A 144,179-nucleotide genomic window follows, 5' to 3' on the forward strand; every position below is an offset into this window, starting at 1 on the left:
TCTCCACTTGCAAAAAGATAGCTGCTTTTGCTTTCCTCTGAAAAAATCGTTTGCCACATAAAAACTATCCCTGCATCATTGCTAGTGTGAGCCTGGACTAATATTAACTAGATACCACTCACCCTGAACCTCTAGGGGGAATTAAAAGCATTTTAACATATTTTCACTCCATTGCCAGCACATATCAAAGCATTTTGCCGGTGTTGTAAACTTCTGTAGTCTAAGTTGCTGGGGTGAACTGAATTACATTTGAATTGCATTTCTGAGAACTGTGTGCTTCCTTCCATTTCCTTGCATTGCATAAAAGGGGGGGTGAATTGCCAGAGAAAAGTGATTACATTGTTTTGTTGAAATCATATTGAGTATTTTCTATACTGCATTTCATTCATTCAACCTTGCATTTCCTTGAACCCTATAAAACATTCTCTTCCACATTATTCTTCTGTCCCTATTTACCAGTGTGCTATCTTATCCATTTCATGTCAACTCCTTAGCGATTATAAAGAAGTGTGCTAGTGCCAGATTCTCCATTGTAATCTTTATCATATCAGATTAAGTGTGCTATTCAATTATTAATTTATTCTAAAGTGTGATATATATACCTATTGTTTAAATTATCAAATAAACCTTTTAACTTGCAAAACAGAACTACTTCTTGGCTCAGTGGGGTCAGGAGGATTCCAAGAGAGGGGTGTTATATAAGGGTAGTCATCCAGAACGCATGAACTGGACATAAAGATATATCAATAAGGGTTTTCATCCAGTATTCTAGACTAGACGCTGACTTAGCTGTAGTGCTGAATTGAATCCTCTTACACTATCTGACACAGGGGAGGCTTTCAAGGGGCGGAGAATCTTTACACCTGCACTGGAGAACTCCAAAGTACCCGGGTTAGCATACGTTGACAATTTATTACTGGCTGACTATACACCTTTTGGTTTACAAAGACAACAAAATTCCATTTATCATCTAAAATCCAATGAACTTGAAAATAATGTGACTAAAACACAAGGTATGATAATTACCCGATATGTGAAAATTAACTCCATGATGTATTTGGGATTCCCCATACTGGCTAGATGCTCAGCAAGGGCCACCCTGAATCTGCTTCACACAAATACCCTGGCTCTGTTTGCACAAGATTAGAAAGTGAACACATTCTACTGCTGTTTCTCCCTAATTCCCATGATAACGTTTTATAAAATGAAGATTTCTTCAGTTCTAAACTAAAGTGTGGAAATTCAGGGGCACTGGTCCTTATTGCATGGGCTAAACTTGAAGGCCTATTTTTTAAATCTATATTGAGGCTCCCTAATGGGCTCCCAGCGAATGGGGTCCCAGCGGCCATCATCAGATGCAAACTTGGCCTGCTGTCCCTAGAATGTATGGTCAAATGGAAAATCATGTCCATATATTGAAAGCTCCTCGACCCTCGCAGCGTGTCCCTTTTTGAAAGCCTCAAATCTGCTCTAATAGAGCAGACTGATCAAGAGTTGATCATGTGGAAAAAGAGATGTACAGATTTATTATCTCAAATAAATAACACTGAAAAATTCTTCATTTGCCTACCATTCTCGTTGAAGAAACAGCCAAACAAATACGATTGGATATCGATGAGGGAAGGGAGGCCAAAACGCAAGCTGTTTACATACATATCTGGGCCAGAAAAAGGGGTAAATTCCATACAGAAAAACCTGCAAAGATTTCCCAACAAGAACTACAGGCAATTGTTCTCAAGAATGTGTTTTAAATACGTTCCCGACTAAAGACATTTTGGGGCCAGGTCTTGAGTCCAGGAACAATCATGTTTGTGTAGATGTTCTGACTGCGGGGCTAAGGTAGAAACATTAAAACATATTGTTGTTGAATGCCAATACCTAAATAGATTGAGGCATCTGGCACGTTTGCACTGTTAGACGCTATCAAGTACTTTACCCATGATGAACTGTGGTTAGGAATTCTATTAGGCTATCACATCTCCCTAATTTTAGCTGTCATTACATTTTGTACTGCACATTTTTCCTAATAGTGTATTACCTTTTCTTATGCAAAATTAACAATCTGGAAAATATAAATTCTGACCCATTTTAATGATAAATATTTATATTGTTGTCTTTTTTTGACAATGACTTTGTCTTCTAGAGATTTATTTCTACAATTAGGGTATTGTTGTTTTGCTTTTTTCTGTTTCTTTTTCTTTCCATTTGCTTCTTAATGATATGTGAAACATTTGTATTTCAAGCAATGACACATAAATACAATTTTTAAAAAAGGTAATGTTCATGGAGAACATATGTGTAGTTAAAAAGCACAAAAGGCAACCAGCCTCACATACATTTATAGATGAGGTGTTAAACGTGTTAAAGCAAGACATGAAAATATATAATTATAGTAACAGGAAAAAAGAAATCCTCTCCTAAAACAATAGTAAAAAAGCAAACCTCCCTATGAGGTTACTAAGTGGAGAGAGGGTGATTAGATGAACACATATCAAAATGTGTCTGTGTCAGAATAAAACAGTTTTTCAATAGCAGATTTATTTGACAGAAGTGTGATGGATATAATTAATTAGATTAATGTATAGAAGATATACATTAGTAGAATTTTAATGCTCTTTGTTGTGAATTATATAAGTTCAATGTGCCTCAATCAAAGAAGAACATGCTGCACAACTGCAGACTGTATATAACAATTCTTACTCACGGCACAGATGTTGTCTTTAGTTAAGGTGTGGTGTCCCAATCATTGTGTCGGCCACAGGGTGCAAATGTAACATGAGGAAATGCGTCCGTATTCCCACAAGGGCACATGCCTTGGGAATAATGGGGGGATGCTCAAACATCTGTGAATCCATTAATAATCTACCAAGCTTCCAGAGATTCGGAACTCTGGATGGTGTAATGCTCTGTGTTTATCGTGCAAATGTAGGAACCTGATCTCTTTTCATACTGTTGTGGAAAAATAAACACTCACAATTCCGATGGATTTGTGAGCACTTTATTAGCGGGAAGCAAAAACAAGACAGACCCAACAGCAACATGGGACGCCGATCTCAGTGCCCCATTCCGTTATACCAAATGGAACACATTCTTTTCAAAGGAAGGGGTGGTCCCAACAGGACAATGTTGCATACCAAACTCATCCTACTAGCTGAGAACAACGACTTATTATACAAGCCTTTGACACTAGCTGTGCTCTTTTATTTTAGCTAGTGTTATCAGGAAGGTCAATCTGTCGTAATTCAGTTAGTCAAGATGAATAAACTCCTTAAAGATTCACACACGCTTTGAATCAGAGACAGAGCTTGCAATATGACAATTTCCCGCCTACTAGTGACGCCTTTCCTAGGAAAGCAGGAGCATAAAACACACTTATTTATGCAAAAAGCAAAACACGTCAGAAGTGAGAGGCTTGATGATAAACATTCCAACAAGCTTGGGGAGGGGCCTTCGTTGCAAAGACATGCACAGTAAAATGTACAGTTTTTGCCTCTCAAGAGCAAGAAGCAGTGTTTAATCATGGCCGTTTACAGTGCCTCTTCAAAATCACACTGCTGTAATGTGCAAGGGTGTACATCAAATGTTCATTTCCAAACGTTTCCTCCACATTCCCCTGCTATGGAACCTTCTAGCCAGTCTCATTAAAAACATATCTTTGGGAAAAAAACATCACATTCTGACATATCGCAACACAGAATATCCTCAGTAACATCACAGTAAAGCACTTGAGCAGTTTGCTAAACTTCATAATAGAGGCACTTTCAAACCTTTGATAGACAGGACAGACTTACGATTATAACCATTACTATAAGCAAGATCTGACCAGTAGACACACCTAAGGATCCCAAAATACCTACAATCCATGGCCCAAAGGTGCAGGAAGCTTCTGGATCAATGTGAAGGAGACTTGCAGTATGACAGATGTGGGTAGTGACGTCAGTAATGTTGCTTGCATATTCTGGTATGAAAGTACAGCATTTGCTCTTCTCAGTCTGCACAGATGCCTCTAGAGCCATATGAGTCTGAAGCACCATTGTCCAGATGGCTACTTGCTTGTTGAGCAACAAAGTCAGGGGGGATGCAGTGGCATTTGCAGTGTCCTTCACTAACTGTGACAGCTGGGTCAAACAATCTCTATTTATCTTGACCCCAGGGGCTGGTATGACATATCCCATCCCTGTGACCAAGTTTTGCAAGACAGTGCTTCTCTGAGGACATGACTGAGCGGGAAAAGTAGGGTTATGGTGCACTGCGGACAGCATAAAGCCCAGGAAACACTTGTGTACAGGTGCGTTATAAATGACCTATCATATCATATCATGTAACAACTCCCTCCCCAATCAATGGCCAACCAGGGGTAAGCTTTGTCCCCACAGATGAAGTACGTTCTGGGATATGTAGCGTACCCAGACCAGGAGAATGAAATATTCTGTATTAAGGAAAATAAGACATTATTAATCATTACACTAGAATTAGTAGACACATTATTAGGCAGAATTATATGCAGTACCCTTTGGGAACACCACACACAATTAAGACTACAAGTGACAGTACAAATTCACCTTGGGTACAAGCCTGTACTGCACAGTAAAAGTGGTAGCGACGGCTGAGCAGCCAGAATTATCTCAAGAGCAAGTGAGCAGTATCAAATAGTTACACAAAGGACAGCAATTACTATGATTCAAACAAACACTGACTCAAGGTTTCTGATTAAAAGAATATACATTTATTTTCACATCAGTTGTATAACATTTCACTAAAGTAAAGCAGTCGAAAAATCACGTTACCAATACGCCACACCACTCCCAATAGATTCTGGAAAAGTTTAAAGTCAAAATGAAGTATAAGCAAAATGGGGTGGGGAAACAAAGTTAGGCTAAAATTGAGCAGCTCCAACAGGTAAGTAAGCAGGGCAATCTAGAAAGAGGAGCTACAGTGATGGAATCAAATCAAATAGGCTTAGGGCCAAAGTCAATAGGACAAAAGTCTTTTGCTCAAAATCACACAATTCAGGGTAGTTGGCGGTTAAGTCTTTGCCAAGAGTTCCAGACGAAGTTGGTCGGCAGAAATGTTAGTTTAAAGAGAAGAGAAGGACAAGCCCTCGAATTGGCGAAAGGTTTCACACACCTTCACAGCGGCTGAACGAAACGCACAACCAGATTTGCACAGTACCTTTAAACGGAGAAGAAGCTGTAGCTGAGGCGGACCTTCCTGGTAGTTCCCGCTAGCTCATGGTTCCTGAAGCGACTGTTGGACTGACATGAAGTAGGAATATTGGAGGGTCCTGCACTACCCAGGGCAGAAACCAGCAGCAGAGCAAAGCAATGAATAAAAGGTGTGCTCCTTAAAACCCAAGCAGGGTCCGACCTTCCTGGCTATCCGGCCTACTGTAGCTCTGTACAGTGAATTTGACCAGAGGAGGGAGTCCTGGCTTGCAGTTTGGGTGAACTGGTTGGTCCCACTAGCTCAGGCGAAGAAGATTCCTGGAGGATCTTGTCTGTCGTTGGAGTTAGAGGATTCGGACCCGCAGCAGGGCTTCACTGGGCGGTTCAGTTGTGGTAGGGGTCCTCTTCCATCATCTCCTCATCGGTTCTTTCGTTTCAGTTGTGACTCTGCCTTTCCAGACCCAGAGACCTGCTTTTTATGCAGTTTTCCCCCATTCACACAGCCTGGCTGTCAATCACACAGCAGGGTGGCTGTCCCGCCGGGATAGTCACCACAGCCAATCATTTCAGAGTGCGACATGGGTCTCCAAGGAGACCCTGTGCAGGGAGTCCTAAACCCCTCCCTCACATCCTGTCATCCCCAGACATACAGGTGCCTAGGGAGGGCTTCTGCGTAGAAGCCCACGAAAAGACGGTGAACAAAGGAATAAAACCTGGTTTGGCGCGTAGAGTAAAACACGAGAAAGACTTTTACAAAAAGAAATGGCAAATAAACCCAGGCAGAACCGTAATAAAACATATATGGTCTAGCGGGTTTAAGTTCAAGGCTACCAAGAAAGCCAAAAACAATACCAAGGTTATTTAAGATAACCGCGGTAGGAAAAATAGGGTACTTACCACTGCCACCAGCCAAATCTTAATGAAAAGGGAACAAAACAATGCTCCATGAGAAACAGAAAAAAGGGATAAGTATTAACCCTTTCCAGTACTCCATGTAAGATGGTTTGTACTGGGTCTGTGGTTTTACAGAGGCTAATAAAGTTAATGGCAATTTTATGGGTTTTGGGAGACAGTAGCCAGTCTCAGAAAATGGAGTCTGAGTTGGGAAGTCTAAAAGACAACCCTGTGTCACTGCACTGATGGTGCTGTTTAAGACACAGTAAAAAGATGATGCCTGTGGAGTAGGTGAGGCTCCACAGTCTATGAACACAAAAATGTTAAACACACACGGCAAAACACATGTAAGAGTGGGAAAAAAGGGCTCACACTCTTACCAGGTGAAATAAATAAATCCTAGAAATCCAGCAAAGCTGCTGAGGGACTCAGTAGGTAAGGGATTTAGCCATTCTTGAGAATTCTCCCTAACACAAATAATACAGACATTTGCTAGTTCCTATGAGCAATAACCCTTGGTTAGTATAACATAAGAGATCAACCAAGGAAAGCTGAAGTGCTGCTGGTTTAATGCAGACCTGGTCTGTTGTGGGGAAATTCGGCGAACCAGCAAACCCCAATTGGGAATGGGCATCCCTGCAAGGTTCTGGGCCCTGGTACTGAAAAACCAACTTGAGATCCAGACAAACATTCCCCCACTGGAAGAGGACGGAGGCAGTAGGGAACCTAGAAGATAAATCATGTGGCAAATGAATACAAACACAGCAATAAGTTGGATTGAAGATGTAGGCATACTGCCAAGAGAAGATGTAGGCACACTGTAAATAATTATGTTCACTGTGAACCCAGGGATGTGTAGAGGGACCATCACTCTCATGGCAAGTGGTACGGAAAGTGTATGTCACAATAAAACAAGAATATATCAATATTCAAACTTCGACACTAATAACAGAAATATAGCCTGACATTCTGGAACCCAAGTCCACTTCTGAAATGTCCAAGTTCTGAAGTCGGCTCATACTCTCAGTATAACAGTTTGTGGCTTGCTGTCAGAGTTCACTTTAGCTCAACGCAGCTAGTAAAATACAGGGCACAGGTGAAAGATATCTGCAAGACCAAACTTCCAGTTCAAAGTTCAACGTTTTCAGGCTCTGTGCTGATGCAATAAAGTACATTCCAAAGTTCCACCAAGACTCAGGTGCTGGACAAAGAGACCTGTGGCTGCCACCTCTTGATTGACGGGGTCAGGGGTCGAATCATGCATGAGGTTCTGAAGGAGCTTAACTATGGATACATACCTCAGGACCCATTGCATATAGAAATGTACATCCTTAGCAACATCCTCTTTTGCTTCTTGGTCTGGGCTAAGGGACTTTCTAGATCACTACAATCTGTCTGATCTTGAGACAAGTCTATTTCCCCAGCCAAAATCTCATGGTCCAGGAACCACACACAGGAGAAGACATAACTGTCATTTGTCTTTAGATGCCTTGTGACACTTTTCAGCAAGTGCCTTCAACAGAACCAGTGTGTCCTCACATGCTTCCAAGGAGGGGGAGGCTAGGAGGAGATAATCTACATACTGCGCCAGCATTGACCATCATCCTGGAAACAACAGAATTAACATCTTTCTACAAAATTTGGGAAAACAAGGTAGGGCTTTTGGCATACCCCAATGGAAGCCTAGTGAGCGTATATTGAGTTGACTTGTGGATAAATGCTGAACACAAATCTATGCAGTGAAATATTTGGCTGTGCAGGCAATACACAACAAAAGTGTAGCTGGATTTGGAACAACCGGGAAAGCCAGTAACACTGCTGCATTGACTGTGTGCAAATCCTGATTTAAACATTAACCCTCTTTACCTGGTTTCTTAGTAGGCAAAATATGAGTGCTACAGGGCCTATGAGTTGGTACAATAAAGCGATATTGGAGAAGGGATTCTATCATAGGGTGGATACCTTCTTGTACCTGTCTGGAAATAGGAGCTGCCGGTGCATTTCTTGGGTGTCTTTCAATGTGTGGTTTTGGATTCAGTCTGTTTTTTAGTAGCTTTGGTAAACTAATCAAGATAACTATACCATTGGCGTTGGTGTAAATGTGCACCTTTCTTCTCTAATGAAAACAGGATTGCGGGGTATCAGGTAAGTGTGTGATAGGGCATGCACAATCACTAGTGAAGGACATGTAGAATTGGACTGCTGCAAACCTGTGGAACAATAAGGTTACCCCAACCTAATCTGGTGACATGAAGAGGAGTGGAAATAAAATCTGCTTGTCCAGTTATCTACATATACAACATAGTTTATGGTCAATGGGTATATTGGTGTAAGCACATTGTATCACCAGCAATGGGAGTTGGTTAATCAAAGTCAGAGCATTCGATTTCAGACCCCCGTCTGGAACTCAGAAGTAGATAAGCTTGTGTTTTAAGATAGATATGAGTAACACTAGCCCCATACATATAATTCTGCAGAGTGTTCAGATATTCATAGTTCTTAATACAGTCCCATTGTTCTACTCTGCTCTTATATATGTTCTTCATGATTTCTAAACTGGTAGCCCTTTCAGAATCTGGGGACAAATCAATACTAGCAAAACATTATTCATCCAACTTCCCAAAGCCAATAGTTCAACTCTTACCTATGAGCTCTGTGTCATAGTTACTGGCTAACAAACCCAGCAGTGGACATCGATGCCTTGCTCTAGATTTAATATACAATGGGCCTTATTATAAGTCAGGCGGTAAGGGGTTAACGGAACCGGTAAAGGTGCCGGCGCCGTCAACCCTGTACTGCCTGATTACGAGGTCCACTCGTGAGACCCGCTCTGCACGTCTGGTTTTACCAGACGTGCAGAGCGGGTCCCGCAAGGAGAAGAGGGAGCAAACAACGGGCCGCTCGTAATTCCCATTCTGGGAACCCGAACCCGGACCCGATTTTGGCCGCAAATAGTGGCATGGCTACCGCCAAAGTCGTAATGATGGCCAATGTCTCTCTATGGATCCAAACCTGGCTGCTGAGCGAGACCAGACCGAACTCCAAACGTATATATGCCATGGGGGTGGAGGGTGTAAAATTCAATATTCTCCACCAAAAAGCCCCCTCTAGAATATTGAGCCAGTTCACATCCCTCATGGACAATGCCACCAGCCTGTATAATATAGCAGGCAAAAACACTGCTTGTAGAGCTTGAGGATTCCACCAATAGAGTAACCCGCAGTTTGCTTTGAAAATGTGTTTATCAATAGAGTAAGTTGGCAGGCTTTGCTTTTTCCCTTCTTTGATATTAAGGTAATCCCCACTTGCCACCAGCTTGAAGCCTAGATATGGGTAACGCTCCACATATTCAATATTTCCAAGTTGGGATCACAGGACAACACAATTTATTCTTTGTCCGGCCACAACCAGGCTTTGGTTGTACTCATATTGATGCAGACGTCATTTGTGTTGGCATACTCCATGAGGTCATCGAACTTGGCTTGAATCCCCCTGATGATCCACTCCATAAGAACCAGGTTTTCTGCGTAAAGCATATTAGAGATTGGACTAGATCCTACTTTTACAGGGCAGCCAGCCAAAATCAATCATGGTGGAAGAGCCGCCAGGTAGAGGTTAAACAGCAGGGTAGTCAGAACGCATCCTTACTTGACTCCCCTGTTGGTCCTCACCAGGTCAGATAAAGCACCTGTATCATTAAGTCGCACCTGCACCCCTCTGTTTGTATGTCGACCAATTAGGAGTACTAGCAGCCAGTCGGGGCAAGCAGCCATCTCAATTTCTGTCACAAGATGGTACGGTTGACAGTATCGTACAATGCACTAAAGTTGACATAAATCAAGTACAGTGTTGGGTTACCCCTGACCGCAACGTCCTGTATCAGTGTATCCAATATCATTCTTGTCTTGATGCTGGAGAAAGTTGATTCTTTTAAAGACATTTGTATCATGTTGAAATGTTATCACTGAGAAGATTGTGATATTCATAGAGAAGCCAATGTGGACCAGAAATGTGTAGACTGTTTAGAATTCTTTAGAATACAAAATATTTATATTCAAGACCATTTGAATTTAGAGAGAATGCCTATGTGGACTTATAATAGTCAGATTCGTATAGGGAGGAAAATTAGTTTAATTGACTATTTGATTTTCTTATTGTGTTATTGTTTTTTGTTGATCTCCATGGAGTAAAGTTGGAAATCAGTTTTGTTGAATTTACATTATTTATTTCAATAAAATCCAATTTCTGAATCCTGCACTGTATATTCCTTGCCTTGAATTGTGGTGTGGAATTGTATGAATGGGAATTGGAGATGGGCATGCCATGCCTTCATGAGCCAGTCCATACCTATATAACATTATAAAAATTAATGTTCTACATAAATGGGGGCAGGATGGACATGCACTCTTAATGTGGTTTGCAGGAATGTCCCTCCAGTTTACAGATATAAAGCATTTAGTACAACAGATCTCCCAAGATAATATTTATAGGAGAGGTGGATGTGTGGATGTTTTAAAAATATCAGTGGAATAAGAGATTTGGGTGTACCCGCCTAAATGAGGGTGGGGGGATATCTCCCTCACAAATTCAAAATGTGGTTCTCACTTCCATTACACAAGCCTCCATAATGCCTACATTTGAGGCCTTTCAGAGAAGAGATATTTTCAATAATATGTGATGAAGAATGCATGATGGTCTGAGGTGCTAATATATCTGAAGTGCAAAATGAAAGTGCCTAGCTTCAAGAATAGAGGTAACACAAATAGACAGCAAATATAAAAATAATAATCCATTGAAGTAGAAAATAATGTAAAGAGGCACATTTTCAAAAAACACGCAATTATCTAACCCTAGTGGAACCAGTGGATGGTCACTTTATACTGACCATATTCCATTGAGTCTGGAGAAAAAGGCAAAAATAGGTTGTGCAACCAGGTTATCAGATCGTGTTGGAGCTTTGTGTCATAATCAATGCCTGTAGTGGAGGCAAATAACCAGGTGAAATGGGGACTCTATCAACAGTACAGGATTATTCACTTGGAGATTTAATTGATGATCCTTTTGCCCCTACCCAAAGTCTAAAATGCAACACTCCAAGCCCAGTATTGAATCAATGTTCCTAGAGGAAACAAAATGAGAGTGTATGGAGAAGCAATATAATGACAAAACATGATCAAATGAAATTCAACATTGGTTCTTTATTCTTAACCAAAGGTTTTGTAAAATTATCAGTCATTGTCATCCCAAGAACCTTCTTTATTTATTGGACTTCTCCTTTAAATTGATCCAAAATAGATCCAACTGGTTTAAAGTCCTGCTTTGAGATGAATATGGTTGAGTGACATTGAGTGGGTTATGTTTCCTGAGGAGAATAATAGTAGCAACATTTTTCTTCACTTAAAATCAAACATATCAAATATGATCTTACAAGATAGACAGTCATTATTGTGAATAGGCTATGAGGTTTATGCACCAAGGCTAGAGGGACAGGGAGGTTTTAAAACAAAGAGAGAACCTAGAAGGTTTCCCTTTGTGGGTTGAGATTATATGAAGGAATAAGAAAGGAATATCCCAACCGTTTGTGCAAAGTATGGGGATGGTACATATGGTCCCAAGGTAGTGGAGGTTGAAAAGAGATCTAATGGTCCTCAGTAATGTTGGGGTTAATACTGGACCTGGCTCCCAGCTATGTTTTAAACACTGGGTATACGACTGCCCTAATATAAGTTGTAGTTTTTATCATGGAACTGAAGAGGTTTTAAAGTTTAAATCACCTGCAATTAATATCTCCTCAGCCATGAAAGACAGCTACCATTTTTGTATTACAACCTGTAAAGAAGCTAACAAACCATCCTCCTCACCTTTGACTAGTCTATTATAAACATTAACTAAGAATGTATACCTATCCCATCTTTAATCCAGCTGAAACATAGAATATCATTGGATCCCATGTACCGTAAACCTCTGCACTGAGGTACTTTTAACCAGCAATCAGAAATCCATTATTTGGCCTACACTGTTAGTTGCCACCTGAGAAAATAGAGAGTAATTATTTATATACAAACATATAGCTTGAGCCAAAAATGTGGGATTAGATCTGACCAAAAATCTATTTCCACCTTAGATAAAACTTAAAGTGGGTGATTTCCTAATACACTGCTAAGGTGTCCCTCTCTATAACTGCATAGTTGGCTTCTGTTCCCCTGAGAAGTCTTGATGCAAATACTATGATGCACTCCCACTTACTTTCCCAGCTTTGCATTAATGTAGCCTTCAATCGTAAACCACTGGCATTCATTGTGTTTATGGTCTATTGCCCCTGAGTGAAAGGTTTGATTGGAAAATTGTTTACAAATGTACGATAATACTTGGCTAACACTAAGAATTACTGTGATTGTCCTTATCACTGGGAGCTGGTGCCATAATGATAGCTTTCACCAAACTTCCCTAATTGTCAGATTCCCAATCGCTCCTTGCAGAAACAGGATTCACCAGCACCAACTCCAACGGTAGACCAGCCACACAGAGGATGAACACTGCAGGACCAACTGACCCCAGAGGGGAAGAGGGCTATGGTGTTGTTGAGTAGGTAGGTAGGGGGTTGTAGGGTAACCAGAAAGAGGGTTCAGGAGCAGTTGCAGATAGGATAGGGGTACCAGGAAAGAATATCTTATTTTGTATTTCCACTGTTGCTTTGTTTTATTTGTTTCTGGGTAGTTTTTACCATCACAGGTGTTTCACATTCACCCTTTCATTCTATTCATACATCCCTAACTCTCTCTAGAGTCAGCTATGGGAGTGCCTTAGACTGTACTATGCTCTAGTTACACCACTCGAGCTGTCTATTGCACAACTACACTAGTTGTGCCAGTTCCATGTGTTAATATCCCCTCAAAAATATCACCATACAAAAATATCGCCATATTTTTGTTGCAATATTAAGGCATTGAACCTGCGGGGGACACCCCCGCAACCCCTGTATTATTTTAAAAGGAGCTGGGGACACCCCACCAACCCCTGCTCCAAAAAAACCCTAATATTATCCCCACTAAAATATGGCCGTTCCTGACGACCCTATATACGGCGATATTTTTGGTGGGGATAATATTACCTGATACCATTGTGCCTCACTAGTGTTGCCTATCACACATATTATGGCATGCAAACTGGATTAGTTTACATATGTCAGAGCATGCAAACTAAATTACACACAAAAATGCCCCAAAGTTATATCCGTTAGTATCTCAATACATGCCTATACACTAGTTGCTTATCTGTGGTTCTAGATGTTTGCAGGTCACCTTTTTCAAGCCTTAGAAGACGGGATGCCTGTTCTTGTTACAGATTGTGAATCATGGTGATTTTGTTCCGTGCCCCTCAAAGAAACAAATGCGTAAGTCAATGAATGGCTCAGAGTCTTAACACCATTTGTGTGTTGCTGCCAAATGGAGTGCGAGTCCTGTGCCATGCAACCAAACTCAGTGAGGGTTCGCTTTCTAGAGCAACTGCTCTCCTGCTACTTAGCTGCTGGATGTGGTGGGGTGGCGAGAGTTGCAGGTGGGCCCCACCTAGAGTATAGTTCAGTCACAGAAGCCAGATGAGAGCTGTGGGGACGTGCCTGTGTGAACTTTGAGCCACGCCCTGAGCAATCTGCAAGAGAGATGTTTAAATGTGCCTGCTGTCTCCAATGTTGAAACAGCAAGCGCAGTGTCTGGGGTGCAGCTGAGTGTAAGAGGCTTGACCACACCTCCAAGATGTCCACTGCAAGGCGTACTTGGATTTGTGGTCCCTTTTCAATAATGTTAATACAAGGGCTTACTCACTGGCACCAATAGGTGCACCCTGTTAGGCCCTGTGCCTAGCCAAGGTAGAAACATCCAGGGGACCCATAATAGCTGTGTGAACTGCACTTTGTTGCCACATGCATGAGTTTTGTTGTGTGCACATTGAACACTGCACGCAGTGCTCGGGGTTGTTTGTGGGCAGGTGTAGCATGGCGCTGGGGGTAGACACTGACACTAATTCTGCAACCCACTTCCTGTTAAAATATGTCCAAGATATTCCACTTTCGAGATACCCGCTTTACAATTGCCCCTTTGCGTGGACACTCCTAGCGTTCTAAGCCTACTTAATGCTGTGTCCAAAATATCATCATGTTGCTCTTTAGTGTCACCATACACTAGGATAAATTCCTGCAATACCACTGTTTTCGGCACACACTTCTAGTATCTTATCCATGATCTATAAAAAGCCAATGCTGCTGAAACTAATCCAATCAGCCTTTTAGAAATGTGAATGCTCCCAGAGGTGTCACAAATGATATAAGATATTGGCACCGATCTAAAGGTCTAAGTTGGTGGTGCACCGATGACAGACCCATCACATTAAAAAAAATAGCTCCTTTAGTTCCTAAAGTTGCTAATCTCTCTGTAATTTTTGGTAATGTGTGACTGTCCACCCAAATGTTCCTACTGAGATCTCTGAGATCAATACATACTCTTATATTATCATTTGATTTAGCTACCAATACCATAAGTGCCAACCATTCTGAACATTCAACCTCTGTAATCATTCCACTTGGTAGCATGTTGTCCAATTCACATTTCAAGTGATCTCTCATTTGGTGTGGACATTTCCCAACTTTATGAACTACTGGAGTAGATCCATCCTTAAGTCTAATATGGTGTTCCAAGTCTTGAAGCTCTCCCAACTCTTCATAAAATACCATGGGTAATTGTCGCCAACTCCTAGACTTTCATAAGTTCTTCAGCACAAGATTTGATTCAAATGTGTTGCACTCTTTGCTCCTCCCATCCTAGTAAAGAGGAACCTTTCTTTGTAACATAAATCCACATCTTGCATTATTTACCCTTGAAAGCTATGCTGGTTTGGATGCTTCCAATTAAATCATTGTTTACTTCTATGTGGGCTAAGTGATGTATGTACAAGGGTAAGAAATCTGCAACATCACGCATCAGTTCACTTGTATAATTGATCTCTGACACTATAGTCCATGGGGATCTGCGGCCCACTTTCATAGCTATAGCCACTCCTTCCAGGCTAAAAAGTGCGGTTAGACATTTTCCTTATTCCAAATTCCTAACTCCCTTTGTTATCAACTTCTCTGATTTGCTGCTCAGTAGATGTGTTTGTTTTCTCCCTGTCTGGTATGTGTCCTGTATTTTTACACTGATGTGCACAGTGTGCCCGATCTTCTACATTTGAGACAATGGGCATTTTTTGCTGGGCAAAATTGGTTATTGGCAAAATTTCTTATGCTGCTGCAGCTTAACCATATGTTTCCTTTGCCAGTGTTCTTGTGCAGTTTGGTATCTGTCATAGGTCTGAGAGCACAAACAGTTGATTTGTCCCTCTTATATACCTTAATCTGTTTCATGTAGATGGCGGTCTGTTCTATGCTTCGTGCAACTGACAGTGCTTCCTCAAGTGACAGGCCTTTAGCCACAGGTCTTTCCTGTATCCTCACATTGTTAATACATCTGACCACTTGATCTCTGATGAGAGACGAGGTCATATCGGCAAAATCATAAGCCTTGCTTAAACCCCTTAGTGCCCCAACATATTTCTCATCAGGTTCATTTGGTTCTTGCACTCTTTGAAACAATTTGTGCCTTTCAAACCCAGTTTTTTGGCACCAAAGTGGTTGGCAGTTTCTTTAATACACTGTTAAAGTTACCTTTGTCACCATCTCCTACGTATTCCAATTCCGGATATCCATCACATCTAATGTGTCCTTCTGCTCTCATGTTGTGCAAGACTCAAGAGTATAGCTTATTCTTTTACAGCTCAACATGTCTCCCCCTATCAGTATTACATAAGTATCAAACATTTGAATCCACCTTTTCCATAAAATTAGCGGACGCCCAGGCTCCAGTAGAAAACCTGCAATTGGTGTCTTGGTTGCTGCAGCCAGGGATGTTGTCAAGTTTCTCATTTTACTTCATTTGTTGTAAAATGTTTTGTTAATATTATATTTTAATGTATTCACTTGTTTTCTTCTCACTTGTCACCCACCAGTTCTTGATCTTTTTTCCCATACTAGTACTTGCTGCTGGCATGTGCTTCTATTTGTAACGTTAGTTATGTTCTTTGCACCTTTATCAATGTTCTTAGGGATGTGGAGAAACTGTTGTGAGCGGACAAGTCTCCTCTTACTTTGGCACTAGAGCAAGATGGTTATGTTTGGAAATGTTCAATTGATTTAGGCCCTAGAGCCACACGCTCTGCACTTTTCTCTCCTCCAGTTTTGCATCCATACAGTACCCCTTCCTACACCTCTGCAATTACTCACTTATATCAAAACTGCAGTTATCACCTGCACCCTTTAAAGCAATTTCTTTTGGCCACATACGACCCTTTGAATTCTTTCCAGTTGTTATATTTTGTCACTTAGACCCTTTGCATCTTTAAAACATATTTACGTCACCTAGGAAAATGTAAAATATTTTTAAAAAATGCTTTATTTGTTCATCTAGGGCCTTGACATTATTTCTTTAGACAGCAAGGACCCTGCAAATGTGTTTCAACCATTGCTTTCTTGGGTCACAGAGTACCATGTGCACTTAATTATAATTATAATTGTTCATTTATAACGAGCGTAATACCAGGAGACGTTTCTAAGCACAGGATCGAGATTGAAACTTGTGTTGCCCTGCGTTGTCTCACTTCCAAGACAAAAGCGTTGCCCCTGAGCTGTCAATTCTCCCTTAACATGAGCTCATTGCCCACCAGAGCCACTGTATTCATTTGTTTCGTTACTAAGCATCAGTCCTTCCACAGTCCAATCTCCCTTACTATTTTTCCCCTATCTATCTATGCCATGGCCATTGTCCATGCACCTCTCTAACCTCCAATTCCCTGCCTCCTTGCCAGTGTCTGTCAAACCCAATCTTTTATTCTCCTCTCAAATGCCACTCAGGATTCTCCTCTCTTTCCAAACCCATCCCATCCACCCAAACCTCTTCTATTCTACCTATCTGCCTTTATATACTCACTGTATTACATCCCCTGCATTCTGCCACCGCCGTCACTGACCTCACCATGGGTGTCAGGTTTACAGAATGCCCAATCCCCATGCAAAAGCAGTTATCACTAATTATATGTGTTTGTCACCCCCCTAAACTTGCGGCAATGACTATCACTGAAATCTGTATTCACCCAATCAACATTCTCACACTGCAAACTCTTCACCCTGAAGTTGCTGCTTTCTCTCACTCTGCTTGTTCCTCAGAAAAAGGTTGTGGTATGGCATCACGATAGGCAAGGACACACCATTGGCAATTCTTTCCATTCTGACCTCACTGCTTCCAACTCCTTGCTCTCACCCCTCTTACTATCCACCTTATCAACCACCCATAGGCCTCCTTAAATGCTTCCCTTTTTACCCAGACCTCTGCTAAAAACACTCCCAGCTGCTGTGCCTGCCATCATAATGGTGACATATACCTCATCTGAATGATCCATAATCACCACCCATCAGCTCCAACTTCACGTTACTCTGTTTAACAACTCACAAAACTACATAGCCTTCCCATCCAGACCAAAGGGCACTCTCTATATCTTTTCTTCCCATTTGTTCACCCTGGTACTCTTCACTCTTACAATTGAGCACTCCCTGACAACTCAATTATTCACTTCTCAATCTCTATTTCTCCCCATGTTCTCATCCCCTCCTCTCATCCATCACCAACCTTAGGATAAGCCAAACTCTATGGTCTTCTACCTAACCAAGACAACATCTATCCCTAAGTACTTGTTTCATCACTTTATCGCTCAGTTGGGCTCTACTTTATCGAATTCAACTATGCACTTTCTACTCCCTTCAACAATCACTACCATACCAATTCCTTGTACCTCTCCTGCACCCTCATCCATGGATTACCCCAATCATGCAGCTTCTAAAAACAACCATGCATTGCTGCTGAAGCTGCTGGTTCAAAAATTGATTGGCCACTCTCCTCAATGCCTGCAAGGACACACTACAGACACTGACCACAGCTCCTGACATGGACAAATAAAATCCCTCTACTACTCAAACAATGTTTCCTCTCTCTGCTCACACCGCCACAGAGATATCTCTGTACCTTCAGGACATGCTTTACTCATGATCAACTCAATGTCCTTTTCTCACACCACCAATGACTTTGCATCCTACTTTGTCTATGGATTTCTATACCTTGTGCCTACTCTGTCATTCTCTCATTATCCCACCTTCCCCATACTCTCCTCTCCATCCCACTACACTGCCCCATCTGAATCTCTACACATTATTTGCTCTGCCAACCAATCTTGCACTCCAACTGGCCTCTTTGCTGCACAAATTAGTAAATATCTTGTATCCATCAGTCCCTCAAACCTCTGCACCCTATTCAACCTATCTCAACTGCCAAATGTTCCTCCAAAATACAAACAAGCTGTAGTCATACCTCTCATAAAGAACCCTGAGTCATATCTCAACCACTCTTAATACTACTGACCTGTAGCTCTGCTTGCAGGCTTGGACTGGCCTATAGGGCAATAGGGCAACCAAAAACACAAAATGCTAAAGTGGGTTGTTTGATAAGTTACTTCACCATGTGGCTAGTAGTTTTGACCAGTGTTACTGAATAGATATTCTTTAAAATGCACAATTTGCATCACATTTTGTCAACCCTTCCCATTGGGTACTACTCAAACAGTCTGTCATTGCCCCAGTCCGACCCTGTCTGCTTACCCAGTATTCTAAAATGCTCAGTAGTGTTTTCTTCAATTGTAAATGTCTTACGGTACTTCCTCAACTGTCAAAACTGACAACTGAAACTGTTCCCATTGATGTCTCCATTTCTCTTACCAATGCCTACCACTCCCACCTGTCGGAAATATTTTGGGGTATATCTATTATTTTGTGGTATTTTTATGGCGGTATTTGGTGATATTTGATCATTCTTGGTAAGATATTGTGGTAACTCGTTGGTGTATTTTTAAAGGCGAGAGACTGATTTCAGAATGTTGCCTAATAATTGTTTTTACCAGGGTCACTAACAGCAAGTAAGATACTGGACTTGATACAGTCTGGATGAATGGTTCATGCCCCTTTGCGGTACCTTTTGTACAATACCACACTACATCCTTTTTGGCTGAGTTTCAACAATTGTACAGCATGCAATTGAAATACAGCGCGTTCATTCAAACTCTCTATCTGAACAGCTCACGGCAGCTACTTTATTTTGAGATATCTCTTACCACACTTCTGTCTTTTTATGCATGTCAAATAAAAGAGACTAAATGCAGAATAAATGTGATAAGACTAAACGTTACTTTGAAATCTGTTTTTTTATCGTGCAATAGAAATATGCAAATTGCACAAAATAGCATTGATGCTCACATGGTATTTAACAGTGTGAATACATTTCAATAGCTTTCAGTGTTTTATCTGTGCCACGTCTTGCCAACTGTCCTTGGCAACAAGGAACTTGGCAAGAGAATTACACTTTAAAAAAAACACTGCAAGGCTCTTCAAAACATAAATGCAGGATTCAATACACATTAAAAATAGCCAACACCTAATATGAAGTGACCAACTTAATCTTGACTACCTGACCTAATTAAAAACAGCAGCCCTCACTTACCCTCATATTTACCTATTTCTGATTCAGTTTGGCATGGAGAACTTCCCCAATCTTTCTGCCTGCCTCGCCCAGGGTCACTCAAATAAAGACTGCTTCAGCATCAGACAGCCTGCCAGCACTGAATTCCATCTCAACCCAGCGCTCTGTTACTTCGTCTCTCAGTTTGCGAAGATGAATTAATCACTACTCCTTCTCCAAACCCCCGTCACTCAAGGGAAACACCTCCACTTGAGCAGATCATTCTACTGAAATGGCATGTGATTTCATAGCTGGAGAGCAAAAGATACATCTCTCCTTGAGCTTCCTGCTCTAATACAATGCCCTGTTTTCAGTGGTTAGGATCTTCACTTTTTTTATCACCCAGTGCAAATTCAGCCTGCAGGTTTAATTTCCCATTTAAAGAGCTTCATGCATTTTCCCAATCTGCATTCAGCCTATTTCATCATGGACTAATTTGCACAAAATGTTATTAAGGGATTCAGTTAACTGGGGTTGGGTTGGATTAGTATGTTAATATATTAGTATTATGTTCAGTGCATCTCAGTCTGTCGAAATATCATCCTGAAGCAACTTGCAATTTCAATCATGTGCTGTGTGCATTGGCATCTATTTAATTCTTCCTAAGCCTGACACTCTTGAGTCCAGTACTAAGTTTCACACTGAGACCCTACTGCAGTTCAAACCCACGCTTACGTGTGCATGCTAAAATGATTACCCTAACCATTGAAATTTAGAGCCCCTACTCCTCCACCTCTCCCTAATCTTTATACATTGAGACCTTTCTACTGCCATTGACACTTCTGATTCATCATAGCTTCAAGGACATCTTACTTGAATGAGTGTCCTTCTATCACTCTGATCACTCTTATCCATCTCTTGGGACTCAATCACCTCGGCCTCAGGACCCCTCCAAGGGAGCGTTTCACAAGAATCAGTCTTGGGCCCACTCCTCTTCCCTTCATTCCCCTCCTCTCCATGTAAACCCATCACTTTGATTTAAATATTAAATGTTCATTGATGATACTCAAATCATCTTTGTCTTCTCCTCCTTCAACCCTGTAATCGCTGAACGTTAAACCAACCATTTAACTGCCATTTACCACAAGATGGCTCTATGCTACCTTAGGTTCAGCATTTAAACGATGGAAGTAATCTTTCACTCTGCCACCAATGATATCCCCCTTTTTCTTTTCCCATTCTTTTCTCCCCTGACCTCCTTATCTATGAACCCCTGAACCCATGGCTCAAAACAAAGGGGCTCTCTTTAAGAGCAACCTGACACTCTTCCAGGTCATCATGGGTACTGCAACTACTAAATAGTTTAAAATCTGCCCACATGTGACACGCCATTCAACTAAACCCTTCTCTCTCTACTGTTGTGCTCAATAATCTGGGATGCCATGCAAGCGTACTTCTTGGCGTCTTCCCATCTAATCTTTTTCACTCCTCAACTTAGTCCTAAAGTCTGTACCTTCCCAGATTCTGCCCCATCTGTACTTGCAGTCACCATGCTGAATGGTTTGGCATACAAAATGTCTCTATCTTTAATGTTCTGCTACTTGTGTATGAATACATCCAGGAGTAGCCCGTCTAGCTTGCAGAGTGATTTTAGCTATACTCTTCCTCTCAAACTCTTCACTTCTTCCCTTACTACAACCTATCAGCTGCCTTACTCATGCCCCTTCCTGCTTTGCTAATTTTCTACTTGCCCCCTCCATTGGAATGCTCTCAACCAGCCGTAGGTATCATCTTTTCGCTGGAACTTTTCAGAAGGAGACTCAAATTCCATCTGTTAGCAATCAGTTAAAGCCCACCCAAAGCCCTCACCTCCCCCATCCAAACAAATCCCCAAACCCACCTCTCCTGCAGTCTGCCTCATGCCTACTCTCTGTAATGTGTACATTTGTAAATAGGTACGCCCTGGACTCATTCTATAAAGTTTGTTTCTATGCCCTCTTGTGCCTATCTCTGATATCTGTTTTGCCGCAGTTACCCCTTCACCACTGCCACTACATTACGTTCAATCCAACATTGCTCCTATATAAAGGTACATTACACAAGGTCTGCCTCCACTCTCTGTCATTTCTGTTCTAAATGGCACCCTGTTCTTCAATAAATGCAAACATCCAACGTGCCCAATAACTACTGTACTGACGTTTAGGTCTCTCTTGCATGATGTTGTGATATTGGCTGGGGCACGCCACTGCTACGGAATCATGTGCCATCCTTCTGTAATGTTTCCAGTACTGCATTGAAGTGGTGTGTTGCACTTATTAAAAGCTCCTTAAATTAATAGTAATTTTGATTTATTACATTTGGATATGGAGCACAGTTTGGAATTTTTTTTATGTGTTGTGATTTTGTATTTCTTGTGTTTGATGGATTTTTGAAATCCGAATACACTTGTTGACTGACATGACTGACTGACTGAATAGTAATCACATACATTTCTTGTTGTTTCACTGGCCATCCTCTTGTTGCTTTGGCTAGTCCACAGACTGGTCTTCTGCCCCTCCAACACAGTAATGACAACACGTTTTGCTAGAGATTTGCATAGGGCCTTGCTATGTTTAGTCTTTCCGGTGATAGAAGTGTGGTCCGTCTAGATAACCAGGGCTTTTTTTCTTGTATTGTTCGCAGAATGAGTTTAACCAAAATGTTAATGTTTTTAGGAATTGGAACAGCCTTGCCTGAATAGCTGCCATAGATATGTTGCATTGACCTAATGAATGGGCAGAGTAAATATTATTATTGGAATTAGAGATGGAATGACACGTGGTGTGTATGACATTCTTTGCTCTCCTGTGCATGTTTCATTTCATCGAGATTTTTTAATTGACGGAGAATGTATTGTTTTTTTTGTTAGTAAGGCATTTTACCATAAAAGTATGCGGGGGAGACCCCACGCAGCCCCCCTGCACACCTTCTACCTTTTATTTTACCCTTACCCTCCCCCCACATACATTTGCAGTAAAATTAGTTGAACAAAATGTGAGGATTTCTCCCTTGATGGAAAAACCTGCGATGGAATCTACCTATCCCTGCTTCATGCCCAGTGCCCAGATCATTGGAAATGTAGGGGTCTGAACACTTGAGGAGCCATGGGAGATGCGTTTGATCATCTCTGCAGGTTTTTCTTTTTTCATATGGCCTGCATGGGCTGCTGAAATATAACTAACATAAAGAAACATCACACATGGGGCAAGCCAAATACCTTTTCCATGGATTAAATTTACATACAACGTTTCCCTCGATCCATCAGGACCATATTGTGCATATCAAAATAACAAGGCAGAGTGTATAACTGCAACCCTTGCTGTAATAATTGGGGTTTGAGGGAGACGCTGGCCGAGACTAATAATGCATAGAGACAATCCATTATTAGGATACACAAACCTACTTTCTACATTACAGAATTTGGTACTTCTTGCGCTGCTGAAATCAACTTAGTAGCTGTGTACAAAGCTGCGCAGTATCCCCAATGTGGTGGAATGGGTGGGGACTTTGGGATGTAGAAAGGAGGCAGAAAGGGTCATCGAATATCCAAGATGCCCTCCATCTCATTTGGTGTTTGGATGCAATAGACACAATCAAGAAATGTATGGCTCTCCCCTTCTAGACTGAGCTCTGCAAGGTAACTCATATGAACATAAGGTGCAATAATGCTAACATATGACCTTGACAAGTCACTGCAATTAAGGCATTAACAGAGGACACCAGCATTGTTTGGGTTGATATTTCAACAGCGCAAATTCACAGCTCTGATAATCCAAGCAATCTGTTGCTAGCCAAATTCTAGTCACTGTTGTCCTGGGTAGGGATCGTTATAAAGGAATGGGGGAGAGGCAGAAGCAGCATGTAGACAGGAGTATTTGGCAGAGCTGCATGATAAAAAGAAAGGTTCATTTAAAATCTGGTAGATATATATTTAAAAGACGGAAATAATTTGGAACACTTATTTATTTATTTACATATGTTTTATTGTGATTGGTTTGGAAAAACCTTACACATATTTTTATAGAATTATCATAGATTAATAAGCAACATTTCATCCTACACAATTCATCTCATAATGTAGTGTACTGGAATATTTATATTTCAGGCACCCCTCCATTTTAAGCTCTTGTCAAAATAATCTTTCTTAATGTATTTGTTATTAGGTGTTCCAACCTCAGTGCCATATCACTGGGCGGGATAATCCACATGGATGAGAAGACTGGGCAAACTGTTCTAGAAGGTTGCATGCACTTTCTTAGAGAACTCCATATACCCTTTAGTTCCATAGATAGCCCGGGTGTTTTTATTTCCAAAATATGGTTCTAATAGTCCAAGAATTCTTGCATTGTTCAAGGGTCGAGAGCTATTATTCTTTATGCTTTGCAGTACTGGACAAGTCCTTTAACGTATGCCTTACAACCACACACATGCCAAAATGACCCTGCGCATTCTGGAAAGACTGGTCAATCAACAAATAACACTAATGTCTTTTCTGTTATAAAGTTAGCTTACAAGTTACAGAACAAACATCTAGGACCATCATTCTAGTAAAATATTTTGCAGGTACTTAACAAGCCAGCCACAGTCATCAAACCCAATATCCGGCGGACAACACACCACCAGAAGCAAGCACATGTGCAGACTTGAAATCCATCGCTGCAAAAAGGAAAGGACCAGAAAACAAGTCTTCTCTGCCTAGACACCAGGACTATGGAATCTCCTCCCCATCAGCATCAGACTCGCTCCCACGCTTCTACAATTCATAAAAGAACTCAAGACCCATCTGTTTAAGGAGTGCCTCCTCCTGAACACCTAGATCATCACGTCGCCCCTCGTGCCACCTGACTTACTAGATGCTGGCCGCCCCTCCTCTGTTCCCCTCTGTATCCTACCCTCTTCTGTACATCTGTTCTGTTGTTACATCTGTAAAGCACTCCATTATGTATCTGTTTTCTTGTATACCTCTCCGTTATGTAGCTCTATTGTTGTATACCTCTGTAAAGTGCTCATTTGCTTCTTGAAGCTAGGTCAGCGTTCAATAAATACAATAATAATAATAATATTAACAAGACTACTGTTCTATACATTGAGCTTGTTACTGTGAAGAATACTAACGGGTGGAGGGAAATTAATAATATAAAACAGGAGGCAATTAGGAGGGGAGGATTGAACCCATATTGCCTGTCAATGCTCTCATTCCAGGCACGTGTTTTAACCTCTGGCCCATCGATGTCTGTCAAATTACTTGTCCCTTGTCCTACACTTGTGCAAAGATGCCAACATGCATTGTGGCCAGGACATGCATTTGCATGCATGATGACCTCTGTTATGTTATGTTATGTCATTGTATAGTGCCTCCTGACATATTGTATGGCATTGAAGCACTTTTGCCTGGAGTATGATAGAACACTTAGTAGTGGTAGAGAGGAGCAGAGCCGATAGTTGAGATGAGGGCAAGGGATAGACATTATTCTCAGGAAGGCATGAGCAGGAACAAGCAGGAAAGGTTGGAGGAGGTATGTGTACAATTGGACCACATGTATTGTGGGGCTCAACTGTTTTCTATGGGACACAGCACCAAAAGGACAGATTGCAGTAAAAGAGGTGTTCCCTGCACCACGGGGTATGTCTGGAATGTACTCACTGCATGGTAAGCCTGTGTTTTCTGAAGCCAGGCCCAAGAAAACACAGATGACAATGCCATTCTACTTTCTTATCTAAACACCTAACTACATTTGGGAGGGTTTATATGTCAGAAATCAGGATTCATAAGTTTGCAAAAGTTCCCTGAAAACCAAACAAAAATGAATGTCATCTTACCAAATCCCTAGCGTTGTGCTTGTATGAAAAGTGCAAACGATCTATTGCTTAGCCCTGGTCAGACCTGTGAGCCTTCCACAGTGTCATGGTGAGCCAGAGCATGCAGAAACCAAGCCTGGTGCATGTTGAATGACAATTAAATACAAAGTGACTAAACGATTACTAGTGCTTCATGAGGGTGTTTCAGCAGCATCTTGGGGAGATTTTGGGTTCAGAATAATGGTGATATGTGTAGATGATCCAGGCATTTCAGGCGATAACAAATTATCATGTCCAAAGGCCACTCTCAAGTACAGTTGAAATTATGTCATGTATGTCTGCTGGTCTTTGTCGATTTCCTGGTTAAAAATTCTTTTGTATTCATTTCTGGTCTCAAGTAGATTATGTAAATCTTGGGAGCAAATATACAGTATAAAAGTCCTGCACCAGAGGATAAGATTGCAAATATTTCAACTGCTACCAGGTATTTCCCTTTTGTGCTTAGATAAGCTGGGATAAAAGAGAGCCATACACTGACAAACACAAGCATGCTGAAGGTTATGAATTTGGCTTCATTGAAGTTGTCTGGTAAATTACGGGCTAAGAATGCAACTCCAAAACTTACACATGCCAAGAGACCCAGGAAAGCCAATGTAAAGAAGAACATTAGGATGGAACCCTCATTGCATTCAGCAGCAGTCTTCCAAACTGTGACACTGTTGTTAAGCTCAGGAAATGGAGGTGAGGTTCCCAGCCAGATAATCCCAATGACAGACTCTGCAATGGAGCAGGTCAGCACAATTGTGTATGAAGTCCTGGATCCTACCCATCTTCTTAAGTTGCTGTTGGGCTTGGTGGCTCTGAAGGCTATGACAACTGTGATTGTTTTGGCCAACACACAAGAAACATAAAGTGAGAAGGATGTGCCAAAAATAACCTGACGGAGCATGCAGGTAATTTTCTGGGGTCGACCAATAAAAACCAAGGAACAGAGAAAGCACAGCATCAGGGCAAGTAGAAGAAGATAGCTGAGCTGGAGGTTGTTTGCTCTCACCACTGGAGTGTGCTGATACCTTAAGAAAATAAACAATATTGCAACAGCATTGGAAAAGAGGAAGATGGAGATCAAAGCTAAAATAAAACCCAATGGCTCTTCATAGGACAAGAAGTCAATATCCTTTGGTATGCACCTGTCTTTTTCATTATTTGACCAGTAGTCAATGGGACACTTCACGCAGTTTAAAGAATCTGATGAGAAGAAAAGATAATTAATATCAGAAAAGAACTTGAGTTTTTTTAACAGCTGTGAGCAAAAAAACAATCAATGTTCTAAAACCTATACATATTTTCATTTTGGATTATTGCAGTAACCACGCTGATCTGCATTGTAACTATTTTTTAAGCTATACAGTGCAAGAGCGCCAAGGGGCAACCTAAACTGTACAGCTACTACTAGAGACCTATACCCACTTGTAGGTGACATAAACAAGTTTGGAAGTAGACAGACAATGCTCAGATGGTTTCTGGGAGCAAATGAGGTTAATTTAAGATGAATTTCAACATAAGAGGTAAATATATAGAGCAGGTCGAGGACATACAGCACTAGGTATCTTTCACCCCTGATGGAAGGATCCCTCTGCTTCAACGGATAAAGGAGCACCACAGAGATAAAGCACATATTCAAACCCGAGGAAAGGCGTTCATTCAATAAGGTGGTTGGAAACGCAGGTGAGTATTAACAGTGTACCACCTGCGTTTTCAGCCACCTGAGGCCCTTCCCCATGTGCTGGCATTGTTTTGCCCCACACTGCACCTCTTCCAGCCGTCTGCACCTGCCCCTTCCCACCCGTCCCTGCAACACACATCATCCCCCATGTCATCCCCCAACCCTCGGCCACCCCCACCCTGCTTACTTGTTGGTGCTCCTGGCATCGCCGTTCATTTCAGCCACTAAGCTCAAATTCTATGTCCATGACACAGTCTTTTTTTTCATAGGAGATTTGGCCCGCACAAAAATCAGGGAGCCTGTCTCCAGTGGAAAAAAAAAACAATTTACACGCCGGTTCCTCAGAGTGAACATAGCAACTACCCCCACTTTGGTGGTGTCCCACGGCCAGTAATGGTCCTGGACCTTCGCTGATGCTGGCGGGTGATTACTGGCCCTAGTATGCCCCCACCCCGACTCTGGGGTGATTGTCATACTCAGTTCTTCACAGCATCATTCACAATGGGCCTGCCCTCAATATTCCATTCATCCTTTAAAATATGACAACATTAACATAAATAACCATTTCGATGGAGCCTTCAGACACCTAGCATAATCCCGAGCTACACACATACATTACAATAGCTTAAGCAAATTACACAGCTCTTATTACACATGTGAAAAAAGGGAATCATTGTGCAGTTCACAGTCACTGTGAATGGCTGACTAGATGGGCTCCTGGATTGTGCCACTTGTTCTTTCCCTCTTGGGAGACACCTTCTTTTTTTGTCTAAAATCACATCATTATTCTGTGCTGTATACTTAGAACACATCTTCTTCATTATCACAAGTGCAATTTTGCTCCACATCTTGCCACCTTCCAGCCTTACAGAATGTAAGCAGATTCAATTCAACACTACAGCTAAGTCAATGCCTATTCTGGGATGCTGAGAGAAACCCTTATTGATATATTTTTATGTCCAGTTTGTTTACTCTGGATGACAACCCTTATATAACACCCCTCTCTTAGACTCCCCCTGACCCCACTGAACCAAGAAGTAGGTTTGTTTTGCAAATTAAAAGGTTTATTTGAAAATTAAACAATATATATATATATCACACTTTTATAATAAATTAATATTTGATATCACACTTGAGAATATGATGTTGATCAACAATGGATAATGTTATAGTGGTACACTCTTTTTAATGGCTTAGAAGTTGATATAGAGAGGATAAAGTAGCGGAGAATGCTCATCTGGCTTCAAAGACAATGCAATGATGAAAGAAATGCAGTACAGAAAATAAACTTGATATGATTTCAACCAAAACAATGCAATCACTTTTCTCCCTGGTAGCAATTCACCCCCCCCCTTTATGCAATGAAAAGAGATGGAAGGGAAGCACACAGTTCTCAGGAATGCAATCAAATATAATTCAGTTCCCCCCTAGCAAGCTTAGAGGAAAACTGGTAGGAGTTTTAAACACAGGCAAAATCCTTTTAACTGTGGTGGCAATGAAGTTAAAAATATACTCAAATGGCTTTTAATTCCCTATAGGAGGTTCAGGGTGAGTGAGAGATACTTTAAATTAATTCAGGATCACTTTAGCAATGCTCTATGAATGATTGTCAGGTTGCAAACGAATTTCACCAAAGGAAAGCAAGGACAAATATTTTTACCCGTGAAATGAAGCAAAATGTTAAATCGCGGCAATTTAGTCGCGTGCGTCGAGCGCAATTACGGAGGCACTATAAGGGTTCGTTGGAAAGCTTAGAATCTTAGCTTTAAGATGACAGTTAAAACTCGCTCCTAGCACAAACGGTTCCGGAGATACGGACGATTTTGTGAAGGTAGTTTTTCAGAAATTAAATCACAGTTTCAGAATGACAGATGACAGTTTTCAGTTTTAAAGATGACAGACTGACATGATTCTAGGAGGCAGTTCTAAATAGGTTAAAATAGTTTGGATTAGATTATTCTAAACTAAGAGATTGGTTTTGGCACAGTGCTAGCTGGGTACTCACACTAGATTTTGGACAGGAATGGGCCTCGTCACGGATCTCGTCCGCGTCACGGATCTGGTCAACAGGTTGAACGGGACTTCTGGCGGTTCTGCTCACAGCGTCTGGTCTCTGGTTCTGTGGGTCTGGATCAAGTGGATTCTTAGCAAGCAGCAAACCGCACAGCCCGGCGGTTGAATAGTTTGCAAATGATTTTTGAGGCCTGCTGAAGAGAACTCAGCTTGTGGATTCAGGCCTCTCTGCTTTAAGTCTGGCTTGGTTTCAAAGTTCTTGTCTCTGGAAATTGATGGATTTGAAGTCTGGAGTCTCCCGGCAAAGCGTTCCGCAAGAAAGTGGAAAGTGAATGTGTCTACCTGGGTTCCAGTGTTCCTTTTATATCTTTAGAAAATGGGTGTGTGCGTTGGTCCTAACTAAGCCTGCCCCTCTCACTTATCATTGGCCAAGATTTCCTCTCTCCCTTGATTGGGGGAACTGAGTTGTGAGTCAGAGTGATGAGGTAGGTTTATGGTCAGAGGATCCTCCCTTTGTCAAATTGCACACAAATCTATTTTTGATCCAAATACATATTTATCTATGTACCATTTTTCTAATATTATAGGTCCAGTTAACATATTTTCTGTAGCACCAAACCATCCGATCCCTGTCTTTGTACGATGCCGTGTCCACTTTTGACAGAATTCTGCCCCTTTTCATCCAGATAACGACCTCTAAACGTTTTCAGATTTTACACCAATGTGCACAAGGGATATAAGTTTCAGATGATAAGGTGTCAGATTTTTAACATACATACATTTTGAGTAACAACCTATTTTCCGCTACTACACCACCCTTCTACACACATTCCAGTAATTTACTAGGTTTCTAGCATAAACCCAGTGTCTGTAATATCAATAAATAGCGGGGATTTGCCTCAGAACATGGTACAAAGTTGAATCAAGTCTTGAATTGTGGGTACATTTCTTAGATTAAGGTTCTCCAAATTGCACATTTTTGTGAGCTTAATACAACATTTTAGAAGCAATTAACTTAAACATATATTTGCTGCAATATGATTCCACAAAAGTGTCTGGGTCCGCCACCAGAAACTTGGGAGTACCACATGTCTCTCCGCTCCCAGGCAGGGCTCTGTTTACAGTCCACACTGAAAATCAACATACCCCATTCAAGGGAGAGAGTCTATTGTGTCGGCTGAGGTCAGCAGGCAAGGGGGCCACTCTGCATTTGGTTAGCATGTCCATGTGATCTCCTGGGCTGTTGTGTGGGCCTCTGAGGTGATAAGGTTTCCCAGCCTCTTGGCCTTTTAATGCAATCAGATTGTCTCTGGGAACAGCAGGTGGTTAAGAGTGTTAATTAACCAGCGGGCCTTTGAAGTTTCCAGCTGTCTCAGGAGGCTGATTAGCTTCTGAAGTAGCAGTTCTCCTGTCAGAGTTTAGACCGCTAGCGCCGGTTTGTGGACAAAGCTGGTACTGCACCCATTTTTGGGATCTGTCTTGAATTAATGCATTTCAATAGAGTGGTCTTTTGCTTGATAGTATAGGATCCTTGCTTAACATTGTTTTGATGGCATCCTTACAGTAGAGTGGTGATGTGGAAACCCCCACAAGAAGGTTGTATCTTTAGAGTGGTCTTGTGCCCATGATTTTAGCAACTTTTTGACATCAATAAAAACGGATTTTGAACAGAACCATCTTTCTTTGCACTGGTGGGTGGCAGATTAGGTGACCATTTTGGTGTGCGCAAACTGCACGGTTCTTCTGGAATCTGGCATGAATGTGGGCAGCGACAGCTCATCCCCACATCTACCCAGTCTATTGATTTAGTTTGTTCTGGGATAGAATAATGGGCAGCAACAGCTCATCCCCACATCTACCCAGTCTATTGATTCAACATGGGTCAAAACCCTTGACAAGCCCCCAGCCGGACTGCGCTTTGATTTGGAGTCGAGGGGGAGTCGGGTGCAAAGGATGTTTTTGATCCATGCGCTGGTATGTCCGCATCATCTTCTTCCAATTCCGTAGATGGCACAGTTCAGCATCTTTTCCTCCATCCGGTTGGATCAATCGGTTCTCCTCGCCAGTCCTGATGAGAATATTGGGTGGTACCCCGGGCCCCTCGGATCTCTGCTCCCGGTCCCCGGATTGTTCTTCTTGGTCAGTCTCCATGGTTTCATCTTTCTTAGGATGATAAAGCAAAAGCGGCAATACCTATTCATAGACATTTCTCCCCTACTATTGATATAGTGGGGTGGCATCTACATTTTATAAATCAAGAGACATAGCATTCTTATTTTGAAAAACAAGATATAATTCAAAGACAGTTGCCTACAAGAATCATAAGATTTTAGAGACCATATGGGGGATATTTTAGGGTTGGAACTGAACTAATCTGGAGCGGTCCTCTCTGGTATTGCAGAGGACTCCTCCAGTTGCTGCAGAGTGTGCCTGGGATGGCAACACTTTAGCTTATTAATATGGACCCACTTGTCTTCCCCTTCCGCCGAACTACCTTTGGGGATGCGGATCTTGTAGGCTACAGGGGAGATTTTGTCTATAATTTCAAATGGTCCCTTCCATGTAGGCAAAAATTTTCGCTGTTTGGCCTGGTTCCTTTGGAAATTGTATAGATAGACCCGGTCCCCCACAGTATATTCCTTCCTGGTGGTCTTCAGGTCGTAGTGGGTTTTCATGCTATCAGTTGATCTTTCTAGATTCCGCTGAGCTTTGGCAAAAGCATGCTGAAGGTGTTTCCTTAAATTCTCCACATACTCGTGAGTTGTGGAGGCATTTATCAGTGTCTGCTCTTGGGTCCTGTAGAGCAAATGCTGGGGAAGCACCATCTTGCATCCGATCATCAACTCAAATGGTAACATTTTAGTTGCAGATGAAGGGGTAGATCTGATGGCCATTAGGACCAGAGGTAGTCGGATATCCCAACTTGGCCCAGAATCTGCCACAAACATTTTTAAGATGCTCACAATGGTTTGGTTGTATCTCTCTACTGCTCCAGAAGAAGCTGGCCTGTAAGCAATGTGTAGCTTCCTTTTAACCCCCAGTATCTCCCACATCTTTGTCATTACTTCACTGGTAAACTGGCTACCCCTGTCTGACTCAATCCTTTGCGGTAAACCAAGACGGGAAAAGATGTGGTTAATAATCAGGGCAGCTGCTGTTTCTGCCTTGCAGTTTGGGGCCGGGAGACATTCCACCCACTTATAAACAAGCATGTGATGGTCAACATGTACTTGTTTCCTCTAGACGAGCGAATTACAGGGCCTACGAAGTCGATTTGCAAATCTGACCATGGCAGTGTCATCCCCCTCTTTTGGAGAGACGCCCGGTGTGTGAGGGATGTTGGCTGAAATTATGCACACACAAGACACCCCTTCAAGTATTGGTCGAGGTCCTGCCCCATGTGTGGCCAGTATGCAACCTCTCTTAAGATTTCCAGTGTTGTGTGAAACCCCCTATGACCGGCTGTGGCCGCATCATGGGCGTGACTTAACATCAGGCTTCGGAATGAGGTAGGGACCACCCACTGATCATGGCCAGCTTGGGATTTCCTTACCAACAAACCGCCTTGGATTCGGAACATCTTTGGATATTTCATCAACACTCTAAGTTCCTCCTTCCCAATGTAATCGGTATCCGTCAGGGGAAAGTTCTCAGGGTCCTCAATGTGTTGGTAAAACTTACCAATTATTGTATCCCCCTTTTGAGCCGTAATTAAATCAGCATCGGGGGTCTCCTTACTCCATCGTGCAGTTGAAAGATCATTGTGAGCATTTGTCTGGGACCTAGTGATAGCAGTGACCTGGATTTCCCCCAACAGGGACTCTATTTCTATTAGATCCCCTTGGATGGCCCCGGTTTTGGCCAGCTGATCAGCTAAGTCATTTCCAGATTTGTCTGGTCCCTCTACTTTGGAATGACCCTTGATCTTTTTCCAGTAGATGGTCATCCCATTCGAGGTGACCAGATCATCAATGCTTTGGATTAACTTCCCATGTTTCAAGGGTTTGTTATTAGCACTTAACATGCCTCTGGTTTTCCAATTAACCAGGTGCTCCACGAACCCGTTCGGTAAATAATCCGAATCCGTGATTATGACCAGTTCGTGGAGTTGATGTTGGATAGCAGTGAGGATGGCTTGATGACTACTTCGGGGAGCACAATTTTGTATCCAGCGTAGGGTCAATGTAGGGCAGAGCCCATCGGGAAGTATGGACCTGTTTGTTGAGCTCCCTAAGGTCAGCGCAGAGTCTCCACTGGCCGTTTGGCTTCAATATTCCCAGCTTCAGATTATTGAAAGTGCTGTGGACTTGACGGATTATTCCCCAGGACTCAAGGTTCTTAGTTATTTCAGTAAGGGACTCCATGGATGCGAGAGGCAAGCGATATTGCTTGACAAACACTGGAGTCATGCCAGGGACCGTGGGAATTGTTGTGTGGATTTCGGTGCGACCACAGTCATATGAGTCTACCGCAAAGAGATCTTGGAAATGCAAGAACACTTGTTTCAACTTTTGCTTCTGTCCCAGAATCACACTGGCATCAGCTAGGTTGACTCTCTCTTCCACCATCTGCCTGAAGCCTGGAAAGACTTCTGGTTTGTCTATCTCAGCGGCCTCCTCCAGCTGGGTGGAGATGTCCCTGGTCAGAATGCTGATTTGGACTGGAGGCTTCAGGTGGGAAAGGCAGCCCTCATGGACCTGGAAATTCACCTCATCCCTCCTGAAGTCACAAGTCACATCTTCCTTACCATAAGGGCAAGAAGTGTACACCAGGAAGTTCCCCCCATGCCGGGTGAAAATCCTGTCTGGTGTTGTATTGTCCTCACTGTCACTGTCAAAACAGTCCTTGGGGATTGGTCCTAACAGTTAATTTCCTAAGTTAATGGAGAAATGTCGGTCATCAACCGCCATTCCAATAATGGTGCCTGCGGCTAGAGTAGTACTCTTTAAGTCGCTGTTATCCACCTCTATTGGAATGGTGTCATGTTCTATGTTGACTAATGGTGTTGGGTTTACCCCCAACCCTTGCTGTTGGAGAGAAGCATTTAGATGAATATAAGCATCAGGGTTTTTCAATTTTTGTCCTCTTTTAACTTTCACTTCCAGGGAGAATTGTCGGGTCCTTTCTGGAATGGTGACTTCCTCTTTAACCTGAATTTCAAGCACATAAGGTAGCAATTGAGCTGACCTAAATGCTTTTTCTGGATCATCAAAGCCCATGGGATTATCCGCCAATCGGGACCAAGCTTTGAAGTTTATTAGGTCCAAACTAATGGCGAAGCGATTGAGAATGTCACTGCCTAAGTAAAAGGCGGCAGTGACGTCTCGCACAACCCAACAATTATGGACTATGCTCTTGTTGCCAATGGAGATTTTGAGCATACACCTGCTTGGCAGGAGATGTTTGGAATTGGGTGTTTCCAGATCCATTTCCCATTTGTCTATCAGTTTGAATGTGGGAATGGCTGGATCTTTTGGGAGTTGGCGGAACATGGCTTCGCTGATGAAGCTCTTACCGTTGTTCACACACACTCGAGCGAGAACAGAGTCCTTCCCATCATTTAACTGAACAGGGATGAACAACTGCTCTCCAATTTGCTCAATGTCAGCCAGGCTCTGAGCTGATTTCACATCTTTCTGGACTGTGGGAGTGTCTGATTGTAGATTGGTAAAGAATTTCAGAGTATTTCCTTCCAGTGTGGAATACCACCTTAAACTGAAAGGAGGGTTGATTTTTTGAAATAGAGAGGACCCCCCATCACCAGTCTGTTGTCCTACTGCTATTACTGTCACATCTGGAATTTGGTTGGAAGTGAAATTCTACTTGGTCAGATTTTTGTTCAACCATGTGGCAGGTGCCATTAAAACTAACATGGTTGACACTCTGTTTTAATTTTATTGGTCGGCTAGTCTGGGTCCAGAGGACCTTGTTTACACATATATTAGGGGTGACAACCTTCTCAGGAGGTCATTCCCTTGTAAACAAGGGGTGCCCTCTGGAGTCACTACTATGACCGGGTGTTTCACCTTGTGTCGCCAATTTTAATGTCCAAGTCTGCAGTCCCCTCGACGGGAATTTCCTTCCCGTCAAAGTTCTGCAGTTGTCCAGGAAGAGAGGTGAGAGGAATGTGGTAATTCTCCCCCATTCCTGCATTTAGTTCATCAAAGGCCCTTTTGGACAGAAGGGTAGCTTGGGATCCAGTGTCCACCAGTGCCAAAATTGTACCCTGTCCCTGTACTTGTACCGGGGCATAATATCTTCCCTCCTTCTCCTCAAGAGGGCACAGATAATGCACATTTTTGGACAACTGGTGGGCTAATTTTCTGGTTTTGGACATGACGAGAGAAGAGATTTGGGCAGAATTCTGTGGAGAGTCATGGGAATCTGAAAGAAAAAGTTGGTAACTTGAAATGGTTTCGGGCTCTGGGCTGCCCCCCCCCCCTTTTTGGAGCCAGTCATTAGGATGGGTTTGACCCATGGGATTTTGGTATTGTTGGTTCTGGGATAGAATGATGGGCGGCGACAGCTCAATCCCCACATCTACCCAGTCTATTGATTCGGTTTTAGGTTCCCCTGGTTTCCGTTCTGGGCCGCGCCCCACTCTTTGGAGGCAGTCACATGGATGGGTTTGAACCAGGGAAGTTTGGCTTTGTTGGTTCTGGGATAGGATGATGGGCAGCGACAGCTCAATCCCCACATCTACCCAGTCTGGATTAGAATCTCCTGGGACCCATTTTTCCTTGGGAGGAGTTCCCCCATCTCTGAAGGAGAAGATACTTTTCCCAGGATCCTCTGAGGATCCCTCTCCCTCAAATTGGAAGACATGTACCTCCTCCACAAAGTGGGTCTGTTTGGGTCCTTTGTTTCTCCTACCTCCTCTCTGCTCCTTGGGTGGCAGACTTTCAGGGTTAGGAGATTTTATTTCCGGTTCCTGGGTTTCCAGGGGCTGTTTACAAGTTGGGAAGGAAGCTTCCTCCAAGGCTTTACACCCCCCTTCCCCTTGTGCCTCCTCCCTGGGAACCGGTGGGTTGTCGGGGTGCTGCCCCCCTCATTGTTCTGGAGCACCAGGCCCAGAGTTTGGGGCATTCTGCGCTGGCATGCTCATCTGAGGGTTCTGTTGCGCCCTCAGCATGTGACCCAGATCCCGTGCCATGTTTTGGACCTGGCGCTCAAGTTGTGAAACCAGCTCAGGCTGATACGGGGCTCTATTTTCTCCCCTGGGCTGATCCCGGGAAGGGTAGCTATCCCTTCTCTGTTAATACCCTGGGTTGGGAAGATTTGGGTACCCCTCCACCCTTGACCTCCCCTCTCCCGGATTAGGTTGTCTGGGCTCAGGGAATTGGGGAAAGAAGGATGGATGGTTTTGGGGTTGGAAATTGGGTGGATACCTGGGGAAAAAGTTCTGCCCATGATTTGGTGAATTTCTGCCCTCCTGGGGGAAGTTAGGAGGGAAGTTCCCCGGGTTGGGTGCTTGGCTCGATCCCCCCCCTTGGGCTGGAGGAGTCCACACATAACCCAGGATGGGTCAGTTTCCCTTGTAGCGGGGACTTACATAATCAGGGGAGCGAGGGACCCCATTTGTGGGACTGCCTCCTTGACTCCCTGTCTGTGACTGGCCCAAGGACCTTCTGGGCTGTGAATTATTTGGTGCAGGCAGGTTTTTAGGTCCCTCATCTCCAAATCTAAAACGGGGGCAACCTTTACCTCTGCCACCTTGGCAACAGCAGGGGTGCTGTTGTTTTTTTTTTTTGGCTGATTCTTGTTTTCCACCGGTTTCTGCAGCTCGTAGATGCGGGTGGCTTGCTCAATGACCCAGTCTAAAGATCTTTTCTCGTGAAAATCTCTCACGAGCTGGGTCATTATGTATTTGGGGAGTGCATGGAAAAATGTGCTGATGAATTCTCTGCTGTCCGTGCGCACCCTTCTGGTGGTCTGCGCAAAAGCACGCTTCAATTCTTGCACAAATTCTTGTGGGGCCTGATCCTCCCCACATTGCAAATTGTAGGCTGCCTTGCGAGCCTCTTGGGGATTTCTATGCACAGAAAAGTGTTTCAAGATGGCCGCCCTATAGGCAAAGAAACTGGAGTATTCAGGGGAGAATGTCCATTTGACGTACTGGATGCAGCTACTGCTGTCCTTCAAATGGAAAGTCTCCATCATTTGCTCATAGAGCTCCAAGTGTTCCCAAACAGAATACTTGGCGTTCTTATGATAAGGCGTGATGACACTCCTGATTGCCTTAATCTGTTTTAAGGGGTCCTTAAGCAAGGCCCTTTTCACCTTATTGGCCTTTTTGGTTCGGGTAACCCTGGTCCATTCATCCTCTGATTCAGAAGCACTGCTCCCAGAGGTGCCCGTCTGATCTTCCAGGTTTTCCCGGATCTGCGAGCCTGGGAATAGCTGGCAGAATGTGGGGACCTGGTCTCCTATGTTCTGTGACGCTCAGAGGAGTCTTCAGATCCCTCCTTGCTACCAGGATTTGATGGGTACCCCCCCTACTGACCTAAGTGGGCAGAGGTTTTCAGGATGCCCTTAGTGGACCTACTCTCCTGGGGTTCCCCACTAAATTGCACTGTACTTAGGTGCCCATACCCTGATGCCCGCCCATCTATTCCTGGGTGGTACTGGCCTATGAGCCCCATCCTTTTGGCTGGATAGTAATCTGCCATCCCTGTGGCCCTGTGCTCATGTGCGCCAGGGGTCATGGGGTGTCAGAGTCCAGGGACTGGGATAGATGAAGGCCTCTGGTACTAGGGCTCCTGAGGTTATGCTCAGGCGTTTCCCTTTCTCAGCGAACCTCATCTCTATCAGCCCCTGCTCCCTGTTGCAATGCAAGAGCCTGCGCTTTCAGTTCCTCAGTTAAAGCCTTACTAGACTCGATCAGTCTCTCCTGCATGGCTACCTGTTGCTGGAGCCTATAATTGTGCTGGCAGAGAGCCTCATTCTCTCTCTGTGCCTCCTGATTGGTCCTGGAGTACTGGGCCAGTCTTTGCTGCAGGAGGGTTACCTCCTGAGTCCCATCCCTACTGGCCTGCTCCTTTCTTGCCAGAGCCTCTTCCACCCTCCTGGTGTGCTGTTCTGATGCTCCTTTTGGAGGTCACCCAGCCCCTGGAGGGCCAAGTGATTTTCTTCAGTTTTTCTTTTTAAATGGCAGACTTTCTGGCCTAATGTGTCCCTTTCCTGACTAAGAGTCTGCATCTGTGCCGCCAGGTCGTCCCTTTGCCTTTGAAAGGCACCAGCTTTCTGGTGCTCCTGATCAAACTCTGCCTGGGTATCCAGGTCTTTCAGGATCAGTTTATTGCTCTCTGCCTTTTCCCTATCTAGGTGGCTTTGCAGGGTGACTACCTGCTCAGCACATGCCCTATTGAAATCTAATTGTTGCTCCAGCTTTTTCTGGCTCTGCAGTAGGGAGTCCAAACCTTCTTGGTACTCCTTCTGCAAGGCCAGAAATCTGGTATCCTGGTCAGACTTTTCCTGTTGCAGGATACACATGTACTCTTTGATTTTAATGAGATACTGTCTGCTCTCATTTTCTGAATCCTTGCTTCTGTGCATCCTCTGCTCAGAAGAGACCAGGTCCGAATGAGCCTTCTCTAACGCGATCTGTTGCCTATTTGCCAGATCTTGGCCTTCAGCACATTTGTCCTGCATGGCTCCCATATATAGATACAAATATGCCGCTATCCTAACCATCTTGTTGTGTTCATCTTTAGCTTTAGGAGCCATGTATAGTTCACTCAGGGCCACATGTAAGGGACCCTGATCTCGCCAGTTATCTAACCCAGTTGCAGTGACCTGTTGTGTGATTGCCTGCAACCACGCATCCTGGCCCTGCTCAGTCCATTCACCTCTCACAAATAGCTTATGTAAGAATTGCTGTCTGGCTATTTTGATGTCTACCAGTGTCGTCATTCTGGAATTTGAGTTCCTTCCTGACTTACAGAAGTTTGTATTTTATTTTGCAAAACAGACCGTTTCCTTAGAGCGTTCCTTTGAGGAGTGCTTTACAGCGTAACACAGCCTGGTGATCTAACCGGATATGTATCCTGTCAGCTGGCACACTGTATTAATCTGCACAAGTGATAGATCTAATCCAGAATCCCCGGCTACGAGCCCCCACTTTGTAAGCGGATTCAATTCAACACTACAGCTAAGTCAATGCCTAGTCTGGGATGCTGAGGGAAACCCTTATTGATATATTTTTATGTCCAGTTTGTTTACTCTGGATGAAAACCCTTATATAACACCCCTCTCTTAGAATCACCCTGACTAAGCCAAGAAGTAGGTTTGTTTTGCAAATTAAAAGGTTTATTTGAAAATTAAACAATATATATATATATCACACTTTTATAATAAATTAATATTTGATATCACACTTGAGAATATGATGTTGATCAACAATGGATAATGTAATAGTGGTACACTCTTTTTAATGGCTTAGAAATTGATATAGAGAGGATAAGGTAGCTGAGAATACTCATCTGGCTTCAAAGACAATTCAATGATGAATGAAATGCAGTACAGAAAATAAACTTGAAATGATTTCAACCAAAACAATGTTATCACTTTTCCCCCTGGTAGCAATTCACCCCCCCCCCCCTTTATGCAATGTAAAGAGATTGAAGGAAATCACACAGTTCTCAGGAATGCAATCAAATACAATTCAGTTCCCCCCTAGCAAGCTTAGAGGAAAACAGGTAGGAGTTTTAAACACAGGCAAAATCCTTTTAAATGTGGTGGCAATGAAGTGAAAAATATACTCAAATTGCTTTTAATTTCAGGGTGAGTGTGAGATACTTTAAATTCATTCAGGATCACTTTAGCAATGCTCTATGAATGACATGTCAGGTTGCAAACGAATTTCAGCAAAGGAAAGCAAGGACAAATATTTTTACCCGCGGCTGAAATTAAGCAAAATGTCAAATCGCAGCAATTTAGTTGCGTGCGTCGAGCGCAATTACGGAGGCACTATAAGGGTAGCAAGTCGGTTTTAGGTTTGTTGGCAAGCTTAGAATCTTAGCTTTAAGATGACAGTTAAAACTCGCTCCTAGCACAAACGGTTCCGGAGATACGGACGATTTTGAGAAGGTAGTTTTTCAGAAATGAAATCACAGTTTCAGAATGACAGATGACAGTTTTCAGTTTTAAAGATGACAGACTGACACGATTCTAGGAGGCAGTTCTAAATAGGTTAAAATAGTTTGCATTAGATTATTTTAAACTAAGAGATTGGTTTGGCACAGTGCTAGCTGGGTACTCACACTAGATTTTGGACAGGAATGGGCCTCGTCACGGATCTGGTCAACAGGTTGAATGGGACTTTTGGCGGTCCTGCTCACAGTGTCTGTTTGTAACTCAATTTTAAACCATTCTGTATGCGAAAAAGATTTTCAGAAATATATCCACGGTTTCAGCTCCTGGTTCATCTGTATACAATGTGATTGATTGGTATGTTCCCTAATATGTGACATTGACCTAAAAGCGCTAAATTGACATTTTACCAGGGTTCACTCAGTTGGTCCACCAAGAGCATTGTTTGTGACCTGGTTTTTCGTATCTTTGGACTGTGCACACTGTGCACTCGAGGGGTCATCTTTTAAATATGAATGTCTTTCCAGACCAGGCCACAGACAGTGTTGGCTCCCTAAATGGCTCTTATCTTCAAGACAATAACTGCTTGCCATATGGCTTCCACTGGAACTATCATATTATATCTCCTTTCTCATTTATCCTATTCACTTAATTTCCCTTCTAGCATCCCAAAGGTCTTCATATTGTTTTTTTTTTTTAGTGTCACTTTTCCAATCCCACTTTTCCATGTTTCTTCACACACCACTTGCTCTCTGCAATGTTAAATATCGTTGTCACATTGGGTCTCATTACAAGAGTATTTCGGTGGTAAATCCAGTGAAATACTGGCAAACGGAATTGCCGTTACCGCCGCTTGGTCCTGCAAATTGACCATGGGGTTACAAGTAGTGGTAGGCGATGTACTCCATTAGTTCATTAGTTCATTGGACTCAATGGGTAATTCTGCAAGCGGTTATTCTGCTGGTTTTGTTGGTTTTGGCAGAAAGGTGGAGGATTTACCCCCAACGTGTTTCTGGAGGAAAATCCTGCTCCTTACCACCAACGTTGTATTATTCTAGTGCAGTAATTCAGTGGTAATGCAGTGGTTACCAACATATTACCATGTATTTTTCATGCATCAATGCCCTCGTAATGAGGCACGTCTTCATTCTGTGTTTCACTCTTATGTAAGCCATGGCAATTGCCTGCACATTTTCTTTTCCTGCATTCTAAACTATGTCATGAATGCGGTCTTGCAAGGCTGCAATGTCTTCGGATCTACAGACCCTATATCAGAACGGTGGAGCCTGAAAATGCTGAAATCCAGACAATGGTCAAGTTAAGCTGAGTCCTAGTACCAAAATCCTCAAGCAGAGGCCATACACCACACAATTTTTTTCAGCTTCACCCCTTAAGTACACAACAAGAGAATACAGACATTTGGTTGGTAAAGCAGTACAGGGCAGTTTGTGGAAATCTAAGATGACTACCCTGCTACTTTTTGCCTAGGCTTCATTTTGCCCATGCTTGAGGGAGTCAGTGGAAGATAATCAATCGCAGCCAAGCTCTCCCCACAAACTATAGTTGCAGCGAATCAACCAGAGATATAGCCCAAGGTAGGAGTCAGGATGCAATAAAAAGCCCCCAGCGCAAGTTAATTAGTGGGTTGCATGAGCAGGACAGTGTTTTGAAGGAGTTGGTGGGCAGATGAAGGAATAAGTGTGTATAGAAGGGGAACAGACTGGGGGAGTGAGTATGTTGGAGAAGGAAGAGTAAGGAGTAAGAGGGAAAGAATGTTCTGGGGGAGGTTGGGAGAGATCAGATGGAGGTGGTTATGGATTGAATGAGGGTGGTTGGAAATTAGTCACTGGAGGGAATAAAATTGCTGGATGGTGAAGAGAAATCAGGCGAAAGAGATTGATGAAGGAGAGAAAATTACTGGAAGTGATTTGCAAGGGTCAGAAAGAAAGGAGTGGATTCAAGGAGGATGGGGTGGAATAACATCTGGTGGAAGAAGGAGGTGCTATTCATTTATGTGGTGGTGCTAATGAAAAATTCATACAACAGCAGGAGGAGGCAAGCAGTGGAAACAGGAAGGTAGGAGATTTAAGGAGAAAGTTGGAGAGGGTATAGAAAAAGAGGTAGAGGATGAGGAACAAGACAAGAAGAATGCAGGAAGGGTAGTCCTGTGTAGGTGTGAGACCCCCATCTGAATGAATGGAACTAAAATGGGTTGGAGGAATGAGTAGCAAGGAGGGTAGACTGAGACCAAAGATAGAATAGGGTCAACAGAGTATTCTCCGGGTCACGAACGTCCAGATCTGATAACCTCATCTGATGCTTCCAAGACCTTCAACCCTAAGGACTCGATTCTCTGAAATGTTGGCAAAGCTTTTAGGGCACACCAGAGCAATCATTGAGGAGTGCTACACCTCATACAGGTGGACTAAGAGAACACCATGTTACTCTGAAAATGGGTATCCTGTACTTTGCGATCATAAACATCTGTCAAGAACATGTATCGGCGTCCACACCTTTTATCAGTTCCACCCAGTCTTGACTTGAAATGTGCAGATCACTTCATAAAATATATTTGTTTAGTACAACATTTGAAAACACATCCAGGCAATTCATTTAGGGGTTGCTAGGGTTAGAAAATGCAACCCCTGGCACAGTGCTTGCTACTGCTACAGTGCCTCTGCTACCTCCAGTCCAAGAAGGGCAAGATAGATAGAAACATGTGTGACATATGTTAACTTTGTGACACCTGACAATGAAGAACAGTCTCATGAAGGAAGAGGAGCTCAATGGTCAGGTAAGTTTGTAACTGTGCAAGGGAAACACACATGGCATATGATGGCAGTACCTGGGCATAAGAATGGGCAAGGTGAATATGATGACTAATTAACTGGCATGCTGTAATCGGCATAAGATGTCAGTTTCCTTCCATATGGGGCTGCACTGTCATATGAAAGTTGTAATTCTGACTGATGACAGTTATCCTGGATATGCTACTAGCATACCATTAGAGCGGTTACAGCAGAACAAGGCAGAACCCTACTCAATATATTATTGTTAATGTAAATAATGTTTTCTCTACTTTACAAACTATTCATCATTTCATTAGGTTGTGCTTATTGTATGTAATTAACATCAGTGATACCCCTTCTTGTCATGTCATCAATTTAGAGGTCATGTAACATTGTGCCCCAAGATGAAATAGAGGTCAAAGAGCATGTGACGTCACAACCTGTGATGGTACTGGTTGCGAAATGTCGCTACAGCTACCCCTGAAATTTTGGCAAAATGGTGTCCCTGAACATATCCCCCTCCTGCATCACTGTATTGACATCCGACCAGGGGTTCAGCTTTGCATACTTGAATAAACACATTCTTGCTATTGAGATCTAACCTGATACATACATCAGTATTTTGATATGCCCACCCAGACACCTCTGGATTTTACTTCAATCCTGCCAGCTATATTCCTATAATCAATTTTTCCTTGAAACAAACTCAAAACTTATATGGCACTGTTTCCAAAACCCCACATCTTAATTTGCTCTCCTCTAGTTATTGCCATAGAGTTCTCTGAATGCCTTAATGGAAATTAATGACATCTGTACAACTAACTACACCTGAAATTCAATGACCTATTGCAATACTTCGAGAAACGGGTTCTATGATGTTTCCACACAGACATTTTTAACACATTTCACTGCAAATAAAATGTGGGGGAGAACTCTGCAGCCCTCCCCATGCCCCCACCTTAATTATACTTGGGTATGGCACAGCAAGTAGCATGATTTTATAATAGTGGAATTCTTTTTCATAACTTAATATTCAGTCAGTGTAACTATTTCGATAAGTGATGATAGAGCTCTAGTCACCACATTTTCCTTGTATTTATGGTAGTATGTAATACCCTGAAGTAATCAGCTGGGAGTGCCAAATAGCATAAGAGATTCATATTCTGTATCACACTTTAACTGGTATTTGAGCAAATTATTACAAAATAAACTAGCTTGATTATGAGTTTAGTGGTAGATTTAAAACATCAGGCCTCATTCCGAGTCTGGCGGTCTGGAAATAAGGGTGCCGGTAGCACGTACCAGCACACTTTTTGGACCACCAAACTATGAGAATGTCTGCATGGGCCGGTGCTCCTCCGTGTCCCCATTCCCGTGGAGTCCTAGGGGACTCTACGGGAACGGGGACTTAGATTTTCCGCGGCCTGATATCCCGGCACATCGCCACCTGGAATATCGCAGTGTCGCCGGGATGTCAGGTGGTGGAACAGTGTTACGAGGTAGGCGGCAACCCAACGGTCCCAACGCCGACCTCGTAATGAGGCCCATCCGGTGTTTTTTTAAATGGATGTTTTAACACTCTGTTAAACCCTGTGGTGGTGATGTAGATACATGAGAAACCACGATTCTCACACCAATATAGACACTCATGACTAATCAGAAGCATGAATTCAAGAGGAATTAAATATGTATAAGTAATTTTATACAGACAGACTAGAAACGATCAGAATATAGACATGAGGGACACACCATTGATGCATAGTTATATGTTTACAGGTGGATGGATTCAATATATATGTATATATATATATATATATATATATATATATATATATATATATATATATATATATATTACATGGCCACGGTAGTGGCCATGTAGTTATGGTTAAGTTGCTGTTTCCATAGGAAGAGCACTTTTTGGGTGGCTTATAACTTACCTCTCCCTGGACGGATCCTCACCAAACTTTGCAAAAAAAAGTGTTTGGGTCACTCTGAATTTTTTTGCAAAGTTTGGTGAGGATTCGTCCAGGGGGGGCAAAGTTATAGGGGGGTCCCAAAACTTTTTTTTTCCCATAGACTGAATGGGAAAAAAATGTTGCTCGCGCCTACAGCCCAAACCGCTGGACGGATTTCCACCAAATTTGGACCAGGAGCAGCGGCTTGGTCCCGAAAGCGTGCTTTTGCAAATTTGGTGAAAATCCGTCCAGTAGTTTTTTTTAAAATGACCAAAAAGTAGGTAAAAAAAAATTAGTGATATCTGTGTTTGGTTCGCGGACACACTTCCCTGTTCGCTCCGCGGACAGTGTCCTGATTGGCCAATCGTCTTGCGTGATGTTCACAGACATGCAACGTGTTCGCTGATTGGACGGCGTGGAGCGTGAAGCGAGTCAGATTTTTTGGTAACGCCCGCCATCTTGGATTCACGGACGTCCGCGGACAGCACGGTGAAACTTTGTTCAAAATGTGTATTTAGTAGAGTGTGTTGGTGTGTAGGAGTGTTTGGGGAGGGTGGGAGTGTATGGAATAGGATGAAAGTTGTGTTTTTTATGTGTTAGACGTTCTTTTTGTGTTCGATTTGTTTGCAGACATCACGGGGGTTCTGAAATGTTCTAAATAAACGGACTGGGGGGTGTTCTAAGGACTCAATATGTGTCCATTTTGTTCGCAAGCAAAGTGAAACTGTTCTAAGAACACTCGCGGTGTCCGGGGAGTGTTCGTAGGGGGTGTCCTGAGGACGCTGTCCGTATTATTCTCTGTCAAGTTGAATGTGTTCTAAGAACACCCGCGGTGTCCTGAAATGTTCACAAATAAACAAAATGGGGGTGTTCTGAAGACGTTTTTGAGAACACTCCCGGTGTCCTGAAATGTTCGTAGGGGGTGTCCTGAGGACGCTGTCCGTATTGTTCTCTGTTAAGTTGAATGTGTTCTAAGAACACCCGCGGTGTCCTGAAATGTTCGCAAATAAACAAAATGGGGGTGTTCTGAAGACGCTTCTAAGAACACTTGCGGTGTCCGGGGAGTGTTCGTAGGGGGTGTCCTGAGGACGCTGTCCGTATTGTTCTCTGTCAAGTTGAATGTGTCCTAAGAACACTCGGGGTGTCCTGAAATGTTCGCAAATAAACAAGATGGTGGTGTTCTGAAGAAGCTTCTAAGAACACTTCCGGTGTCCTGGAATGTTCGTAGGGGGGTGTCCTGAGGACGCTGTCCGTATTGTTCTCTGTCAAGTTGAATGTGTCCTAAGAACACTCGCGGTGTCCTGAAATGTTCGCAAATAAACAAGATGGTGGTGCTCTGAAGACGCTTCTAAGAACACTTGCGGTGTCTGGGGAGTGTTCGTAGGGGGTGTCCTGAGGACGCTGTCCGTATTGTTCTCTGTCAAGTTGAATGTGTTCTAAGAACACCCGCGGTGTCCTGAAATGTTCGCAAATAAACAAAATGGGGGTGTTCTGAAGACGTTTTTGAGAACACTCCCGGTGTCCTGAAATGTTCGTAGGGGGTGTCCTGAGGACGCTGTCCGTATTGTTCTCTGTCAACTTGAATGTGTCCTAAGAACACTCGCAGTGTCCTGAAATGTTTGCAAATAAACAAGGTGGTGGTGTTCTGAAGACGCTTCTAAGAACACTTGCGGTGTCCGGGGAGTGTTCGTAGGGGGTGTCCTGAGGACGCTGTTCGTATTGTTCTCTGTCAAGTTGAATGTGTTCTAAGAACTCTCGCGGTGTCCTGAAATGTTCGCAAATAAACAAGATGGTGGTGTTCTGAAGAAGCTTCTAAGAACACTCCCGGTGTCCTGGAATGTTCGTAGGGGGTGTCCTGAGGACGCTGTCCGTATTGTTCTCTGTCAAGTTGAATGTGTCCTAAGAACACTCGCGGTGTCCTGAAATGTTCGCAAATAAACAAGATGGTGGTGTTCTGAAGACGCTTCTAAGAACACTTGTGGTGTCTGGGGAGTGTTCGTAGGGGGTGTCCTGAGGACGCTGTCCGTATTCTTCTCTGTCAAGTTGAATGTGTCCTAAGAACACTCGCGGTGTCCTGAAATGTTCGCAAATAAACAAAATGGGGGTGTTCTGAAGAAGCTTCTAAGAACACTTGCGGTGTCCGGGGAGTGTTCGTAGGGGGTGTCCTGAGGACGCTGTCCGTATTGTTCTCTGTCAAGTTGAATGTGTCCTAAGAACACTCGCGGTGTCCTGAAATGTTCGCAAATAAACAAGATGGTGGTGCTCTGAAGACGCTTCTAAGACCACTTGCGGTGTCCGGGGAGTGTTCGTAGGGGGTGTCCTGAGGACGCTGTCCTTATTGTTCTCTGTCAAGTTGAATGTGTTCTAAGAACACCCGCGGTGTCCTGAAATGTTCGCAAATAAGCAAAATGGGGGTGTTCTGAAGACGCTTCTAAGAAGACTCGCGGTGTCCGGGGAGTGTTCGTAGGGGGTGTCCTGAGGACGCTGTCCGTATTGTTCTCTGTCAAGTTGAATGTGTCCTAAGAACACTCGCGCTGTCTTGAAATGTTTGCAAATAAACAAGATGGTGGTGTTCTGAAGACGCTTCTAAGAACACTCGCGGTGTCCGGGGAGTGTTCGTAGGGGGTGTCCTGAGGACGCTGTCCGTATTGTTCTCTGTCAAGTTGAATGTGTCCTAAGAACACTCGCGGTGTCCTGAAATGTTCGCAAATAAACAAGATGGTGGTGTTCTGAAGAAGCTTCTAAGAACACTCCCGGTGTCCTGGAATGTTCGTAGGGGGTGTCCTGAGGACACTGTCCGTATTGTTCTCTGTCAAGTTGAATGTGTCCTAAGAACACTCGCGGTGTCCTGAAATGTTCGCAAATAAACAAGATGGTGGTGTTCTGAAGACGCTTCTAAGAACACTTGCGGTGTCCGGGGAATGTTCGTAGGGGGTGTCCTGAGGACGATGTCCGTATTGTTCTCTGTCAAGTTGAATGTGTTCTAAAAACACCCGTGGTGTCCTGAAATGTTCGCAAATAAACAAAATGGGGGTGTTCTGAAGACGTTTTTGAGAACACTCCCGTTGTCCTGGAATGTTCGTAGGGAGTGTCCTTAGGACGCTGTCCGTATTGTTCGTTGTTAAGTTGAAAGTGTTCTAAGAACTATCGCGTTGTTCTGAAATGTTCGTAGGGGGTGTCCTGAAAACGGTGTCCGTATTGTTCGCTGGCAAGTTCAAAGTGTTCTAAGAACACTCACATTGTTCGCGGACATTAAAAGTTTCCCATCGATCATAGTTGAAATGTTTGACTCTATGGATGTGATATGCTGGGGTGGTTGTTGCCAGGGCATAGAGTCTTGGGTGCATGGCCAGTTGGCCATGCACCCAAGACTGTATGCCCTGGCAACAACCACCCCAGCATATCACATTTATATTTGCTTATAACTGTGGGTGAAAAACAAATGTATGGTTCTCTGTCAAGTTGAATGTGTCCTAAGAACACTTGCGGTGTCCTGAAATGTTCGCAAATAAACAAGATGGTGGTGTTCTGAAGACGCTTCTAAGATCACTTGCGGTGTCCGGGGAGTGTTCGTAGGGGGTGTCCTGAGGACGCTGTTCGTATTGTTCTCTGTCAAGTTGAATGTGTTCTAAGAACACTCGCGGTGTCCTGAAATGTTCGCAAATAAACAAGATGGTGGTGTTCTGAAGACGCTTCTAAGAACACTCCTGGTGTCCTGGAATGTTCGTAGGGGGTGTCCTGAGGACGCTGTTCGTATTGTTCTCTGTCAAGTTGAATGTGTTCTAAGAACACTCGCGGTGTCCTGAAATGTTCGCAAATAAACAAGATGGTGGTGTTCTGAAGACGCTTCTAAGAACACTTGCGGTGTCCGGGGAGTGTTCGTAGGGGGTGTCCTGAGGACGATGTCCGTATTGTTCTCTGTCAAGTTGAATGTGTTCTAAAAACACCCATGGTGTCCTGAAATGTTCGCAAATAAACAAAATGGGGTGTTCTGAAGACGTTTTTGAGAACACTCCCGGTGTCCTGGAATGTTCGTAGGGAGTGTCCTTAGGACGCTGTCCGTATTGTTCGTTGTTAAGTTGAAAGTGTTCTAAGAACTATCGCGTTGTTCTGAAATGTTCGTAGGGGGTGTCCTGAAAACGGTGTCCGTATTGTTCGCTGGCAAGTTCAAAGTGTTCTAAGAACACTCACATTGTTCGCGGACATTAAAAGTTTCCCATCGATCATAGTTGAAATGTTTGACTCTATGGATGTGATATGCTGGGGTGGTTGTTGCCAGGGCATAGAGTCTTGGGTGCATGGCCAGTTGGCCATGCACCCAAGACTGTATGCCCTGGCAACAACCACCCCAGCATATCACATTCATATTTGCTTATAACTGTGGGTGAAAAACAAATGTATGGTTCTCTGTCAAGTTGAATGTGTCCTAAGAACACTTGCGGTGTCCTGAAATGTTCGCAAATAAACAAGATGGTGGTGTTCTGAAGACGCTTCTAAGAACACTTGCGGTGTCCGGGGAGTGTTCGTAGGGGGTGTCCTGAGGACGCTGTTCGTATTGTTCTCTGTCAAGTTGAATGTGTTCTAAGAACACTCGCGGTGTCCTGAAATGTTCGCAAATAAACAAGATGGTGGTGTTCTGAAGAAGCTTCTAAGAACACTCCTGGTGTCCTGGAATGTTCGTAGGGGGTGTCCTGAGGATGCTGTCCGTATTCTTCTCTGTCAAGTTGAATGTGTCCTAAGAGCACTCGCGCTGTCTTGAAATGTTTGCAAATAAACAAGATGGTGGTGTTCTGAAGACGCTTCTAAGAACACTCGCGGTGTCCGGGGAGTGTTCGTAGGGGGTGTCCTGAGGACGCTGTCCGTATTGTTCTCTGTCAAGTTGAATGTGTCCTAAGAACACTCGCGGTGTCCTGAAATGTTCGCAAATAAACAAGATGGTGGTGTTCTGAAGAAGCTTCTAAGAACACTCCCGGTGTCCTGGAATGTTCGTAGGGGGTGTCCTGAGGACACTGTCCGTATTGTTCTCTGTCAAGTTGAATGTGTCCTAAGAACACTCGCGGTGTCCTGAAATGTTCGCAAATAAACAAGATGGTGGTGTTCTGAAGACGCTTCTAAGAACACTTGCGGTGTCCGGGGAGTGTTCGTAGGGGGTGTCCTGAGGACGATGTCCGTATTGTTCTCTGTCAAGTTGAATGTGTTCTAAAAACACCCGTGGTGTCCTGAAATGTTCGCAAATAAACAAAATGGGGGTGTTCTGAAGACGTTTTTGAGAACACTCCCGGTGTCCTGGAATGTTCGTAGGGAGTGTCCTTAGGACGCTGTCCGTATTGTTCGTTGTTAAGTTGAAAGTGTTCTAAGAACTATCGCGTTGTTCTGAAATGTTCGTAGGGGGTGTCCTGAAAACGGTGTCCGTATTGTTCGCTGGCAAGTTCAAAGTGTTCTAAGAACACTCACATTGTTCGCGGACATTAAAAGTTTCCCATCGATCATAGGTGAAATGTTTGACTCTATGGATGTGATATGCTGGGGTGGTTGTTGCCAGGGCATAGAGTCTTGGGTGCATGGCCAGTTGGCCATGCACCCAAGACTGTATGCCCTGGCAACAACCACCCCAGCATATCACATTCATATTTGCTTATAACTGTGGGTGAAAAACAAATGTATGGTTCTCTGTCAAGTTGAATGTGTCCTAAGAACACTTGCGGTGTCCTGAAATGTTCGCAAATAAACAAGATGGTGGTGTTCTGAAGACGCTTCTAAGATCACTTGCGGTGTCCGGGGAGTGTTCGTAGGGGGTGTCCTGAGGACGCTGTTCGTATTGTTCTCTGTCAAGTTGAATGTGTTCTAAGAACACTCGCGGTGTCCTGAAATGTTCGCAAATAAACAAGATGGTGGTGTTCTGAAGAAGCTTCTAAGAACACTCCTGGTGTCCTGGAATGTTCGTAGGGGGTGTCCTGAGGATGCTGTCCGTATTCTTCTCTGTCAAGTTGAATGTGTCCTAAGAGCACTCGCGGTGTCCTGAAATGTTCGCAAATAAACAAGATGGTGGTGTTCTGAAGACGCTTCTAAGATCACTTGCGGTGTCCGGGGAGTGTTCGTAGGGGGTGTCCTGAGGACGCTGTTCGTATTGTTCTCTGTCAAGTTGAATGTGTTCTAAGAACACTCGCGGTGTCCTGAAATGTTCGCAAATAAACAAGATGGTGGTGTTCTGAAGAAGCTTCTAAGAACACTCCTGGTGTCCTGGAATGTTCGTAGGGGGTGTCCTGAGGACGCTGTCCGTATTGTTCTCTGTCAAGTTGAATGTGTTCTAAGAACACCCGCGGTGTCCTGAAATGTTCGCAAAAAAACAAAATGGGGGTGTTCTGAAGACGTTTTTCAGAACACTCCCGGTGTCCTGGAATGTTCGTAGGGGGTGTCCTTAGGACGCTGTCCGTATTGTTCGTTGTTAAGTTGAAAGTGTTCTAAGAACTATCGCGTTGTTCTGAAATGTTCGTAGGGGGTGTCCTGAAAACGGTGTCCGTATTGTTCGCTGGCAAGTTCAAAGTGTTCTAAGAACACTCACATTTTTCGCGGACATTAAAAGTTTCCCATATATCATAGTTGAAATGTTTGACTCTATAGATGTGATATGCTGCGGTGGTTGTTGCCAGGACATAGAGTCTTGGGTGTATGGCCAAATGCACCCAAGACTCTATGCCCTGGCAACAACCACCGCAGCATATCACATTCATATTTGCTTATAACTTTGGATGAAAAACAAATGTATGGTTCTCTGTCAAGTTGAATGTGTCCTAAGAACACTCGCGGTGTCCTGAAATGTTTGCAAATAAACAAGATGGTGGTGTTCTGAATACGCTTCTAAGAACACTTGCGGTGTCTGGGGAGTGTTCGTAGGGGGTGTCCTGAGGACGCTGTTCGTATTGTTCTCTGTCAAGTTGAATGTGTTCTAAGAACACTCGCGGTGTCCTGAAATGTTCGCAAATAAACAAGATGGTGGTGTTCTGAAGACGCTTCTAAGAACACTTGCGGTGTCTGGGGAGTGTTCGTAGGGGGTGTCCTGAGGACGCTGTCCGTATTGTTCTCTGTCAAGTTGAATGTGTTCTAAGAACACCCGCGGTGTCCTGAAATGTTTGCAAATAAACAAAATGGGGGTGTTCTGAAGACGTTTTTGAGAACACTCCCGGTGTCCTGAAATGTTCGTAGGGGGTGTCCTGAGGACGCTGTCCGTATTCATCTCTGTCAAGTTGAATGTGTCCTAAGAACACTCGCGGTGTCCTGAAATGTTCGCAAATAAACAAAATGGGGGTGTTCTGAAGATGCTTCTAAGAACACTTGCGGTGTCTGGGAGTGTTCGTAGGGGGTGTCCTGAGGACGCTGTCCGTATTGTTCTCTGTCAAGTTGAATGTGTCCTAAGAACACTCGCGGTGTCCTGAAATGTTCGCAAATAAACAAGATGGTGGTGTTCTGAAGACGCTTCTAAGAACACTCGCGGTGTCCAGGGAGTGTTCGTAGGGGGTGTCCTGAGGACGCTGTCCGTATTGTTCTCTGTCAAGTTGAATGTCTTCTAAGAACACCCGCGGAGTCCTGAAATGTTCGCAAATAAACAAAATGGGGGTGTTCTGAAGATGCTTCTAAGAACACTCGCGGTGTCCGGGGAGTGTTCGTAGGGGGTGTCCTGAGGACGCTGTCCGTATTGTTCTCTGTCAAGTTGAATGTGTCCTAAGAACACTTGCGGTGTCCTGAAATATTCGCAAATAAACAAGATGGTGGTGTTCTGAAGAAGCTTCTAAGAACACTCCCGGTGTCCTGGAATGTTCGTAGGGGGTGTCCTGAGGACACTGTCCGTATTGTTCTCTGTCAAGTTGAATGTGTCCTAAGAACACTCGCGGTGTCCTGAAATGTTCGCACATAAACAAGATGGTGGTGTTCTGAAGACGCTTCTAAGAACACTTGCGGTGTCCGGGGAGTGTTCGTAGGGGGTGTCCTGAGGACGATGTCCGTATTGTTCTCTGTCAAGTTGAATGTGTTCTAAAAACACCCGCGGTGTCCTGAAATGTTCACAAATAAACAAAATGGGAGTGTTCTGAAGACGTTTTTGAGAACACTCCCGGTGTCCTGGAATGTTCGTAGGGAGTGTCCTTAGGACGCTGTCCATATCGTTCGTTGTTAAGTTGAAAGTGTTCTAAGAACTATTGCGTTGTTCTGAAATGTTCGTAGGGGGTGTCCTGAAAACGGTGTCCGTATTGTTCGCTGGCAAGTTCAAAGTGTTCTAAGAACACTCACATTGTTCGCGGACATTAAAAGTTTCCCATCGATCATAGTTGAAATGTTTGACTCTATGGATGTGATATGCTGCGGTGGTTGTTGCCAGGGCATAGAGTCTTGGGTGCATGGCCATTTGGCCATGCACCCAAGACTGTATGCCCTGGTAACAACCACCGCAGCATATAACATTCATATTTGCTTATAACTGTGGGTGAAAAACAAATGTATGGTTCTCTGTCAAGTTGAATGTGTCCTAAGAACACTCGCGGTGTCCTGAAATGTTTGCAAATAAACAAGATGGTGGTGTTCTGAAGACGCTTCTAAGAACACTTGCGGTGTCCGGGGAGTGTTCGTAGGGGGTGTCCTGAGGACGCTGTTCGTATTGTTCTCTGTCAAGTTGAATGTGTTCTAAGAACACTCGCGGTATCCTGAAATGTTCGCAAATAAACAAATGGTGGTGTTCTGAAGAAGCTTCTAAGAACACTCCCGGTGTCCTGGAATGTCCGTAGGGGGTGTCCTGAGGACGCTGTCCGTATTGGTCTCTGTCAAGTTGAATGTGTCCTAAGAACACTCGCGGTGTCCTGAAATGTTCGCAAATAAACAAGATGGTGGTGTTCTGTAGACGCTTCTAAGAACACTCGCGGTGTCCGGGGAGTGTTCGTAGGGGGTGTCCTGAGGACGCTGTCCGTATTGTTCTCTGTCAAGTTGAAAGTGTTCTAAGAACACCCGCGGTGTCCTGAAATGTTTGCAAATAAACAAAATGGGGGTGTTCTGAAGACGTTTTTGAGAACAGTCCCGGTGTCCTGGAATGTTCGTAGGGTGTGTCCTTAGGACGCTGTCCGTATTGTTCGTTGTTAAGTTGAAAGTGTTCTAAGAACTATCGCGTTGTTCTGAAATGTCCGTAGGGGGTGTCCTGAAAACGGTGTCCGTATTGTTCGCTGGCAAGTTCAAAGTGTTCTAAGAACACTCACATTGTTCGCGGACATTAAAAGTTTCCCATAGATCATAGTTGAAATGTTTGACTCTATGGATGTGATATGCTGCGGTGGTTGTTGCCAGGGCATAGAGTCTTGGGTGCATGGCCATTTGGGCATGCACCCAAGACTCTATGCCCTGGCAACAACCACCGCAGCATATCACATTCATATTTGCTTATAACTTTGGGTGAAAAACAAATGTATGGTTCTCTGTCAAGTTGAATGTGTCCTAAGAACACTCGCGGTGTCCTGAAATGTTCACAAATAAACAAGATGGTGGTGTTCTGAAGATGCTTCTAAGAACACTCGCGGTGTCCGGGGAGTGTTCGTAGGGGGTGTCCTGAGGACGCTGTCTGTATTGTTCTCTGTCAAGTTGAATGTGTCCTAAGAACACTCGCGGTGTCCTGAAATGTTCGCAAATAAACAAGATGGTGGTGTTCTGAAGAAGCTTCTAAGAACACTCCCGGTGTCCTAGAATGTTCGTAGGGGGTGTCCTGAGGACGCTATCCATATTGTTCTCTGTGAAGTTGAATGTGTCCTAAGAACACTCGCGGTGTCCTCAAATGTTCGCAAATAAACAAGATGGTGGTGTTCTGAAGACGCTTCTAAGAACACTCGCGGTGTCCGGGGAGTGTTCGTAGGGGGTGTCCTGAGGACGCTGTCCGTATTGTTCTCTGTCAATTTGAATGTGTTCTAAGAACACCCGCGGTGTCCTGAAATGTTCGCAAATAAAAAAAATGGGGGTGTTCTGAAGACATTTTTGAGAACACTCCCGGTGTCCTGGAATGTTCGTAGGGGGTGTCGTTAGGACGCTGTCCGTATTGTTCGTTGTTAAGTTGAAAGTGTTCTAAGAACTATCGCGTTGCCCTGAAATGTTCGTAGGGGGTGTCCTGAAAACGGTGTCCGTATTGTTCGCTGGCAGGTTCAAAGTGTTCTAAGAACACTCACATTGTTCTCGGACATTAAAAGTTTCCCATAGATCATAGTTGAAATGTTTGACTCTATGGATGTGATATGCTGCGGTGGTTGTTGCCAGGGCATAGAGTCTTGGGTGCATGGCCATTTGGCCATGCACCCAAGACTCTATGCCCTGGCAACAACCACCGCAGCATATCACATTCATATTTGCTTATAACTTTGCGTGAAAAACAAATGTATAAGGAACAAAGGTATTAGATACTATGGATGTGATATGCTGCTATGGTTGTCCTTATTATTGTATACTTACTGTTTGGTCTAGTAATGGGAGTCCATGTTTTTCTTCTTCATTTCTGTGATAAAAGAAAATAGCATGTTAGTATTAGTATTTTGTAATGACTTATTACATTGTATAAGCAATATACTTTTATTTTTTTTCCACCCTCATATTTAGTAGAGTACAATCAGAGTACTGTGCAATTTGCTCAGTTTCTGTATTTGTTGCTAAAATCATTGGGTCTGTGGGAGAAAAAAAAATCCATGTTGGATTAAAAAAAAAGCTTTTTCTGTTATGCTACAGTTTATTTGTTTGTTTGTTTTCAGTGTTCACTTGTTGTTTCTGGCTAATGCTTTATACTTTGCTTTGTTGTATTTTTTTTGTAGCAGTAACAGATTCTTCATTTGTTTTGATATTATAAAATTTTGGAGCAGTTAGATACCAATTGGCGTATTCTAACTGTCTATTTTTTTAATATATTTTAGTGGTTTTGATTTATCTATTTGGATACTGTTACATTTTGGGACAGTTAGATACCAATTGGCGTATTCTAACTGTGTATTTTATGGCCTAATTTAGTGGTATTCATTTATCTGATTAGTTGTTGTAGAATCTTTGAGCTGTTAGATAGCTTTTGGAGTATTCTAACAGTTTATATTATTTTAACACACATTTATAATTTTGGGACAGTTAGATACCAATTGGCGTATTCTAACTGTGTATTTTTTGGTCTAATTTAGTGGTATTCATTTATCTGATTAGTTGTTGTAGAATCTTTGAGCAGTTAGATAGCTTTTGGAGTATTCTAACAGTTTATATTTTTAACACAAATTTACTTAAAGGTTTAAATACAGTTTATTTATCAAATTTTGGTTTTAAGAACATCAAATAAGCGTTTGTAAGATTTGCTAGTAATCTCTGCTTTAGAGTAATGGTACTATCATTACATTCAAACCATCCAAATTTCTTTTTTATATATGCCGTGTAGTGCCCTGAATTGGTTGTGGCTCCTGCGTGGTAGATTATACCTATTGTTGTGAAGGTTTTCTTACCAAGTGATATTTGACTATGTGTGAGTCCAGTCAGCTTGCAGTTGTTTTTGGTACCATCTGTATTGTAACGTAGAAGCATTAGTATTACGTATTTACCATGTGTTTGTATTACTAACGTGGAGCGATTATCTGAATTACAGATAGAGCATAATCTACCATGGTTTGCATTTTGTACAAGTTGCTGAAATGGAATGGATTCACAATTTGGTATTGATATATATATGAAGCGTTCATTGGGAATTTCTTCTTGTGTCACATTGTTGCACAGAGTGCATGTATGTTTCCACATGTATGAAATCTGGAAGATTTCCTTTATAGGTATGTTTTTGTTTTCCAGTACTTGTAGTAAGTACATTAAAATTCTTGTGGATCTTCCTGTGAGTTTATAGTGAATTTCACCATTCCAGCACAGTAGTCCAATTCTTGTCTTATTCCATAAACACTATATGTGTTGTCAGGATTGTTTTCTGCGTTTCTATGAAGTACTAACATTTGAATACACAATGGGTCTCTAAAGTGTAAGTAAATGTTGTCAACAATTGGTGGTAATTGAAATAGAATATTCATTGCTACATTTGCATAGCAATTTACACCAACTATATTTGAGAATTTAAATGGTGCCAGGAGAGACTTTCTCAGATACTCTTTTTGCTGAGAGAACAAAAGATAGCTATGGCTGTGTGTTTCAGAAAACAGATTATTTGGATTTTAGGAGATTCGTGGATACATTGGTTGGAGGTGCATGCAGAAAGCTGTGGAGAAGCTGTAGATCTTGGATTCCCACATGTGGAAGTACACTGGCATGGAGTACCTGGAATGAAGTGGTTGGACTTGCTACCTCTTTGTGCTACTTTGGAGACAGAGCAACATCCAGACATAATTGTAATTCATTGTGGAGGGAACAGTTTAGGACATGTGACTGGAATTTTCTTTGCAATTTGCTATGAAAGAAGGATTTAGGAAGGTTATAGACGTGTTTCCTAATTCTCAAGTGATATTTTCACGGATTGCGCAGAGACAAATGTGGCTTCGTTCTTCTTCATTTGGTCCACAAATGGAAAAAGCAAGGCGCAATGTTAATAAGGCTGTTTGTGCCTTTCTAAGAAATTTTGGCATGTCTTCTTTTCACAATGAAAATATTATGTTTTGTAGTACATACATTTTTCGCAGAGATGGAGTCCATCTTACTTATGCTGGCAATCAGATTTTTCTGAGAAATGTACAAAATGCATTGCAACCTTTTTTGGAATTACAACAACGATTTTGAAGTAGATGTTAAGCATTTACAATTTTTGACTTACAAACACCACCCAAAGGCTCTTTTCAGAGCCACCACTTCTTTCCAGAGAAAATTACAATGTTTGTGATGGAGTAGCAACCCAATTTTTTTAATGTTCGCGAACTGTCCACGGACTTCTAAAAAATACAAAGAGCCCTGCTTCATTTATTTTCACTTCTATTTTTTAACTGGGAAAGGCGGCTCTGAAAAGAGCCTTATTTTTTTTTGATTTTTGTAATTTTGTATTTTTTTTGGTTTTTCAGACACAACACACTAGGAGAGGTGGGTAAAGGAGGGTAAAGGGGGGGACACCAACCACAGGGATAAGAAAGGGCGAGCTGAGAGAGGAAGATGTAGAGTGGGTTTTATTTGGGTAGTGAGCAAGTCTTCTCGTGCTCTGAGACGATAGTCTCAAAAGCACTCCGAAGTCGCTCCCCCTTGCAGAGTACTGTGTCACAGTACATACATACAACTATGAGCCTCGAAAGGTAAGGGTCATCAGCATTCTGTATGGCCTGTGAGGCAGCTTGAGGAAGACGCTGTCCCACAGAGGTGGTCCTTGTGGTGACAGGATCATAAACAGAGGATGAAGTAGAGGAAATCAACCTGCTACGTTCTTCGCAAGGTACAACCCTGCGAATAGCCCCAGAGTGAAATGACCTCAGGTGTCGCTTCATAGTAGTGGCCCCAAAGCTGTACTTACCGTGCTTCCTGCGACTGAGTATCATTTTGCACTCATTGCAGGTAACACGGTTCGCACGAGCCTTAGGAACATTACCATGAATGGTAAATAACCGCCACACCCAAGACTCACGGCTAGTGCGGGTAGTAGGGTTTTCCTCTACCTCATTCTCATCATCCTCTTCTTCCTCCTCCGCATCCTCACTCCTGTTCCCCTCTTCAGGCCATTGGGGAGGTGGTGGTGGTGGAGGTGGTGGGGGTGGTGCTGAAGCAGGTGCAGCACCAAGTGGCAGTTCAGCAGCCAAGGATGCCATCTCGATGATAGTGTAGTCTGCAGGTGGCAGCAAAAATCACTGTGTTCTGAAGAATAGCCAGAAACACAATGGGAATAAGCTCTTGGGCGTGGTCTTTTATAGGGGTGTTTGTGCGTGGTTCGCGGACATGCGCACTGTCCGCAGACAGATTGAACACAAAAAAAGGATCGGAAAGTTTCAAAAGGTATATAGAAACTCAAGATTGCTATGTGGGACTTGTGCCATGATGAGATTTTATTGAAAAATATTATGGATTAACTGAAAATGTACTTTTAAATTGTTCGGGGACACGAACAGTGTCCGCATTTCAGGACACACGATGAGCGTGGGCGCGGTCATATGATCCGTTCGCGAACTAGTCCGCGAAGGAAGCGCCTGTCCGCAGGACACCAAGTGCACAGAGATTGGTTAGCGCATGCGCATTGATGTCCTACGGACACTGTTCGGGTTCTGAAGTAATTAAAAGTGCGTCACACCTGAAACGAACATTTCAGGACACCACGTGTGTTCTTAGAACAGTTTAAACTTGGTAGCGAACAGTAAGGACAGATATAGTGTTCTTCAGGACACGTGTAATTTTGTTTATGTACGAACATTTCAGGACACCAATTGTGTTCTTAGAACAGTTTCAATTGGGTAGCGAACACTACGAACAGGTATAGTGTTCTTCAGGACACCTCCATTTTTGTTTACGGACGAACATTTCAGGACACCAATAGCGTTCTTAGAACAGTTTGAACTTGCTAGCGAACAGTACCGGACAGGTATAGTGTTCTTTAGGATTTTTGTTTGTTTACGAACAATTCAGGACACCGCCTGTGTTCTTAGTACAGTTTTATGTTGCTAGCGAACACTACGAACAGTTGTACTGTTGTTCATGACACATCATTTTCGTTTATTTACGAACATTTCAGGACACCAATTGTGTTCTTAGGACAGTTTTAAGTTGATAGCGAACATTACGGACAGATATAGTGTTCTTTAGAACACTTTAATTTTTGTTTCTTTACGAACATTTGAGGACACTACGTGTGTTCTTAGAACAGTTTCAACTTGCTTGCGAACAGTACGAACAGGTGTGGTGTTCTTCAGGACACCTCCATTTTCGTTTATGTACGAACATTTCAGAACACTCGCACTGTCCGCGGACACTTTTATTGTTTTTTTAAAAAAAAAAACGGAAACTATTCACAATACAATATAAAAATTAAACTTTATTTAACATATACTAATAATTTATGACAGAGAAGGTGAGGCAGAAACAGAAACAAAAACAGGAGAATTTGGGGTTTCAACATGATTGGTATTAGGTGAAGAAGGGATGGAAGTCTCATCAAAACATTTTGGATTATGGAGAGGGTTTGGGGATAATTGACTGGGATATGGTGAGGAGGGACAAGTACATGTGGGGCAATGGTACAAGGTTTTTGGTTTGAAATGATTTTCTACAAAAGTTTTTAAATTATTAAAATTAGCCAACAATACATCCATTTTTTCTTCTATATTGTGAAGACTGTTATCCATAACAGGGTTTTCTGAAGTTTTTTTCTATTTTGGTATGCTCTGTACAAAAAAATAATATATATGTTAAATGTATATAAAAAAATAATAAATAAATGGTTTATATTATAAAGTGTTTACCATTAGTTTCACTATCTTGTGGCATTTCTTCATGTGGGAAATTGTCCTCTAGCCATTCCAGAGTACTAGACATTTCTGTGAGAAAAAAAAAAGATAAAAAAGATACAGAAAGTTTATAAATATATGAGTAAAATGAAGTACACTTACTATTTCTGGTAAAATAAGTCCTATGTATTCAGTGGGTCTGGCCTTGTTCTCAGTTCTGTTGTGTCTGTGAGGTAATTATGTTGGAAGCCAATTTATCTTCTTGTGGTATATTCCATTTCAGAACATATTGTATTTAAATGAATGGTTAGTGTGTTACATATATGGGTTACATTTCTTATGTATTACTATATATAATGTGTTTGTGTGCTGCTTTTTGAATTTGTTAAATGTTCCTATATTATGATATAACAATCAAACATACCCCACCACACCCCCCCCACAGTTTTTAGGTAGTGGTACTGTTTTCCGAACATGTCCGCGAATATTAAATAAGTTTGCGGACATCAAGTTCATAAGAAGAGCTCTAGTTAGTTCCATATGACATGTATATAAAGTCAAAGTCATTATTGTTAAGTTGTGCTACTAAAAAACTATGAAATTCAGTGAAAAAACTTTGTTAAAGGGACGTTATGGTTAAGTTGCGCTACTAAAAACCTATGAAATTCAGTGAAAAAAACTTTGTTAAAGGGACGTTATGGTTAAGTTGCGCTACTAAAAACCTATGAAATTCAGTGAAAAAACTTTGTTAAAGGGACGTTATGGTTCCAAGTAAAACCAAAAACCCTTGAAATTCGCCAGTTATGGTAAGCTAAGCAACCATAACTCGCGCCACCACCGTGCACTGCTAAAACTAACACCCAGGACATCAAAGATGACATCACAAATGTCATTGATGACATCACTGATGACATCACATGTGTATGTACTTCTCATGAAATATGTGTAGAAGGGATTCTTATTATGTTGCGAAAAAAGTGTCAAGAATCATTGCAAGAAATATACCCTAATAAGTGCATTGAACGATGCATTGATGTAAATAGCATCCTATTATGGGTTTTCTATCTAGTATACTAAGCTACTCATACAGAAACATAACATTGTGTGCAGCGTACAAGATGAAGGTATGATATTCGTAATGTTAATATGTTGAATAATTAAATGATAATTGTTTTCTTAACAGATGTTTGTGTACTGTGAAATATGTAATAAGTAGCTAATAAAACCCATGTATTACATAATTGCATTACTATAGACAAAACACAAAGACACAAGAACACATACCAATATGGGTATATACAGGGAAAGTGAAGTTAGCAAAAAAGCACAAGTAATAGCAGAAACAATTCATAACTTAACTGATTAGTTTCATGCAAATAAATGATTGCTCTGTTTCAAAGCTGCTATTTACTCTATGTATATGTATCACTTGATGTGATTGGACCCTAAGGAAAGTAGTGTGAGTACAATGTATACAAATATGACCATATACAGGGAAAGTACAGCCATAAAACAAAACAACAGAACTATCAGAAAGTGCTCATAAGTCTAGTGATTATCTTTATGCACAAAAAGGATTGCTGTCTTTCAAGCTTGTGTTTTCCCATATGTATATGTTTCATATGATGTGACTGTACTCTAAGGGAATTACTGTAAGAACCTACTAGAAGGATATGATTACAAATAAAATAAAATTCTTAGTTTCTGACTGTTACTGAAGAAAACCATGTGGCCTAGATATGTCAGCAAAAGATAAAATCGTGAGCCAGACATGTGATGTCATCAGTGATGTCATCAATGACATTTGTGATGTTATCTTTGATGTCCTGGGTGTTAGTCTTAGCAGTGCACGGTGGTGGCGTGAGTTATGGTTGCTTAGCTTACCATAACTGGCGAATTTCAAGGGTTTTTCGGTTTAACTTGGAACCATAACGTCCCTTTAACAAAGTTTTTTCACTGAATATGGGAAAAATTCATTGTCTGGACTGATACCAACAGTAAATACACAGACCAAGTTGTCCTCTGGTTACGGTATATTGACGATCTGTTTGTCCTATGGAATGGTGAAGAACAAGATTGGCTAGATTTTGTGTCTATATTGAATGTTAACAACTTAAATCTCAAATTCACTGAGACCCACAGCCAAGAATCATTAATTTTCTTGGATATCGTGGTAAAAACGGACAAAAAAGAAATCAGCACTGAACTTCACCGTAAACCTACAAGTTCGGACATGCCGTTATTTGCGACAAGCAATCATCCGACTCCGCTCAAATGGAGTATACCATATGGTGAGTTCATTAGAATTGGACGCAATTGTAGTAAACTGGATTGCTTTGATAGAGAGTGTAAAATTACAGCCCGGAATTTTAGAAAACAAAGATATCCTATGGCTGTTATTGAAAGAGCTTATATCAAAGCTCAAAATTTAGATCGAGCAGTATTGCTCTCCACTAATCGAATTCCTGAACAACCATCTGAAACTGATGATGTAAGACTGATACTCACCTATGGCTCACACGCTAAAATAATAAGGCAAATACTACAAAAACATTGGCATGTCCTAAAAACCGATGAAGCTCTATCTCCTTTCATGGGGCAACATGCTAATATAACCTACCGAAAGTCAATCTCCATCAAAGACACGTTAGTAACAAGCTTTATGGCACAGAAAAATGCAATGCACGCCAAACTCACATGGTTGAGCAAGAGAAATACTGGTTTTCTGAAATGCACCAAATGTAAAGCCTGCCAATTTGCCCTTAACAAAACCAGTTATATACATCCCATACTGGGACATGATGTTGAAATTAAAACCAAAATCACATGCAACACCGAATTTGTGGTATATGTGTTAGTATGCTCATGTAATCTTTGGTATGTAGGCAGCACCATTGGCAAGCTGAAATTAAGGATCTTGCAGCACATGCGTGCCATAAAGAACGTAGATGCCTCATACCCTATGGCAGTACATTTTAGAGATCAACATCAGAGCAAGTTGGACAGTTTCAGATTTTTTGGTGTGTACCACATTAAACTTAATCCACGTGGTGGTAACCGGGAGCTAGCACTGTGACAGATGGAAACACGCTGCATTTTAGACTTCCAAACCAAAAAACCAGGAGGACACAACTTAGATGAAGAACTGTATACTTTCCTTGGGACATAGGGCACCCTTCCCATTTGAACTCTGACAAGTTTTTTGTAGCTCACCATTAATGGCAATACCTTGCTTAATAATATTTTTGATACCTGAGCTCTTTTTAACATTTTCTAATATTTTGTAAATTGTATACATTTTTTTGTATGTGTATTGACTTTTTTAGTGAAAACTGCACAGCTTTTTTTTATCCCTTCTCTCTCTATACTTTCCCTTTTGTTTAAAATCCAGCATGTATTTCCCCTAATTCTGGTTTTATTATAACTTATATCGCACACTGATTCACAGTGGCAATGGATGTTTACAGCACTATGCACTTTATTGAGAATATCTTCTGCTTGTACAATTAATGAGTTTATTTATAACTAAGCCATTGCCCGTATATGAGGAATAATGATGGCACTATGCACTTTATACATTTTTGGTTTTATTCAGAACCAATGTTTACAGCACTATGCACTTTTATTCATCATGTTTCCTCTCTGTTTTCTTATATCTACGGACAATATGCTTAAAGAAAAAGGAGATCTCTAATTGAATTTGAAATAGCAGTATATTCATTTTATCGTTCATTAAGATGGGGAAATCTAGTTGGTTTGCCAGTAAGCAAGTTAATAAGGTATATTTATACCGAATACGCAGTATTTCTTGCTTTGACCACTAGCGTCACAACATTTCTGCTAACACCATTAACAAATACTGACGGCTTACCGAAAAAAATGTTATCTGGCATTTATATCCAACATAACGAGAATGATTTGAAATACACTCCAAAATGGCCGCCTGTATTTACACAGGAGAGAATCTATATGGATTTGGGAAAAAGTCGATAGAGAAAAGGGACTAATTGTAGTGGGTAAAAACCATAGAGTTTGAATCTTTCTTCTCTGATTGTATTTAAACGCTGTGCAAATCACTCATTTTATATGTGATCAAGCAATGGGATCGTTGCGAAACGCGTCAGCTCTGTTATGCCCTTAATAAAACTGGATATGGCATAAGTAACCTTGTTGACGAATGGTGGATTTATTTTGAAGATTATTTTGACATCCTGACCGCTTTGAGTGCCGTCCTTGTTGGAAAAGTGGAATTTTCTTTTCCTTTTGTTTTGAATATATATATATATATATATATATATATATATATATATATATATATATATATATATATATATTAGGAACATACAATTGGCAATGAAGTTTGCATATGTCAGCTATACATATATACTTTACAGGCTTAAGGGAATAATCCCTATTACTGAAAATTGAATAATAATATTTGCAAGTGATACAAGAAACCAATAGGAGTAGTAGGTGGGTATTCAGGTAAATACACAAATGGAATTAGACTAGATATGCATGATCAAATAAAAACTATGAGTAGGGCAACGTGTCACTAATAAGCAGATAAACAGTCACCGAATATTGCTATCAGATAAGTCTAGAGGCTATATATTTATGATGGATAATGAACACAGGGTGAACTAATTTCAGAAATGTGCATGACATATAACAGTATGTACTAGATGTTCTTGGGAGATGGCACAATCACATGTGTTGTCACTGTAGAGGTTGGGCATCTAACCTAATGCAAACATATAATGCACTAGAGAATATATTGAATGTAATTTGTTATCATCTCTCTGTCCTTACCATCTTCCCTATTGACAATCCAACTATCTCTGTCTGCTCACACATTGATATAACAACTTTGAAATGGACACATTTTATTTGTATGGGATTTGTGTGTTTGATATTTTGCATTGTTGAACTAAGCCTGGTTTTGAAAAAGGCTCTGTAAGGCTGAAACACGTGTCTAATAGACATGCATCTGAATTAAATATGGGCAACTAATACAGGGCAAATAACATTTTAAATCAAACCAAAGCTATATACTTTCATTAATCCTTTTCAGGGTTTCTGGCGCACCAGACGAGTAAGAGATAAAGGCTTATTTGTACTGAGTGGGTATACTTACGGTACTCCAAAGGAGCGATGGGCAATCTTGCAGGATTTATAGCCAATAATCTTGTGGAAATTCTAGTTTGATTCGGGACAGCACATTTTGATAAGCCACTTGTTAAATTTGCTATGGAAAATGTATGCTAGCGAAAACTTTATTTATTTAATATTTTATTTAAAGAAAATGTCCGGTAGGAGGATGAAGATACTGTGCTTTCCATCACAGTGTCCATCACATCACAGTACAGTGATCTTGATGCAGGGGCATAGGTTGGTGACACTTTTGATCTCCCACAACGAATGCTTAGAGGGCGAGCAACAGTTATATATCATGTTTTGTATGGGTACAGTTGTATAGCATATTTGGTATGGTGAGATAAATAGACAATCTGCCTCCTCCTGCTACTGGTACTTCTGGGGTTGATGGTAGAATGTATGGTGGCACCCGTTTTGATGATGGGCTGGGAGTCACGGTGGGAAAATTATGATAATGATTAGGGGCAGTAGGTGGAGGGAATGGAAGAAGAGGAGCATGCTGGAGGGGTGGAGGGACAAAGCAAGGGTGCAGGAATGGAGGAGGGAGAAACGGAGGAGCAACATGAATGAGCATGCAGGATTATGTTAAGGTGCCTGGAATATTGAGACCTCAGCAAGCCATCCTCTTGGTCAACAGCCTTCCTGAACCATCTGTGGCACTGGCAAAGGGAAGCACAGAGAGGTGTCTGACACTGAAGGATGATGGTGACCACTAATAGGACAGTGGGAAATGGCAGTGGGAAATGGTATCACCAACATTAGTGAAAGCATGTCCCTCTAGCGAGTTAGTCTGTTCTTGCATTGATAATGTGATACCCAGACACAAATGGCCCAGACCAAAGCCAGATGACAACCCAGTATATGTGACTTGCAGGGAACCTGTCCCTAAGATTAGGGACACAACATTACCCATCTGCTTTGGACATGTTCCTTACTGACTGGGCAGTTTATTAGCTAGAAAGAATTATAATTGGAGGCAAAATTGACTCGTGGGCTTCAGCATTTTATGAAACACCACCCTGATCACATTTGAAAATGTGGATGGTGTTGATGTGGTAACACTGACAGTAAGGTAAATTCACAATTTGTTTAATTTTGTTTGGGGAGAGGGACTGTTACTCACTTCATGGGGAAATAGGCACAAATATTTTTAAAAAATCACAAAAAATATACAAATAAATCCATCCTTAAAAAAAAGCATTTTTAAACATTCTTTAATGTAGTTTGGTTTCGTGTAATGTTTTGGGTGTTTAAGAATAAAGTGCCTCATTACGAATTGGGCAGTATTCCGGTGGCAAATCTGTAGGAATACTACCCAACTGAATTAATGGCAGTAATTCTGTTACTGCCAATTTTTCCCCACACTGCCATACTTGTAATGATGATAGAGAAAAAAGAAATTTGAAGAACAGGTTTCCCAAATCAAAAATCAGACAGCTGTTATGGATCAGAATGGATCACTCACTGAGGTATTTGATCTGGTTGCATACCATTCCTATGTTTAGCGAAATACACTATAAATGGGGACATTTATCTTTCTAAACATACAAAAAATAATAAGTAGTGATTCTAATTCTGCATGTGGGAGTAGAATGACGACAATTGCAGAAGTCAGTAAAGACATGAAATATCTGCCACCCAGTGAACGTCCTTTGGTCCAGAATCATGACAGTTTCTACACGAGTGTCCTGGCCCTTATGACCCACTGCCAGTGAAAAGTAGTATGATGACGTAGATGTTGCAGAGCCCTGGAAGGATATTCACAAACAATATCAACATAATAAACTGGGTTCCACCTGATGTCTGGTTGAGGGAACTGTACTGCATCTTCACTCTGCTCCTTCATCGAACCCCAAATTTGGGGATGTTGATATGAGTGTCACTTTCACACAGGGAAGATACAGTGCCAACTTTTCCTGAAGTCTCCCTCAGAGAGATTGCCTAATTGGAGTGGGAAAAAGAGCAGCTATTCAAGTATTGTTGAGAGGCTGTCTATGTACCTGTAACTAATGGCAACAATGCAACAAGCCTTGCTGCGATTTGGTAATGATGTTTTGCAAGGAGTCCTACTTTGTGAAGGTACTCAACTCAGACTTAAGAGTGGGTTCATCAATTAACTCCTCTCTCTATATGGCCTCCTGTCTCAGAGAGATAAACAAATCATTCGTGTGTACAGCACCTTCCCTGTGCAAGTGCATAAAAATTGCATTTGCTACCCCCATTCCCTCTGGTAGTGCAGTAAACATGATATTGGGCCTCATTACGAGTCTGGCGGTAACCGAGGCGGTAAAACCGCCTGGTTACCGCCAGACTCGTATTACCATTCCGCCACCATGACTCCCGGAAATACCAGGGCATTACGACCCTGGTGTCCCCGGAATCCCGGAGGCGGAATTTGGTTAATCCCCATTCCCATTGAGTCCCATAGGACTCAATGGGAGTGGGGAAGTGGAAACACCGGCACCATCTCGTGATGGTGCTGGTGTTTCCACGTCCGCCTGCAGTCGGGTGGTGTTAAACCTGCCAGGTCAGACCTGGCGGGAACATCACCTCCCGCCTGCAGGAGTCCGGATTGGGCGGTCCGGAATTAACAGTGGCGGCGGGTTTACCGCCACTGTTATTTCCGGACCGCCCGACCTGTAATGAGGCCCATTGTGTGTGCACTCCCTTTCCTGTGGGATTGTGGCAGAAATTAGGTGTGCATCAACTTCCTTGTGGGATTACAACAGAAAATATGTGTGCAGCCACTTCCATTAAGGAAATTGCCATACAAATTGCATGTGCACCCCTTCCATCTGTATGTGTGACAGAAAAAAGGTGTTCAACTCTTCACTTTGGTAGTGTGGTAAACATTAGGTGTGAACCACCTTCACTGTGGCAGGGCAAACAAACATTTGTGTGCACCCTCTTCCCTGGGGGAGTGTGATAGCTAACGTGTGTGTGCCTCCTTGCCTGCGAGAGTGCTTCAAAAATTGCATATACACCAACTTACATCTAGTTGTGCATGCATATTAAGGTGTTCGCCGCCTTCCCTGTGAGAGAACAGCAACAATCGTGTGTACACCTGTTGAGAGGCAGATGAACATGTCATGCATATCTACTACCCCTCCCCTGAACCAATATTACAAATGTGAGAAACGTTACTCACTAAGACAGCAGTATTGGCCATATCTCAGACAGATAAAACACAATCGAAACTAAAAATGGTGAGAAAAAAAGAACTCACAGTGAAAAAACACATGTACATGCATTAGACACAGAACTAACGTGCATACAACACAAAGAAGGGATACACTATGTCAAATATGCATTTATACACATAGAATATTAATATTGCATGCATACGACATGAAGAATAATAACATATGTAATATATAAGCTGAATACAAAATGGACAACATGCGGATATAGTTCACTAACATAGAAAAACAACAGTATTGGGCAGCCATCTTTTCTGAAATGGAAGCCGCAACATGCTTCTAAGTAAATGAAAGGCCTCATGGCTTCACAAGAACTCGAAATACTGAATTATGCAGAGCTGAGACAGTGGAAATGCAGACTAAGCCGAGGTTACTGAGAAATTAGGGAAGATCTAAACACTGCAGAAAAGGCACAAGATATCAAGTCCTAGAACATTAGAAGAATACTCTCTGTTGAATTAAAGTTTACAATAAGAATAACCAGCCTTTGAAAGCCAGGTACAGAGTAATTATAAGCCCATACACTTCATGGGGAATGGATCAAGAAAGTCCCCAGTAGCAGAGAAAAAAATAACATTTGCATTAATATTAGTTAAAATCCCAACAAATGCAGGATGAAATAATTCCAAACCTCGTCACATCCCATGTGACCCATAATTGAAGAACACTGTCTATTAGCAAAAGACACAGATAGGACACCTGCCTTAATCCTCACACATATTGCCAGACACAAGGCGCCATACAGGGCCAACTACAGAGGAATCCCCCAGACTCATGGCCTAGGAATAAGGGATGGTATATTTTTTAATTGAAAGGAAACCAGTTTGTGGACCTCTATCCCCCTACTCCCGTCTGGCTCATGTCTTGATGACCTGTCAGTTGTCCCAAGGTTGGTAGTAGAATGCAGACCAATGAAGACCCTGAATGCTACGACACCGAGTACATACTGCACCAACCAACAGTCCATTGTATAAGTGATGTTTTATTACTGTTATCAATTTAGAGGTTGTCTCAGGAGGAGCCATCAGATAGGTAGTATCCAATCAGACGTGTAACATGTAGAATGTGTATATAGTCAATTCCCTTAACCAATCCCCCATGACATTAGTTATGATGAAAGTTTGCTTTAAAACCTGTTGTTTTGTATGAGAGCTCATGAAAGCGACACGCTTTTTGATTCTATGCTGTCCCTGCATTATTTTGGATGTTAATAAAGCTAGGTTTTGGCTTTCACTTTATCTGCTTCTGTTCTGGTTTTCTTGCTCTAAATCCTCTGCATAAATCTGGGGTTTTCCATGCAATCGTTACAGATCGTAGCAGAGGTCATTGTTAGCTAGGTGTAGTCAGATTGTCGGGGGTGCCACGCCGTGGCTCAAGCACTACAGAGGTGATCTGTGGAAAGGAGAGTATCATGCATGACATAGAGAGGTTGACAAGAGCCCCCAAGGAGAAAATTCCTGTCCTATCCCCGCAGGGTGCCCCATAGGGTGGAGGGCAGCTGGCGATTAGGGGAGACTGAATACCAGAAGACCCTTAGCTGATCCACGGATGTACGTATAGCATCAGCCTGGCAAACAAAGGAGAGGGGATCTTATTTTGTATATTGGGGGAATTGAGATGAAGTGAAAAGAGTGCAGATAAAGAGAGAGCTTCTGACAAGGTCAGGAAAGACTGCTTAGTACACCTTGTTATGGGGCAGTTTAGGTTTTGTGAAAAGTTAATTTTAGTGTATATTGATGTATATTGTGGAGGACGTGAAGTTGTGGTATGGACTGATGAGTGTGGTCCGGTGGGATAGAAGTGGAGTGGGACTCCTCAGGGTGAGTGGTGACTGTGGTGTCACTCAGAGGATTTGGAGGGAACAGTGAGGAGGGAATGTTTAGAGCAAGTGGCATTTGTGGCATTGTTTTGGAGTATTGGGTGATGCGGAACGAGTGGTCTCACGGATAGATGCATAAGACAAGTATTAGTGGATAAGAGTGTGTTAGGTGAGATAAAAAGGGTTGAACAATAATTGAGATAACATTTGGTAAGTAAGTGGTACGTAGATGTACCATCATGGGGGACACTGCAATTATTAATTTGTGTAAAGCATTAACTAGTTATAAGGACACAATAGTCAAGTACCACACCCAATGGAACACTGCAGGCAAGATGTTTATGCCATGTCGCAGGAAGGTACTCATTTGGAATCGGTGCTGCAACACATGATGACATATTTACATGCCATATACAAGGGGAAACAGTTAGAGAATAAACCAGCAATTCTAGAACTGTGAAAAATATATGGGGAGGAGATGGAGGAACCACCCATGAAAGAATGGATGCTTAATAAGCATGAAGAGGCGGGCATATCACCTATGGCTCCTGCCACTCCTCCATAGAGTAGCAATCTGCCCTCTGAGGGGCAAGGATTATACCCACTCAAAAAATTAAAAGCAGCAGCAGGATATAATATCCCCACTTATACACCCACTGAGTATAGCAGTGATGTTGTTATAACTTTAGAAAAAATAAGTAAGCAAGACCAGTGTCTATACGTGATGAATGTTATGGGCGTTGTGAGTTACTGGCAAAAATTAACAGAGGCAGAGGATGAGATCCAGAGACAGAGAAAGAAGGGATGATACAGGGGAGACAGCAGCGGTATTGAACAAATGGTGAAGAGGACAAATAATGTTAAAATTTGATGGAAAGGGCATGGATGATTTTAAAGAAAGGGAAAAGGAAATTAGCGAATGGCAGAAGAACGAAGAAGAAGAGAAAAGGGAACAGAAAGAAAGAGAAAGAGAACGGGTAAGAAGGTATGAAGAAGAAAAGAAGAGGGAAAAGAAACAGAGGCAGATAGAGAAAGGGTGAGACAACGATAAGAAGGAAAGAGAAAGACAGGGAGGTGAAGAAAGGGAAAGAGAAAGGAAAAGGGAAGAAGAGAGGGACAGAGAGAGACAACTAGAGATGGAAAGAAGCAAAGAAAGGTGATGATAGATCAACAAGATTATTATGGGATGTACGCTCCCAGACAGAGAGACAGACAGAAGAAATTGAGAGAAAGAGAAACAAGTCAAGAAAGGCGCTGCAAGGAAGTGGATGAGATATTTAAAAAGCACACTCTTCCTGATGAAGGAGAGGAAGGGGCAATACGAAGGAGGATTGGCAAGTTGGACAGAAGTAGAAGGCATGGTTTAGGTAGTATAACCAGGAACAGAGGAGGGTCTCCGCAAGATGGGGTACGAGATGAGTGGAATGTATATATTGTGTTCCCCTGGAATACTAGATTTTGAGGATAGGGAAGATGATGAAGGAGAAGAAATTGATGACACAATGTTTGTACATGAGGGGAGGAGATGAGCACTTTCTACAGGCATCAAAATATGGAAAGAAACAGCATGCTTGGTTCTAGAAGAACCAAAAAGGAAGAGGTGAGAACCGGTTGAATATCACAGACACCCACAAGTGTGAACAAGTAGTTTAGAAGAATTTTGAATTTTGAATCAATCTATAACATGCAGCGGATAAACTGAATCGTATTTAGGCGCTGATTACCATTGATCTTGCCATTATCCACTTATATAGTTTAGTGTCAATAACACTGCCTCAACTCCATAGTCTCTAACAGAACAAATAGGTCTTCAAGGACTTACGGAAGGCAGAGAGGGTTTTAATCACACAAATCTCTCCAGGGAGTTTATTCCATAGTCTTGGGCCATGGACCCTGAATCTGCGGTCCCCTTTGCTCACATACCTAGTCTGTGGTACCTGAAGCAGGTTCTTCTCAGCTGAGCGCAACTGCCGAATTGAAACGTGGCTCTTAATTTTGTCTGAAAATATCTAGGCGTTATTTTGTTGACACATTTGAATACCAGACATAGGATTTTGAAATCTATTCGCTCTTTCACTGCTAACCAATGTAAAGATCTTCGTAGGTTGGAGATAGGGGTAGATATTTTTACTCTCTACACCAGTATAACTACTGCATTTTGGGCCACTTGTAGTCTTCGCAACTGGAAAGCTGGTATACCTGACAGCAACGCGTTGCCATAATCCAGTCTTGAGTTAACAAGTGTATCAACAACCACTGCTCTATCTTCATTCGCAATGAATGGCGAGATGTCTCAGTAAGCGCAAGGAATGGAACGCTGACTGGACCTTTGCGCTAACCTGTGCTCCAGATCCCATATTATCTTCCCATACATAGTCCAAGTTTTTGATTTTCTTCACGAAATTCAGCTGTGCCCCTAAGAAACATGGTGACCATAATGGCTTACTGTGTTATAGATGATGTTTTGAGGCAAATGAGTCCACCTCTGTTTCACTAGCATTCAGCAGCAGCTGGGTAGCACACATCCAAGCCTGCACATCTTGTAGGCATTGTTCCACTACCTCAAAAGTATCCTCTAAATTCTGCACCTTCACGAACACCTGAGTATCATCCACATACGAAGAAAAATGTATGCAGTGCTTCCCTAGTATAAATTAAAGAGCAGAGGAGAAAGTGAGGACCCCTGCAGGACCCCACACTTTTGTATAACAAAGTCTGATAGAAAATCTCCAAGCCAGACTCTTTGTTCTCTTCTAGTAAGAAAGGATTCAAACCACTGAAGGGCTTGATCTGAAACCTCTCCCACCTCCCTAAAGCAGTTCAACCCAATCCCATGATCTACTGTCGAAAGCGGCGGACAGGTCTAACATAATCAACAAAGACATGTCCCCCTGGTCTGCCGTTTCCAACAGGTCATCCCAGACTGTCAACAACGCCGTCTCCCTCCCAAACCCTGTTCGAAATCTGGATTAAAGCAGATCCAGAAGGTTCTCCCGTTCACATGTTCCTGCAACTGGGATGTCACAATTTTCTCCAGGATCTTGGTCGGCCATGATAGTCCTGCTACTGGTCCGTAGTTCTGGAGATTCTTGCGGTCTAGGATAGCTTTTTTTAGCAAAGGGCTAACCACAGCTTTCTTCAAAATGTGTGGTACTAACCGGATGCAAGAGATTTATTCACAAACTTTGTGATGAATGGGGCGATATCTGAGGCTACTTGTTTGGCTACTAAAGATGGAATAGCAAAAAGCACATCATATGTTGCCTTAAAACCAGAGAGCAGGGAACAAACCTTCTCCTCAGAACCTTCTGTAAATACAAATAGCTTCTGATCTACCCCAGAATCTGCACTGCAAGCCCCATCCCCTTCCACATCAATCTTATTAAATACTGATGGCTTCTGATTCCCCATACATTCTGAACTAGTGGCCTATATTGTCCCCGGATCTTCCTGAAGATGTATCAGTTTAGCTTCAGTGATCTTTCCTTGTATTACATCTATTGTATTCATGAAATAATTATTAAAAGAATCGGCCTGTGTTTGTGACGTTCCTAGTGCCGCTGGAGCACAGCCCGGATCCGCTAGCTGGGAGATCACTGCATACAGTTCATGAGGCCTGTTCATAACTTTAAATATTTTCCCTATCGTGAATTTAGATTTGACATCAATGATAGCCTTTCTATATTCATTTAGCGTACTCTTAACCAGCTCTAAATTCCTCTATGTATGCCTTTTCCTCCATATTTTCTCCAAGGATCTCAACTGTCCCCTTTTGTAGCCAAATCTGATGAGAACCAAGGACTAGAAGCCTTCATTGTATTTTTTGATGGAGAGGTGCCTATTCATTACACAACCTATCCATAATCTCAGTGCACTTATTGAAAAACTCCTCACATGGCAAGGGGTCATCAATCTGAGAAAGAGCGTGTTTTAGGACCTCTGCCAAAATCTTCAATTAGTCTGGCAGCTTACGGAATTGACCAGTCAAATAGTCTGTTTGCTCCTCCATAATCTTCTCAGGCAGTGTCAGTTCAAACACTCTAGCATGATGACCTGTCCATGATACTGGAATTGTATCTAAAAAATGTATTATCTCCCCTCTATATATCAGGACATCAAGGCAATGACCCTGGCAATGTGAGGGAGAGGATACTAAAAGTGCCATATAATGAGCATCCAAGATCCCTATTAATTATCTCCCATCTGCGGAAGTTGTATCTTCAACCCATATGTTGAAATCAGCCAAACATAGTAACTTTTTATGCTTACTCCCTGTATCTGCCAGGAATAGCTCTAGGTTCTCCAAAAAAGCCTGTGCTGGGTCATGTGTCTGGTACCCAAACATAATTTATATGGTTCCGTTTGGAGTGCACTGAATAGATGCATGCCCCATCTGTATGCCATCATCCCACACTAAGGGTTGCAGATGTGATAGTTTCAGTGGTGCTCTGATAATGGCTGCTATGCTGCCTCCTCTTTTTCCTGTTCTATTGATAGTTTGCATCAAATGACCTTGTGGAACCAGGAGGTGATACATAGCCTGTGAGGCTTCATTGAACCATGTTTCTGTAAGGAAAATACAGTCCAAATCCTGCTATAAAATAAGATCATAGCTCTCTATTGCATGCTTAAGAGCTGATCTAACATTAAGTAACATTACTCTACAAACTTGTACATTATTATTATATTTGGTAGATGTAGTCTCCACTTTCTTAGTCCTTTCAATCTCCAAATTCCTAATTTTATAAAGAGTTTGTAGAGAGAAGGAGCCTTAGGAGCCGTAGGAGAAGAAAGAGAACCTTGCATGTGAATAGGTTGCAAAATGTACCGTGGCTGAAGAAAATGAGCATGGCAGACGTGGTTACTAAGACAAAGGGTGTGGCTACAGTGGGACAAGAAGCAGGATTTACACAATTCCCTTTATTAGAGAAAGGGGGGTGACTGCCACAGTATGCTATGGCCACAAATGGACGAAATTAATTTGGTTTGGAAGCTGCCAACACTGACATCTGGGGCGTGTAAATGGTTTTATGAATTAGAAAGAATGACTGCGAGATTGACTTTAGTAGTGGGTGGCATACAATGTCTGCTTGCTGCCATATTAGGGGAACAGACAGATGACATTTGGAAATGGGCAGCCTGTCCTGGAGTGATAGCACAGAACACCAATCATGAAGGAGCACTGTTTAACAATTGTCAAGCTGACATATGAAGAACACTTATGGTTTAGTACCCTGATTCGTCAGACATGAGCATACTTATGACTGCTAAAATGCCTGACTATGAAGATCCGACTGCTTATAATCAGGAGATTCAAGAAAAATGGTGGTTAGAGACGAGAGAACTGCGGGACAAAAAGATAACTATTTCTTTATCATATATTATGCCAAAGGCTGCTGAAAGCAGTGCAAATGCAATTGAAAAAGATTGTGGGAATGGAAGCAAAGCCATGGGCAGAGATTCAGCTGACAATTGATCACCATTGCCGGTTAAAACAAGAGAAAGACAGAAAGTTCAGGACAGGAAGATGGAGGAAGCAAAGTTAGTTCAGAAAAAAAATTGCAATGTTTTCAGTGGAAGGGTCAGTATTGACAAGTAAAGAAGGGTTCAATATACAGAAGCACAGTAGCTACAACCGACAGCTAATGTGACGTTTGCAGGAAGTGGAGGGTATAATTACTTCCTGCAGGGGGGGCACCCAGAGGCAGAGGGTTCAGATTTCAGGCTCCACAGGGAGAAGGGTTTAATGGAGTACAACCTAGATTTGGAGGACAGACACAGCAATGTTGGACACTTATGTAGGGACAGGGGAGGGATTCAACAGAATTGTCCAGCAGCCGATCCAAGGGGGGAACACATATCTCCTATACAGTGCAGAGCCATCTGAATATTATATCCAAGATGACACACAGTATGGGACACAAATGCCACAAATGCAACCGACACAGCAAGAAATGCAACAAGCACCAAGGCAAGCACCAATGCAGACACTGCAGGTTCAGATGGAGACACACGCACAAGCACAATGTAGTGGCACCATGGAACTCAAGTATATTGCCACAGACATCCACACCTAGGATAGGGAGTCTGGCGCTAGTGAGAGAGAACCCTTTCACATGTACAGGACTGGACTTAAATCTGCAAAAGGACAGCCCGCAGAAATACTTGATGTGTTCCATCCTATCAGTTATACTCGACTCACAAGAGGAACTGAGAGTCGGAGTACCCATAGGTGACTATCCGCCTAATTCAGATCTACCTAAATATACGTGGAAGAGGGGCTCTAATAGATCTAGGATTGATTTCTTCTATGTATCTAATGGATGGAAGCAAATTTGTGGCAATTTGAACCACATAGATATGAATCTGGGTGACCACATCCCTTTACTTTTTACCTTGACCATGACCCTTCCTGGTATTCAAGTAAGACCAGAGTATATGGGTCTCTCATTGACAAAGCAAGGGAAAATGGTCAGGTGGAATAGGAATACTGTAAAGAGATTGAACACCTGCATCCTAGAACATCTGACTAATGCTGCCCACTTGAATTTAGGGGATGAGGTTCCCAAATTTGGGGGGAATTTGTATAATAACATCTTGCTGTCTTGTGCCTACAAAATTAGTAAGGTGAGGGGACACCCCACTCATGAACCTGAGAACATCAATTGGGATTCCAGAATTCATAGTTCCAAACTTTAAAAAATGGAGGGACCTGATGAGCCTCAAAAATATCCTCTTTCGCTCAATGAGTCACAGGCTTTGAAGAAGAAGATTATCTTGAGACATAAAAATTTGGTCAGATCGTTGAAGATGGACCAATACTTGAAAGTCCACCAGCAGATGATGGAAAATGTATGTAATGGCATGGATGTTAAATTTTGGGCGACTGTTAATAGAATCTTAGCTCCTGCTAGGGACAGACTAGACTGTCCTATCCAAGCTGAGGACTGGTGTACTTTTTATATGAACAAATTTGCGTTGCCTGAAACATTTGCCATGGGGTTAGACATGGACTTGGGGCCACCGGTTAAGGGAGGGTGCTCCTGGGACCTTGAAGATATTATCTGGGCCATTAATAAACTTAAGTCATCCAGAGCGCCCGGGCCGGACAGAATTCCGTCTTTTGTCATCAAGGCGGCACCTGAGATATGGGCGTACTTATTGAAACCCATATTCGATTAATCTTTGAGACCACACAGTCCCGGAATCTTGGGTACAATGTATCAATGTGCCTATTTACAAAAAGGGAGACGTTTTAAATCAGAGCAATTACAGACCTATAGCGCTCATAGATGCAGCTAGTAAGGTCTTTGGCATTTTGCTCCTAAGAGACCTCAATAAAGTGGTCAGGGACAATTCATCTCTTAGTAAATTTCAAGTGGGGTTCAGAGAAGAGCTGGGAACCAACTGAAATGGTAAGATTTTGGCTCATATAAGAGATTCTCTACACCAGTCCAACATAGGAGAGGTCTTTATAGCATCATTAGACTTCTCAAATGCATTTGACAGGGTTATAAGAGCAAAACTATGGTCAAAGATGTTGGCCCTGAAGATCCCCCGCAAGATTTTTCAGCTCCTGGCTGTTCTCCATATGAACACATCTATCAGGGTTTGTTTGTTCAAAGAGGGTACCTTGTCTGGGGTAATTGCCACAAATGTGGGGGTTAAGCAGGGCTGTTCGCCCGCCCCAATGCTCTTCAACCTATACTTGTGTGATGTGGAGGGCATGTGGCATGGTCCTTCCATTGCACCGGCTAGGTTGGGGAACTTGGGAGTGGAATGGATGGCTTTTGCAGATGACTTTATCCTACTAGACCGCACTCCGGGTGGACTTAGGAGAAAGATGCATCTTTTTTATCAATATACAATGGTGAATAACCTCTTGCCGAATGCATCTAAATCCCGGATGATGGTATTTTCGAAAAAAATAATTATCCCAACTTATAGATGGACCATGGGAGATGAATTGGTAGAACACGTTCAGGCCATTACTTATCTGTACTATAATCTCACAAATAGGGTCATCTTAAAAATTTGGAAACAGAGCTTTAATGAGAAGGTGGGCAAATTCAGATCTGACATGACATTTTTGAAAGTTAGGGTATGTCAATTTTCATTGCTACCATTAAGGCGATTTTACCTCGCCAAATGTAAGCCAATTTTACTTTATGGCCTTGGCATCTGTACTCATTATCTGAGTTTGGCTCTTAATACAATCCAGGGGAAACTGTGGAAAGAACTTCTTGGTTTATCCATGGCAGTCCCCAATGCAGTCATCCGTCGAGAGCTCTGTCTCGTATCCCTTAAAGCTAGATACCTTTGGAAACAACTTTCTGTATTTAGAAAAATAAGTGACCCTCCAACAAATACACTGTATGAAACTTTAAGTGAGGTTGCCACAACCAATTCCGCCACATCCGTCAGAAAATTCTGCTCTAAAATGACTTCACTACTATCCTCTCTTGGCTTATATACAGAGGATCTTGTACAACATCCAGGAATGGTGAAGAGGTTTTTATTTAGGGCAGATTGGGTGGAAACAGCTGATCATGTAGACTCTTACTCTACTTACAAAGAATATGCACATTTTGGCCATGCTAGGGAATGTGTACCCCTTTACCTGCAGCGGTTCCCTTGTGACAGGGCCAGATCCGTCTACATGCACTTTAGGCTTAATCAAATACAGACTCTTGAGAGGACTCAGCATTGGGGGCATAAAGGTGCGCCGGGTTTGGGTGCTCTTGACCTCCATTGTCGCTTCTGTGGAGATCTCAACTCTGTAGAGACACTTAAGCACTTAGTGCTTGCTTGTCCCCACTTTGAGCCGCAGCGTGCCTTGACCCTCAACAATAGATTTGACAAGGATTCTGAAGTATCTATGTATCTTTTTTGGAGCAGATGTATGTGGGGCCTAAACATATCCCTAATTGTGGCATTGAATATGTTTTTAGAAGGTATTATTGATGAACTGGAAAAAATGAATTTGGAAATGTAAGTGTTCTTCATCGATTTTTATATGAACTCTGCAGATACGATTTATGAAACACTATTTAGTTATGATGAATTCTTCTTCTGTCTTCTTTGTAGCATATTGAATGATTTTATGGATAATGTATTTTTATAATGTTGTTTGTTTTCTACCTCCATGTTGAGTAAGGGTTTTTGTAAGCTAAATACGCAACAATAAAAAAAAAGTACCCATAGGTGACAAAACATTTTCCTTCCTTGTATATATGCGGGCGACTCAATCCTGTGTTAGAGAAGGGAAATTCCAAATGTCAGGCGTCACCATGAATGCACAAGGATATTCTGGGGCGACAACTATGGCTCCTTTTACAGACGCTTTACATATCACTATTGGGGAAACAACATGTCCACGCTTCCATTATACACTATAAGACACCATTCAACATATTAGGGAGAGATTTGATGAGCAAATTAAACATGAGAATGACATTTACTGATTAGGGAATAATATATTTCACCCTAGCGATTCATTATGTAATTGCAAGAGGGTTCACAACAGCATTCTATGGTCAGAAAGAACAAAGGGCTGTGGCACTAGAACCAGAAGTATTTCCTTTATGGGTCACCCATATTATAAGCATGGCTTCCAAGAATACAGGACAGACTATTACAGTTACCCACAGAATTGTTGTTCAGACCCTAAGTACCCATGGATGAGGATGAAGGGCAGGTCATTACAATAGAACTGGAAGCAGCAATAGTAAGGGAAGACTGAGTAATTTTGCATGGGGTTGATGAGGAAGGAATAAACTGGACAACAGTGATAGCTCTTGACGAAGGATATAGACATGAAGAATACTAACATACGCAATACATAAGCTGAATGCAACATGAACGGCATGTGTCTATAATTCACTGACATAGAAACGTAACAGTAATGGGCAGCCATCATTTCCAAAATGCTCACTTCAAAGTAAATGAAAGGCCTCAAGGCTTCAGTAGAACTCAAAATGCTAAATTATAGAAATGCAGATTCACGCAGAGCTCAGACAGTGGCCATGCAGACAAAGCCAAGGTCCCTGAGAAATTAAGGTGGCCCGAATGCTGCAGAAAAGGCACGAGATAACAAGTCCCAGAACATTAGAAGAATACTCCCCTGTCTAATTAAAGTTAAAGAAGAATAACCAGCCTTTGAACGCCAGGTGAAGAATAATTATAAGCCCAGAGACTTCATGGGGAATGGATCAAGAAAGTCCCAGTGGTAGAGAAAATTATAAAACTTGCACTAATATTAGTTAAAATCGCAAAAGAATGCAGGATAAATAATTCCAAATGCGGTCTCATCACACTTGACCCATAACTGAAGAACATTGTCTATTCATTAGCAACAAACATAGATATGACACCTGCCTTACTCCTCAAGCATATTCCCAGACACAAGGTGCCTTACAAGGCCAACTACAGCAAAATCAGCCTAGCTCATGGTCTAGGAATAAGGGATGGTATATGTTTTAACTGTTCTATTCTCAAAACGGTACTGAATCACAGGTAGGGATAAAACAGACCTCTTGCTCTGTGCGCATACACTTGTATAAACAAAAAGACAGTCCGATATTTACTTAGGTGTCACTAAACACTCTTCCCACAACAAAAAGTGGTATCAATTATCACAAAATTTTATTAAGATTCTAAATTTCATAAAACAATCATAAAAATGATCATCGTACATAAAACATATACATTATGCTTAAAACCACACAAGTAGAAATACCATAAGTACGGCAAGTTTTCAGATGTTCTATAAGGATCTTACATTGTGTGTACAACTCACACTCTGATTCCTATGTCACACTACTAATGGCCTATTTCCTATTGGTATAATACAAACAACCCTAACTGAAAATAAAGTAGTCCATGGACATCTCCACCTATTCCCGTCTGGCTCTTGTCTTGATGACCTGTATGTTTTCCAAGGTTGGTCAGTACAATGCCAACCAGTCAAGACCTTCAATGCTAAGCCGTCCAGTATGTATTGTGCCAACCAATAGTCAATCATATAAGTGATGTTTTATTACTGTTATCAAATTAGAGGTGGTCTCAGGAGGAGCCATCAGAAATATAGTATCCAATCTGAAGCTTAAACCGTATAGAATGTGTATATAGTCAATTCTCTTAACCAATCCCCTCACCCCAAAGGTTTTTGTAACAAAGACTGTAGTGTGACGTCAGTTATGATGAAAGTTTGCTTTAAAACACGTTGTTTCGTATGAGTGCTCTTGAGAGCAGCAATCTTTTTGCTTGTATGATGTCCCTGTTTTATTCTATGTTATTAAGCTGGGTTTGCCTTTCACTTTGTCTACTTCTGTTTTTTACTTCAGGTTTTCTGGTTCTTAATCTGTGTTTTCCAGGCCATCATGACACACCCCTTTCTGTGTAGGAATGCAGCAAAACGTTTGTGTGCGTCTGCTGCAGTGACGAAGTTCCGCAAAAATGATGTTCCCCCCTTCACTGTGGGAGTGGAACAAAAGATGTGTTTTCAGATCCTGCCCTGCAGCTGAAAGGATTGTGTGAGTTCCTCCTTCATGATGAAATATGGCCAAAATTAGGTCTATGCCCACTTCTTTGTGGGAATTCTACAAAATTTGTGTGTGCATCCTTTACCTGTGGGAGTGTGGCAAATATACTCTGTATGTCCCTTCCATGCAAGAGTGCTGCAACTATTGCATGTTTCTCTCCTTCCCTTTTTGGGATGACAAAATTAGGATTTTCTCTCCTATCCCTGTGGAAGTACTACAGAAATTATGCAAGCACCCATTTCTATGTGGGAGCACCCATTCTCCTTCTGTGATGAAATGCAGAAGACATTAGGTGTGTGTCACTTACCCGTGGTGGTACACCCTGTGGGAGCACAACGAAAAGTGTGTGTGCACCCACTTTCTGGTAGAAGCATAAAAAATATAGTGTATTTTCCCCCTTCCCTCTGAGGGTGCTGCAGAAATTGTACATGCACCCTCTTGCCTGGAGGAGTGAGGACAAATTAAGTTGTTCTCCCCATCCCTATTGGAGTATGGAACAAATTGTGTCTACACTCCTTTCTACATGGGAGTGCAGCAAGAAGTGTGTGTGTGTCTCCTTCGTTGCTGAAGAGCAAAACAACATGTATATGTTGCTGCTTCCTTGTAGGATTGCTGAATTATTTGATGTTGTTTGCCCCCATCCTGGCGGAAGTGTGGCAGATATTAGGTGTGCACATGCTTCCCTGCGAGACTGCTACAAATATTGTATGCGGACCACGTTCCCTGTCTGACTCTGAAAGAAATAAGGGTTGTACCCTGTCCCTGTGATAGTGCTGCAAAAGTTGTGTTTGGTCCCCCCTCCCTGTAGTGGGCAGACACATTAAGGTATACTCTCCGTTCTTTGTGAGAGCACTGAAAGAATTGTGTGTGCACCCCTTTGCATGTGGGAGTGCAGCAACACATTTGCGTTCTTATGTTCAGAAAGAATAAGGTTGGTGCCGCTTAACTGCAGGAGTGTGACAGAAAATGTGTCTGTGCCCATTCCCTCTTTGAGTATATCAACAATTGCATGTGAACCCCTTCCCTGCAGAAGGGCGGAAACAATTCCTTTTAAGCCACCTTCCCTGTCCAAGTGTAGAAAACTTGAATGTGTGCCCCCTTCTCTGGGGTCATGTGGCACAGATTGTGTGAGTGTCCCCTTTCCTGTGAGAATGTGGCAAAGATTGTTTGCATGCCCCTTCTCTGCATAAGTGTGGCAAAAGTTGCATAAGCACCCCTTCACCTATGGAGTGAGGAGAAATCTTTATGTGCTCATTCATCGCTCCAGTTGTGCTTCAATGATAAGGTGTGTGAGCAACTCAGTCAGATCACCAGGTAGCGTGGTATATTAATGCAGGGACATTTCTTATGTACCCATATGCTACACTCAGAACAAAGACAGTCAAAATGTAGCATGCGTGTTACTTTACACTCTCTAGGGCATAAACAACATTCTTATCAACCTTGACACACTACAGTGACCTTCAATCACCATCTCCACCACCATAGTATAATTTCATCTTCCGACACTTAGCTACTAGTATTCATAACAACAATAGCCACTACCCTCAGTCCATTGCCCTGCAGCTTTCCACTAGAACAGTGGTAGTCATCTGAATTCTCTATGATGGGTTGCTGGCTTTGAGGCTTTTGTTGCTATGCTTGTAAAGCGAGGGGACCTTCCCATATTTTGCTAAGCCACAGACTAATTTTGATGAATGTTAATGGTTCCACATGAGGTACAGAGAGACATCTCCTGTTATCTGAGAAAATTGCTCACAGGGCTCGGAAAATAAATCCTTATTAGCTGTGGGGCTACTTAGAATGTTGATGGCAAAACACACAAGATCTGATGATCCCACAAACCAATCAGAGTTCCAATATTTACTGATTCTACAACCTATCCTACACAAGGTAGTGCTATTGAATTAAGACCTACTCCTTCGACTGCTTCTTATTAAAGTGTTGTGGAGAATGTATACCAGCATAACTGAAAGGTTCTACAGGGTAGCCCGAGAAGCCTTCTTATTGATGAGGTATCTCCTTTGTGGCGGATAATAAGAACAGTGTCCTTGCATGATTCATTGATAACAAGAACAACCACACAGAAAGACTAGCTCTAAATGTTGTAAGGAGGAAGTGTCTCCCAGGCCCCCCTTCATTCCTAACAATGCACATGATATACTCATTATATGGCTGACAGCATACCTGTGGCCAAGGTGTGGGGTTACCATTGAATGACCCATAACTGTGCACGACCTATGCGCCATGAGACTCCATTTTGTGTTAACTACCAACTCCATTTTCTAGTAGGCCGCATGCAAATGCTGAAGGCAGGCCTGCACCTCTCACCTTCATCCATTGCGCACAGCCAGTATGCCAACCCCCCACCTCCTCCCCTCTGCTGTCGCCGCGGCTGTCTTGTTCTCACAGAAGCTTGGGCGCAAAGTGTAACGCAATAAACTCTGTATATCTCTTCTTCCTTTTACATCACTGGCCTGTGTGTGACCGGGCTGAAGCCTGGTCCTGGAAAAAATCATCCATCTCCACAAACCTGCCTCTGCACTAGCAGACCCCGTCTAAAGAAATATACACCACAAGCCCCCTAACACCGCTCCTCTTTTAAGTACCAGTTGCATGCCCCTCGCCTGTGTGCCACTCTAGCTCACCCCCTTTCACTAATCCCATGTTGCCATGTATTCTTCCTTGTACTAACAAAGAGTAAAACACACAATAGATCCAAAGAGATATTGATTAATGTACTTTTGAAATACTGGGCCTCATTACGACCCAGGCGCTAATGGGTTAACGGCGCCGTAAAAGGCTGCGGCGCCGTTAACCTATTAGCGCCTAATTACGAGGTCCCTTTGCGGGACCCGACCTTAACGGCTGGTTTTACCAGCCGTTAAAGTAGGGACCCGCGAAGGGACTTTGGTGCTAAGTACGGTGCCGCAATTTGCGGCACCGTACTTAGCGCCTTCCCCATTCCCATTGAGCCCTATGGGGCAAAAATTGGAATGGGGAAGGGCCATGGAGGAAGGGGGAATTACCGCCCGCCAACCTTGCAATGGGGTGGTAATTCCCCCTTTCTCCATGGCGGAGTCGGTAACTGGTCTTCCGCCAGGGTCGTAATGAGGCCCACTGTGTTAGATAAGACACCTGGACCTATGTATCTTTACTTTTTATTATCCAGGTTAAAAGTCTAATGATACATATTGCATGTTGAGATTTATGAATAATGTTAAGATATATTTGTCCAAAAGGGCAAATGTTAGATAGTCTAAATCACAGTAACGTCGACATCGCCTGACCCTGCACCCCTCCCAGATGAGCCCAGCTGACCCACGCGCTCCAAGAAGTTACAATCTGAAGTCGACCAATCCTGAAGCATCAACCCTATATGTAGCATACTGACCAGTCCCTTTCGTCCAATGAACATTATCAATTGTACCCCCTATAGCACACTTCATAGGTGACGTGTTTTTGTAATACAATGTGTATCTTTCGTTGTTTGGGCAGAGCGCTCTCGGAGTAGCATAGTCCTCTGCGTGCCCCGTTTTGAACTTTATATAAAGTCTTTTCTTTTACCTCACTTGCACTTAGTCCTGGTCTCATTCCCTACTGGGGTGTGTCCATTAGTGTCTCCTATTTTGGTTATTTCATTATAATTGTTGGGAATACCAGCTTTCAATGTCCAAAGGAAATAAAGTCTCCTACAAAACTGGATTCATGTATACTTTCCTGGAATATCGCTAGGCTATCAAATAATCCATCCAATGAGGTTTGGTGCTGATTTCTGAGAGATAATCATTTTATCTGCCTCCGGGAAACCCGGGAGCACCAGATAAAACATTTTCAGCATTACAGCATTACACTCCATATTTTAGTCCCATTATAACTGGCCCATGTGGGTGGCTCAGTGGTGGGCTCTTACTCTGGTTAGATAAACAATTGAATTGGGAAATAAATATGGTAGTGACTAGCTCTTGTGATCTAGGAGAATTACACATAAGGACATGGATATGTACTAACATTCTCCAATGAAAGTTTTAATATAGACCTAAAGTTTGAACAGATGCCCCAGACAATTCATTTAATTAAGGAGCAAGTGGATAAGTGGAGACATTCTGGGATGTCTGAATCTTCTGTTTGAGCCTTTGCCCATTAAAAACCATTAATATGGTATCATGAATAGGAGGACTTGGCATGGGATATCCCAGAGTTGCAAGCCACATGCCCGAAGGGACAAGAAAAAAGTGCCATGTAAGTGGCATTTCTGTGGTCGTTACTGGGGCTTAGAACTTGCAATAGGAGTGCTATGGTGGAGTGCACAACCAAAGCCACTTTCTGTAGTGGGCAACACTTTAGTCAGATCATATTCTCATTGACCTTGTTGTGTGGAGGTTGGTCAAGGAATTTTGGGCTCTAAATCAGCAAGATAGAGCCCATGAGCCCCTGGCACTGACAATCTCTAATTTAGTAGATTGTTGTCACAATGTAGACATCTCCCATAATTGCATACCAATTGCTGCTAAAGGTCTCTCTCAATGTACCATTAAGCAGTTGCGCCTTGACGCTGAGAATATGCTACCAAGTATTTACAAGGTTGCTTTACCGTCTGTGGAGAAAGTTTTCTTGGGTCCTTTGATTACTCATAAAGAAGTCCTGACTATTTAGAAGGAAATTGTAACTAGGGTCCAATCTTTAATGACTATAATGAAGAGAAAGCCAATACTGGAAACTAATCCTTGGCACGAAGAAGTGTGTAGAGTAGTTAAATCTCACTTCTTACAGCATTTGAAAAATAAAGATGGTTATGAACCTAGTACTATTGGTTGGATTTGGGTTGATTAAAAAAAAACATTTTTGATAACAAGAAGAGGCAGTATGCCAAGGAGAAATGGGTTATGCTTCTCCACGCCACGGAAGAAAATAACAATGTGCGATTTTGGAAGTTAGTTCGAATAGGGGCTATGGAAGATGCTCTGTCCATCCCTGCCTCTATTCCCGAAATGTTCTGGTTTATTCAGTTTCAATAATTGTATAAAGCAACCAGAGGTTTTATTATGTTGAGTAAGATGAATACATGGAAGAATGGGTATCTCTGCCCCCCTCTTCAGGTTTCTCATCAGGAGGTGGTTGCAGCAAGCATGGCACAGAAATGGAACGCAGCACCCAGTCCAGATAGGATACCTGTAGATATTTTAAAAACTGAACCAACTACATGGACACTATTTTAATGTTTTTATCTATAGCTATTACATCTGTAGAAATTATTCCACTTTAGTGGATTTAAGCAGAAGTCATCATTATTAATTGAAATGGTGAGCATGTAAATCCGTTTAACTATTGCCCAATTTCGCTGTTTGATGGGGTGGGGAAAATGTTTGATAGAACCTTACCAGAAAGATGAAATCTCTGGATTACAGAGAACCATGCCATGACGCCCTTGCCTGCTGAGTATCTGTCTGGCTTGAGCACCAAGGATGAGGGTTTCAGGTTTTTCGTTTTGATTAAAAAATACGTAAAATTAAGAAAGAGTAATTAAAATGTTCTACTCATCGATCTGTAAGCCGCTTTCAATGGTGTTCCAAGGGTAAGATTGTGGGAAGTGCTAAAGACTTTAAATATCTACTCTGCACTGATTAATTCACTAAATGCATTTCATAACAATGAGGCTACTGTATGATGGAAATTGGCTGGGGTGTTGTCACATATAGTTCAGCAATTGCCAGGTGGATGCATAGGAATGATGATGTGCAACGAATTAATATAATCTATAAGCTGCTTTCAAGGCAGGCTGCACTTTATGGCTCGGTAATCTATGGCCCCTTCCTGGCTTAAGCCATATCAGAAAATGCCTTTTTGAAACAAATCTTGCAAATGCGAAAGACCACTGCAATTTTGCCCTTACATGAACAGCTTAATTTGAGATGTATTGATTGCTTAATTGCAATGAAGCCACTTCTATATTGGATACAAGTTTGGCCTTCCTCACATTTAATTATTTATAAAGAAGCATTGCAGTACCTTTTTTTGCACAGGATGCTAGCAGCATACTTCCTTGGTGTGGACATGTCCAGTAGTTAGCAAATTATATAGTCACCTCGAACTATGGGCTGATCCAGTTGCAATTGACTTTACCACCAAAAAGATGGTTAGAAAGGCCTTCCACAATAAAGAGAAGGCCAATATGGTTTGCAAGTTAGGGCATCATTTCAAGTTTGGCTGTGAGGAAACAAATGTGTGGTAATTCCATTTCTACTAATTGTTTTTTGGTGATAACAGAATTACTGCCATTATCCTGCACTGCTGAGTTATCAATTAGGAGGTAACGTGTCAGGTTTACCTCCAGCAACAAGCTAGAGGTAAATCCACCACTATCCTGCAAACACGTGTGGGTTTACTGTGTAGTAAATAACCGGCAGTAAATCAGGCAAAAATCCCCAGGCGGTCCTATTGAATTACATTTTGGGGAATTACCACCACTTGTAATCCTTTGGTAAACCCACAGGACCAACTGCCAGTAACATCGAGTCTGGCGGTAAATTGGAAGATTTATTGCCAAATTACCACCAAACTCACTATAAGGACCTCATAGGTTCGTCTTCGGACTTGAACTATTGGGAGTGTAACGCTGCTTTTGGCTAGGAGTCTTATCTTGATTGTATTAAACTTAATTTTGACCATTCCCCTTTTTTTTAATTTGGTCTAGGCATTTTACTGCTGTCAAATTGCATTAAATCATGGGATCCCTTGTGATACCATGTTTGTATTTAATGTTAAAATTAAGCAGAAACAGAAGAACAGTTTGAATTATTTTGTTAATTATAAAAAAGATTAAGATTGGCAGCTCGGTATTTGCTATTACCAAGGTTGTCCATAGGGCATGGCTGAGAAGAAAATTATATTTGAAAACTACAAGCTGATAGGCCTCCACTTTTTCCCCCCACCACCAAACTCATAATGAGGCCCATTGTTCTTTCTGAGCTGTCACGTTGTCTGTTTTGCCTGTGCTCTCATGCTTCATTGCTTTTGTGGACAGTCTAATCTCCAGCAAGTATATTAATGAAAGTACAAAACATAGTGGCAAAGAACTATGGCTAACAACCAGTGTGATTTCCTCAAAGGGCCACAGAACAGAGAATGCACATGAGCTGCCACTGGATTGGTGTGATGAAGGCACAGACCAATGTTGTGTTGTGAAGGTAGATGGCAACATTGAACAACAGTGCCTTGTTCACACATGTGGCCATGAAAATGTAAGGCTGAATTCCAGATGGTTGGCACAGGCATTTTCAGCTGCTGGTGTGGTAGTTTCTGCTGCTCCTTTTAAACGTTACACAACATTTCCCTAATTGTATGACTGGCTGAAATGAGAGCATTTCGTGGTCAGAGGAGTATTCTCTAACCAAACGTGTTTCACAAGTTAGAGAACATGTGCACATGCATTATGTTGCCTGGCTTTAGGGAACAAATGACATTGGAGCCATTGGCCACTGCCACAAGGCCCAAGGATAGCTGTTGGCTATTTAGCCACTCTGCCACTAACTGCTTCCCTTTACGCCAGATGCATATTCCTATCTGCCATCTGCTCTCAAAGGCTTGTACTGCATCCATAAAGAGATTTGTGGGTGGATGGCATGATTCTGCAATGATGACCCTTCATGCTCACCAGTGCGGCCACAAGAGGACATGGTTACCCAATATGCCGGTAAAGCCATGAAGTCAGTGCTGTAGCCGCTCATCCATATATACACTGTGAAATGGACTTTACTACCCTTCGACCTGTCTAAAATCCTTCCCACAGCAGGAACTACTGCAACACATCATTGAGGTATAGCTTCCATGCAAAGTAATTCCAGCTGGGAATTTGCCAGTCGGCATCAGCTCGCAAAAAGGTTTGTTTTCAACAGATGCATTTCGTAACCGGTCTACTGCTAGCATTATTGCCAGTTTGGCATTCTCTGTCCTTACTCATGGATGGGTATGAAGATATTTCTGGCTTGCTTAAATGACTAACTGAGACTGGGACACACATAGACAGTCTTTCCCTGCCGCTTATATGAATTAGATTGCTGCTGGCAATCCTTTGCTGCAGGCTTAGCATAGCTCCCGCTTCTGTGGTAATAATTTGGGCAGTGCCAGCATGCTGCTAATTTTTCACTGTTTCATTGGTTTTGTCGCTGAGTCTGTTGGTTCCATTCCTGCACATGATGTTGCTTAATATGACGAAGCAGGGATCATTTACCCAGATTCAACCCTGGCTCCCAAGGGGCAACATTTGCTTATACCCTGTGTAAGTGGCATGTTTCAGCACTAGACCCAGGACAAATTAACTACAAACATAAGGTATGCGCTGTAGTTCTGAAATAGCATCAGTAGTTGCCACTGGCTCTTAGTTAGAAGCAGGAGGAAAGGAAACCTGGGGCTCTTCAAAGGTAAGAAGTGCCATATCTGTCAACGGTTGCTGTGTGAGCCTGGCTGGTGCTGGCAATTAACCCCACTGACAGTTCTGGGTTTCTGACTAGGTGTCTCAGAGAGAGTGTGGACAGGATGTGTCCGTTGCAGAATATCTGTTCTCAGAACGCATGCAGGGGTATTGCTGCCATGGACTGTTTCAGGGGTTGCCTGTTCCTCCATCAATACCACTGGCTCACAGCTGCAGCTGTGGTAGGGCACAGTATCCTTGTACTTATATATTTCTTTCTTCCTTTCCTTGTGACAAGGTGGGCTCTAGCCAACACTTTGGTCATTATCATGCTGACCAGATTCATCACTACCACCATTGCCATCATACAATGAACAGGCCAAAGGGGTGTTAGGGGATGCAGTAAGCACACCTCTGGCCTCAACTGCAAGATGCTTCTAGCTATTTCCTGCCATCAAGTCTTCCCCTTTGGTCACACTGTGCTAATATGTTTGACAAAAAATTCAAGTACTCAATGGGTGTGACATGCAAACACCTTTCTTTCCCAGTATGCCCCAAATACTTCCACCTCACTCAAAGTGTGCTAGTACATTAAAAAAATTAATATAAGTGCTTGTGCCAGCTACTAAGCTCAACCAAGTCATGGGTGAGCAGATATTCAATCAAGCTTCCCCAACTCATATTCCTCCGCCGACAAGGCAGGTGATGTGTTGCATCATTTACCCAATCACCCAGCCACAAATAGCATTGGCTGATTAATCTGTAAAACACTTCAAACCATGTTGTCCCAACAGATAAAAAAGACATTTCTCATTCTTTCAAAGTCTTTTAAAATATATGACAAGAAAATCTATGTGGCAGTTATTGCACTCCACCAGGTCTTCAGTGAGTGCATGTTCAATCAAGCCACGCGCCTCAAAGGCCTGTTCCGGTCACTGAAAGAGTATCAATAAATTAAGCTAGAAATTCAAGTGCTTGTATGCGTCAGCTCCTGAATTCAACCATTGTAATTTTGATTGCAAGTTCCATCACGAAGCACACTCCAAAGACATGTACTCTTTATTCATAGTGTGCCAATAAATGTGTAAAGAACTTTTAGTGCTTGTGTCAGCCAGCTATTGATCTCAACGATGCTATGTGTTAGTCTGTGTTCAAGCAGGCCACCCCAGTGCAGATTCCACCTCTGTCAAGGCAGGTGATGCATTGGGTCTCACACCCAATCACCGTACCACTAAGACAAAGCCTGACTGTTCAGCAAAGCTTTGCAAACATGTCTGCCCCAGCATACCACAAAGACTTTCTATTTACTAAAGGTGTTTTAATACATTTGAGAAGAAATTCAAGTGCTAGTTTTATCAATGCACACTCTACCATTCATTAAAATCATACAACCTAAAGAATTGTCCCATTTGTTCAAAGTGCACTAACAATTTTGATAATAAATTCATATATTTGAGTGGGTCAGCTATTGCACTCAACCAAGTTGTGCATGAGCACAGAATCACTCAAGCAAACCCCTATGCACAGTCATCCTTAGTACAAGCAAAAGGCAGGTTGCATCACACCCAATCTCCCTGCCACTGTCTGAGTGAGCAGCAGGACCCTGCAAACATTGTATTCCCTGCACACAACAAAGAATGTTTCCCCTTCACTCAAAGTATGTTAGTACATTTCACAAGAATTTGAATTGCTTGTGTTTGTCAGCTATTACACACAAACAAGTCAAATATCAGTGCACATCATGCAAGCCTCATACCCAAATACCTTTCCCTTTGGCTCAATGTCCGCTAACACATTTGACAATAGGTTTATACATTTGCCTGTGTCATACATTGTGCTCAACCTAGTCATGCTTTAGTGTACCTTCAATGAAGCCACCACTAGGTAAATTCCTGATCTGTCCAAGCTGGTAATGTTTTTTTTTCTCACACATCCAATCACCAGGCCACTGCACGGGCAGTGGGTGCTTCAGGTCACTCATCAAGATTACAGTTTTGTGTATCTGTCTATCCTTCTATCACACTGATATTGCCCAATCACTCATGTCTTTTTTTATAGAGCCATGTACAGTGAGGCTAACAATATTGTCAAAAAGGCACTTTACAAGAGCACATACCTTAACTTACGCTGACAATACCCAGATTTATGTGGAAACAGAGGATATAGAGGAGGCCTTTGAAAAAATTGAACAGTGCATGCAGGAAATTAAAACAATGGATGGCATGCAATCAGTTACAGCTTAATGCGGCCAAAAGAGAGGAAATTCTATTGAGGGAGCAAGTTGAGGGCTGAAAAACAAAATATAACCCCACAGATTTTAGGAGAAGAAATCCAGTTTTCAAGGAAAGTAAAGAACCTCAGATGCATATGGCAGGAAAACCTAGGTAGTGAAGCCCAGGTAGGCGCCAAGGTGAAGGCTGTGTACTATTCCTTGCATATGCTCAGGAAGGTGCTCCCTTTTGTGGCAGCAGAAGATCACCCAGTGGTTGTAGGGGCGTTAACTAACTCCCATCCCGACTACTGCAACAGCCTACTGGCAGGGATCCCAGCTAAACAGATGATGAGACTTCAAAGGGCCCAGAACGCAGCAGTTAGGCTGATTGCCCATCTGGGAAAAAGAGTTCATGTGTCAGCCTCGCGTAGATCTCTCCACTGGCTGATGGTGGAAGATCGGGAAAAGTTCAAGATGGCTTGCCTTATGCATAAATGCTTTTACGATCACGCACCAAAATATTTGAGTGATAGGATCCACCACCTTGAGTCAACTAGAAATCTCAGATCGGGAGATAAAATGTTAATGACCATACCCCGGACTAAACAGATCTCAAAGGAGGATAGGAGGTTCTCTGTTTTTGGTCCAAAGTTATGAGTTATGGAACCAGCTAACACTTATTATTTGCTTATGTTCATTGCTGGAAAGCTTTAGAAAGACACTAAAAACCTTCCTATTTAAGTAAACCTAAGAGATCTATATTACAGCCGTTACTCCTTGAACACCTTGATCAACGTACAAACCATAGTAAACATCTGCGCCTGAATGCAGTTTATTCTGTCTGGTGCATGTAAAAAATACTCAAAATCAAACTCAAAATCTAAATCTTACCTTGCCATATTAAATATTCATTTGTTAATAAGTAAATTAGCCCACCTGTTTGGTTAGTTATGCTTCCATCTGGACAAGGCACACAGAGGAAGCAGCAGTTAGGACGTCCTTTAATGGTGGATTTTCTGTATCCAAGAGCACAGGTTTTACTGCAGACAGATGGAGGTATCTGAAAAGAGGATGGACAATGAAGCGTCTGTTTAATAAAATGTTATCCTCTTTGCAATCTATATTGTAAGAATATTGTGATTGCAGCCATTGTGACAGTAAATATGCAGGAAGTGAATAGTGAAATTAATTTGACTTCAACCCTCTTGTGCATAGGCAAGGTAGTTTGGTGTATTTCATTTTGGGCTGAATGAAGGCCACAAAACACATGCATGAAGCCTGTAAGGTCTTGTCAATTTTAAACCACCCGAAAGGATTCAAAGAAGAGTGCCTACTGGTTACTGATACTGTCAGTCTTTATCAGCCATGAACATTTTCAAACTCACAAGACATAATTATACTGGATTTAGTTGGAGCATGATTCCTAGGGATGTACCAAATAATTGCATCTTTGTCATAAAATCGGTTGCTTTGTGGAGTATTTTATCTAACTAGGAAACTTGTCAGGTAGGGTCGGAGCCTTGCATCATTGAGTGCCCAGGGCGGGGGAAGGGTTGCAGCAATTAGTAGAGGTTTTTCCTACCAAGGTGGCTGCGTCCCCTCTCAGGGCATGCAGAGAGCACAGCTGGGCAGATCGGGTGCCAACCCACATCAGAGGCTGACTGTCCGGGGTGTTTTTCCTTCTCGAGAGGGCCATGGCCACCACCATGGCTGGGTGAGGGATGAGTGCTCAGGCTTAGTTATGTCTGGGTGCAAATCCTGAATGGCCCAGTCTGCCTTAGGGAACACCGGCAAGCCAGGGCCCTGAATTTGCCTTGATGCTGTGTTTGGTGCTTGTCTCATTTTGCTCTGGCCCTCTGAAGCCGGTCAGTTAAGAGCCCTTGTTCTAATGCCTATTAAGGGGGTCCCGGACTGCCTTATAGAGCCCTTGTAGCTCTCCCCGGGACTCCCGTCAGACCACAGGTCCGGCCTGCCTAGGCCTCAGGGCCCAGGCTCGGTTAAGCCTCATCCTGCGCTCAGGCCTAATGGGGCCCACCTGCATTGCAGAACCATGGCCATCTTGGGACTTAGCTGGCCACCTTCTTGGGGCACCAGTCTGGGTGCAGAATGGCATCTGCCGGAAACTAATTTAGGACACATCTGGTCTAGGCATGACTCAAGCATTCTGCTACAAACCCTCCCCCCCAACCCCCCCGCCAGCCACATGGGCAGTCAGGCTTAGCCCAAGAAGATGATTGTCTGGGCCGGCTTGACCAGATGCCCGGACAGCAATGAGGTTAGTACTGATGCCGTCTTAGTGTTGGCCTTAAAGCCACTGTACTGGGTCCAGGGGCTTAAGTTGCCAGCTCCATTCCCTGGTCTCTTACCTGGCTGAGTCCTGGCACTCTCCCTCCTTATTGGCCAAGTCCATCTAGTCTGCTAGGCTGACCAGAAGGGGAGAAGAGTGCTTCCCAGCCTGCCTGCAACCCCGCTGATGCATCCAGGGTGGGTGGGATTTTCCCATGTGCCCTGTGGCGCAATAAAAATGAAAGACCCTTTTGCACTACCAATGTGGTTGTGTTTTTGAGAAAAGCTTGGCTCAGAAGATGGCTTTCAATATATCACAGCAAGGTAGCTGCTCTGCTACTTTGAAAACCATGACCCACAATGAGGCTTTCTATTGATAATTTATCACTAGGTTCCCCTCGAACATGTGGTGCACTATGGGCGAGTGAGGTGGCCCACACTGCCCACAGTTGAGCCCCAAGGTCAGTGGCTCTATGCACTGGCAAAGAGGCCGGTAAACCTAAGCCAACTGAAGCTGCTGTCATGATTCCTGCCCCTCATGTCCCCAGCCCTCCAAGATGTCAAGCTGGAGCCAGGCCACGATCACCTACATGGCCCTCAAAGGCCTCTCATCCCTCCAAAGACCCACTTGGAGTCAGACTTGGCGCTTGTGGCACCAGACTCACTCACTCCCATAGGATAACATTGGGGATTGGACTTGTAGAGCATTGATGGGGACAAGATGGATGCCCCCACATATTTCAGTTCCCAGAACTGAATATGCGGTCTCAGGCTGAGAAACATGCTTTGCGTTTTCTGCACCTGCAGCGTGACACTCACTGTGTTCGGATCGGTCTCCATTAGGCCTGCATCTTTCTTCTGCGCTCAGCTCCTGCAAGAACAAGAGCACTGTTAGGAACACCCTTTCCTTCCGGCGCTTCTGCCCATCATTCATCGCTCCTTCTGTTCTGCGGGCATCTTCGGCGGTGTCATTCCTATCCCGGCACGCAGCTTCCTAAGGAAAAGGGAAAAGAACAGAAAAAAGGCATTAATAAGCATTCTGCAAATCTTCGCTTATTGTTAAATATTGTACGAGCTTCAAACGCTTACCTGAATCCCAGCTGCTCTGGCGGAACTCTGTCTCCGAACTTCTCATCCATCTGCAAGAGGGAAAAAACACTCCAGGTTAGCGTGGATACATCTAGAGGCGCCGCATACCGCGCTTACCCACCGCATTTGTTCTTCATAACCGGCATCCACGCTGAAAATGTTGCGGCACCTAAAAGACACAGAAAAAGAACTCAGTTCAATGCAAATACAAAAGGGGTGCACCGCGCTCTCACTCACCTTCAGCGCTACTCATCTCAGCAGCACGCCACCATCCCCGGACGCCGGCCATCATCTAAGGAAGGAAAGGAACAAAGTTAGAGAACTATTCAGAAGACTCATTATACTTACCTGTTGGACTCTTGCCAGTAACCAGGCAGCAACGAGCCCGCATCAATCAACGCGCCCCTGCGCTGAAAGCAGGACAGAGAGCACACTATCCAAGAAAACAAGGTGAGCTGTGGATCAAAGGCAAGGGTTGGACCCCGGGGAAGAAGGGGTTCAAGCACACAGAGACAATAGGGAGTTAAACTCTTCCAATCCTGTGTTTCAGTCCCAGTCTCCAGTCAAATAGCCTCCAGGGAAGGGTTTGAGGTCGTAAGAGATCAACCAGGCTGAGTGATGTCATCGTGGATACCAGGTGAGCGTTAAAGCTCCACAGTGCTATGGTTTTGTTATGGTTTATGGGGGATTCTAACTTAGAGGCATTCAGTCATAATCCCACAGGTGGCAGCTTCGCTCCACTGACTCGTCAGCCAATCGCATACACCAAATGCATTAACCTGTGGTTTCTCTTGTACTGAGCAGGATTACTTTCACAACAGTACATCATCACTAGGGTCAAACTAACCTCTCTCACGATCGTCTAAACCCAGCTCACTTTCCCTATAAGTGGAGGAACAATACAGCGCTTGGTGACTTATGCTTCACAATGATAGGAAGAGCTGACATTGAAGGATCAAAAATCATTGTCGCTCCAAACAATTAGCCAACACAATCCAGTTATCCCTGTGGTAACTTTTCTGATACCTTCTGCTTGAAACACCCATGTTTAATGGCTGATTTGCACTTCAGGTCCACTACAGACCTCATCCAGAGTTGCCTCTGGCTTCACCCTGCTCAGACATAGTTCACCATCTTTCGGGCCTATCAAATTAAACTAGAGGCTCCCCTCCTGGTTAGTCAATTCCTGTACGTTTGAGCTTTGCAACCATACTCCCCCCCAGAACTCCTGTGAATTGGCTCTTCACCACATTCTATTCAATATTTAGCCTTAGTAACTACTCTTATCAAGTTCCATAATTCTGATGCTGGATTGGTATATACCTCACTTGTCCTTTCTCTTGGGTTGTTACTTTTCCTCTTTTTACCTTCCTCTTGCTTTGTCCCTTGGTTATAGATACTTTTCCTTTTACTCAGTTTCAAAGGTTTGGTTTTATTCAGTCCATTCCATTTCTTGATTCTTTATATTCCAAAAACAACTCCCAAACCCTTTGATTGTTCCCAACACTTTAGGCTTCATTAGAGGTTTGCCGGTATCTTGGTGGTATTACCACCAGGTTCCCGGCAAATGGTAATACCATTACCAGTGCCTGATCTGGCGGTATTACTTGTAGATTACATATGCCGGCAATGGTAGGTTAATCCCCATTCCATGAAGTCCACTACACTGGTGCCAGTAATACCAGCTATTCTTTACCAGTGGGGTGCCTGACTTACCTCCAGTTCTTGGCTGGATGTAACTCAGGCCCACCGTACCAGCAAACCTGTAGTTTTTCCGTTCTGGAAAAGTTCTGGTAAACGTTATTACAAGCACTTAATTTCCAAACCGGCAAACTCAGTCTTTATTGGGTCGGTTATGAATACTCAAATAATGATTTCCAGTCTCTTCACGTATTCTTGATACTTGTTCTCCACTGATATGCGTATGAGCACTTAAATAATAATTTCCACTCTTTATATTTATTCTTGATGCTTGGGGCCTCATTACAGGTTTGGTGGTATCCCGCTGGTAAATCCAACGGGTTGCTATTGAACGCTACTAGTGTTGCCATCACTTGGTCTGCCAGAATTAACAGCATATTACAAGTGCCAGTAAGGGTAGTTACTTCCCATTCCATGGAGTAACATAGGACACCCTGGAGGGATTTGCCAGTATTACCAGGCTCAAGGAGTGTGTCTATGGCCCTGAGCTCTCTTAGCTTTTCCACAGTCCACAAATTTCACAGTTCCACAAGGCAAGGGGAAGGTGACTCCCTTCTCCTAGATTCCACACATTTGAGTTGCTGTTTCCCCTTTCCCCAAGTTCAACACTCTTTCTCAAGTTCAACACTCTTAATTGTGTGCAGGTCCAAGACTCGCTGTTTGTCTGGTTTACTCTCTTGCCAGGGATTTTGTATTCCGTTAATAGGGTGCAGGTCGTAGCCCCGCTGTATGCCTCTTTCACTCTCCTGCCGGGACTTTCTTATCTCTTTGCTTGGATGCAGGTTCCATACTCACTGTATGCCTGGTTTACTGTCCTGCCAGGACTTTCTTATTTGGCTCAGTATGTGGGTGCAAGTCCCAGAGTCACACTTCTCATCAGCAAACACCTTCTCTTTCATAAGGTTTCAAAATTCTTTCATTTTATTTTTCATATATTAGGTCAGAAACCCTTTTTCAGTAGTCTTAGTGCCTGATTCACAGAAACATTTTGTAATGGCATAATCCCATAGCAAAATGTTCTGTCAAACATGCCCTTAGTCTCTTTGCTCACTTTTCCCTGTATCCTAGATCCCTTGTTTGGGATTACCATTTCATTGATGAGCATGATTTTTCCTAAGAAAGATAAAGGCAATATTTCTGTCACCTTCTAGCTAGTTGCCCAGAATGTTTTTGGATTATTGCTTTACCTTTATAGTAGCACATCCAATATGGCTGACAGTGTTAACCCCCAAAATAAGAAGCCAATAGATGCAGCTCGCAAACATCGTTGTAGACTTTTCCACACTGGCTGGATATTGTGCAGTTGAAAGTGCTATCACATACTGATGAGCAGGCTTTTAAACCAAGATGGTTGATATCAGTAGCTCCATCAATCTTAGGTTAGCCGTTTATCATTCATTTGGAATAGTGTTCTAATCCATGTAGTAGTACACCCAATATTGCTGCCGGCATCAGCCGAGGGTTGGGAAGCCTGCCATTGTAGCTTTCAAAATTCTACCAACATAACGGGAACAGATCTGGTACAAACATGATAAACATATGGATGAGGACGCTGACCGTGAAGTGCAGCAGTGCATGTACAAACCAATGGGTAAGGAATGGGGGCATGAACGGTACCTGGTTTTGCAATGTGTTTGTTATGAACCTATCATCTAAAGTAAGAGTTGAGATGTCCTATTGGTCCTTCGTCTGGGTAATGTTATGTATTCTCGTTATAGGGTCAGCATGCACACTGATGCGGACCACCCATATAGCATGCAAGAATTGTCTCAGCATCAAAGTGGGCGTGTGTACCATTGGAGTTTGAGGTATTCTAAAGGCTACAATATTCCTTTTATAACACATACCCTAAGCAATTAAGTGAGCAAACAATATGTTGTTTTTAATTTGTTGACCTTCTGAGCAATTTCATGCATGTCTCTTTGCAGAGACAACCTTTTGGTCTGCGGATTGCCGGATCTGCAGAAGATATAAAATCACAAGCATTCCATAGAGAAGGTCCATTCACTTAGAAATTGAGGTATGCAAACCCCTTTTAATAATACAGAAGTTACATTAATGTTGCATAAGTAGTAGCCTTTGTGAACCACTGTATTTTGTGGTGGGTGACTGGAGTAGCTTTTGGTCTCTTCGGTCTGGGCAGTGTTGGACGATTGGGCATTGGTGATTAACGGTGGCACATAATGTGGTTGAGTTTTGCTTTAAGCTATGTAAATAAGAATAATTATTTTGTTGACTATGTTTTGTGTAGGTTTAGCATTAGAAACAACTAGTGATGACAATGCTTCATTTCAGATCATATGCTGCAACCCTCTATGACCGAAAAAATTGTTTGTCCTGAAGAAGCCTGGTCGTTTAGAAAGAATGGGACCATAGAGACAAAATGTTGACCATCAAACTCATGACTGGATTAGACATTCAGAAGGTATAATGTCTACACCATGATGTGCAGTATAGGCTGCATTACAATTTAGAGTTGTGCACGTATTTGAAATGGAGCGGCACATTAGGTTCACCAGTTGGCCTACCTTTATCAATTGTTTTTAATTAATTCTATTTTAGGTGGCTGTGAATGTGGGTATGGCTGTTGAGTGCAGAGGAATGGCTGTTGTTATTGTGCAATAGTTGGTCATACCATAGGGTTTATGCACATGCACTTGGGAATGCTACCATTCCACATTTTGTTTACATACACTGTCCTTTTTAAAAATGTATTATAACAATGTTCATGCTAGTAAGCAATAAAATTGTTGATGAAATTTTACTGTACTCATTGATTAATTCAGGTTTTCATTTCCTATGTACAAATATTTCTTCAATGCCATAGGTTATTTTTTTTGTGGTATTTGTCAACAGTACGCGGCATCTGCCATGAAGCACCCCAGCATCCCAACCTTTATTTGTGGTCATACGGGGCTCCGTCAGCGGCTTTGGCATTCCTCGCAGTTCTCACTGCTGCTTGCTCGTCGGCTGGGAAAGTATCCTGTTGGCTCTTCAGTTCCCACTCTGTCTCCTTCCTGACTTGACAGCTCCTGCTGTCAAGGCACAAGCATGTCAAACCTTCCACTGCTCAACTTCTCCAGACAGCGCTACCAGCAGCTTCTCTGCTCCTTATTGCCTGCTCTCCTTCTCTGTGCCGACTAACGTCGAGAGAAGTGAGTCTCCGTTTCTCTTCAGGTGTGTTGTATTTAAATGTCCCAGCACCTGTTAACCTTTTCCAACAACTAGAACGCAGCGTTTGCTTTCTGCTTCTAGTAATCTTCCTTACTCCAGTCCTCTTCCTCTTCTCAGTGCTTGTAAGAAAAGGGGCATGTAAATATGGTTGGTGATCTGTCATGACTGGAGGTTCTACACCTACACTACAATATGGCATTCAGGAATGGGGAGGCGGGCAAGGGATGTTACCAGAAGCTAAAGAATTTGGGAAAGGTCTGTTTTGACCCAGCGAGTTCACTCAGCTTCCCTGAGGGTTATTCTCCCCCATGTGGTCCACCCACAGATAGCCACACCCAGAGTCAGGTAGCTTCTGCCTTTCCCTGGCCACATGAGGGAAGATTCCCTCTAGTGAAGTAGAGATGGCCTCGCTAGACTTGTCATTGACATTATCTAGAGTCACCAGAGTGGCCGGGCAAGCCCGGATTGGTCTTGGTCTGATAAATTCACGCATCTTGGGAGGTCAGCGCTGTTCTGCATGTATTTGCTCTAGAATTCCCACAGTTATCCAAGTAACAAATGGAAGCAAACAAAGAAACCATAACTTATTTAATTAGCCATTTTCAGTTTTTCTGTGCTGGCCGTGTGTACTTACACATGCATGGCTTCATCTTTGAGACAAGCATATGCTTACTGGCAGGATCAACCAGGTAGCTGCACCTGCTCGAAAGTGTACAGTGATCTCAGATCGGCCTTCACACCTTCGGCCTTCAGAGCGTGCCCCAATGCTTGGGTTTGGGTGAACAGCTCAGCTGCACGGGTACCGGAGGCCCTGCCTGATCCGCCATAGAGGGCAGGGCATAGGGGTGGCAGTGACAGCATGTTTCCAGGAACAACTAAAATGCCATGCACCACTACTGCCATGTTGACAGCAGGTTGGTACCCTGTGGAATGGTCGTTGCAAACTGATGGAGACACATGCACACGGAGAAGGGGAAAGAGCTTGGCTTACGGGGCCCGTACCAGCATGTGGCATTCGGGGCTAGCACCAGCCAACACATCCACTCTGATCCGACCAGTGGCAAGCTGCCGGGCTGCTAAGCCTTCACTCTTCTTGTAGGGGAGAACCACCCATATAAAGGGCCCTCTCTGGGGCATTACCCTCAACATTTTACCAAGGCAGGAGGAAGTTACTTGCTGGAAACAACAGGCCAAGCAATCCAATCATTGGCAACAAATGTGCTGGATCAATACCGGTGTTACAGGCAGGCCGCCCTGCCATCTAAATCCAAGTCAGCTGAGGTTCTCTTCATGGCCATGTGCCCTGCTCCCTGGAAAGGTAGTCCTGTTGGAAGAGCGCCAAAGGCTTTTTGTGGGCTGGCCTGGTGCCCGCAGCAGACCTGCTCTTCTGGGACATCTCATCGGGAACAGATCTTGTTCTGGCTTTGGGAGGGGGGTGCTGTAGTTTTGCCATAGATCCCAAGTGGGGCAGTGAGAATCAAGGAGAGCACAGGAAGGACCCTTAGACACTGTCTACAGAAATCTGGGGGAAAGTGACTGAGCTTTCTTTTAAATCTCTGTACCCTGGGTGACAGAGGGGGAGCTCTAGACAAATGTGTCCAGCCTCTATAGTTAGTTTATTTTCCTTTCCTTGCTCAAGAGGTTTTAAAATGATCTGCTTTGTTTCTTCTGAAAATGAGCATGTCCCTGAAATAGTGTTAAATTGATTAAAAATAGATACCAAACCACTGATAGCAAAATCTGTAAGTGCATTGAGGGCTGATGTTCAAAGCATACACATTTAAAAAGTGCACTGACCTACTTATTATCGCTGCACTGGCATGAGCACACTCGGCATTTAGACACTGCTTAGTTGCTGTGCATCCTTAGTTGTGGAACTCAACAAATCGAATCATGCGCATCTGATTCATTCACTCCAAGTCTCTGTTGCTTCGAAAAATACTTATCACACCATGCCAGCATGCCGCAGCCTCCTTAAAATGATTGGGTTCCACCAGCTATCTAGATTATATGCACACACTTCGTAAACATGCATGTACTTGTACTGCACTGGGTTCATCTCTACTGGAGAATGTCAAGAAAGGACAATTTAGGGTAGTATCATTGCACGCATTGCATCCTCCAATGACTTCCCCTCGTATCAAGGAACTGCAAATATAGTGCACGTGTTGTCCTTGCAACCCAAACATGGGTGGTCTAGTGTGGTGGAGGACAGCCACCCACCAAATGATCACATCATCCATCAGATTGTGGTGTTTACCTGATTGACAACCCTACCACGTTTAGCACAGCGGCAGACTTGGCCAGAAAATGTTTTGCGTAAATAAAGCAGAACATAAAACAATCTTATGGCGTGATGGCTGTTGAGGGGCTGGGGAAAGAGATATGCAAAGAGTGCTAAGGAGAAACAAAAGATATCTCCATCTATAATGAGAAAAAGAGGAGCAGCATATGGAAATACAGCAGCATGAGGAAAGGATAGGCAGGGCAGAAAATACCAGAAGACTGGATAGGGATTAGACTAGGAGGAAAGCCATTAATCTGGGGTTATATACAGAGGCCATGTAGCTATAAATATGTTAACCAACACTACATTCAGTTAAATGAAAACCTTAACAGATTCTGGGCCTCATTACGACCCTGGCGGTACCGAGTGAACGGCGCCGTAAAAGGTGCCGGTGCCGTTCACTCCGTACCGCTGCATTACGAGTTCCCCTTGCGGGACACGGTAAGCACGCCTGGGAAAACCAGGCGTGCTTACTGGGTCCCGCGAGGGGAAGAGGGAGCAAACAACGGGCCATCTCGTAACGGCCCGTTGTTTGCTCCCTCTCCCATTCCCATTCAGACCTATGGGGGCTGAAATGGGAATGGGGAAGGACCGTGTCCGGGTCCTTGGAGGGAGGAATTACCGGCCCTTCCGAACTCGGAATGGCCCGGTAAGTCCTCATTCCGAGGACCCCGACTCCGACGCGATTTCTGCGGCAGCCATGCCGCCAATAGCGGCATGGTTACCGCCGAACTCGTAATGAGGGCCTCAGACTTTTACTTGATCATCATAAATTGAATTGTGCTGATGATGATCATCTAAATGCTGACCTGAGAGTACTTTCCTCCCCAGTAGATGGCACTGTCATTGATGATGAGTTTCGAGTGTTCGGGGGCATTGGCGTCATAGAGGCCCACCTTCACAAACTGGCTTGTGTCACTGGAAGGCATGTGCCAATAGAGCACATCCAGGAATGGTGGCGAGTCTCCATTGGCATCAAAATAAATGTCTTCACCAGCAGAGTTCCTTATGCGACTCTTTTTCACATAATGCAACATCTGATATGAAAGAAATGACAAATGAACAAGAACGTATTAAGGTTATGAGATCAACGATGTATAGAATTACTGGGAACCCCCACCCCGCATGCAACGAATGAAACATAGAGGTTTATAGGGCCTGTAATGTGAGCGATGCCATTAATGAAACATGTCTAGCCAGAGATATAAATAAATAATTGGACCCTATTGAAGTGAGCAAAACCTTTGGTTATATTTTTCTGAGGTGGTTTGCTCTGTACATTACGTGCTATACAAAACTCCAATAGCCACTACATGCATACATCCACCATTAATGACATCCCATTCAAGTGCAGGGGACACCTATGCAGGGAATGATAAGTAACAAGAAGCAATGATTCTCCCAGAATAGCAGACCCTTGTAGATGTGCATAACCTCACACTTATGCTCTAATGGCAAACATCTATATTTTAAGTGCACTCAAGTACACCTTAAAAATGCAAAAACAACAAATGTTTGAGATTTCATTGTAATGCTTCTTGCCAGATAGTGGGGTTGAGTGGAATTCCATTGAAGTGGGTACATACAGTGTAACGTCAAGGAGCAAGACTGCACTGAATTACGAGATTTCAGTTACTGAAGGAGTAAGGCTTTGAGAAAAGAGCGGCGATTAGTGAGTGATTCTCCAATGCACTGCGTGAGGCCAGTAATGTGGAGAATGAGGGGTCAGCTATTGCAAGGCATTACACTTGAGTGATATGTGGAAAGAGAAAGACTCAAATTAAGATATGTTAGTGACACAAATAACTTTTTAGAATTTCAAGACGAGCGGCCATTTGTTTCTGACCATTGGTGGAAGGAATGACTGTCTAATGATAGCCACAAAGGCTATGATCTAGACATACTTAAAACCCATTCCATATGTTTGAGACCAATAATGTGGTAACAAGCGAAACTTAATTAAATGCTGTGAGAATAAGTGAGAATAAGTGATGCCTGTATTAACAATGTAAGAGAAAAGATATCAAAATGAGTGCCGCTACTTGGGAACGTTTAGACCAATGTTGTGCACTTGTATATAATTGTACAGTCAGTAATGGAGACATCACTAAATCTATATTGCCCATTGTGGTGGAAGGAATAGGTCTTACATCTGGAAAAATGATTTTCACTCAGGTACGACAAGGACAACCACAGCCACATCTATACAATACACAAATGCACGTACCTGCCATGGTTTAAAATCCTGAGGATCTGCACATGACTTGTTGGTGAAAGGACCTTCATGAGTCTTGCATGTGAGCAAATCATTCAGTGCGTTTGCTAAAAGGTGGATGGCATTGTAGGCATAGTAGGGATGCCTAAAAGAATTCACCTCGTAGACTGATGCATCAAGAGATTCCAGCTTTTCAGAGCCATTGCACAATCCACTGATAGCAGTTGTTGTGTTTGATGCATCCACCAATTTGCAACTGAAGGCAAACTCCCAGAATGTCCTTATGAAAATGTCTGCATTACGCTCCGATGGGTGGATGCTGTAGAGGTATTCCTTGAGTCCAGGGATCCGCCTGCTATACCCTGACAGACCCAGTGAGCCATTCAATGTTTGCCATAAGTCTCTGTTAGACATCACTGTGGTAGAAAACCAGCTCCCAATCCCTAGCCAGACTCTGTCAGAGATCCCTTGTCCCGACACTTCTCTCAGAACAGGGATGATGTGAACTGCAAAGGTGTAACATATTATCACTTTTGCTGTAGATTTTCTTATTACCTCAATGATGTGACCCAAGCTTGTCTTCGTTGGTAATGTCTCATAAAAATCAATACAAATATCTTTCTTAGCTGCTTCCTCCTTCAACTTTTGACTGCCTACAAGGCCAAATTCATTGTTGGAGGCTAGAATTCCCACCCATGTCCAACCAAAGTGGAGTAAAATCTGCACCAGAGCATCGGGCTGGAAGGAGACGCTTGTTATTGTCCGCAGGAAAGATGGGAACTGAACCTTGTCACTCAGGGTGGCAAGTGTAGCAGCAAAGCTGATCTGTTGAAGAAAAAAATGATTTATTTGAGATCGCTATGCTAATGCAATTATTTATCTATGTATTCATTTATTTATTTGAATTTATAGAGAACATTAAAATAAGTAGTACCAAAGACTACATAAATAAAATTGAGGCCAATAACATGATGCTACATTCTCAACAGAAAATAATGCATACAAGATGAGCTGTAAGAGAAGAGTAGAAGGGAGTGTGGGGTAGAGTGTAAAAAGTGAAGTAGGGAATTTAGTTGCTAGCAAAGTAAATGGGTGGAAATGGGATTGAGCACATGGGGGACGTGCGACAACCAAAGATTAAAAGGAGGACGATAAGGTGCAAGACCATGACGGCCTTTACCAACAATCCATAACTATCGAAATTAAGAAAAGTGGGAAAGAAAGCTAACGAAAAGCAATAAGAGAAGGAGAATTATCAGATGGGGCAGAAGCAAGCACATTAGACAGCTCTATTGTATGATGTCTGTTCTGTATGAGAAACATTACTTAAATATGTGGTCGTTAAGGGCCTTATTGTACAATGTTATAGCCTGATAGACCGATTTTCTGTTATCTTCCTGACTGGCAAAACAAATAACAACTTATGATGAAATGTGTCTTTAAATAAATAAATGATAAAATAAATGAATGGCAGATGGGAAAATAATGAAGGGATGGGGTTTTCTTTCCAGGAGGGAATGGGGTTAATCCCATATGAAATGCAGCCACAAAACATGCCCCATCCCAATTACATCAAAAACGTAAAGCCCCTAGTTTTGTTTTTTGTTTTCTTACTTTTCTTGCAGACTTTTATTAGGGTAACCCTTCCCCACTTTTGGCTAAAGACAATGCTTGCCCTGCCGTATAACAAAGGACACATGCACAGAGACTAGGAATTACAGAATCCATTCATCCTCTATGGGGTTACTGCAGGCCTGATGTCACTGGAATAAACCAGTCTGTACTGGACTGTACAATGGACTGTTATGAGAGAATGAAAGTGGTCACAGGGGTGGAGAACCTATGCCCCGCGATTGATGAGGCTAGATTGGAAACACTTCTCTGAAATGTGACGCCACCTTAAGTCAGGACAGGTTTGACCAGATGTCTGCCAGTATATGTAACTCACATTCATGAACATTATAGACGGACTGTTATCTTGAATGAATGAGCTCATTGTTTGACAGGGGGTCGGATAAACCTGTTAGGAGGCCTGGTCAGAAGTGTCCCCAAACCTTCCTTGGTCAAGTGACCTGAGACAATGCGTCTGGAGGGCAGGTCAGGTCAGTTAGGTGGGTTTCATTATGGGCAGGATTCTGCACTCCTTGACTTTCAAGCCAATGAATAAATCACCTCTGTTTGCCATCAACCTAGATGAACATGGTTTCTTCGACACTTGCAATGGAATGTGCCTACTTGTTCTTACCATTGTCTTAGCTATAAAAGGCATGTTGGTCACTCTAACAACCCTTTCTCAGTTATTTTGTACACTGAACATCTCTTTCTGAAAGTAGCAGTTTCTCTCACTTCCTCCTTTCACCCCTACTGACCTCACTCTCAGGCTCTGTGATGCCCAATCACTCTGTAAGAAAACATAACTCTTCAAAGAATTTTTCAACGCCACCGTCTACTTTCTTCTGCAGTTCTGTATATCTGTAATGTAATCCCAGCATTGCAGGCAGCAAGTGTGTCTGTGTACTCATTCTTCTTGAACTTGCAGTGATTTTCAGTACCGTTTCCTATGTCAACCTCCACCTCTTTGTCTAAGCCTCAAGAATTCAAGGCATTGACATACCCTATATTGAGTTCTGTAACTGTGTCAGATACCAGTTCATTACGGCTCTCCTTTTGATCCAGGCATCAACCCATCACATTGCGAGTCCCTTTAGGGGGCCCCTTTTTACTCATTTGCTTCAAAAGCTATGTCCCTTCACTGGCCTCTATCCACCTCCCTTCAACTCCCTCTCGATGTCTCCATCTGCCCGCAGCATATGGCACCAGACTTCATATTAGACTTTGAATCCACGTCAAAGACCCTTTGGAATTGTGTGTCTATTATTCAGAAATAGATAAGATCCAAGTGGCTAGAACTCAACAGAGACCAATGGAAATGCTCATTACCAAAAAATCTCTTCATATCTCGTCCCCCTTTTCAGATCCCTCTCTTGCGCCTGCTCCCTCTACTTCATGATCTATCAAACGCATAAGTATTATTTGTGATGGGACATTGCAGCATCCAGCTCATTCTTCATTCTTTTTCACAACCTCAACAGCTTTGTGAACTTCTACTCCATCAAGTGTTTTCTGTCAGTGCCCTGTTCTCGCCCAGACTTGACTATGGCAATAGTGCCTTCATCTGCCTTCCTTCCTGCTTTACCCAGAGTCAGGCGCCCATGGAAAGTGCAGCTTCATACCTTCTGCTCAGCTTTAAGAAATCGGATCATAATGCTAAATGCATCATGTTCTAACAACTATGCATAGTTCACTGAGTCCTCTGGGCACCCCTTCCATATCTCAAACTCCTGTACTTCAGCCCACCTAAGAATCTCCATTCCTCCGCAAACATTGTCATCCCACCAAATGTTTCAACAAAACCCACTCAGGCAGGTGTACCTACTCTGTCATAGTTTCCCAACTGTAAAAGTGCCTCCATGATTGAATGCGCTCCATCCAGGGCCAACTTAAATTCTGTAAAGCTCTTAAGACTTTTCTCTTGACTTGGTAACCGCTCCTGTTCTGTTGTCTTGTCTTCTCTGTGCCAAGAGAGGTCACTGTTAGTGAATCGTGCGCTTCCTTGTGACACCTCCACCTGGATATGCTACATTCTACCATTCTCCCCGTCTTGCTAATAGAAGCTGTGAGTGTCATTTAACATTGTCAGAACCGCCCGAGCTGTCACTTTCCCTACATTTGCTGTTCAATGTTTTGCACTAGCCACTTTTCCATTCATAATAATGTAGTGCCACACTGGCACTCTACGTTTCTTTTAGCCTGGGCCGGGTGTGAACGTGCCTGCACTTTGAAGCTCTGAAATGTTGGGAAATTCAACCGACTAAACTTATTCAATGCCCACAATTGATTGTATACCTACCAACCATTCCCTGTTTGCATTCCACAATCCACCAATTACCAATATAGACAACTGTATGTCCCCTTCATTGATGGTTCTCACTCTTACCAATCTCTCGCAAAACATGCCTGTCTCTGTCCCCTTCAATGTCCCTCTCCATCACAAACACAAATACTCAGCTGACTCACCGGCACCTTATCTATATCAAGCAACATCTTCTAGCCAATATTTTCTCCCGCTCTACAAATACTCCCTCAAGCGAGCCTTCTTGGTATGCAATTTACCACTTGCCTCTTTTCCAAATCAACACTATACTGCTTTCTCGTTCCCCCCTTCAAGCCCTGCTTCCCAACCTTAGCTATCTGAAGTGATTTAGCTGTTGTGAAAATCCTTAAGCAGCAACACTGATGAAGGTACTGTTGTCATATTGTCCATCTCTAATCACATGCTAAATGGAGACTACTTTGCTATCTCCACTACTCTGGACTGCCATTATAATTTACTACCACAATGTGGTATCTCTTTCCTCCTATTTCCACGTGCTATTTTCTACTAAACAGCACACGTTATCTTCCCCCTCTCCTATGTTCAGCCTAATCTCTCTCTCTCTGCAGATTACATACTCAATATTCCACCTGTAAGAACACCAAGGTCAGGGCCCATATCTCCTCCTCCACTTCTGTCCTGGCCATGTTTTCCTATCTTTGATCCCTCACCCCCATCGTCCCAGCATAACTGGCACCCATTCTTCAGCCTGTGAACCCACCCTGCGCTTCTGTTGACCTATTTGCATCACAGACAATAAAGTATCTGGCACCCATCTTGTGCACTATCCTTCTATCTCTCTACAGCCTATCATTTGCATCTGGGATCTTCCCTGCCTGCAACAATGTGGCTACTGTCTAACCAAATCCTGAAAAACAGTTCACTGACCAAAATAACTAATCAAACTATTGGCTTACTTCCTTTATCTAAGGTTGTAGATTTTGAACCATATTGAAGCCTAAGTAGGAGAGAACAGTGTGAACCCATATAAAGCAAATTGCGTATGCAATGCTTCACTGACATGGTACTCACCAATGTCTCCATACTCCTCACTACTATTCAAAACGTCATACTCTCACATTTGATATCCATGCCACTTTTGATGTTGTTAACCATCCCTTTCTACTTCATTTGCTCTCTAACTATGACATGCAGACACCAGACTGTGACTGCTTCCTCTCCATCTCCTGGAATACTGGAACCACATCTACCTCCCCTATCAGAATACTGATTGAGACAGGTTGTGCTATTGATTCCCTTCTCTTCACTCACCACATCCCCTCTTTCAGAAAATGCATCTTCTCCTTCAGTTTCTTTTATCACTTGTTTGCTGAGGAGGATACAATCTTATTTCCCTTGTGTGCCTCCAACCTAGCTCTTACTGTTAAATCACCAATTGCCTCACCACTATCCAAACATGGATTGAAACATGCTCCTTGATATCCACACTCCCATCCCATAAGGCTTGCAATCTGAGGGCATTGTATAATATAAATAGATCATCAGAGATTTGCAAAGAAAAGTGTAGTCACTTACTACCTACAAACACCCAAAATACATTCTGGTGCTTGTAGTCCAGGATTTAAAATGGGCAAATAAGGAGTGCCATTTGTTGCTAGACCATTTCCAGAATGGAGATGGTAATGTTTGGAGACAGGCGAACTGGCAGAGGTTAATGAATATCATTATCAACCTACACCTATACATTCATCCAGTTCATTCTCTTGTAGGTGATTAATGTTCCTATGGGAATTCACATTTTTAGGGCCTTGGCATGAGTAGTAGGGCTTCTATTGTGTATTGTGCATTTGACTATTTTACAGGCCCAGTGAGAGTTGATGGAAAGACTTAATGCATGATTATAAGTGCGGCTGCATTGGTAAACACCCAATATTTTAGAACACAAGATATTTTACCACTCTGTCAAATATCGAGTTTCATTTACAAAACTCTTGTTCCACCTGCTCACCTACTTTTATTTACATCTAATATTGGGCATTTCAACCGAACAGTGGGCCTCATTACACGGACGGCGGTAAGGGTTAACGGTCACCGTTAATGGCAACGGTGACCGTTAACCCTTACCGCCGTACTACGAGGTCCCTTTGCGGGTTGGTGCTCTAACGCCTGCTTTTTGCAGGCGTTAAAAACCAACCCGCTAAGGGACCTCGGAGCTAATTACGGCACTGCAAAATTGCGGTGCCGTAATTAGCGCCTTCCCCATTCCCATAGAGCCCTATGGGGCAGAAATGGGAATGGGGAAGGACAATGGCGGAAGGGGGATTTATCGCCCCACCGACCTTGGAATGGGGCGGTAAATCCCCTTTCCGCCAAGGCGGTGCCGGTAATTTACCGGCATGGTCCAGGATGCTAATAGCACCCTGGATCACCGCCTTCCGTGTAATGAGGCCCAGTATGTTTTAATGGCAGGCCATTTTCATTAATATATTATACTGCACGGGGTGGGGGGAGTAGCAAATAAGGACTCCACTCCCAAAATATGGATTGTAAAAATTAACTAATTGCTACCCTGTTTGTTACAACAGTACATCATTGGATTGTTCTCTGAATCTGTACAATGAATAGTAAATGTCCATTATAGTTGAATAGATCACTAAGTGCCATAGCTTCCCCTTTATGGAAGGTGGTGTGCTCTTGTAGTTGGCTGCCTTCAGCCCCACACGTTTCCTGTAGGTGGCCAGTACCATGGGGATTTACAAGCTAAAACCCTTGTGGATGTTTCAACTTTGCACCTCACCGTGCTACATTCCAGGAAATGACGGTGTGATCAGTAGTTTTGATCCACCCACAATTGTTACTAAAAGGGCAGATAGATGGAGTTGTATAAGGTTTCTCCTGCCTTAGTTGGGAGTTCCACTGGTATATCTGAAAGCAAGGCACGTTCACGATCACTAGAGTAAACACCAAGAATATTAACATCACCCTACATCCCGCCCTCCCTACTTGCTTCTGAAGGGAACCAATACCATCTTTAATGCACTTTCATACACCATGTGTGTCAAACAGATGGCAATGTGTTAGAGGTATATCTAGGCACATTTTCACCCCACTAACAACCATAACATCCCTCACAACCCATATCTATGCTCTTATTTTGGGGACGTACAATCGCATAGAAATATCACTGCAAGCAATGTTTTCTTGTTATCCCCCTTCATGACGTTATCTGTTATTAGTTTTGTAGCAACCAGTTTTTATATAGGAGTTCTTGTTTACATGGAATTATCCTTTAAATCCACATATTAAGATCTCCTTCAATGCTCTTAATGCTCCTTTGGTTTTTAGAGAACGGTCTCACAGCACTGACCTTTACAGGTAGAATGCAGTGTAGTGTGGCCTTGCTGATTTTTGTCTACAAAGTGCACCTTTGGGGAAGAGAATAAGCCACAAAGGACCCCCAAACACCATTCTTGTGCTATCTTTAGAAGATTCTGAGTACCTTTTTCCTCCTTCTTTAGCTACTAGATTCTGATCTATAAATTGTTCCTTCAATTGCAAGAGGTGCTGCCTGGCAACAACACTTATAAGGTCTGCCATAAATGCAACCTCAGTTGACTGGGTCTCCCTTTCTATATTGGAAGACAGTATTCCACTTTAAGGTTAGATGGTGGCAGGAGTACCCCAAGAGGTGAGAACCACATACTTTCCCCTCTCAATTACCATGGGCAGATGTTGGTTTCACTCTTGATGTTATGACTAAGTGGTGAGCCATGCCTTGACAATCTTTTCATTTTAGCAGATGATTTAACAGCTTACATCAATTTTGCCACAGTAGTTATGCACTCCAAACACTTCTTCAGCAGGATGTGTTCTTGTATCCTTTCTTCTATTAAATAGGTTACCAATATAGGTAACCCTTTGAATGCTACATATAGCTAAGGCTGAGCGAAATGTTCACCTGTAAAGCAAACATTGCAGAATCCACATTGGAATCCGCACTTGAATCTGCTTCCATCCGTTCCACAGAATCAGCATTAAGGTCTGCCACCATTGTAATTTTGACCGATTTTGTGTGGTTTCGCACTGAGCGTGGTGTTTTGTTCCTATGTTGTTTTTATGTAGCATGACGCAAAACTTTGCACAGGTGTTTTTTCAATCAGTGCTAGTTTTGTGCAGCGTCACGAGAAACTTTGTGTTCAAGATTTCCATTTACAAGATTTGTACTAGTTTCGTGCTGTGACATGACAAACTTTGCCCTGGCTTATTTTAGGACTGTACTAGTTTGATATTTCAGCACAAGAAAATGTGCACAGTTTTTCAGAACTGTGCTAAGTTTGTGCAGCGGCACGAGAAACTTTGCACAGCTTTTTGTTTGATTCATGGTAGATTTGTGCAGCAACTCGAGAAACTTGCTGCTGCGCTTTTTGATTCATGCTCAGTTCACACATTTGCACAAGAAATCTTGCACAGCTTTTTGTACGATTTGTGCTAAGTTCGCACAGCAGCATGAGAAGCTTTGAGTGGCTTGTTTCTATTCACGAGATGGCAAGCGAACATGTGCACTGCTCTTTTCCAAACACAGGGGCTGCGGGTCGGCAGATTGTGGCAAAATGGATCCAAATCTTACAGATTTCACTTTCACGGCTGCGGAACGGTATTTAACAATTTCCCCCAGCCCTACCTATAGCCCAAAAACTGCAAGTGGAGAGCTTTAACACATTTTTACAAAATCTTCAATGACATTTAACAGTTTCTCTTGCACTTGCACGTGACCCTCCTTTCATCGTAAATGTTCTTCATCCTATCCAGTTTTTTAACCTCTTTACGGAGAAAAACAGTGTTTCTTCACACCTATTACCTGTTTAATAGGTGGGTATATAAGCAGAGTGGGCAAGAGGATCAGAAGAACATGCATGAGAGCCACCTGCATCTGCACATTTTCTCCTTTATATTTTGTGCTGTTTAGTGGTCATCATAGCTCATTGTTAGATGAGTTTAGTGAAAAGGTTTTCCTTCGTAGATTACACGTATGCCCCTAACAATTTTCTAGGCGCAAACTATCTGATGGAGATAAATCTGGAGCAGCTTCTTCAACCTCTCTTCTACGGTCCACTAAATTTGATATCCTTGGTAATAACTGGGAAGTTGCCTAATCACTTAGTCAGTCACTGAGATGATCACTTGAAGAGATCTGCGACAACAGCAATTTACAGCCACATATACTTACATAGAGGGGGCCACAAGGAGCAGCTGGGTAAGAGGAGCAAGGATATTGAGAAGGGCCAGAAAGGTTTGAAACAAAGGATAAATCATAGGGGTGGCAAGATGCAAAATATTAAATGATCAATAAATTGACCAGTGCAAATTTGTCAACCCCCTTCCTCTTTTGCTAAGACGTCCCGCAAAAGTCATCACGCAGTCTCCAAATTCTATGCCTCCCTCCTCTGAGCCCCTGGTGAGGCGCTTCACCCCAACAACCCCAGGCTATCCTCTGCTGAATCTCCAAGCCCTGGATGCCTGCAAACTAACTCAGGAGATTCTGACAACAACTTTGACATGTGGTTACTAACGCTGATGTTGGCCCGAATTTCAATGCCGCTCTGTACCGACACTGAGCTGATGCTCATGCATAAATTGGAGGCTCAATCTACACTCCCAAACGTCCGTTCTATTGAAGATCACAATGCACACAATGCACAATACACAGCATTTGCTGAGATCAGAGAAAGCCACTTTAGTGCCAAACCTAATACATCATTAGAATAAGCAAATAGAACAAAGTTTAATATGTCTTCCTCGGGTATATACTGATGGTTATGTTTTTGTCTTCATAATATTTTTTTATTCATTTTAGGGTACGGTGAAATTAAAGCAACAAGAACTCTCCTCAAACTAAAAGAAAATATCGAGAATTACCCCAGCTGCACCTATAACATTAATACACACACCATTTTCACATGCTATCAGTTAGTTATTGTAAGAACAAATTATTTGCATTGACTATCAGTGCCTGGTCCTCCAGTTCTCGGTCAGGAATGATTTAGCCACACACTTGCCAGATCATCATTAACTGTTCAGCAATGTTGTCTTTGTTTCTGCCCATTGGACCCTAATCGCATACCTATGGATCCAGGCATTTTGCAGGGCTTTAATGTGTTGGTACATTATCTCCAAAGCATTAGCAAGACCAGGGACGTCTTTTCACCAAAATGCAAGGGGTAGTGGAAGTGACATCACACGACCCTTGACCCCACTGATCATATAACAGAAAGTGATGTAATTTGACCCCGCCCCCAAGTGACATCACAGGAAGTGATGGTAAACGAGCTTCAGATTTTTTGGATGCATCTAGCTGCCGCGTTTCAAGGTGATCTCATTTCAGCCAGATATAAGAATCGAGGCACAGAGGGAGGCATGATTTGTCCACCATTGCACATTTGGGGAATGCCATTTTCCAGATTCGACGTGGGGTCTATATGTGAAACATAAATAATGAGGTATTTGTGACAGGATAACTGAAATCTGTAATGTAGGCTACAGCTAGTGTATGAAACATCTATAGATCAACTGTCACAGAAGTACATGTTATCTGTGGCGTTGATGTGTTAAACATGCCACAAAAGCACTGACCTGTGGAGGCGTGTGCTGCTTTTTAACCAGGAGAAAAATGCTGCACGAGCAAGGCCTGAAAATTAAATTATTGACTAGTATTTAGTATCAACACATTTCCTTGGTAATAAATGTATCTATGAGTCAGCTACCACTACGATAGAAGAAACCTATTAGACTGGTCTGTGTGCACAGAGGGGAGTGCACCTGATAAAGTTATCTTTGCTGGAGTATAATGCCTGGGAAAGGTTCTTTCAATATACCCAAGACCCCCCCATAGTTTTTATTATCTAAGCATAATACTGGTGCCAGAGTACTTTAAGAAAAACACCATTTAATTTAATAATATCATTGCTGCACACATAAATCCATAGCACCACACAGTTATTTAAAATTGAAAACACCCACGAGTTGCTTCTCACCTGGGCACTCACTGGCAGACTTCAAGGCGCGCACTGCACACTACTCCTTTGTCAGACACAGTGGTGCTCAATGACATACCACAACATTTGGCAGCTCCCCTGTGAACCATGGTATGGGCTCCCCTAAGCTCCTTAACAAAGCACAGCTCACGCCATCCCCCAGGCCGGTTCGGCCCACCACGTGTTAGCAATGTCCATGATGATTATGCCGCTACAGGGGCATGCACTACTGCATGTTTTTCAATCAAAGCTTAAATCTTTAATGTAACATAGAGAGAAGGTGGTGGTGCCTGGTCCACAATTATGCCAGTTGTTTTTTTGGAGGGTGTAAATATTTGCCACAAGTACGTGATTGTGAATGAGCATAGCGAGATAGCCCGAACTAACGAAAATGGGGTGGGTGGGCGGGGGTATTCTTCTCCCTCCCCAGAGTAAATGTTTTGAGTAAGGGGTTAAAATGGTGCATTACACTGCACACTTTCTTGGAAAATGTGGGTAAAAAGCCAACAATCGGATTTGTAGGGTGTAGGGTAAATCAGGAAAAAAAGTACAATAGATGCAAGTCACCAAAAATGCACAGGGCATTTCCCAAAGCATTATCATGTTGGTCCTCACAGTATATAACAGTATAAAAAAAATGTTATGCTGGCTGTGCCCATACATTCCCATGCTGGCTCCAACAGCATATGCTAGTATTCCCATATAAGACCATAGTCATGTTCACTTTAAGACGTTTTTCTATATTATCATTACTGGCACTGGGCACAAAACTGGCTCTGCCAATATATGCCAGTACTCCAATGTAAGTACATAGTACCGTTGGCTTGGTCATTAAAAGTGACATGTCACAATTTGAAAACCTGTCCAAACTGATTCAATTGTAAACCAGTCTAGACCCATAAGAACACTGATCTTGCATGATTCATCATAGATGCTCAGTTAATAAAAAGTAATTCTGCAGTGAAGAATATACAGGTCGCTACACCAAAACATCAGTCTAGCAAGATAACACTACTCATGCTTGCTTTTTTAAAGATGCTGAGTAATAAATGTCATGCCACTCTAAGCAATGGCTAGACTGACTGCACCAAAATGCCTGGCTAGCCAGGGAATGGCACACATGAACTTCCTTTTACCCAAAAATACCAGTAAAACATGCAAAGTTAATAAAGGTTATGGCAAAAATGCTCCAGTGATCCCCAGTCACACAGGGCCTTACACACACACGCATCCCCTTTCACCCACCGGTCACTCACCCCTATATCTCCCCTCGCATTAAATCAGACTGGATTCGTCACACAGGCACACATCAAACCCCACCCAGAACATTCAACACACACTACCACATGTATGCTCATTCACCCACCAGTCACTCACTCACACCTTCTCTTACATGTGATCATTGCATTATCTACACAAGCACACAGCCACCCACCTACTTAGAACACTCAAAAACACACCATCCCATTCATACTCATTCACCCACCAGTCACTCAATCATACACCTTTTCTTACATCCACCCATTGTGTTTTCTACAGTCACACACCCACCCACCCAGAACATTCAAAAACACACCATCACATTCATACTCATTCATGCACCAGTCACTCACACACACATTCTCTTACATCCACTCATTGCATTCTCTACACATGCACACACCCATCTATGCATTGCATTCTCTACACAGGCACAAACTCACCCACCTAGCACATTCAAAAACACACATAACATCACTTGTCATTCACCCAGCAGTCACTCACAACTTCACTTACATCCACTCATTGCATTCTGTACACAAGGACACACCCACCCAGAACATTCAAAAACACATATCACATCACTTCTCATTCACCCACCAGTCACTCACACTTTCTCTTTCATCCACTCATTACATTCTCTACACAGGCACACACCAACCCACCCAGAAAATTAAAAAAAACACACATCACTTCTCATTCGCCCACCAGTCACTCCACCTTCTCTTCCATCCATTCATTGCATTCTCTACACAGGCACACACCCACCCACCCAGAACATTCAAAAGCACACATCACATCACTTCTCATTCACCCATCAGTCACTCGCACCTTCTCTTACATCCATTCATTGCATTCTCTACACAGGCACGCACCCACCCACCCAGAACATTCAAAAGCACACATTACATCACTTCTCATTCACCCATCCGTCACTCGCAGCTTCTCTTACATCCATTAATTGCTTTCTCTACACAGGCACACACCCACCCACCCAGAACATTCAAAAGCACACATCACATTACTTCTCAGTCACCCATCAGTCACTCACAACTTCACTTACATCCACGCATTGCATTCTCCACACAAGGACACACCCACCCAGAACATTCAAAAACCCATATCACATCACTTCTCATTCACCCAACAGTCACTCACACTTTCTCTTGCATCCACTCATTACATTATCTACACAGGCACACCCCCACCCACTCAGAACATTCAAAAGCACTCATCACTTCTCATTCACCCATCAGTCACTTGCGCCTTCTCTTACGTCCATTCATTGCATTCTCTACACAGTCACACACCCACCCATCCAGAACATTCAAAAACACTCATCACATCCCTTCTCATTCACCCATCAGTCACGCACACCATCTCTTACATCTACTCATTGCATTCTCTACAAAGGCACCCACCCACCCGTCCAGAACACTCAAAAACACATATCACGTCACTTCTCATTCACCCACCCACCAGTCACTCACACCTTCCCTTATATTCACTTATTGCATTCTCTACACAGGCACACACCCACCCACCCAGAACATTCAAAAGCACACATCACAACACATCACTTTTCATTCACTCACTAGTCACTCACACCTTCTCTTACATCCACTCACTACATTCTATATGCAGGCACCCACCCACCCAGAACATTTAAAAACACACATCAAATAACTTCTCATTTACCTACCAGTCACTTACACTTTCTCTTACATCCACTCATTACATTCGCTGCACACAGGCACACACCCACCCACCCAGAACATTCAAAATCTCACATCAGATCAATTCTCATTCACCCAACAGTCACTCAGACCTTCTCTTATATCTACTCATTGGATTCTCTACACAGGCACCCACCCAGAACATTATAAAACACACATAATTTCTCATTCATCCACCATTCACATACATACATCTGTCGCGCACTTCACACATGCAAAACACACACATAAAAAAAACATTCTTACCTTTTACTTGCAGCTTTGGTCCGTCCTTCCAAGCCCCCTCGGCCTCTCCATGCTGCTCACAAACAGGAAGCAAGAAGGTGCAAGGTTCCTGTATGTGAGCTGCAAGGAAGCCGAGGGAGAAGGGGTTGAAGATGAACGTGGCATGTGACAACCCCTACTGACTGCCTCCCCAGCCCAGCCTTCACCCTGATGGGTGAGGTCTGGGCCAGGGACCCACCAGATCTGGTGTGGTGGGGCCCCTGCCCTGCGCCAAGGCCAACCACACCAGGAGCATCCATATTTTTTTGCGACCCCTCGCAACCTCTAAATGACGTCCCTGAGTAAAGACGTGGTCACTGCAAATAAGCAATTTTGATAGCAACAACAGAAACATCATTCTCCATAATCCCATGAGGTTAAAAACTCTACTACAACAAATACATGTTTACCGTTGTTGGGATAATCTCCAATATTGGGTTGTGGGGCCAGAGGAGCAGTGAACATTGTTGCTACTTTTAATTCCAGTTCCAATGTCAATTGCGAAGGAATGTAATGCTTAGCGGATGAGTGAAAAAGTGTGTTCCCTTCCCAGCCTCTGCACATCTCTATAGCATAGTGAAATAATCATACGACTAATAGAATTGCACTCTTTACAGTTCACTTAGGACATCATGACAAGTTTGCCAGTCCAGAAATAAGGGTGCCGGTAAGTTTACTGGCACTCTTGTTTCTAGACTGGCAAACTATGGGTTTGTCTGCTGGAGCTGCTGTGTTCAACAGGTCTGACCTTGCTGAGCGTAGCAGTCATGGTAAGCAAAGCCTTTACAGAAGCACCGCCAACATTAACAATGGTGCTGGTGCTTCTGTGTCCTGACTCCCATAGAGTCCTATGGGACTCTGTGGGAATGGGGACTAACACAATTACTGCCACCTGACTTCCTGGCTACTGGACTTGGAACAGCCCGATGGCACCAGGAACTCAGGCGCTGGTAAATTATTACGGGTCTGGTGGCAACCCGCTGTAGCACCAGCAGGGTTACTGCCAGACCCATAATGAGGCCCTTCGTCTTAATGCGTGTCTTTCCATCTTATTAGAGGCACTGCCTCCTGATCACTGCTGAAGCACCTGCACCTGTTTAAACCATCCCCCTGCGACCCTCTCAGACAGGCTCACACGCCATGCCCAAATGTCCTCGAAACAGCTGCAGCAGCAGCTTTTTTGGAAAGCAGGTTTTCTGTTCCTGTCCACCAGATTATAGAAATATGACTACCCCATTTCAGATTCTAGATAGCAGGAGAAAAGTTTCACTTTAAAATTACCCCACATCAAGATTAGAGTAGTTGCTGCTGTAAATCACCTCTTGAAAAATTGTTTTTAAGGAAATCAAATTGAACAGAATACAAATAAGCACAGAGAGATTAAAACACGTGCCAATGAAAATTAACCCCATGATCACCTCAAAATGTAAGTTGAAAAAGCATGCAGTTTCAAAACAAGCTCTTCAAAAATAATTACACATTACTATGCTACTCCTTTTTACAGCAAACATTTTGCAAAAGTAATCTTGTAAAATGATAGTCACTTTATGATAAACATTCATAAAATAAATCATCTGATATTGTAACAGCAATATACAATACATTCCTTTAATTTAATTTACATTGTTCTCTAAAAAAACATTGATAAAAATATATACCTTCTAAAATAAATGACATTTACAGTTCATTCATAATTTAATTCCAAAAATCTTCTGTTTTAAGAATAGCAATATTACTTACAAATATATTATTTTTCGTAAATCATTTACATTTCCACCATAAATTAATACATGCTTTAATGTCTCCATCTCTGCTTAACACCATCTAGATTTAATCTAAATAATATACATGTAATGGTCTTTTTTCTACATGGAAACTGTACGATATACAGTTGTTCTATCATTAAAGTCGATAACTATTCACAATTGACAATTTTGTACTTGACAATTAACTGCCTGCCTTATAGCATTTCAATGTAAAGACCAGTCGATCTACATACAAGTATTATTCAGAATGAGTACATGGCGAGGGACAATGAGCTTGTAAAAAGCAAGCTCATTGGCCCTTGTATGTGCCATACCAGAATGAGAAAGCTCTGAAACACCGCTGAGGCTCCGGGTTCATTTGCCACTGCCTGCCATGGAAAGGAAGAAGGGACATGGCAGCCATTTTGTTTGTTTATTTTTTTTTATAACGTTCAATGGCCCCCATGGAAATGGAGAAAAGACTATGTGTAGTCCCTTATCCTAGATCCCCAGTGCCCATTTGTTTTGCTATTTTTTTCTCAAGTCGAGAAATGGTTGCAGAGCTGTTTCTCGACTTCAGAAAAATTCCAATTAGTACCAATTTTTATATCTTTCAATTGAAATGCAAGTGGAAGCATGTGATGACTTATTATTTAAACACAGACTGAATTATCGAAGTTTGAAAAATGTAGGGAGAGAAATTACACCTATAGATCTACAGCAACTAACTAAAGAAAGCCAAGAAGCTTTGATTTCTAATCCAACCATTTCTGGTGTACCTGTGCTATCTAAAAATAAGAACTACATATTACCCGATCGTTCGGACCAAACTCACTTGCCACTAGTGAACGACCTTTCCGCCTCCAAAATTTTCGAAACAATCCAACTGCACTTTTAACAGGTCCTCAAAAAATGTTAATCTGAAAAGCCAATGTTATGACCCATTAATAAAATCAATGAAATCAAATCTGAACAATTATTTTCCGGTGTGTGGGAGGAGTCGCACAACTTCTGATTTTTCGCAGATGGGTATAACCACTAACGGTTTATCCGTAGAGGCGACTTCCTCCAGCTGCGTAGAAAAATCATATAGTGAAGCATGTCTGAATGAACCTCCTCCAGCTACTGTAATTGCTAAACTATCAGGTCCTCCTGACTCTAATAGTTCAACTGTTGTTAATGGAGGGAGTAAAGTCAGGGTCTTACCGAACGTTCAGGCTCCTTTAATAACTGGTAATTCCACCATCCAATTAGGCAACCTGTCTGGTGATTCGGCCACGATTGTTGGCAATCACCTCGTTTTAATACATGGGCCTGGATTGTCCAGGTCCCTTCCTGAAGATCACACTAATAATCAACCTACTAATAATCGAGCAGCTACCTTGGAAATACTCAGAAAAAACATCCAAGAGGGAGTCATTTCCATGGAAATGCTATCCAACGCTATGTCGCTTGACTCAAACAGAAGTACTGAAACCAATGCCTCACCTAAAAATGCAAGCCATGAACTGGCTAATGTGCCTGTAAATGTGCATTCTGGCAGTGAATCTATGGGTCTTGTTTTACCCTCTGACAAACAGTCATCAACCAGTAAAGTTCACATAATTGGACTTGAGGGATGTGCTGCATCGCTTGGCCGCTCCCGTATCAATCGTACATTTCTCCTAGTACTATTCTCCCGAATCCCTCAATTAAGAATTCTAAAATTAGAGCACATCATGAGAATATCACTTGCAATTGCTAATAATTACTGTGCCATATGATATCTTAACTCAGAGTCGATAATGAAATTCCTGTGGTTCAGCCGTGCTGAACTTAAAGATCAAGGATTCATTTTAACGACCTATGTTGATGGACAATCTGTGAAAGAATTTCTTTCATTTTCCTGTCCACCTGCTGCTGTCAATTCTCCCATGCATAATTCAGCCAGTGTTGTGGGCAGTGATGGTAATTCGGCTTTTCATGATTTATTGAATTCAGTTGCCATTCAAAAGATTTCCCCTGGCTTGAACCAATGTTAAATTCCATCTTAACCTTTCAAACTCTTCATCCTAAAACATAGCCATTGCAAGCTAATGAAATTACGATGACTTGCTGGAATTCATGTGGATTCCACAATCTAATGAAATGGTTTAAGACGTTTACTCCTGCAAATGAGCCTACAATCATACTTTTGCAAGAAACAATGAAACTCACCGCTCTTCTTTTACCTGGATTTACGATTTATTGCTCGCCTGCCTTAAGGACCACTCAAGGTCGTCCTTCTGGTGGTCTCGCAATTGCAGTTAATAACTCCTTGGAAGCTCAAACTAAACTCGTGTGGGAATCTTCAAATATTCTGGGGATTTTGGTGACTATGAATAGAGCTAAATATCGTTCTATTCTCATTATCTCCCTTTATTGGAATCCTGTCAAAACAGAAATTGATGTCATATTTGATAAAATTGACAAGTTCCTAGAAACTTTCATGAATGAACACTAAGCTCTTGCAATAATTATTGGAGGAGATTTTAATTCTGATTGTCGTAAAAGATTTCTGACTGCGGATAATCAGCTTAATCAAATTTCCCGTCTAAGAGGGGCTCAGTGGAAGTCGTACTTTCAGGACTGGTATATGGACATGGCAGAAACAATAGACATAAGCCCCCAATATACATGGAACCGTGGATCTCATGTATCGAGGATAGACTTTGTTTTCTTAACACATAATGGGCCTCATTACGAGGTTGGTGCTAGTTATGGCGCTACTAGCGCCATGACTAGCACCAATAACGGGACCGTGTCCGCCCTTGTTCAATGGGGACTTACCGGTCCAGTCCGACCTTGGCGGGACCGGTAAGTCCCCATTGTGTAAGCCATTCCCCATTCCCATTTGAGCCCCCATAGGGCTCAATGGGAAGGGGGAAGGCGTCAATATCGGTACCGCAAATTGCGGTACCGTTATTGACCCCGGTATCCCTTAACGTGTCCCATCCATAACGCCTGGTAAAACCATGCGTTAAGAGAGGGACCCGCTAAGGGACCTCGGAATAGGGCGCAAAGGGATTACTGGCACCGGTGTCATTACCAGTGCCCGGTATCCCTTTGCGCCCACCTCAGAATGAGGCCCAATGTCTTAGCACTTTCCACCCCTTATATATTAGCCCGATAATGTATGGTGACCATGCTCAATTATCTATCATTCTGAAACTAGAATCCTCCTTCTTACAACTTGACCCTTCCTTGGTACTTCCTGAAGTACATCGTCATCAAATATCGCTTAAATGGAATCCGGGACTCTGCAAGCAATTTATTGCTTATGTCTCTACACACATTGACAGGATCAAATTTGTTGAAATTAAATCGATCATGCACATGGCAGATCAATGCTCTGCAATAATAAAAGGAGGTCTCCTCCATTTTAGTTCCAAATAGCTAAATAAAATCCATTCTGATACTTATGATCCTGCATGTAAAAATCTTAAAAGTGAAAAAAACAGGGCCGTTAGGAAACTCAGAATGAGAAGTTTGGATACAGCGACCTTTTTGAAGCTGCATCTGTCTATACTTATCACGTATAAAGGGAACTTAAAACATGCTTGCATTCTGCAATACAACAAAACCAATTGTTCCCTAATTAAAGCAATATGTGGACAGGATACTACAACCATCTGGCGCACCATAAAAAATGTTGATAGTTGTATCACACCATCGATGCCTAATTGTATCTACCATCGATGCCTAATTGTATCTCAGAACCTTTATGGTGCAAATACATGTCAACTAAATTTAAGCTCCCTGTCAGTTTTACCAATGTACCTGATTTGTCTCTATGTTACAGCAAGATGCTCTGGTTACAATGGTCGTATGATGATATCAAATGGGCTATTTCCAAATTATCCTATTCAAAATCAGCTGGTCCTGATGGAATTCGCCCATGTGTGTACAAATCTGACCCGGACTTGTGGGCTTTAATTTTAAAAACGAAATTTCAGGTAATAATACAAACAGGTAACATCCCTGAATCCTGGCGGACATCCAATATCATTCCAATTTTTAAGAGAGGCGATCCCTCTCGACCGCAGAACTATCGGCCCATCTCGCTGAATGACACTGAGGCGAAGTTATTTGCAATATTGCTCTTGTTTGATCTGGAAAAGTTCATTGAAGCTCACAACCTCTATTCGAAATACCAGACTGGTTTTCGCAAAGCTATGAGCACTTCATTAAATGCCATAATAATGGCACACGTAATAGCTGGTGCGAAATCCAAAAAATCTTATCTGGTCTTCATTGCACTAATCGATATGTCATCAGCATTTGACAATGTAGTACGGAACATTCTTTGGGCAAAAATGTTAGAAATGGGAGTTCGCCCTGTATTATTATACTGGTTTATTACACTTCACACAAATATTGCATATAAGATAAAGATCACAGCTGATGGGGCTACCACTAAGTCCATAAAGATGTACGTGGGGCTAAAACAGGGATGCAACCTTGCCTCAACCTTTTTTAATTTGTACATGTCTGACCTAGATGACACATGGAGCGCTAAAAATCTGTTTTTAGTTCAAATTGGCATTACACGCCTCCTATGGCTGGCATTTGCTGACAATATCATTATTCTTGACCCTATGCCGGCAGGCCACCAAGCAAAACTACAGTTGTTTGAGAAATTTGCAAATGCACATAATTTATCACCTAATCCCGCAAAAACGGCCATTATGAGATTTGGGTGCTTCAAAAAGACTAGTCGCTATCAATGGTATTTTAGGGAGACATCGATTCCACTAATTACCAACACCATCTATCTTGGTTACTATCTCTCAGAGGATAATTCGATCCTTGCTTGGGCTGATCGCTTACAATGTAAGAGTAGTCCTTTAATCTCGCAACTGGAAATTATATACGTAAAATATCGTACATTTTCGTTTGTCTCTTGTATTCATTTTCTGACGCTCAAGATTGAAAATGTACTTCTATACTCTCTTGACATTTGTCTCTGCGATATGAGTGCTTGTTTAGACCGATTACAGGGGTCTCTGATTAAATCTGCGATGCAATTACCTCTATCGTTACCAAATCTCATAATGAGACATGAATTGGGGTTAGTTGCTTTATCGTCACGTTGGAAATTGAGACAGCTTTTGAACTATGCAAAAATATGCTATCCTCCTACTAACTGTCTCTATGAAATCTAATCTTGAAACTACGATCATCTCATCAATTATCAAATACAGGTCCAGTATGCAGGCATTACTGACTGGAGCGAATATTACAGTTGATGATGTCCATTTTCGTCCTGGATATGCTAAGAAAAAACTCTACGAGCAAGATTGCTGCCTGACTTTAGACCAAATAGGGAAATATAAAATGTATAAAGAATACTCTGTTTTAACTAAAAAACATATCCCTAGATACAAGTACATTGACTTATTTCCCTGTAATCACTTTAGAAGGGCTTTCCTGTGGTTCAGACTTAATTTATACCTCACGCGTGCAAGGACCAAATATTGGAACAAAGAAAAAGAGGTTCCACCTATTGAAAAATGTCGCTTTCCAAATTGTTTAGAACCAAGGGAGTCGATGAAACATTTGATTTTATACTGTCCTCATTTTAAAGTAAAGAGAACTCTTTTATTGATCAAATTTGTAAATATAGAATATGCTGACTGTCTTGATACCTCATGGGTAAGAATGATGCAAGGTAATCATAATCCACTAACATTCACTCTAGTTGCCCTCTGTAAACATATTGAAAAGGAACAGGGGTATATGACAGTGATTGATATTTTGTTTCAGCTATTGTACTTCTTTTGAATTGTTTACATCTGTATTATGTTATTCGTTTATCTTGAAATGTTGATATTGGTTTTTATGAAATGTGACTTTTGTAGTATTGTTTTAACTGGTTATGTAAATATGTATTTTCTTCCTTTTGTAAAGGTTCTACTTTTGTAAAGAACCATAAACAAATAAAATTAAAAAAATAAACACATAACATAACACTGTACGGCATTGTGTTGTGAGCGGGATGTTGCAGGGGACTTCCCCGCAGCACACGCATTTTCATTTCTTTTTTGGGATTCCATGAAATGCATGCCACCGAAGGTTCATGGTTTTGGTATTCACACCCTTGATGGCATGCATTGGCCTACTTTTAATATTGGTAGGATGTTTTTGCTCACTCTTTTCTTCAGAGTCCGTGTCTGAGGGTATTGTCTGTGGCTTATTTCCATTTTTTACGGTGCACTTTGTGACAGTTGTGTCATGTGTGTTGTTATTTTTTATTGTAGTTTTCACGTTGCATGCCATGTCATGGTGTGTGGGGTTGGTGACATGGGGTTGAGGGGGATTTAGGTGACATACCAGCATTTGCATGTGCTGTTTTGCATGGCCGGTGGAATCTGTAGCATGCATGTGGGCCTTTTGGTCCCACGGGATTGCGTTTGTTTAAGTGGCTGGGGATGCACACAATGTTGCACTTCCAAGGACACTTTCTCAGGGTGGTAAGGTTGTGACAGTTGACTATCCCTTTGTCATCATCGATTGTCACCTGGTATGTGCCAGGCCTGTGTGCACTCCGCAGGGGGGGAGTTTAGGTGAAGAATGTAGCCACATGCTGGGTACGGGCTTCCTCGCCACGTGCCCTTTCCCCTATCATCTGCAGCGGCCATGCGTGTGGTTGGGGATGTGGGGGCACCACCATGTCCACCGGTACGCCCCGCTGGGTTGCAACATTGTGCAGGACACAATGATCCTGCATATAGTAGCTGCCCACCAGAGCGGTCAAGGGAGTAGAAACGTGATTTGAGCACTCCGAATGTGCGCTCCACTATGCTCCGGGTTGCAATATGGGCTGCGTTGTATCTTACCTGGGGTGGTGTGGTGGGGTTCCGTATTGGCGTCATCATGTGGGTGCTCAGAGAGTAGCCACTGTCCCCTGGGGAGGTGATAATGGTTGTCGTTAGTTGGATTTGTGTATTTGTCTGTGTGTGACATGCATGCATGTGCACAGGCATTTGTACTCACCAATGAGCCATGTGTTGCCATACCTGCCAGCTTCTAGGTCCCGGTGTATGGCTGACATTCTGAATATGAACCTATCATGGGTGGACCCGGGATAGTTTGCATAGACAGAGGTGATGATTCCCTTGGCATCACATACAACCTGTACGTTGATAGAATGCCAGTGCTTGTGGTTGTAGTAGATGTGCTCAGTGGCCCTAGATGGACGTAGGGCCACATGGGTGCAATCAATGGCACCGAGCACTCTGGGGAAGTGTTCCACCCATAAAAGTCCTGGACCACGGCATGCCTTTCTGCAGGTGTTCCTGGCGTGCCGGCGGACTGAGGGGCGTGTAGTCATGATTGCCACACCTGGTGTAGGCAGCATGACTGAGTGGCCTGTGAGACGCCCCTGACTATGGCAGTTGTCCGCTGAAATGACCCAGTGGCCAAAAAATGCAGGAGACTGAGCACCTTTTCCAAGGGGCTCAGTGCTTGGGAGCACAAGGTGGGTGATGTGAGGTCGTCCTCCCACTCAGTGACCAGGTCTAGGATGATATGAAGTGGAAACCTATACCTGCCATAGACCTGGTCATCAGGCATTGCAAAAAGGCTGGTCGTGGGCAAAAAAATGCGGGCTTGGCTATTCTCCTCCTCCTGCGGTGTCCCACGATCACTGCTGCGAGAAATGGGACATTCATCGTAGCTGTATATGCTTGTTTGTCGTTTGTGCGCACTTTTATACTGCGCAGGGGCGCTTCTGCCTGCTTTCGTGGGGCGGACTTATTTGTGTGTATGCGTGTCTTTTGGCATGCACAGGTTTTCCCTGTTCGATTCCATGAATACGTGTTGTTCGCGACCGTGTGGGCATTGTGTGTATTTCCCAGCGGTACTTCCACCGTTACGCCCACATGTTCACGCGTTGGTCCCCATTCTGCGTGTGCCGCCCCCTTTTTAGGTGTGTGCTCTAGAAGTTGAGCGCTTTTGCTGTGCGTGTCGCGCACAGCATATGGAAAGTCGCAGTGACGTGTAAGGTAAGCGCGGATTTGGCACAGCTTTCGGGAAAGCCACGCGCAGAGCCTTCCATGAATCTCTTGTGTGCGCTGGCTTTTTCACGCTTGCGCCACCGATTTCAGCGCACAATTATTCCATGAATTGGCCCAAAAATATATACATTCCCTTTCCAGTTAAATCTGAGAACTATCAATTTTCGAAACAACATTTTAATCTGATTTAGTTGTTAAAAACACATTTCTTTTGTCTTTGCCATTTAAATTTGAATTTTGAGGTCTTCTGAATAACCATGTATTGCATCTAAGCTACACTGCACAGCAAACTTAGTAGAATCCATAAGTACAATAGTGTTTGCATAGGCCATATTAGAGATCTAAGCATGCAAGGACATTTGATTGGGAGGGAAGATCATTATACCCAATAAGTCTAGATCTACAATGTAGATGGTAAAAAGCAAAGGAGACAAAACACACATTTTGTAGCCCTTGTTGGGAAGGAAAGGTCTTTTCTTACCCCCTCCCCTCTATTCTGAACCATGCAGATCACTATGCTTGCTTGGAGGTTGACCCCACGCCTATGGCCAGGGTGCTGGGTGGCCCCCCAGGGACACATGGCATGTGCAACGCATACGAATCCCAACTTCATCTTTGTTTGCCTCCGACTCCATTTTGTACTAACTCTAGTAGGCCTCATGAAATCGCTGAACCACAGGCCTGTGCCTCTCTCCCACTGTGTCTACGCACAGACAGCCAGCCCAGAACCCCCACCTCCTCGCCTGTGCCGTCTCCGCAGAAGGCCTGTTCTCACGGAAGCCTGGGTGTAAAATGTAACATTTCAAACACTGTATCTCTCATCTTCCTTTCACACCGCTGCCCTACGGATGAACCAAGCTAAAGCTCAGCCCTGGAAAAATCCATTAATCTCCATAACTTTGCACTACTGTTAGCAGACCCCGAGATGCAAGTATACAAAACCCTACCCTCTAGAACTACATTTTGTTTGAAGTGCCAGTTGTGTGCCCCAGAGTGAATGACACCCAAGTCCACCCCTAATTCCTAAATTCTCGAATGGCAATATACCCTCTCTTGTACTAATAGACCCTTAAGCTGTCCTCCGATAGATCTAATGTTTGTTTATTTGTTTATTCACTTATATTGCGCGCAAGACCCGAGGGTATAAGGGCGCAGGAGAAGAAACGTTATTCTCAGCTTAGTTGCAGTGCTGTACAATAATTACAGTGTGTACATAGGTTAAAGCAGTTGCGACAAAATTCAATGATAGACATTTTAGAACTATACATATTTACAAGTATACCAAAGGTAGGTAGTATACCTAGGGTAGGCAAGGTGAGTTATTGGTCATTGTCCTTTATCCACTGAATGTAGTTGCGTCTAAAGTGGGAGTAGGTTTGAGGTGTCCTTAAGGAGGGTGGCAGGGAGTTCCAGTGTTGGGCTGCTTTCACCTGGAAGCTGTTGCCACCCGTTTTGGTTCGTTTGAACCTGGGAACTGAGACCAAATTGGCATTGGCAGTTCTGGAGGGCCGGTTGGGGGTATATCTTTTTATTCTGTCTACTAAGTAGCGGGGGGCTGCATTGTTGAGGCATTTATGTGTTAAGGAGGCTACTTTGAGCAGGATTTTGTCGGTGGTAATGAGCCAATTATGGGCTCTTCTGAAGTTGGAAATGTGTTCTCTCTTGGGAATGCTAAGCGCTGCTCTGAGAGCATTGTTTTGCAGAGTCTGGATTTTGTTTGTAACATATTTATTGGCTCCTACGTACAGTGTGTTACACTAGTCCAGTTTACATAGTATAAGGGCTCTGGCTAAGGTGGCACAGCTCTGGGTGGAAAGGAAGGATTTGGCTGCTTTTATAAGTTTGCAAGTGTGGGCTTGGAGGAGGCCATGGAGCTAACCTGTTTGCGGAAGGAGAGGGAGGAGTCTAGATAGATTCCTAGAGTTTTGACTTCCTTGGCTAGCTTGATAGATTTGCAATCTATGATGAAGCTAGTGTAGTTGTGATCCAGTTTATTTAGGTTGCGGGTGGAACCGAGGATAATGAATTTGGTCTTGTCATCATTCAGGCATAGACTGTGGGAGGCCATCCATGCCTGGATGATGAGGTATACCCTGTTCACAAAGGCCAAATCCTTGTTGTACTCTCCCGTCAACGGGATGAGGATCTGGGTATCATCGACGTAATTAGTGTAGGTGATACCCAGACCGTCGAGATCATCAAACAGGGGCTTCATGAACATGTTGTACAATGTAGGGGAGACGCATGAACCTTGAGGGACACCGCAAGTGATGGGGATCGGGTCGGCGGATGCTGAGGTTGAGAAAACATGCATAGATCTGTTATTTAGGAAGGACTCAATCCAACCAATGGCTTCTTGAGAGAAGTGGGCTGCCGAGTCTAGGTGGTTGCAGAGAATGTTGTGATCTACTAAATCGAATACTGCGGAGAGGTCAAGTAGAAGTAGTAGAGCCGTTTTCCCCTTATCTCTCAGGGTGTCGATTTGAGCTTTAAGATCGATGAGAGCAGTCTCTGTCCCGTGTGGGGTCTAAAGCCCGATTGCCGGATTCCCAGGACATGGTTTAATTCAAGGTATTGTTGTATTTGTAGATAAGGTGTCTTGTCTAATATTTTGAGCAGGAAGGGTACGTTGGTGATGGGTCTGTAGTTAGTGGGTATAGATGGGTCTTGGGAGGGTTTTTGAGTAAAGGGAGAACTCAAGACTCTTTAAGATTGTTGGGGATGATGCCTGAAGAGAAGGAGGCATTAATGAGTTTTGTAATAAATGGTGAGAGGTCTCTTGCCGCAACTTTAATGATTTGTGAGGGGCAGCGGTCACCCTGGCAATTTGAGGGTTTGAGGCCGAGGATGATTTTTTCGACTTCTAGCGTGGAGACTTTGGAGAAGCTGAAGCGGGAGAGTGGGTTGGTTGTAGGGTTATGGTTGGTCGGGCAGAGGGGAGTGTTGGTAGAATTAGTAGAGTTGGTTAGGGATTCTTTCTTGTTATTCATTTTGAATTGTAAGCCTGTGACTTTGTTGGAGAGGGCGCTTTGGGCACTGGTGCACCATTGTTTATCTTTCACACATGTGTCCACGACAGGGATGGGTGTTTCCAGCTCTTTGATACTAGTAAACAGTTCTTTGGTACTGGATTTAGCTTGTGATATTCTATGGTTATAAGATTCTTGTTTAGCTGTTATGATTTCTTTTTTGTATGTGGCAGCTATTTTATTGAGGAGCAACTTGTTGTTATCTGTGGGTAATTGTCTCCAAGCTTGTTCCTTTTTACGTTTCCCTGATCTGACAGCTTTTAAGTGGGTAGAGAACCAGGTGTTCAGGTGTTTTTTTGGTTTGCTTTTTCTCAGTTTTAGTGGTGCAATGAAGTCTAGAGCTGAGTGCATGATTTTGTTGTAGCCCTCTACAAGGTGGTGAGGATTGGAAGTTGCTGAGAGTTGGTTCAGGGCTGGGAGAATGAGGGGGATAAGTTTTTCCGCTGTGATGTTTTTCTTGTTTCTCGTGGGGATGGCTGTGGCTAGTGGGTTATTAGAGATGAGGCTTGAGGCTTCGAGGGCGAAGGTAAGGAGATGATAGTCGGACCACGGTTGAGGGAGGATGGTGGTGATGGAGGCCGCGCAGTTATGGTCTGCGACCCAGTCAAGGGTTCTCCCTTTGTTGTGGGTGGGGGCTGACACTCTTTGGGTAAAGCCTCATTCTGACAAGGTATTGTCAATGAGGGTAGCCTGGGGGTCTTTGGGGTCTTTAAGGCCTAAGTTAAAATCTCCTAAAATGAGGATCTGAGAGGTATCCTTTAGGTTATTAGTAAGGATGGTAGTGAGGTCCTCCTCGAAAGAGCCTAAGGGCCCAGGGGGTCTGTAGAATAAATGAATGCTGATGGTTTGGGAATTGGCAGTAGGCAACTTAGCTGTAAGTGATTCGCAAGATGTGAGGATTTCGGTGGTGTCAAGTCTGATGTTGAGGTGTGTTTTGGCAATTATAGCGAGACCTCTGTCTCTGGATTCTGTTCTGTCCGCTATGAGGATAATATAGTCATCAGGGATAGCTAAAGAGAGAGCTTGGCCAGCGGCTGCATGGAGCCAGGACTCCGTGATGGCTAGAAAGTCTAGTTTTTCTACTAGAATGAGGTCTGCTATATCAGTGGCATGGGCTACTACAGATCGTGTATTAATTAAGGCACCTCTAATGGGCAGGATGATGGTTTTAGTATGGGTGGGTCTGGTGGTTGTATTGTGATGTTTATGCTTGGTCGTGGTATTTGTTGGGTTATGCTTAGGTTTGCTCACAGGACGAATGGTGGGAGTGATTGTGTGCATGGGTGGGGTCCTGTTAGTCAGATTAGACTCGGTGGAGTCCCTGGCACGAGGTTCATGTAGTTTGGGTAGTCTGGCTCATAATCTGACATTTCTGGTGGATGCGCTGCAGGGCGTGGAGAGGTGGGGCAGAGTGGGTATGATGGTAGTGTAGGTGGTAGAGGGTAAGCATAAGACATGATGGTAGAAGGAATAGTGCCTGTGAGGGCAGATCTAAAGGTGAAGCTTGAGTAGATGGATGAGTGGATAAAGTGGAGAATTACTCTCAGCAATGCTGAGAAGATGCCTGGTAGGTACATTCTGTTGGGTGTAGGTGGTATTAGTAGATGTGGGTGGCAAGCTAAATGTGACCATCAAATGGCAGGGCTGATAGATGCTAAATGCAACAATCAAATGGCAAGGCAGATAGATGCTAAATGCAACAATCAGATGGCAGGGCAGATAGATGCAAAATGCAACAATCAAATGGCAACGCAGATAGATGCTAAATGCAACAATCAAGGTAGTAACAGTAGATAGAGTGTGGCAATGCGTGCGTGTGAGCACAGTATAGCTTACAAGGTGGGAGAAACACATATAACCTCAGCAAATTACCCCACGATAAGGCACCTGAACCCATGGTGGACCCCCTTTGTTGCATGCAATTACGATTTGAAACTTATTGCATACATTGAACTGTAATGAACTGCATTAATCAATCTGAGAGTATGTGTGGCCATTAGGGCAATGTTAGTTAGCTTGCAATGTATCAAGTTGGACACCGCCTGACCCAGCGCTCCACCTTGAAGAGCCCAGCTGACCTGTGCACCCACTTCACCATCACGTGGATGCTCACCAATCCAGGAGAAGTGGAAATATAGAATGTATACAGTCCAGCCCCTTGTGACCAATCACAATGTCTATTTATCTCCTACAACCCCACATCACTGATGACGCCACCATGTAACAAAATCAGACTGTTCGCTAATGTTCGGCAGAGCCCTCTCTGAGTGAGCAGAGTTCTCTGCCTGCCCTATTTCATTTAGATAAACTACTAATTAACCTCACCCGCACTTGGTCTCTATCCATAATGGGGTGTGTCATTCATTGACTCTTTTTGGAGATTGTATTATATTTTGGAGAATCACTCACTTTCACCCTCTTCCATTTTTTAAAGGAGCTGATCATTTCCTCATCTATCATTTTTGGAAATGAATCACTCCCAACTCAATCTAAAGCTGATATGTAGTCAAAGGAATACATAGATAATGTCTTTTTTTAATCAACAGATTTGGGCCACTATGAGATGTAGACACCTCCTTTTGAAACCCTGTCTGATACATTGACAAATTACACCCCTTTCTGCCCAAACTCCCCTCAAGAGTAAAAAAGTTGGGATTTTGCTAGAGACGTCAAATAGGGGAATCAAACAATAATTTAAAGAGGATTTTGTAGAGTCCTTATTATAAATAGAAATGAATAATGCCTTTGACCATGAAGAAGTATGTCCTCTCTTTTGAATAATTACATCAAACAAAATATTTAAAAAAAGGTAGCAGGCGCTCCTTTCCAGAAAGAACATGGCATGATAACCAAAATATTTAGCATTCTTGTAATTCTGGGTTATACTTTAGTACCATGTTCGACAGACCATTCAGGACCCAAAGCCCAAGAAGATTTCAGCCTCATAATAATTTCATTGATATTATCAATCTAAAGAGTCTCCACTATGTTTCTCTTCTTCATTTTCTTCTTCCCTAACAAACATCTCAATAAAAATATCTGTCCAGACATTATTCCAGATTCAGAATTAATAGTGCCATTTGGCAACTTGTTTCTGAGGCATTAATCAAAGTCCATAATTCTTTTGTGTTTTTCTTTTTCTTTAAAGTATACCTATTTATGTACCTTTAATCATTTTTTATATTTGTTTCTTCAGATTGAAAATTTTATCTTGTGGGAATACATTTTATTGCATTTGAGATGTTTCGCTTGTTTATTTTAAGGCTTTTTGCTTTCAATTATTTCTCTATAAACCAGAACATCATTACTTCATAACCGGTAGCTCTTTCAGATGATTCTGCACAATCCACTGAATACATTTTACAAAGTTCTGAAACATGTACACAGTTTTGTTACATTCTTAGCATACCAGTTAATCCAGTTACCCTGCCTGTTTTGGATTTCCATCCTTTGGGCATTCAGCATTTTTATAATTATTCCAAAATCCAGGGTAAGCAATAATATACTACGATCATTAAAAATGGTGGATGGGATGTCAAGATTGTTTCCATAGTAAAAAAGAAGCCAGTTGCAAAGATATAGACCAGTGCTGTATCTGACCATGTTGGTGTGACCAGATATTTCACCAATGTGAAGGGTGCAGTGAGATAAAACGAGACTGTAAACCCACCTCAGTGGGGTACACTCCTTAAAATAGGTTATTTGAACCATGTTCTTTCTCAATAGCTCACTGTTGAGCCTGTTTTTGTTTGATATTCAGGGCCTGATTCATGGAATGTTTTCCTATGGGATTGTGCCATTATAAAATACTTCCATGAATCAGGCCCTAAATGTATTCACCTGATATGGCTACCGGTACTCGAACATTCATTCATCATCATTAGGTTCCAGATTGACAATGTTTCTTACCCTCCCACCCCACGTTGTTTCCTGTTTGCTGTTTTAATATTGCATCTGCAATTTCCAACTCACCTTTTGACATCATATCTTGCCAAATCTAGAGTTCTCATAAGCATTTTGCATTAAGGTGAGCTACTAATAATTGAATAACATCTCTCATAAGAGTATATGTCAAATGTCTGTCTACAGGATCATATACAATGATCAACGGGATTTACTGTGTTCCATGACATCGGGCAAAATAAGGACATCAGCCAAATCATTGCCATTCCAGTGAAATGGTTCATGTTACATTGGTAAATAACTGTGTACACCAATTAGTGGACAACCGACTCGGCGGCCGGTAATTTTCTTTTTGGCTGAATTCAAAACGTTTTAAAACTATCAATATCTGGACAATGTTATAGGTGCACCCCTTGAGATGTAAATATAGCATGTCTAAGTAAACATTCCAATGATTTACTTTCTGTCATCAAACTAATATTCCATCTTGTTTTTCATGATACCACTGTTTTATTGTTTGACTAGGAACATAATCACTATTTTTGTAGAGCCAATTGACGCCAAAACTAACCCATTTCAGTACGACATGTGGCTATCTCTTGTTTCTAGATGGTCAACTACCCTGATGTAACACAGACCCCATCTGCATATAATTTTAAAATCTATATTGTTTATTCTTTCATCTGAGCTGTTACAGTCGGTCGTATTATCATGTTATCATAGTCTTCGCTATTATTTACAAGAGAATTCTAACCTCTTATATAAAAACCTTATTTCAAGAAATCTTCAATTTGAACATGCATGTAACACCCATTGGGGGTCATTCCGAGTTGGGTGGTAAGGGAAAAATGATGCCGGTAAAGGACTACCGGCATCGTTTCCCGTTACGGCCCATTCTGACCCACCAGACCGTTATTTACGGCATCGTAAAGTACGATGCCGTAAATAGCGGTTTAGTGGCGCGCGCCCGACACAACATGCCGTAATTAGCGGCATGGCGTAAACCGGAGCTGATCCAAAGTAAAGCGGACATGGAAAAAACGGCCTCCACAAGACCGCAAAGTACCTTACCGCCCTGGAGTAAATACCGGCATCACTGAGAAGGTGTTAAGGACCCTGAGCAGTGTTTCCAAGAGGAACAGGTGCACTCAATCAGCATAGGTGGAGGCAATGGAGTCTGGCACAGCACAAAAGGAGCACACCCACACACCACACCCCCTCCCACACCAAGATGATACCAATTGTAGCAGCATTCCTGGAGCTGGAGGCCCTGCTTGCAAGGCAGCAACTACAACAACAGCAACTACAACAACCACACCCCCAACCACAGAGGATACACAGGAGGAGAAGGAGGGTGAGACAGGCCCAGCATGCCGTACCGGTGCAGCCACCATTACCACGCCGGCAGCCCCCAATCCCCCGCATCAGAGCCACCCCCTTCAACCTCACACCAGAGCAGATCCACACCCTGTACCGGCTTGACTGGGACACCATTACCAGCATAGTGGACATGATACATGATGATACAGTGAGCCGCATAGAAATCCGCACTGCCATCCCCCCTCTACTGAAGGTAGTGTCTGTGCTCCACTTCCTTGCCACAGGCAGCTACCAGCATACAGTGGGGCACATGCATGGCATTTCACAGCCCATATTTTCACGGATACTCAAAGAAGTGCTGGATGCCCTCCTCACCCACACAAGGGAATACATATCCCTACCCCGTACTCCCCAGGAGATATATGACACCAAAGCTGCCTTCCATGCACTGGCAGGCATGCCAAATTGCATAGGTGCCATCGACTGCACCCACGTGGAATTAGTGGTCCCGCATGCCATGGAGGTGACGTATCGCAACCGCAAGCAATACCACTCCATCAACGTCCAGATGATGTGTAATGCCAGTAAAGCCATCACACATTGCAATGCCCGATACCCCGGATCAACTCATGACTCCTTGGTCCTGCGGAACTCAACACTACCACGCTACATGGAGCGACATGCCGGACGACGTGCCTGGCTGCTTGGTGAGTAACCTGAATGGGCCATGGCAGTGCATTGGGGCTGTGAGTAGGTCGCCTGCATACTCCACCTGGGTGGGAAAGGGGGGGATGCATAATCCACCTGGGTGGGAAAGGGGGGGGTGCATACTCCACCTGGGTGGGAAAGGGGGGGGCTGCATGCTCCACCTGGGTGGGAAAGGGGGGTGTTGCATACTCCACCTGGGTGGGAAAGGGGGGGGGGGTGCACACTCATCCCAGTAATCATCTGCGGCCATGTAAGACTAGTACAATTCTCCACCATGAATGCACACACAATTACCTCCTTTCCACTTCCATGCAGGTGATGCTGGCTACCCTCTAAAGCCGTGGCTCATGACCCCGGTCCGCAACCCACAGAACAGGCACGAGGAGGACTACAATAGATCCCATACCCGTACACGGGTGGTGATAGAGCAGACCTTCGGCCTGTTGAAGGCACAATTTTGTTGCCTCAGCCGGTCTGGTGGGGCACTCCTCTACAGCCACGAGAAGGTGTCCAAGATCACCATGGCATGTGTAATGCTAAACAACATGTGCATCCGTCGGAACGTGCCACTGCCCCCTGACGTGGAACTGCTACCACCAGATGATGATGAGGGGGAGGAGGAAGGAATGGCAGGACAGCAGCACGGTGCCGATGCACAGGAGGGACGTTCAGTGCGTCAATCATTGATTGGACAATATTTCTGACTCACAAGTCAGCTGAGGGTGTGAGGGTGAGAGGACATTGGGCACTGGGTGTGGGGATAGATGTACACCATGCAATGTGCGACATCAAAAGACACAAGCAAAATGAGCAATGTCCACTCTGTTTTTTGGGAATGAACAACCAGTGTATTCAACATTTATGTAGGAACGTGTATAACAAAACCACCACCCTCACCCCCCTCCGCCTCCCCCCAACTCCCACACACACCCTCATCCCCCTCCCCCTCCCCCCAACTCCCACACACACCCTCACCCCCCCCCCCAACTCCCACACACACCCTCTGCCCCCTCCCCCTCCCCTCCAACTCCCACACACACCCTCACCCCCCTCCTCCTCCCCCCACAACAAACCCACAATAGTCCCATCAGTGCAACATAGGCCACTTGTGTGTGGCAGTATGGTCATTGTGTGCTTCCAGAGCCAGGGGTATCCATGTTCTTGCGGCGGAGTGTGCGCATTGACCGACGGACAGGGCTGGTCTGCGTGGAGGAGCACTGTGAGGGTGGGCACTCCCACTGGGGCTGTGGTCTGGGGGGTGCTGCCTCCAGGGCATCAGCGATCCGGCCCAGCACCTCACAGAGCCGGTTTGTGTTGGCAGTGATGACTTCGCCCAGGGCCTGCAGGTCATTGTGCCACTCCGACCTGGATTCACGGTTGTCCCGGATAAAGTCCTCAATCAGGCCCGTGAGGCGCTGGGAGTGCAATCCATCCATGGCCAGTGTGGCAGATGTGCTAGGCAGCCGTGGTGTTGAGCCTGAAGCCCTTTCGGGGCTTTCTGCAGGGGAGGTGAATCCAGGACTGGCAGGTGGTGCTCCTTGGCCTGTGAGGCCTGGGGTGTCACTCTCCCCGGAGTCGCTGTGTGCAACTTGACTGTAGGATGGGGTGTCTGGGCGGTGCACAATGTCATGGGGCTCCTCCACGTTGGATACAGGAACAGATGTCGGGGTATCTGGCTCCTCGGGGAGGCACATGGCAGCATTCTCCCCTGCCACACTGGACTCCTCTGAGTGCACCGTGGGGCATGTCTCCGTCGGCAGTGCAGGCATGGGTAGTGGTGTGGGTTGTGCAGCCTCCATGGGGGTTGCTGGTGCAGGTGGTGTTGCCTGTGCCTTCTTCCTTCCTGCAGGTTTACGCTGTCCCCTGGCTGTGCCCCTGGAGGTACAGGGCTGTGTGGCTTCCTGGCCCTCACTTTCATGGCCGCTGCCTGTGGGGGGGAAGAGAGAGATGGCATGAGCTATGATTTGGGGGTCAGCATTTCTTCAAGCCTATGGTATGATAATGGGATTGCAGCGTTTTGTTGACATTTGGGTTGGGAGTGGGACAGTGATCTGGGCTTGGACGGTAAATGCATGCAGGTGTCTGGGTCACTCATTTTGGTGGAGTACTGTGCTGACTGACATTGACTGCCTCTTTGTGTGCTCTGGCCAATATGGGTTGGAGCCTTGCACCTGGCATCAGCCTGGGTCTTACTTGTGACGGCATGATTTGATGGGGGGGTCGGGGGGGTTCCCATACGTGATGTGACTGCTTGCCCAGCCCTTGGCGTGCCTTACATTGGGAATGCATTTACTATCTTCACTCATGACACTCACCTCCATCTGCGGATGACGGGGCACCGCACTCCATCTCGCCGACCCCCTCTATGGCTTCAGTGCCCATCATGTCCGCACACGTTTGCTCCCAGGGCATCATCTTGATGGGAGAAGCTGGGCCTCCTCCTGTCTCCAGGGCCTGTGTTCGGTTGGCCGATAGGATGGCCCGCACCCTGAGATGGAGGTCATCCCACCGTTTCCTGCAGTCCCTCGTCGTACGGGGGGTGTTCCCTACGGCGCTCACCCTCTGTGCCACCAAGTCCCAGATCTCCTTCTTCCTGGCAATGGTCGGCCTACGCATGTCACTGCTGAATACTGTCTCAGCATGTGCGAGACTCCGGAAGCAGTACACGGCATACAAGATCTCTACATGACAACAAACTTTTGCTGTGGAAGTCTGTCTACAGTGTTCATTGCTACAGGGTTTAAAAACCCATTTTGGCCGCGGAGAGCTGCGAGGAGGTGCAGTCTGGAAGTCCGGAAGCCTGGCTACTGGCGCACTGTCCACTGCGTAACTGCGCAAAGACTATGCCTATCAACCCAAAAGAGGATTAAAACAAAGTGGCTAAATCGCACACACAGAACAGACAAAAGTACTGGCCTCTATCCTATCGACTTTGCCCGATCACTACTAATTCATCTCCTAAGAAAAAAACATCTAAAGTATTGGTGACTGTGGCATCATGGAGGATATCATTGGGGCTAATAAGCCTCGGCCAAATGAATACGAAGAAATGGGCCGCGTGTTAAGGAGCGGCGTACAAAAAACAAAAGAATCAGCGTCGAGTGAAAATCAAAAAAAATCAACAAACAAAGCAACAGAGACCGCAAACTCAGGTAACAGCACAGCCTCTCCTCCTATAACCCCCCTCAGGTCCCCTCACCAATATGACTCACCTTGGAGAGAAGAAGTTGATCCTGAGCTGGGATGCGTCTGATGTGAGCGGCCGCTGATCTTGGAGGGGCGTGGGCTCCAGAGGGGGTGTCCGCCGTCTCGGTCTCCACGGGGTGAGGCCGGCGACGAAGGAGGCGAAGGATTCCTAGAGAGACCGAGGTTGGCTCCGCCGTCGCCCGTTCTTGATGGGCTGGGCTCAGTCAAGGGGGCCAGCGGTGGTCGAGCGAGAGATCGCGATGAGAAGGGAGAGGAGGCGAGAGGAAATGAGGCGGATCCGGCACATGAGGTTCTAGGGCTGAGCGCGGAGCTCTTGGGGAGCGGAGCCCGCGGGCCCGCCATCGTGCAGGAGGAGGAGACATCCGACGAGGCTGCAACGAAAGAGCACAAGGACACGGACATGGACGTGGAGCCTGCACAGGTGGTTTCAGGGCTGAGCGCGGAGCTCTTGGGGAACGGAGCTTGCGGGCCTGACACCGTGCGGGCTGAGGAGACGCCCTCTGGTGGCACACTGAAGGAGTGTAAAGATACGAACAAACTCAACGCAACGGGCCATACACAAAAGATTATAAAGGACTCAAGAGAGCTCACAGACAATAAAGCGACAAAGATAAACAAGAGGCTCGTTCTAAATGATATACAAATATGCAAAAGTGAGGTCCATCCAGTGACAGTGCGATCCGACTTACCCAGCCCGGAATGGAATCAATCAGAGTGTAGAGACACTAGCTGTCAAAACATCACTCTATCATACTCGGAGGAACAAGAAATGGGAGATATGGAAGAATTAAATATTCTGAGGGAGCACAACTGGGCTAAAACACATACCTACTCGCATTCAGAAACTCAAGAAGAGGAGCCTCACAAAACAGAAATAAAACACCTATTTGAGGACAACAGGAAAGAGAATGAAGTACAAACATTTCCTGACAATAAAGAAAACGAATTTCTAATGGATCAACAAACAAAAAGACAAGGAGCCAATAAATACAATCCAACTAATTCATCGACTCCGAATAACAGACTACCACCAAAACTACAAATGAAAAAAACGGGAAAATCAACACTCCCGTATAACAACCCGATTGGAAGATTCTTTGAAAAATTAGGGAAGCCTTCTATAGTAAATCGTTTTGAACTTTTCGATTTAGAAATTCTGGCAGGAATTCCACCATCCCCTCCAAGAAACAAAATATTCTCACCAAAGTTAGAAAAGTCATCAGAGGGGGGAGTTTTACAATCGCATATACGTTGGCATCCAAGCCAACTCCCCTCACGTCAAAAGCCAGAAACAATTAAAATTGGTACAGATAGTTGAACTAAAGAGAACAGACCGCAGGTTTTTGAGGAAGATAAGAAAAATTCAACATTGCAAACAGTAATATCAGAAAAGGACAAAGAAAATAAACAAGAAGGCAAACCAAACTCCGACCAGATGGGAGAAAACAACAAGGACAGAGAAAAAATAAAGATAACAAATAACGAAAATGAAAATCCGGTGCTTACACAACCAGCTAATTCAGGGGAAAATAACATCGAGATTGTACTCAATGAAAATAAAATCGAAAAAGAGGAAAAAGAAGCAGACAGCTCTACGAAGCCAAAACCAACCCAGCTGTGGAACCCAGAAGAAATAAAACTGGCAGAGGCAATATTGAATTACAAAAAAATGCTAAAACACAGAGAGAATACCCCGGGCTGGAACCACCCGCCGCTACACAAAAAACTAGATGTCTTGACAGATGCCATACGATTCCTGTTTCCCACGCCACACAAAGCGAAATTGGAAAGTGAAACCCCATTGAAAAAAGAAAAAAACTCACCCGTCAATAAGGTGGACATTTTACCTGTTATGTCAGCTGTGACCATCGCACTGGCACCTTTCGGGAAATTATACGAAACAATAAATGAGACATTAAAAGACCATACTTCATTATTAGCAGCTTGCAATATGAAGCTAACACACTTGGAAGGATACATAACAGCCTTAGAGGCATGGAAGGCATCCTCAAAGGAGCAAGGCACCATGACGGACAAAATGGAGGTGTTCCAGTTTAAAAAAAAAGCAGTATCCTCTAGTTCTCAAACCGACCAGATTGAAAATAAGAAAAATGGGTACGAAGATGAACAAACAGAAACCACAGCAAAAATAAACTGGAGACCGACTAAAACCAAAGAGAAAAAAGAAACGAACCTAAAGAAAATTGAAAAAGACTTAAAAGAGGAATACAAAGAAAACCAGTCGATGAGGGACCCAAATGAGAATGACCATCAATCTCAAAGAAAGAAGCCCACAAAAAATAGCTCATGCCAAAAAGTAAAACTAAGTGCAAAAGGACCAACTGCAGAAGATAAACAATGCATAGAAAAAAATGTAAACTTATGCATGTCCAAGTGGATAGCTGGGACTGACCAAAAAACTAAAATTGCAGAAAGTGAACTAAACGAAACAAACATGAAATCAACACATAAACATGTGGAGGAGAGTTTGCTTGATTTGGCA

At 43.1% G+C, this 144,179-nt stretch overlaps 1 protein-coding gene across 1 annotated transcript; it reads right to left on the reverse strand.

The window, feature by feature from the left end:
- Positions 1-25,811: 25,811 nt before the first annotated feature.
- Positions 25,812-113,488, reverse strand: LOC138568722 (extracellular calcium-sensing receptor-like). Its single transcript, XM_069646505.1, has 5 exons — positions 113,396-113,488; positions 105,555-106,367; positions 104,137-104,364; positions 93,727-93,850; positions 25,812-26,731 (listed from the first exon to the last, which is right to left on the reverse strand). Exons 1-5 carry the CDS (start codon positions 113,486-113,488, stop codon positions 25,812-25,814), a joined length of 2,178 nt encoding a protein of 725 aa, XP_069502606.1.
- Positions 113,489-144,179: the final 30,691 nt, after the last annotated feature.

The sequence above is a fragment of the Ambystoma mexicanum genome, chromosome 2q (assembly GCF_040938575.1).
Source record: "Ambystoma mexicanum isolate Mex_15411 chromosome 2q, UKY_AmexF1_1, whole genome shotgun sequence".
NCBI classification, from domain to species: domain Eukaryota; kingdom Metazoa; phylum Chordata; class Amphibia; order Caudata; family Ambystomatidae; genus Ambystoma; species Ambystoma mexicanum.

What these genes read in the sequence shown, in the direction of transcription:
- LOC138568722 (XM_069646505.1), bottom strand. Translation starts at nt 113,488, where the DNA reads ATGGTGGCAGACCTTAATGCTGATTCTGTGGAACGGATGGAAGCAGAT. An exon ending in GGGGAGGAAAGTACTCTCAG is followed by an intron (nt 93,851 to 104,136) that starts GTCAGCATTTAG and finishes TCCTCTTTTCAG; the next exon opens with ATACCTCCATCTGTCTGCAG. An exon ending in AAGCATAACTAACCAAACAG is followed by an intron (nt 26,732 to 93,726) that starts GTGGGCTAATTT and finishes TCTTCTCATCAG; the next exon opens with ATTCTTTAAACTGCGTGAAG.